The sequence below is a fragment of the Malus sylvestris genome, chromosome 10 (assembly GCF_916048215.2).
Source record: "Malus sylvestris chromosome 10, drMalSylv7.2, whole genome shotgun sequence".
Lineage (NCBI taxonomy): Eukaryota > Viridiplantae > Streptophyta > Magnoliopsida > Rosales > Rosaceae > Malus > Malus sylvestris.
Window position 1 is genome coordinate 7,508,170 of NC_062269.1, and position 144,179 is coordinate 7,652,348.

The 144,179-nt window shown below is 38.1% G+C and overlaps 8 protein-coding genes and 1 long non-coding RNA gene across 11 annotated transcripts; 4 read left to right on the forward strand and 5 right to left on the reverse strand.

Annotated features, from left to right (window-relative positions):
* The first annotated feature begins 12,529 nt into the window (after window positions 1-12,529).
* Window positions 12,530-73,533, forward strand: LOC126584928 (auxin-induced protein 15A-like). Of its 2 annotated transcripts, none has more exons than XM_050249301.1 (3): window positions 12,530-13,017; window positions 13,055-13,220; window positions 73,476-73,533. In XM_050249301.1, the coding sequence occupies exon 1, from the start codon at window positions 12,650-12,652 to the stop codon at window positions 12,923-12,925; it is 276 nt and encodes a 91-aa protein (XP_050105258.1). In that variant the 5' UTR covers window positions 12,530-12,649; the 3' UTR covers window positions 12,926-13,017; window positions 13,055-13,220; window positions 73,476-73,533. The 2 variants fall into 2 exon arrangements, with proteins under 2 accessions (XP_050105258.1, XP_050105259.1); XM_050249302.1 differs by lacking the exon at window positions 73,476-73,533 and adding an exon at window positions 66,617-66,643.
* Window positions 27,669-28,327, reverse strand: LOC126584919 (auxin-responsive protein SAUR21-like). The gene has a single exon (XM_050249291.1). The coding sequence runs from the start codon at window positions 28,186-28,188 to the stop codon at window positions 27,883-27,885; it is 306 nt and encodes a 101-aa protein (XP_050105248.1). The 5' UTR covers window positions 28,189-28,327; the 3' UTR covers window positions 27,669-27,882.
* LOC126584927 (auxin-induced protein 15A-like) lies at window positions 29,744-73,533 on the forward strand. The gene is made up of 3 exons (XM_050249300.1): window positions 29,744-30,231; window positions 30,269-30,434; window positions 73,476-73,533. The coding sequence occupies exon 1, from the start codon at window positions 29,864-29,866 to the stop codon at window positions 30,137-30,139; it is 276 nt and encodes a 91-aa protein (XP_050105257.1). The 5' UTR covers window positions 29,744-29,863; the 3' UTR covers window positions 30,140-30,231; window positions 30,269-30,434; window positions 73,476-73,533.
* LOC126584933 (uncharacterized) lies at window positions 31,593-102,063 on the reverse strand. 2 transcript variants are annotated; one of them, XR_007610192.1, is made up of 2 exons: window positions 102,038-102,063; window positions 31,593-31,728 (listed from the first exon to the last, which is right to left on the reverse strand). It is a non-coding gene; the product is annotated as an uncharacterized LOC126584933 (long non-coding RNA). The 2 variants fall into 2 exon arrangements; XR_007610191.1 differs by lacking the exon at window positions 102,038-102,063 and adding an exon at window positions 84,390-84,415.
* Window positions 70,701-71,409, reverse strand: LOC126584922 (auxin-responsive protein SAUR21-like). Its single transcript, XM_050249294.1, has one exon. It carries the CDS (start codon window positions 71,367-71,369, stop codon window positions 71,064-71,066), a length of 306 nt encoding a protein of 101 aa, XP_050105251.1. The 5' UTR covers window positions 71,370-71,409; the 3' UTR covers window positions 70,701-71,063.
* Window positions 72,838-73,533, forward strand: LOC126584929 (auxin-induced protein 15A-like). Its single transcript, XM_050249304.1, has one exon. It carries the CDS (start codon window positions 72,943-72,945, stop codon window positions 73,216-73,218), a length of 276 nt encoding a protein of 91 aa, XP_050105261.1. The 5' UTR covers window positions 72,838-72,942; the 3' UTR covers window positions 73,219-73,533.
* On the reverse strand, window positions 99,271-99,945 carry LOC126584926 (auxin-induced protein 15A-like). The gene has a single exon (XM_050249299.1). It carries the CDS (start codon window positions 99,802-99,804, stop codon window positions 99,508-99,510), a length of 297 nt encoding a protein of 98 aa, XP_050105256.1. The 5' UTR covers window positions 99,805-99,945; the 3' UTR covers window positions 99,271-99,507.
* A 64-nt stretch (window positions 102,064-102,127) lies between the features above and the next one.
* On the reverse strand, window positions 102,128-103,016 carry LOC126584921 (auxin-responsive protein SAUR21-like). The gene has a single exon (XM_050249293.1). It carries the CDS (start codon window positions 102,576-102,578, stop codon window positions 102,273-102,275), a length of 306 nt encoding a protein of 101 aa, XP_050105250.1. The 5' UTR covers window positions 102,579-103,016; the 3' UTR covers window positions 102,128-102,272.
* Window positions 103,017-128,002: 24,986 nt separating this feature from the next.
* On the forward strand, window positions 128,003-128,434 carry LOC126584188 (uncharacterized mitochondrial protein AtMg00810-like). Its single transcript, XM_050248651.1, has one exon. It carries the CDS (start codon window positions 128,003-128,005, stop codon window positions 128,432-128,434), a length of 432 nt encoding a protein of 143 aa, XP_050104608.1.
* Window positions 128,435-144,179: the final 15,745 nt, after the last annotated feature.

Sequence of the window (144,179 nt, forward strand, 5' to 3'; positions counted from 1 at the left end):
GTGTGTAAATACTCAAGGTAGATTTAGCATCACGCAGAAGTTGAGGAAGCAGACTCATCGACACTGATTCTAAGGAACAACACTTATTCTCGATAAGGTAGGAATTTGCATAAGTAAGTAAGTCTCACTAAAAAACCCTAAGGCTATGGCAAAAACCCGAGAAGGGACAAAATCCATTGTCTAAGGAAAAATGTGTGAGAAATACAAAGTCAAAAGAAACGTCTATTGGACGTCATCAGGGATATGACCAGCCCAAGGTGGCTGCCTTGTTAAAACCTAGTTAGGTAGCAAAAATCTAGTGGGAAGAATGCTCCTAATCGTAGGGAAAAAGAGTACATTAAGATCAAGCAAGTATCTTCAGGATACTCCCTCTGAGTTTGACACAATTCCAAAGAGAAATAGAAATGTTACAACTCAGAAAGTTTACGCATACCAATTCCATGAACAAGCTACTGAAATGTTGTCTTCAACAGTGATTTGGTGAAGAGGTCGGCCATGTTGTCTTGTGAATGAATTTGAGTGACTTTAATCTTCTGATGCTCTTGTTGTTGATGTGAAAAGAAGAACTTCGGCGCAATGTGCTTGGTGTTGTCTTATTGGATATAACCCTTCTTGAGCTGTTCGATGCATGCTGCGTTGTCTTAAAAGATTGTCGTAGGGACATATACGATGAGATAAAGATCACAGGAGCTTTGAATATGGCCCACTACTACTCTCAACCAAAAACATTCCACGGTTGTTTCATGTAAGGCGAAAATTTCAGCAAGGTTAGAAGAAGTGGCAACTATGGTCTGTTTAGTTGACCTCCACGAGATTGTAGTGCGTCTAACGATAAAAACATAACCCGTTTGAGAACGCGCCTTGTGCGGATCAGACAAGTATCCTGTGTAGGCATAACCAACAAGGCGAGAATCGACTCGAGAAATAGGGGTTGCGACATCACTCGAGGATCCGTAGGGATAGAACAAACCCAAGGCCGTAGTACCCTTAAGGTAACGGAAGATGTCTTTCACACCAGTTTAGTGTCTGCGTGTTGGTGCATTACTGTATCTTGCCAAAAGATTAACAACGAAGTATAGTAAAGTGCCTATCACACTTAGATAAGGAACTTCAAGCTCCAAAATCTCTTCATCATCCTCCATTGGATGGAAGGGATCTCGTTTTGCATCTAGCGATTGAACGACCATATAAGAGTACTCGAAGCCTTCGCTTTATCTTTATTAAAGCGACGCAACACCTTTTGGGTGTAGTTCGATTAATGTACTAAGATTTCATCTGAACAATGCTTTATCTAGAGACCGAGACAGTATCGAGTCTTACCTAGATCTTTTATCTCAAATTCTGACTTCAAGTGCACGGTAGTTCTCGCGAGCTCTTCAGGAGTTCTGATAAAGTTCATGTCATTGACATATACTACAACAATCGCAAATTCGTAATGTGACTTCTTAATGAACACATAAGGGCATAGTTCGTTGTTCACATATCCCTGACTAGTCAAATACTCACTCAGATGGTTATACCACATTCTTCTAGATTACTTCAAACCGTAGAGTGAACGCCTTAGCTGAATTGAGAGCGTGTTCCGGGGTTTGGAAATATTTGAACCAGCTAATGTAAGTCATTCGGGAACTTTCGTGTAAACTTCCGTATCAAGATCCCCATAGAGATATATAGTTACTACGTCCATCACGGGTGAATAAGTTTCGTCATAGTCAATCCCGTGGCATTGTGAGAAGCCTTATGCAACAAGACGAACTTTGTAAAGCATAATTTCATTTTTCTCATTACGCTTCCAAATGAAAACCCACTTGCAGCTAATGGGTTTTATATATGGAAGAGTAGGAGTTACAGGTCCATACACCTAACGTTTCGTAAGAGAATCGAGTTTGACTTGAATTGCTTATTTCCAGTTTGACCAATCAGTTCTATGTCGACATTCATCAATGGAACGCGGTTCAATGTCATCGCTTAACATGATCTCAGTAGCTACTGCATATGTTAATGCATCGTCGACAATCATCTCATTTCTGTGCCACACATCATCTAAGCTAGCATAATAGATCGAAGTTTCACGATTCTCGGAAGGAGGATTCGTCTCTTTAAGGATGCTTCAATAATCTAGAATTTCCTCATGAGTTGGATATAATGAGTAAGCGATAGTCGGATTCACGGTAAGCTCTTCGGGACCTTGTGTCTTGGATTTCCTCTTCTTGGGGTGTGAATCCTTTGAACCAAGGGGTCTGCCACGCTTTTGTGTAAGGGCAGATGATTGGCTAGCCGCTAATGTACGTGGATCACCAAGATTGGCACCTCGGGCCTCCAGGAAGAAAGTCAATTGTACATTTGGTACGTCCATCTTTGCAGGCGTATTCGTAACTGTAATATGTGATCTTGTTACTCGTGCTAGATTAGTGAAAGCATTTGGCATGCTCTGAGCTATGCTCTGGAGATCTAATATGCGTTGCACTTCAATTTCTGACTGAGCAGTGTGAGGATCTAAATGAGACAAAGTGGGAGCCGCTCATGATAATTCGCGTCGTTCTTCAGGAATGTTAACGTTTATATCTCCCCTTAATGATGGGAAGACTGTCTCATAGAAGTGACAATCTGCGAAACAAGCAGTAAACAAATCGTCTGTCAAAGGTTCTAAGTAACGAATAATCGAAGGAGAATCATATTCGACATAGATTCCCATCCTTCGCTGAGGCCCCATTTTTGTACGCAAGGGCAGCGAGATCAGCATATATGCCTTATAACAAAAAATACACAGATGCGATATGTCGGGTTTGTATCCAGTAACCAACTGAAGAGCACTAAATGGTTGTGTCACAACATGTCTTAGGCGGACCAACTTTGTTGCGTGTAATATTGCATGACCTCAAGCAGCCATCAGGAGCTTGGTACGTATGACCAATGATCGAGCAATTATTTGTAAGCGCTTGATGAAAGCCTTTGCCAGGTCATTCTAGGTGTGAACATGGGGTATGAGATGTTCAACTTCAACCCCAATCGACATGCAATAGTCATCAAAATTTTTAGATGTGAATTCTCCATAATTATCCAATCGAATATATTTGATTGGATAATCAGGGTGGTGAGCCCTGAGCTTGATAACCTGAGTCAAGAGTTTGGAGAATGTAACGTTCCTTGTGGACAACAAGCACACGTGTCACCAACATGTGGAAGCGTCAACGAAAACCATAAAGTATCTAAATGGTCCACATGGAGGGTGGATCGGTCCACAAATGTCCCCCTAAGTTTGTTGTAGAAAAAATGCGAGTATTTGAACAATCTTGTCATAAGAAGGCTTAGTAATAAGCTTTCCCATATAACATGTTTGACTTGCGATTCCTTGGATCGAACCTAAACTTCGAGTTAGTGGATGCTCGTGTGATGATTTGAGGATTCGGCGCATCGTTATTCGTCTAGGATGTCCCAAACGATCATGCCAAAATGTAATTTCGTGTGCGATCCTAGTAGTAGGGCCAGCCACATAGTGGCATTCTATAGGGTGTATGGTTGTAATATACAGACCACTCGGGATACGCTCCATCTTCTCTAGAATACGCTTTTGGCCATATTAGTAAAAAGTTATGCACATAAATTTAACTCCGTCATCTATGTGGATTTCAGAGTGGTAATTGTTATCTCTAATGTCTTTGAAACTTAACAACGTTCTTCCGGAACGTGGAGAATAGAGTGCCTCAACAATGGTAAAGATTGTACGATTGGACAACATTATATGTGCCTTACCTTATCCTTCTATCAGGTTGGATGAGCCTGAGAGGGTTGTCAGATGTGCATTCTTAGGTATGAAGTTAGTTAAATAGATGCGTTCACGCAAAATGGTGTGCGTGGTTGCATTATTTTCCAAACAACTAACTTCCCCACTAGTCATACCCAGAATGAAAAATTAATTTGAATTTGTCACATGCGTAAAAGTTCTAAAAACAAATATCAATTCAAAACAATTTCATTTATTCAAGTATGGTAATTAATTAAAACTTAATATCCAAAAAAAAATACCAACAAATAATCCAAACATAAAGGAAAATTGTTCAAAAATCAACTAAAAGACAAGGGAGGTTCGGCCACTAGGTTGAATTCGGCCCCATTATGCAATTTTAGCTAACTAAAATGGTTTATGTCTAAGATTCTAATCTTCCATAGGGGTGGTATCCTTTTGAAAGTCAGAAACCTCCATCTTTGTAGTCTCTGGTTCGTCTACTTGCACGAAGTTTGATTCAAACTTTTTACGACAAGAATGATATTCAACTACAACCTTCTGGGGAGCTCAGCAAACACGGGACCAATGGTCCTTTGTACCACAGCGATAACACATATCCGCATCCATGGTTTAAGGTGTTTTGCCCTTATTCTTGAAGTTTGGGGCCTTGAGAGTGAGGTTTGAGCGCTTATGGGCTTTGTTTCCTCGCTTAGATGGGCCTTAACTCTATTGACTTTTGCGGGGTGGCTTCTGCCAGCCTTTACCATGCCTCTTTTGGCATTTTGGGTGTTGATTTGTGCTATAATGTGCTTCAGGCATAACAGTCGCCCCAGTAAGTCGAGCTTGATGATTCTTCATCAACAGCTGGTTCTGCTTTTGAGCGAGAAGTAAAATAGAGATCAAATTCGAGAACTTAGTGAACTTTTGAGCTCTATATTGTTGCTGTAAGATAATATTAGAAAAAGATAAGGTCGAATAGGTCTTCTCAGGAGATCCTCTTCAGTCAAAGTTTAGTTACAAAACTTGAGAAGTTATCGGATTCAACAAACTTCAAAATTATATTCATTCAACAAACTTCAGGCAAAAATATGTCATTTTGGTGATTAAAACGATCAGCCAAAGTGACCCATAGTGCACGTGGATCCTTCTCAGCAAGATATACAATTTTCAAAACGTCATGGATATGTCTTTTGATGAAGATCATAGCAGTGGCTTTTTCAGCTTCGCTAACACGGTTGTCTGTCTCTTGTTCAATGGTGGGAAACAAGTTCTTTGGAGTGAGGCAGAGCTTTACATCTTGGACCCACTTGAGGTAGTTCCTTCCAGAGACCTCCAAAACGGTGAAGTTGAGTTTGTTCAAATTCAACATGTTCCTATCACAAAATAGATGGACAAGATGTGGTTAGTGTAATGGAGAAAAACCAATCCATTCACATAAGAGTAGAACATACACGTTCTAACAGACATGTATTGGTTTAATTTTGCATGAGAAAACTTCGGGTTTTCATGGGTGATGTTTTTAAATGGAAACTTCAGCTTTAGAAACAAGGCATGTTTTTAAGAAACTTCAGATTTCAAAATAATTATGAACTTCAGGTTCATATGTTCCTGCAGGCAAACACAAATATATACACAAAAATATGAAACAAGAATATATGCAAATAGAACTTCAAGTCTATAACCATAATTGAGTTAATTTTTTGGACTTCGGGCCAAATTTAAAGTGTGGGTGAAAAATATAAAACCCATTAGGCCTAAAATAATTAGGCAAATAAACTTGGGGCCCAAAAGAAGGCCTAAGCCAATGGGTGGCTTAATAAAATGGGTGTCGTGCATCCTAGGCCCAAGAATGGGTTGGGTTTAGTCTTGGGTCAAGCAAGCATACAAGCCCTTGCATCACAAGGTAATTAGGTTGAATGTGTAAGCCCAAAAAAAATAAAAAGAAGGCTCGTAAAGGGCACGACTTGCCTATGATGCAATGCAGGGAGACGTTAGGAGCCTAGAGGGCTCGACTGCATTTATGGGTCAGATCATCACCAAAGCCTAACAGAAAAACTAGCGGCACAGGTAAGGCCCAACATCGATGCTGTGTGAATGGACCGAGAGGAAATCGAGGCCCGTTAGGGTTCAGGTGTGATTTCTAGGCCACCTGAACGACGCTGTGTGTGGGGATCTGCCGGATTTAGTCGATGGTGTCACTTCAGGTGAGATTTCCATGGTCGGTGCATGATTATGATTCATTGGAGAACTAATTATTTTTTGACGGAGATGAAATCTCAAGTCGGGGGAGGGGGAACCGAAGGAATTCAACTGAATTCGAATGAAAAACCCATGAAATTCTTCTAGAATTTTGAGAAATTATTGGCGAAAACGATGGGTTTTGTCCAATTTACACGACTGCCGGTTGTGTTTCGTTGGAAAAATCGATGGGAAGGACCTGGGCTTTAGGTTGTTGGGCGGAACAAGGTTCTTCAAATGTACCGTTTTCGGTTCAGGCTTGCAGCCTGGGTTTCGATATTGGGCTTGGATTGCCAGGCCGTCACAGGCTGCTAGTCTGTTACTGGCTCCTTGCACGGTGCAAGGTCGGGGGTTCGAAGAACCCTAGGTTTCCCAATTGCAATTTTTTTTTTCAATTCAATTCATATATAATTCAATTTGATGCATATTCAATTCAATAATTTTAATGCATGTACATATTTTGATGCAATTCATGGCAAATATCAAATTCACATAATTCAACAATTATGAATATAATGCATACACGATTTATGTAGAATCTAAAATTTGAAAAATATAAGTTAGGTCATGCATTATGGTGCATGTTCATGCTATCAGGGCTGCAAAAATATAAAGATAAAAACCGTTGTTTTGAAAGAACTTAATTGCGTGATGATATAGATGAACTGGTTTGATGCAGAAAATCTCCTTGTCAAATTCCTAAGCGCAGTGGTAGGAGCGTGTTGATAACGTGTTGTAGCCTATTTTATCTGACAAAGGTAAGAGGGCCGGCGACAAGGAGAAGAGATTGAGAGAGATGTGTTTGTAGAATTGTAGAAGAATGTGTGTGTTATCCCTCCTACATAGTGCCTTTATTTATAGTAGTAAAAAGGAGAGAAGAAATTCCTTCATCCTCAAGGAATACAAGTTGTAATAGGAAAGGATAACTAGAATCAAATCAAATCTAGGATTTACACAATCACACTTAAACTAGGAAAGTTTACAACACGTAATTTTATTTTCTAAAAATTTATGAATATTTTTGTTTAATTATTCTATAAAACAATGAAATTTGAATATGGTACGTTGTGGTGGTGGGAGACGTGATGGTGATGGTGGGGGTTGGTAGGTACGTGGGGTTGACATGTGGAAGGTACCTTCCTTGATCTTACCTCTACTTCAGTGTATATGCAGTGGGCTGCAGACATATATTTACAGCATAGTTTTACACCAGTTGCTGCAGATGTATAACAACGACTTGCTAACTCGGATAAATTTTTGGATGCAAATATCTCATCTTCCAAGATCTTTTGTTGGAAGAGGCTTTTGATAACTTCATGGGCTACAATTCCCAATCACTTGAGAGCTGATGATCAAAATGGCTATAGCTCGGCAGACATAATTTAAATGACACAAAGCCAAGCATGTCATATAAAGTTGAAACATCTCAAGAATATTTATTAAAATCTTTTGTACTTGTTACTTGTTCTGCAAAGATAACTGATAATATATTGTATTTCTTCTCTCGTTCATTTTCACTTATTATTTTGTACTGACCGAGCAATATCACTAATGCTACTTACTAACCAGGACACACTTTCACCTGGACACCGAATTGAGCTGTGCTGGCTGACACATGTGATGAAACATAAAGTGTAATGATGTGGAAAAATGTGAATAAATTAAAGGGTAATGCTAGGAGAATTCTCCAAATTTTGTAAACCAAATGATGTGGACGTTGAAGATTTGATTATTACTTCTGTTGATTAATGTGCTTATTTCCTATTGGTGACACATCATTTAGTTTGCAAATTTGGTTTGAAAATTTGGCCTCCCTAGCATTACGCTCAATTAAAATCTAAAGTGATTTACAAGAGCGCACATATGAGTGAAATTGAACCAATTTCGCACATGATGTCTGTTTGGACCCGACTTTACATCATTGGTCCTAGCAATCGAGACCGTTGAATAAACAAAGTTTTAGATTTTCACATGAGTAAAATATCAAGATGACTTCCAATTATTGTTATGATTATCATAATCATAATAATTATCTCCCGAATAATTGGGATTATCTTGATATGTTATTTATCTAGAGAAGGTGTTCAAATGCAATCACTTTTGTGATGCCAAGGTCACCTAACCAGGCCTAAGATCAAGCATGCCAACTTGCTGTTATTCATTATTTGTTATTATCTTTTGGATAAAGGATTGAAATAGGTGGTCAGCAGGTGGAGCAAAATTTGTAGCGACCCGTCCCAAAAAATTATGGTTTTTATAATTTTAAAATATGAAATTATAAAAATGCCTTTGAGGCAAATGCGTTGACTTTGTTTGATTGCCTTGTCGTGTCATGTAAGATCTGTTCCTTTAGCATATACTTGTAGTACTCGTCGTAACGAACGCATCGGCACAAGCGAAATTTAAATTGGAGTTAAAACGAAGAATTTTCGGGACTCGGATTGATAAGGGTATATTAATAATTTTACAATTGGAGATATTTCTCCATCATGGACCATTGGCGTGGTGACACGCGGCATCTTCCCTCCCCATTTCTGGGACTGTCCCCTTCTTCGTCCCCTAGTTCTCTTTCTCTCTTTAGAATTATCTCTCTCGTTATTTTCCCTCTCTTCTCTCCCTTCTCTTCCCGTGGACCCTCAAACCCTTCTCTCTGAGCTCCCGTCTCTCCTCTCATCTACCTTTTTCTCCCTCTCTTCTCTACCTCATATCTCTGCCATTCCATCACCCCTCTCCCATGCCTTACCTATGCAACAACAATGGCGACACCTGCACACCCGAAGGATCACCAACATAGCCACCTCCGACCCTTATTTCTCCCTTATCTCCCTTCTCTCTTCATCCATATCTGTGCAAGCTGCATAAGAAAAACAGAAATATCTCGCCGTCTCCGGTGAACTCCAACCCTTAACGACCATGAACTTAGTAAGCTTTGGGACTTACTTAACCTTTTTCCTTTTCATCCTCGTAGTTACTATTGATCGTGGAGTTGTGGTTTGGTTGGTGGAACATCACAGAGACGAAGTGGGGACTTCTTTCCAGTTTTCCGACGAACCCGAACATTTGCAGGCTGTTTTTCGGCCAATTTTGGCCACCTCAGGTCACGAGATAGGTATATTTCAATTCCTTATTTTTCAGGCTTCAATTTATATAATGGATTGCATGATGAGTTTTGAGCTCGGTCGGAGCTCAGAAAATTCCTGCCCGAAATCTAGCTTTCTCTTTCGTTGGGTTTGACGACCCGTGAGTTTAATCAGGTCAAACCTAACCCATAACCCTGAGCTAACCCAAAACCTTTGGGCCATGTAATCTAGCCCAAGCCCAGGCCTAATCCTTGAACCCAATCCAATATCTGGCCCAATTAACCAGGCCCAAATCCAATTTAATACCAGCCCAATCCACTAACGATTAACCCATAACCCAAAACCAACCCAACCCAATATCTGGGCCCAGTTAAATGATTAGGCCCAGCCCTTGACGCATGTGATCCAAATGCTAGGCCAAAACCCACTACCCGGTCCAATAACCCTATCTCAGTTCAACCTAAAACTCTGTAAACCTCCTCAGATCATTGACCCAGACCGACCCTTGACTTTTTTATTAGCGTTGATTGTTGACTTTGGGTTGACTTTTCGGGTTTCGACCGAGACCCCTCCTAGGCTAATTTCGACGTCCTGAATCCAAATTCGATGTCCATTTTCCCAAATTTGACCGTTTTTGTAGAGTTTTACTAAATGACCTCTATATGTGCATTTAGGTGTATTGGTGGAAGTGACCTCGTTCACGCTAGTTCGAGCGGCTGTCGGGCGATAAAATATCTCTGAGTGGAACCCTTCTTATCTTATATGTTTTTATAAAAGATTAGCCTAGCATGCATTTCATGTTTCATGATTTGAATATGATTTAATATATGCTTTATGGACTTTTATAATTATGGTTTACGAAATAGTTTGATTTATCAAAATTACGTTTTATTAAAGGTACTGAATTATTGGATTTGCATATATGGATTTCTATGGTTTTTTAATACGATTTATATTACGGTTTTACGAACATGAATTATTTATGGATTTCATGAATACGATTTATCTTGGATTTATGAGATGAGACTTTGAGCTAGTGAGCTTTGGGTTTGATATGAGTTTTGAGATATGTTTTTGGTACTTACCTGTTAGGTTATCATATGGCACATCCGCACACTATGGGTATAGATGTCTATGGCCGTAGGACATAATTGATGAGGAGGACTGAGATATGATATATGATATACCCCCAGCTTCACTGCCGAGAGTAGTGTTAGGCAGCTTCACTAGCCATAGCTAGTGTCGATACAGATGTATGCTATTTTATACAGCTTCACCTTCGGGTGATGGACATGTTATTCAGCTTCACCTTCGAGTGATGGACAGGTACTGCCTTCGGGCGATTATGATACCCCTAGTTGAGTATACCACTGATGTGATTTACAGAGGTTTTACATATTTTCCTTCGGGCAACGATATTCCCATTTTTGAACACTAGTTTTACATACATGTTTTACAACTGTTTTTCATGGCATGCTAGGGTTTTTAGAAAATCTACTATATAGTATTACATATGTGTTTTCAAAATAGGGGGTTAGTATGTTCATAAAGAAAATGGTTTTCCTATTATTAATAATACTATTATAAACTTCGGTCCACTCACTCTTTTTGGTTTTTGCGCCTCCTCAGGAGTTAGGATCGAGGCACATGATCCCAACGTCAAGACTCTACAGCATAGGTATCCTCGAGTCTTTTCAAGTATCATTTCCTTGTTTGTATCTTTTCTTAGTGATTCTTCTATATGACTCTAGTAGTTGTATGCTCTAAACATGTTCTTGGAATGACATATTCACTTTAATTGCATATTCTGTATTTGTATGCATGTTTAAAATGGCTTCATCATCCTTGGGTGTCGGCCAACACGTACCTACCCTCATATTTGGGGATATTAGGGTTAGGGCGTGTCAAAATTTGGATGAAATTATGCATGCTAGTTCTCTTTTATTTGATTAATGAGATGTGATAAGGCTTTTAAGAGTTAGCATTGAAATTAAATTGCAAGTGCTTGCGGCATATATGATTTACATACACGTGGAGGATTTGGCTGCTAAGCAGCATGGAGGATTTGAAATTAACGAGAGTTTTGTTGCACATGGTTTGCATCAGGAATTTTGAATATGATGCTTTACAAACACCAATTCAGGTTGTGATAATTATTAGCAAAGGATTGGTTTATCCAAAATATGGTGGTGATGACGTATATTAGCTTGAGGGAGTTTGATTTTCAGTTGGACTCGACGAAATTATCAGGTCGTGTTAAGTAGAAAATATGAATGTTATAAATACAAGATGCTCTGCATCAGAGAAAGGCTCTTCAAATCAACACACAAATTACCTTGCGCAAAACTTCTCAACAACGCTGAGATTTTTTTCTCTCCCCCTTTCTTCTCGCCAACACATATAGTTGCTATGATATAGTACTTCAACAACAAATCAATTTGTATTGGGTCCACATATATAGTATGTTGAACTAGCAACCTGCAAGAAAATGCCTGTTTTCTGCATGTTTCTGATTTTATACTAGTCATGTATCTATTCTTCCAAAAGGATTCAATTATGCAAACATTAATCTGATGGCATCAGTGGTTGTAATTTTGAGACAAGTTCATGTGATTTTCCATGAACTAATCTCTCTCATGGTACCATCATGGTCCCTCAATGATTACCACTCAGAGAAAAGTTGACGAATTTGAAGACAGAGGCATGTGAACTTGCAAATGCTACTGTCTTTAGAATTATTATTATTTTCAATCCCATTCAATTTCCTGCAGACCACTCACTCAAACTTTCTTATAACATTATGTTGATTGTTAGGATTACGACTGATCTTGCCAGCATACCTTCCGAACATGAGTAGGACATTGTGTTTTATTTTAGTTTCAATACGTTTTCAGTTTGTGCAGTTATTAAGAGATGTAGCTGTTGGGTATTGTGATTCTTCATTTCTGCTCATACATTTTTCTTGATTAATTGGAAAGACAAGTCCATGTGATTTTCCATGAGAAAATGACTATCACTTGGCTCCGCGACAGTCCTTCACCAATTGTATTTTTTTCCGTAAATGATGTCCTTGAAAAATGGGAAATCATAGCCCTGTGAACATTTAAATGCTTGAGCAGCTGGGTCACTTCAATCCGCATTCAATTGCCTCCAGACCACTCTCTCCAACTTGTACAGATTATTTTGTAGACCTCACATTTTATATGCTAAAACTGTTGAAATAGCACCACGGGAAAAATTCTTGTCTCAAGCATGTCTCTGATTTTTTATAGGCCTTCAATTAAGAGAGGTAGGACATTGGGTTGCTTTCGTTCAGTCATTGACTCGTGAAATGTTGTTGATAACCTGTAGACAAGTCCATGTGATTTTCTATGAGCAAACTCTCTCTCTCACTTGGGTCCATCCCAGTGCTTCATCACCAATCATTTTAGGTAACTGATGGCTTGCAGCATACCGCTTTGGCTATATATGCATACATCATCCACGGTTCATAAGCAAACCAACACAAGTCTTCTACTCCCAAGCATATCTTATCAAAGCTCTTTCTGTACCGAAATTCATTTGAACTCTTTATAGTTCCTTTTTACAGAGAAATTTTAAAACCATGGGTTTCCGATTGCCTGGTGTTTTACTTGCCAAGAAAAGTCAAGTTTCTTCAAAGTCATTGGATGTTCCAAAAGGCTATCTTGCCATCTACGTTGGGGAGAGCCAGAAGAAGCGGTTTATTATTCCGGTGTCCTACTTGAACCAACCTTCATTCCAAGATCTGTTAAGTCTATCTGAAGATGAATTTGGATATGATCATCCAATGGGTGGTATCACAATCCCCTGCAGTGAAGACACCTTCCTTGGTCTCACCTCAGCTTTGGTGTATAAGTAGAGGCTAGCTACATATACGTCGACACCATTTTGACACCAACAGCTGTAAAAGCGCTTGGCAATTTCAATTGCTTTCTGGCTCACTTGAAGGAGGTTCAATTAATTGAGCTTTCTGGCTCACTTGAAGGAGGTTCAATTAATTGATCATCCAATGAATCATCATGATGGAAGAGGACATCAACGTCAAACCGCTTATGAGCTGAGAGGAAAATGGCCAGCCTAGCTGACATAAACTCACTGACACAAATTTTCAAGAATAGTTATTGTCAACAGAATGTACATAGTTGTCCTGAATAGTTATGAATGGAATATTGTACGGATAAAATTTTTGTTGGATGTATGTCAACAATCTGTGATAATTTATATATGCTAATAAATAATAAATGCAATAGGAATTAACAGAATATAAACTAGAATACGAATTATAAAAACAAACAACTTGAAGATCGAGCTTGCGTACCGCAATGTCCTTGAAACAGAAATTTTGTCCCTACTCTGTGCTTGTAGTTCTACGGACGTCTGCTTCACCAGGATTCAACGATCAAGTTTAAATTCCAGCACCGGAAAATTTAACTTCTGGCGAATTTAGTGTGGTTCTCTCAGTAAGAAGGTTTAGGACTGTAGAAGATGAAGTTGATTATTTTCTGTCTACTAAATCCCAAGGCCCATCTTTTGATAATTAATTATATATTAATTATATATTATTTATAATTAATTCCTAATTAATTAATGCACCCCAAAGCCCAGCCCCAAGGGTGAGCCCAATTTTAGTCTCCAGGCCTATTACTCCAATCACTTTCTATAAAGGACAAAGTCTTATAAAGTGATAAAATCTTTTGGGAATGGCCAATGTGGGACAATGAAATGTCTACTCAAACTATTTAAATTTCCAACAATACCCCACATTTGAGTTGAAATTTCATTTAAACTCCAACAATCACCCCACATTTGAATGCAAATGTAAATGCAAATGGATGACTAGACTGCCTAAAACTGAGAGAGAATAGGCATGATATGCATCGGGTGAAGTATCTTTTGGACTTGAACTTACCCTAGTGAAAACATATCGGGTTTACTTGGTGACGCAGTGGATGTAGAAGATCTTGAACTGTTCACTGCAGTAGTAAACCAAGACAATATGCTACACACATATCATGTCTGCCACACGTCAATTCATTCGGTTGTGTTCATTTCGGCCCTGAACAGATCCCGGATTTCGTAGGAGCTTTAGAGAATTTAGCCATGTCAATTCTCATAAATGTGGCCCTATTTACTCCTATATATGTGACATTAATTAAGAATAGTCTGTCATATTCCTCTTGATAACAAGATATTAATGTCATTAAATGTATAAAACATAACCCCTCAAACGTCAACAGACAACACACATTTTATCATAAGAATGGGTTTGTGTGTTCAACTTTTGAATCAAACTCAACCAGTTTGCCTATTGAACCTAGACCATGGGATCTCCAATCAGCTAGGTTAGGTTTCCGCCGAGTTTGATTCATTGAATTGGCTTGAGACCCATTCCCCTCGATGTAAATAATATTTGCTCTCTTGGTAGGCCTTTTGTCAAAGGATCAGCTATATTTTCCTTTGACTTCACATAATCAATGGATATTATTCCATTGGAGAGCAACTTCTTAAGAGTATTATGTCGACGCCTGATGTGACGTAACTTCCCGTTGTATACATGACTTTTGGCCCTTGATTGTGCGGCCATACTATCACAATGTATACATATAGCCGTTACCGGCTTTGACCACATTGGAATATCCTCCAGAAAATTTTTGAGCCACTCGACTTCTTCTCCAGTTAAGTTTAAAGCTATAAACTCGGACTCCATGGTGGACCGAGCTATAAAGACGCCTGATGTGACGTAACTTCCCGTTGTATACATGACTTTTGGCCCTTGATTGTGCGGCCATACTATCACAATGTATACATATAGCCGTTACCGGCTTTGACCACATTGGAATATCCTCCAGAAAATTTTTGAGCCACTCGGCTTCTTCTCCAGTCAAGTCTAAAGCTATAAACTCGGACTCCATGGTGGACCGAGCTATAAATTTTTGTTTAGAGGATTTCCATGATATTGCTGCACCTCCCAAGGTAAAAACATATCCATTTGTCGACTTGGATTCTGTAGTGTCAGAAATCCAATTGGCATCACTGAAGCCTCCCAAGGCCCATCTTTTGATAATTAATTATATATTAATTATATATTATTTATAATTAATTACTAATTAATTAATACACCCCAAAGCCCAGCCCCAAGGGTGGGCCCAATTTTAGTCTCCAGGCCTATTATTCCAATCACTTTCCATAAAGGACAAAGCCTTATAAAGTGATAAAATCTTTTGGGAATGGCCAATGTGGGACAATGAAATGTCTACTCAAACTATTTAAATTTCCAACAATTTTAAATATAACAAGCATTGGATGCACCCAGAATAGCACTAATCCCTGCTGAAATTACCATGAAAATACCAATGTGTGTATTCAATATGCTCCAAATTAAATAGCACTAGTCCATGCTTAAATTCTCACAAAAATATCAATGCGAACATTTTAATGCATTCTATCTCATAGAAATTTTGGTTTGGTTGACATTAGAAACCTATTCAGGCAAATCCCCAAAGACATGCGCCAAAGTTTTTAACCATGCTAGGCTCTAAGATATACAAATCTTGATATGATTATATTACTTACTAGCCTGGTCAAAACGTTTCAACTATACAGATATTAGCAAAGCAAAGATATAGTCTCAAGCAGGTTCTTTACTGCAAGAGATCAGCCTAGCTACTTAATTTTTTCCCGTCTCAAGAACTACAACTCTTACCTTCCCCAAATTTGATCTGATTACTCGAATAAATGGTACCTGTACATACGAATGTTCCAACTTGATTTTGTGTGTTGACAGTGGAATCTGTACGCATTAAAAGATTTATCTTTATGGGAGCTATAGGTCTTTGGCTAGCTAATTCAGTACTCACTTGTGTTAAATCTCTCATGGACAGTGGAATCACATGACAGGGAAAATATGTGGAGCCTCAATCACTACCAAGGCTTCTGAAGAATTGGAAGACAGAGCCATGTGAACTTTGAAATGCTAATATCTATTGCCACTCAATTGCCTGGAGAATACCCACACGGCCCCTCACGCCAAGTAGTAGAGATTTTTCCCCGACACATCCATCGTTTTATCCTTTTGGGTATGGAAACTTGTTGCTATGATATGGTTGTTCAACCACAAATCAATTTGTATTGGGCCCACATATTGTTGTGATTGGCTCATATTTTGAGCTGGCAACAATGAAGTGACCTATGTTTGCTTTTAGTGGAAATATCACATGGTGTGGGCTGCATGAAAGTTGAAGACAAGTGCTGCAAAGTAAAAGCAAAAGTGGGTTCGCCTTTTGACTTTGGGAGCAATTCAAGAAATGTGATGATGGCTTGGCCTTTATTTAATGCAAGGAAATGTTTGCATGAGGTGGGCTTGCCAAGGGAGAAGGTTTGCATCAGAAAAGCATCCAAGGTGGAGAGAGCATTATTCTCTCCCATGGGAAAGGTTGAACATGGGTTGAGAGAAAATCAAGAGAGCTAGAGTGAAAGGTATTCTAGTGAAAGAACTCTTGGAGTAGAGTGAGGCTCATGGGAAAATTCTATGAGTGGGTGTGCAAGGGATTCGGGATTGGGTTATACTAATTTAACTCATGTGTACTTGTACTGTTATTCTTATAGTGAAGAGCAATATCTCTCCGGGGACGTAGACAGGATTTTTGCCAAACCTCGTAAATTTCTCGGTGTCTTTATTTCTTGTACTTTATTCTGTTCAACTGAGTGTGATTTGGTGAGGTTGTAATCTGAATCTCGTTTCTGCACTAACGAACGGGCCAAGGCACAACAATTGGTATCAGAGCATCGTTGGGCGTTTGGTTCGTTTGAGGTCCAGATTTGTTGTTCACCATGGAATTTTCAGTTAAGCAGTTTAATGGGATAGGCGGTTTTACTCTTGGTAAAGGAGAGTAATGGAAGCCTGAAGAAATGGAAGTTGTGTTCAAGGATGTTTAGATCAACTGCGAAAGTTGATGCTGAGGAAGAAGACAAATGCCTCTTTCTTCTTACCTCACTTTCAGATTCGTACGAGAACCTTGTGAAACTTTACTGCATGGAAAGATACAGTAAGTTTAGAGCAGGTGCAAGCTTCTTTGGTATGGAATGATACACAAAAATGACCATGGATGATGGTGGGCACGAGACTGCTTAAGCTATTCAAGGTTGGAATCGTGGAAGAAAATTGGAAAGAGGATCTAAGAGAGACAACAGGTTCAAATCTGGTTCCGGAGGCAAGGGTCTACAGTGCTACGGTGCAAGGCCGGGTTGTAGCAAGTTTGTGGCATAAGGCTTCGAGTATGCCCTCTAGGTACTAGAAGCAACACTTCTCCTGGTGATGTATAGTCTCAAGTGTTGTAGGGGTTTTGCAGCAGGTGGAGCTATGAGATTCACAGGTGATGAGATGGTCCTGAGGTAGGAGGAAGTGTGGGAATTTTGTCTGGCTCGATGGGTTGTTGCTGGAAATGGGCGCGCTGTTGAGTTTCCAGGTTGCAGACAATGAAGAGGAGGAAAACCTGTTGAAGGAGATGAGGGTGTGTCGAGATCCTGTCTGAAGCTAAATGGTGATTTTTAGCTTGCAGCAGCTGCACATGCATTGGTAGTGACTGAATCAGAATAGCACCAAAGAGCTTGATTCAGGGTGTGTATGCTGGTACGTAAGGCTAATGGGCTTTGGTGATGGGTGCAAGAACTTTTGCACTGTATATTCGCCAAGGTGGAGATTGTTGTGATTGGCCTATATTTTGAGCTGGCAACAATGAAGTGACCTGTGTTTTCTTTCGGTGGAAATATCACATGGTGTGGGCTGCAAGAAAGTTGCAGACAAGTGCTGCAAAGTAAAAGCAAAAATGGGTTTGCCTTTTGACTTTGGGAGCATTGCAAGAAATGTGATGATGGCTTAGCCTTTATTTAACGCAAGGAAATGTTTGCATTAGGTGGGCTTGCCGAGGGAAAAGGTTTGCATCAGAAAAACATCCAAGGTGGAGAGAGCATTAGGCTCTCCCATGGGAAAGGTTGAACATGGGTTGAGAGAAAATCAAGAGAGCTAGAGTGAAAGGTATTCTAGTGAAAGAACTCTTGGGTTATAGTGAGGCTCTTGGGAAAATTCTATGAGTGGGTGTGCAAGGGATTCAGAATTAAGTTATGTTGATTTAACAAATGTGTACTTGTACTGTTATTCTCATAGTGAAGAGCAATATCCCTCCGGGGACGTAGGCAGGATTTTTGCCGAACCTCGTAAATTTCTCGGTGTCTTTATTTCTTGTACTTTATTCTGTTCAACTGAGTGTGATTTGGTGAGGTTGTAATCTGAATCTCGTTTCTGCACTAACGAACGGGCCAAGGCACAACAATTGGTATCAGAGCATCGTTGGGCGTTTGGTTCGTTTGAGGTCCAGATTTGTTGTTCACCATGGAATTTTCAGTTAAGCAGTTTAATGGGATAGGCGGTTTTACTCTTGGTAAATGAGAGTAATGGAAACCTGAAGAAATGGAAGCCGAGTTCAGGGATGTTTAGATCAACTGCGAAAGTTGATGTTAAGGAAGAAGACAAAGGCCTCTTTCTTCTTACCTCACTTTCAGATTAGTTTGAGAACCTTGTGATACTTTACTCCATGGAAAGATACAGTAAGTTTGGAGCAGGTGCAAGCTTCTTTGGTTAGAATGATACATAAAGGAGACCATAGATGATGGTGGGCACGAGACTGCTTAAGTTATTCAAGGTTGGAATCGTGGAAGAAAATTGGAAAGATGATCTGAGAGAGACAACAAGTTCAGATCCGGTTATGGAGGCAAGGGTCCACAGTGCTACAATGTAAGGCCGGGTTGTAACAAGTTTGTGGCATAAGGCTTCGAGTATGCCTTCTAGGTACTTGAAGCAACACTTCTCCTAGTGATGTATTGTCTCAAGTGTTGCAGGGGTTTTGCAACAGGTGGAGCTACGGGATTCACAGGTGATGAGATGGTCCTGAGGTAGGAGGAAGTGTGAGAATTTTGTCTGGCTCAATGGGTTGTTGCTGGAAACGGGCGACTGACAAATTTCCAGGTTGCAGACAATGAAGAAGAAGAAAACCTGTTGGAGGGTGTGTCGAGATCCTATCTGAAGCTAAATGGTGATTTTTAGCTTGCAGCAGCTGCACATGCATTGGCAGTGACTGAATCAGAACAGAACCAAAGAGGTTGATTCAGGGTGTGTATGCTGGTACGTAAGGCCAATGGGCTTTGGTGATGGGTGCAAGGACTTTTGCACTGTATATTCGCCAAGGTTGAAATTGTTGTGATTGGCTCATATTTTGAGCTAGCAACAATGAAGTGACCTGTGTTTGCTTTTGGTGGAAATATCACATGGTGTGGGCAACATGAAAGTTGCAGACATGTGCTGAAAAGTAAAAGCAAAAGTGGGTTTGCCATTTGACTGTGGGAGCATTGCAAGAAATGTGTACTTGTACTGTTATTCTCATAGTGAAGAGCAATATCTCTCGAACGTAGGCAGGATTTTTGCCGAACCTCGTAAATTTCTTGGTGTCTTTATTTCTTGTATTTTATCCTGTTCAACTGAGTTTGATTTGGTGAGGTTGTAATTTAAATCTCGTTTCCGCACTGACGAACAAGCCAAGGCACAACACATATACAGTATGTTGAACTAGCAACCTGCTAAAAAATGCTTGTTTTCAGCATGTCCCTGATTTTATAGTTATGTATCTATTCTTCCAAAAGGATTCAATTATGCAAATTTTAATCTGATCGGATGGCATCGGTGCTTATAACTTGGAGACAAGTTCATGTGATTTTCCATGAGCTAATCTCTCTCATGGTACCATCGTGGTGCCTCAATGATCACCAATTAGTCGTTTCAGATAATAGATGGTTTATGGCATATATCCATTTATCTATATATTTTATGGTCAGGCTCAAAAGAAAATGTCAAAGCCTTCTCTCATTTTAAGAAGTCAGCTGAAATTTTGCCTTGTTGCTTAATCTTTTCAATAAGAAATTTTAAACTACGGGTATATGGTTTTTGGGCACTGTTCATGCTAAGAAATTCCAAGTTTCTTCAAAGGCCTTGGATATTCCTACTGAGAACTATAACGTATTATTACTTTTTATTCTGCTGGTTATCTTATATATCTTATGTTTGGGTTCTAGTGAACTCTTATGTATTTCTTCTTATGTCTTTCTATCACTCGTCAATTCTGGGTGTATCTCAAGATCGGGGCATGATGCCTCAACCATGATAGATCGAACATAAAAGGAGAGATTTGTTATCCTAGGACTTTATATGCTGCACTATTGATTTAGTACTTTGTATCCATACAATCTTTGCCAAGTAATAACCTCCATATAGTAAGGCTTAGCTAAGTTGGCTAGCTAATGTAGTGAGCTCCTAAACTCTTCGGTATAATTAGGAATGAAACCGTGTAATTATAAATTGTAAATCCCGATGTAAGATTTTCAACATTAACATGGTATAGCACAATTCTAAATATTGTAAAATGGAGCTGTTATTTTCACAGCAAATATTATTTCCCTTACAAAAATGCAGTGATCATTTACTAAAAAATTACTGCAACTTTTATGTACATCATTCAAAGATACAGTTTGTTGATGCATAAAATCAGCGAGGACTTTGGTACAACAGAAAGTGTTAAGTTTGTGACCTTCGCTAGATTGCTCCGGTCACTAGTGTGGATAAGTATTTAAATGGATAAAGACAGGGAAGCAAACGCAAGATGTACGTGGTTCACCCAGATTGGATGTACGTGGTTCACCCAGATTGGCTACGTCCACAGAGTAGAGAAGTTCTCATTAATTATGAAGGGTTTACACAAGTACACAGGTTCAAGCTCTCCTTTTGTGAGTACTAGTGAATGATTTAGTACAAATGAGGAAATATTGTGAGAGAATGATCTCTATTTATAGAAGAGAGTTTCTAGTTTCATTTTGACATTGACACGTGTCATGTTGTGATTGGCTTGTGATGTTGACACGTGTCGCTCTGTGATTGGCCTCTTGGTTGGAGGGAAACTCTTCTGGATCATTAACGGTATAACGTTGACTGGTGCTCAGTAGTTTCGGGATTGGTCAAGTATGGTACAAACAGTGCTCCTCTAAGTTTCTGAGTGAGGGAAGCTCCTCGGTTGGGGACTTGCAAGATCCAAGCCATTGAGTAATCACGAAACTTCTAAGTATCGAAATGTGGCATCATTTTCACTTGCCTTATCTGTCTCATATGTAGATGTGACATCTTCTCTGGAAGCACTTTTCCTCCATCCAGGGGTGGTATCTTTAACTGATAAAGATGGACAAGGTAATGTATCAATTTCACTTGAAGCTTACTTATAGTTTCAGGCTTGGTCAAGTGCGATACAAACCCTATAGTAGGAGTCCCCCAAGTCGCCGAGCTAGGAGATTGGCCGAATAAGGTAACAGACAAGGTAAGCAATCAGACTTCCAAGCATGCAACCTGGATTGGAGGTTTGACTTCGGCTTCCGGTTGATTGTCCTCATTCTCCTTGTGTCGTAAACAGCAACAAGGATAAGGAGAAGCAAATGGAGAAGAGATGATATGAGATACTTTTGCTTTTGAAGAAGTAACTTTCCACAAGCTTATTCTTGAATTGGGTTGGAGGGTTTTCTGGTTTCTTCCAGAGTATAAGGCCGACTCAAGAATTTGAGGGTCAAAACAAGTCCATCAAATTTAGAGTACGTTCGACCCTGATTATGGGATACTTTTGCTGTTGACAAAGTAATGGATGTATCGGCTTGTGTTCTGTTACGCTTGTCTCCACATGCTTCCTTGTATCCTTTTCACTTACCCTATATGTTCCTCAGGCAGATGTGGCATATTCTCTAGAAGCATAAGATGTTAAAGATGAGTACTCGAGAGCAATGTCAGGTAAGTAATCAGGCAAGGGGTTCCAGGCAGTCAGTTCCTGACAGGAAGCTTGATTCCAAGTGCTGACTGATTGCTCTATTTCTCCTTGTCTTGCAGGTAAGAACAAGGCCAAAGGAAAAGATAGGGAAAAAGCATGATATGGGATACTCTTGCTTTTGACCCTGATGATATGAGATACTCTTACTCTGGTGTGGCTGGTTTGCATAGGTATTATTAGGGGGAAGAAAGCTGAGTATTTCGAAAGACTTCGTTGGGAGTGCCCTCTCAGATATGAGGAAGGGTTGAGCATTTTTGCAGGTCTACATGTCCGTAGAGGATGGAGGTCGACATATATAGGAGTCTCCCTAACAACAAGTAGTAATGTTATTCCTTTACCCTTATTGGTCGTAGCAATGTAGTGGGAGCTGCAAGCTTCACGTGTTTTAACTTGGTCAGAGCACTTTGAAAAAGTGGTATGTGGTATCTGGAAAGTTAATGTTGCGTGTGAAGATTGTAGACAAGCTTTATCCAAGGAAATCTGGCTCTTGAAGTTCGGAGAGCTGCGCCTCTTCGGTTTTCGAACAAGCAATCTTGTCGGGGATCTGGCTCTCGAGATTCAGAGAATCGTGCCTCTTCGATTTTTGAGAAAGCAATCTTGTTGAGAGTTTGACTCTTGAGATTCGGAGAGCAGTGTCTCTTCGATTTTTTAGAAAGTAATCCTGTTGGGAGTCTGGCTCTCGAGATTCGGAGGGCCGTGCCTCTTCGATTTTTGAGCATGTAATTCTGTTGGGAGTCTAGCTCTCGAGATTCGGAAAGCGGTGCCTCTTCAATTTTTGAGAAAGCAATCTTGTAGAGAATCTGACTCTTAAGATTCGGAGAGCAGTGTCTCTTCGATTTTTGAGAAAGTAATCCTGTTGAGAGTCTGACTCTTGAGATTTGGAGGGTAGTGCCTTTTCAATTTTTGAGCAAGCAATCTTGTTGGGACTGTTTTCTCGAATGTGAGTAAAGGTTGGCCATTTTTGCCAATCTGCCTTGCCACGAAGCACGGAGGTTGACACACATTGGGACTTTTTAGTTATCAAGCAGTGGTGCTATTCCTTTACCCTTGTGGGTAACAGTAGGGTAGCTGGACCTTCAAAATTTATGTGTCTAAACTTTGTCAGATATCTTTGGCAAAGTTATCTTTTGTACCCGATGAGCTGATGTTGTGTGTGGAAAGTGGTGCCTCTTCGGAATCTGGAGAGTGGTGCATTTTCGATTTTTGAACCAACGGCCCTGTTGCCCTCTCTTTTGTAAGGGCACCAATTGTGTACAAAAAGCACATTCAAAGAGTTATTGTTTGTAGGAATTTTCCCCTTACTTCAGATATTTATTGCACCTTATTTCTCCTTCATCATTTTTTAGAATTTCTGGCTTATCCGATTGTCGTTTTGACTTGAACTTTGGTGAAGAGGCAGCCATGCCTTCTCAAGACAACATATGGCACCCATCCTTCTTATCCCCCACTGGTCCTCTTACCGTTGGGGACTCTATGATGAAGAATGATATGACCGCTACGGTGGTGGCCAGGAACCTTCTCACTCCCAAAGATAACAGACTACTTTCTAAACGGTCTAATGAGTTGGCTGTTAAGGATTCTCTGGCTCTCAATGTTCAATGTGCAGGTTCTGTGTCTAATATGGCTCAACGCTTATTTGCTCGAACTCGCCAAGTTGAATCATTGGCGGCTGAAGTGATAAGTCTCAAACATGAGATCAGAAGGCTCAAGCATAAGAATAAATAGTTGCACAGGCTTGCACATGACTATGCTACAAACATGAAGAGGAATCTCGACCAACTGCAGGAATCTGATGGTCAGATTTTACTTGATCATCAAAGGTTTATGGGTTTGTTCCAAAGGCATTTATTGCCTTCGTCTTTTGGGGCTGTACCGCGTAATGAAGCTCCAAATGATCAACCTTCGTTGCCTTCTCCTTCTGGGGTTCTTGTTGGAAGTATGCCCACAAAGCCACTCATTTGATGTAATAGCTTTTGGAATACTTATTGTATTAAACTATTATATGTTTAATAAAGGGCAAAGCTTATTGTTAATCACTATTTATTATATCATGTGTTTAAGCAATAAGGGAATCCAAGGAAAGTATTTAATCTGAGAGAAGTAATCTAAGTTAGATTAACGAGACCTTTCTCTTATGTTCATTTCTAAAATGTTCCTAGCCATAGGATTGCCAATTGGGTATTGACAATCCGCTAAGGTTAGTATGTGTTATGTCAACTCAAGCATGAGTATAACTAGTCTCAAGTCATTTAGTGTTGGACACTAAGACAAACACATAGGTGCTCGAAAGAGTAATCTAGTACACTGAACAACGATCAAAAGAAAGTTCGAACATACATGTCATGTAAGAACTCGTTAGTTGCAATATACAAAGTAGTCCTTTGACCTGAGGCATCATAGATGTCTAATGGTTAGGTCCTTCATCTTTGATCATGTCAAAGGCATTCCATCGAGAGTGTCCACGGTATTGTTGGGGTCAAGCTATCTAGTCATGTAGGTATATGAATGCACAATAAGGGATCTCTAACCTTCCATGATGGAAGGAGAATACTCTAAGATATGATTCGGGAGTCTTTGGCCAAAGCATATGAATATGACTTAGGAAGTATGTTCCAAATCATATTCAATTGAGTCATATAGAGAAGTATTACATTGGATAGTAGACATGAAACAAACTATCACTCAAATAATGTGATTAAGAGTATTGTATTAGAGAATGACCGTATTGCATTGTAATTGTAATTGGATAGGTTCTCCAACCAATTCTATTTAGCTTGGGTAGCCATGACATGCTACTAGGTGTCACTCATGGTTTGTGGAAGCCCTGAAGATTAGCAAACACTAATCTTAATCAAAGGGAGAATTGAAATGAAGTTTCAATTCACAATCGATTGTTAAGAGTAACAATCGCCCACTACCTCGCTAATTGGAACCTAATGGATCGTACAACGAGTAAGGATGAAAGTGAAGAAATATAAAGGAAATGGATAAGCAATTAAATGGTTTAATTAAAAATGGTCAAGGTTAATTAATTAGTGAATTAATTATACGAAAGGTTCGTATTGGGCTTTTAAGTTAGTTTTGGGGTTTGAGGTCCAAAAGGGTTTGGTCCACTAGGTTCATTATGTTTAAGTTGTATGACAACTAAAACAAATATAGGCAAATAGCCCAATCACTTAAGATGGCCGGCCATAGTGAGGGAAGTGGGAAGTTTTGCTTAATTGCAAGTTTGCCACTCACCTAAGAAAAGAGATATAAAAGCATCTTTATAGCTTTTACCTCATTAGGGTTTTCTTGAGACAAAGATGAGAAACACTTTCTCTCTTTTTCTCTAAAAGAGGCCAGCCACTTAGGGAAGAGATAGCTAGCAATCTTTTATTCTCTAAGTCATCCATTTCATCTTCACACCTCATCCTTGGTGTGGAGATTTAGAGACACCAAATCTTTGGTGTTCTTGGAGATCCTTTCCTCACATCCTCAAGGAGCAAATGAGCATCAAAAGGAAGAAAATCACAAGGAAGATCCAAGGAGCTAGGAGGTGACTTGAAGGCTCTCCACTTGGGTGAATCCCTTGTATAAACAAGGATGAGCTTCAAGGGTAATGAATCTCTAAATCCTTCCTTCTCTTTAATGTTGTTGAAGAGTCTCTTGGTTCACCATTCACTGGGCTTTGAAAGTCATGGGTTTTAGAATTGTTTTTTAATGCATGCCTACTTTTATGTGTTATTAGTTTGCATGTGTGTTCAAATATTCTCACATGTTCATAGCTAGGACAAAATTTTTCCTTCAAGTGGTATCAGAGCCTAGGTCTAGTTTATGGTGAATCCTTTTGGGTGTTGTGTTTTTCATGGTTTGTGATTTAAATGTTGTAAATGTTACAAGCTTTGTTCTTGCTTTTGAATATAATTTTGCTTGAAAATTTAGCATCTCAAATGTTGTAGATGTAGTTCATTTAAGCATGAATATTGGAACTAAAATTTGGTGCCATGTATGTGGGGAGATTCGGCCAAATCCAAGGGGTGGATTTTTTTGTTCATGTTTGTCTTGTTAAAAGAATTTTAAAGTGACTTTTGGAATCCATAAGTACCCTAGGATGTTAACCCTCTTCTGTGTAGTGAAAATTTGAGTTTTATTGAGTGAAAACATCTATGGAGCTCTTATGAGTTTTCATGTGTGTTCTTCAATGTTCTTGATGTTCTTACCAAGAGCAAAAAGTTTTGGTGTTTTGATTCAATATGTTTGTTGCTTTGAATAAAGTTTTTGTTTATTATTGATTGGTGATGGATGATTTATGCCTCTATTGTTTGACAAAACATTTTTCTTACAACTCATCCCAATCAACTTTTCCTCACCTACCTATCCACTTGCACAAAACACTTTCAAATTTTGAATTTTTCACCAAAACCTTTCCCCCCCCTCCTTTTTCACTACCAAAACCGGCCACCCTATTAAGTAGGGTATTTTTGGGCCTTTTAAGCAATTACATAAAGTTTTGATACTTTTGTGTATTTGTATTTTGGCCAAAAAATTTACGTTTTTACGTAAAGGTCCAAAATCACTAAAGGACAAATTGTTTTGCTCTTTTAATGAAGTTTTTGCTATTGTTGAAATTTTTGGGTTCTAGTTGTAATTACATGAAGTTGTGGACTCTTGTGTTTTTACAAAGTGACACCAAAAGTTTGTGTTTTAACATTGTGGCCCAATAGTTGTGGTCATTATTTTTTAGCCCAAAAGATGATGAGAACAAAATAGTTTTGTCTCTTTAATGAAAATTGGATTTTCATTTCATTTAGTTCCATTTAAATCAATTCTATGAATCTGAAAACCAATTGTTTAAGTTGCTTTCTTAGTTAATATCATTGATTAAGAAAAGGGTGATTATGAACCAAGGGCCTCGATAATTGAGTTATGTGATTGGCCGCTTTACATTATGAATGCTTGAGTTAAGTAGTTTAGATTTGAATGTAATTTGATTAGTTCAAATTTGTTGTAAATGGACATAAGTCCATCAAATGTGTTGTAAAAGGGCATAAGCCCTTCGGTCTTCTAAGAGGTCTAATTAAAGGGTGGCCTTGTTTGCTTGAAGGATTAGCGCTGCATCAACATCATCCGCTGACACCACTAAATGTGGACTTACGGTGCTCATACACTTAATTTAGCATCAGTCTTATTGAAGGTCAAACATTTCTCTCATTCTTCTGTTTTGTATGGTGACTCTCATACATCTCCTACATCAAGTATCAATAAAAAGTTGGAGTTGCAATTGGATATATGGAGGAGAATTATACTCGTAACTGTAAAAAAGTATTACTGCTTAACATATAAGCATTTTTTTAAAGGAAAACTAATGAAAATGGCTTGAAAACTTTAAGTTTTAATGATAGGGATAAAATAAAAGGTAAAGTGAATAGTACCAGGATTGACTTTTTAGTGTAAAAATGTGGTTTTTCGTTAAAGTGAACAGTACCGGGTGCTTTTCGTTAAAGTTCCCTTCTTTTAACTGTCAAAAAGGATCCTAATGGGACACTCATCACAAGAGAATCTGAAGATATAAATCCAAGATTGTAGGTTACGTCTTTTTTTCCTTCTCTATTTTATGAAAGAAAAATCCAACGTTTCATCACTCGACCAAGAAATGTTTTGTTGGTCATTAACAGCAGACGACAAGCAGCAGCAGCAACACACCTGGTCATATAATTTAAAGGGATGCTTTCTATATTGTAATGTAATAAGCTATGAATATTGCTACAGTCTCCATTTAGGCATTTACCTAATCTGATTCAAGGGGAACAGTATGTGTCTCCCTCCTCAATCGAAAAAAAATGTACAAAATCTGGAAATTTTTTGGTTTACAAAATTGTAACAATCACACAGTTCGTGTAATTGCTCTCCACAATCCACTACCCAATCATACTGCACTCAAGCGAGATATGAGATCAAGGAATGCATCTTGTCCGCAGGGAATTGTTAGACCACCCATTGGATGATTAAACCCAAATTCTTCTTCAGCTTCACTTAGCAAGTGTTGAAATGCAGGCTGGCAGAGGAAAGATATGGGAACCACAAATCGGTGCTTCTCACTCTCACCAACATAAACTGCAAAATAACCTTTAGGGACATCTGCTAAATTATATGAAGCTCCTTGACTTGAATTTGAAAAAGACCGTCGAAAAAGTTTCTTAGCAGGAATTACAGCAGGCAGACGGAACCCCATTGTTGTAAGTCTTTGGAGGAAAGACTAGCAATAAAGTTTATAAGAACTTGAAGAGGATCTCAATGAACTTGTAATTGCAAAACAAGAAAGCTGTATACTTGAGAACTTGAAGATTTAATTTGGTGGTCATCATCCCATTCATATGGTATATATAGATGAAAAGTATTGTGTAACATCTTCCACTAGAGAAAAAATATATGGTAAAGACAATGACAATCTGGATGGGGTATAGAAGGGAATAAGAGTTCATCAGGGATCACATGGTTCTGTCTTCAAATTAATCAAGCATTTAGCCAAAATATGTGGAGCCTCCATCACTACCAAGGTTTGTCATGAATTGGAAGGCAGAGCCATGTGATTAAATGCTGATATCTATAGCCACTCAATTGCCTGGAGAACGCCCACACAGCCTTTCACGCCGACTATTAGAGATTTATTTTTATTTTTTTTTCTTTTTCCCGACACATCCATTGTTTCAGTTTGGATATGGAAACTTGTTGCTATGATATAGTACTTCAACAACAAATCAATTTGTATTGGGTCCACATATATAATATGTTGAACTAGCAACCTGCAAGAAAATGCCTGTTTTCTGCATGTTTCTGATTTTATACTAGTCATGTATCTATTCTTCCACATTTATAGTATGGCATCGGTCGTTTTAACTTTGAGACAAGCTCATATGATTTTCCATGAACTAATCTCTCTCATGGTACCATCATGGTCCCTCAATGATCACCACTCAGAGAAAAGTATATGAATTTGAAGACAGGTATGTGAACTTGCAAATGCTTCTGTCTTTAGAATTATTATTTTTTTCAATCCCATTCAATTTCCTGCAGACCATTCACTCAAACTTTCTTATAACATTATGTTGATTGTTAGGATTACGACTGATCTTGCCAGCATACCTTCCGAACATGAGTAGGACATTGTGTTTTATTTTAGTTTCAATACGTTTTCAGTTTGTGCAGTTATTAAGAGATGTAGCTGTTGGGTATTGTGATTCTTCATTTCTGCTCATACATTTTTCTTGATTAATTGGAAAGACAAGTCCATGTGATTTTCCATGAGAAAATGACTATCACTTGGCTCCGCGACAGTCCTTCACCAATTGTATTTTTTTCCGTAAATGATGTCCTTGAAAAATGGGAAATCATAGCCCTGTGAACATTTAAATGCTTGAGCAGCTGGGTCACTTCAATCCGCATTCAATTGCCTCCAGACCACTCTCTCCAACTTGTACAGATTATTTTGTAGACCTCACATTTTATATGCTAAAACTGTTGAAATAGCACCACGGGAAAAATTCTTGTCTCAAGCATGTCTCTGATTTTTTATAGGCCTTCAATTAAGAGAGGTAGGACATTGGGTTGCTTTCGTTCAGTCATTGACTCGTGAAATGTTGTTGATAACCTGTAGACAAGTCCATGTGATTTTCTATGAGCAAACTCTCTCTCTCACTTGGGTCCATCCCAGTGCTTCATCACCAATCATTTTAGGTAACTGATGGCTTGCAGCATACCGCTTTGGCTATATATGCATACATCATCCACGGTTCATAAGCAAACCAACACAAGTCTTCTACTCCCAAGCATATCTTATCAAAGCTCTTTCTGTACCGAAATTCATTTGAACTCTTTATAGTTCCTTTTTACAGAGAAATTTTAAAACCATGGGTTTCCGATTGCCTGGTGTTTTACTTGCCAAGAAAAGTCAAGTTTCTTCAAAGTCATTGGATGTTCCAAAAGGCTATCTTGCCATCTACGTTGGGGAGAGCCAGAAGAAGCGGTTTATTATTCCGGTGTCCTACTTGAACCAACCTTCATTCCAAGATCTGTTAAGTCTATCTGAAGATGAATTTGGATATGATCATCCAATGGGTGGTATCACAATCCCCTGCAGTGAAGACACCTTCCTTGGTCTCACCTCAGCTTTGGTGTATAAGTAGAGGCTAGCTACATATACGTCGACACCATTTTGACACCAACAGCTGTAAAAGCGCTTGGCAATTTCAATTGCTTTCTGGCTCACTTGAAGGAGGTTCAATTAATTGAGCTTTCTGGCTCACTTGAAGGAGGTTCAATTAATTGATCATCCAATGAATCATCATGATGGAAGACGACATCAACGTCAAACCGCTTATGAGCTGAGAGGAAAATGGCCAGCCTAGCTGACATAAACTCACTGACACAAATTTTCAAGAATAGTTATTGTCAACAGAATGTACATAGTTGTCCTGAATAGTTATGAATGGAATATTGTACGGATAAAATTTTAAATATAACAAGCATTGGATGCACCCAGAATAGCACTAATCCCTGCTGAAATTACCATGAAAATACCAATGTGTGTATTCAATATGCTCCAAATTAAATAGCACTAGTCCATTCTTAAATTCTCACAAAAATATCAATGCGAACATTTTAATGCATTCTATCTCATAGAAATTTTGGTTTGGTTGACATTAGAAACCTATTCAGGCAAATCCCCAAAGACATGCGCCAAAGTTTTTAACCATGCTAGGCTCTAAGATATCCAAATCTTGATATGATTATATTACTTACTAGCCTGGTCAAAAAGTTTCAACTATACAGATATTAGCAAAGCAAAGATATAGTCTCAAGCAGGTTCTTTACTGCAAGAGATCAGCCTAGCTACTTAATTTTTTCCCGTCTTAAGAACTACAACTCTTACCTTCCCCAAATTTGATCGGATTACTCGAATAAATGGTACCTGTACATACGAATGTTCCAACTTGATTTTGTGTGTTGACAGTGGAATCTGTACGCATTAAAAGATTTATCTTTATGGGAGCTATAGGTCTTTGGCTAGCGAATTCAGTACTCACTTGTGTTAAATCTCTCATGGACAGTGAATCACATGATTGGTGATTAATCCAAAAGAACTAGGGACCGAAGCCGTTTGGAAGCTCCTGAGTTAATGTCCATCTTATTAAAGAAGCACCATGTCCACTCTCAGCAGTTGTATAGAAGTAACTAAAACTGACTGACAATATATCCCACCTTTAAGATAATCCCCTAGCTAATTAGATCACAGACAGGCTTATTGAAGGTTCAACGTTTCTTTCATTCTTCTGTTTTCTATGATGACTCTTATACTTCTAGATCAAGTATTAATAGAAAGTTGGAGTCGTAATTGGATATATGGAGAACAATATAACTCATACAGAAAATTTCATAGTGGAGTTGTTTAAATGAAAAATTCGCATTTTACTCTACCAAATGACATACTAGTCATGCAGAGAAAACTAAGGTTATTGGCCAAACTGTTGAGGGGACTACTACTTAACATATTAGTATTCTCATAAATATATATAAAAATAGAAAGTAAAATAAAAAAGGATCCTAATGGGAAACTCAATCACGAAAGAATCTGACAAATTTAATCCAAAATTGTACAGGTCACGTTTTTTTACTTCCCTTTTTTATGACAGAACAAAATTAGTCCTTAAGGTTAAATCAGACGGTTCATCCGCGACCAAGAAATGTTTTGTTGGTCATTAACAGAAGACAACACCTAGCAGCACCAACACACCTGGTCATATAATTTAAAGGGATGCTTTCTATATTGTAATGTAATAAGCTATGAATATTTCTCCATTTAGGCATTTACATAATCTGATTCCAGGGGAACAATATTTCTCCCTCCTAGATCGAAAAAAAAATGCACAAAATCTGGAAATTGTTTGATTTACAAAATTGTAACAATCACACAGTTCATGTAATTGCTGTCCACAATCCACCACTCTATCATACTGCACTTAAGCGAGATACGAGATCAAGGAAAGCATCTTGTCTGCAGGGAATTGTTAGACCGCCCATTGGATGATCAAATCCAAATTCTTCTTCAGCTTTACTTAGCAAGTGTTGGAATGCAGGCTAGCAGAGGAAAGATATGGGAACCACAAATCGGTGCTTCTCACTCTCACCAACATAAACTGAAAAATAACCTTTAGGGACGTCCGCTAAATTATACGAAGCTCCTTGACTTGAATTTGAAAAAGACCTTCGAAAAAGTTTCTTAGCAGGAATTACAGAAGGCAGACGGAACCCCATTGTAGTAAATCTTTGGAGGAAAGACTAGCAATAAAGTTTATAAAAACTTGAAGATCTCAAGGAACTAGCAACTGCAAAACAAGAAAGCTATATGCTTGAGAACTTGAAGATTTAATTTGGTGGTCTTGATCCAATTTATATGGTATATATTGATGAAAAGTCATGTTGATTAATATCTTCGGCTAAAGAAAAAATATATGGTAAAGTCAATGACAACTCGATGGGGTATAGAAGGGAACAAAAGCTCATTAGGGATCACATGCATGGTTCTGTCTTCAAATTAATCAAGCATTTAGGGAAAATATGTGGAGCCTCAAGCACTACCAAGGCTTCTGAAGAATTGGAAGACAGAGCCATGTGAACTTTGAAATGCTAGTATCTATTGCCACTCAATTGCCTGGAGAATACCCACGCGGCCCTTCACGCCAACTACTAGAGATTTTTCCCCGACACATCCATTGTTTTATCAGTTTGGGTATGGAAACTTATTGCTATGATATAGTTGTTCAACCACAAATCAATTTGTATTGGGTCCACGTATATAGTATGTTGAACTAGCAACCTGCCAGAAAATGCCTGTTTTCAGCATGTCCCTGATTTTATAGTTATGTATCTATTCTTCCAAATGGATTCAATTATGCAAATTTTAATCTGATCTGATGGCATCGGTGGTTATAACTTGGAGACAAGTTCATGTGATTTTCCATGAGCTAATCTCTCTCATGGTACCATCGTGGGGCCTCAATGATCACCAATCAATCGTTTCAGATAATAGATGGTTTATGGCATATATCCATTTATCTATATATTTTATGGTCAGGCTCAGAAGAAAATGTCCAAGCCTTCTCTCATTTTTAGAAGTCAACTGAAATTTTCCATTGTTGCTTAATCTTCTCAATAAGAAATTTTAAACTACGTTTTTCTGGTTGCCGGGCACTGTTCATGCTTAGAAATTCCAAGTTTCTTCAAAGGCCTTGGATATTCCTAATGAGAACTATAACGTATTATTACTTTTAATTCAGCTGGTTATCTTTTATATCTTATGTTTGGGTTCTAGTGAACTCTCATGTATTTGTTCCTACGTCTTTCTATCACTCGTCAATTTTGGGTGTATCTCAGGATCGGAGCGTGATGCCTCAACCATGATAGATCAAACATAAAAGGAGAGATTTGTTAGCCTACGATTTTATGTGTCCATACAATCTCTGCTAAGCAATAACCTCCATATAGTAAGGCTTAGCTAAGTTGGCTAGCTAATGTAGTGAGCTCCTAAACTCTTCGGTATAATTAAGAATGAAACCGTGTAATTATAAGTTGTAAATCCTGATGTAAGATTTTCAAAATTAACATGGTATAGCACAATTCTAAATATTGTAAAATGGAGCTGTTATTTTCTCAACAAATATTACTTCCCTTACAAAAATGCAGTGATCATTTACTAAAAAATTACTGCAACTTTTATGTACATCATTCAAAGATACAGTTTTTACTCCTCACAAAAGTTTTCACAATTACTTCCTACAGCCAGTGTTACCAAATCATGTAATTCTTTATAATTCTTTACGGACCACTGTTGACCTAGACAATATTAGATAAGAGATACTCGTATTGTAAGCAAACTATTGTAAGCAAACTATTGTAAGCAAACTATATAGAAACTGAAATCTTTCTGTGAAACCCTGCTCTAAACTAATTGTAATTTCATTTAACAAGAATTCTGAAATTACCCTTTTGTCCCCTATCCACTACTCAATCCGGTTCTTTTTGGGATTTCCTCACAACTCTCTCTCTCTCTCATTAGCTGCCACATGGCAGTTCCTTATCCATTTTCTCTCATTCTCTCTTCCTTTCTCTCGAGCTCTCTCATTCTCAGCTCACTCTCTCTCTCGCACAAACTCTCTCTTCCTCACCCCGATCTACGCACACCCCAAATCAATACACGACGACGACGACGACACAACCATACCCACCGTGTGAGCCTCTCTCTCTCCCTCATCCTCCTTGAAGCCCAGGAACCCAGCAAAATTCCTCAAGCAAGCCCCATGGCTTTCGAGCCAAAATCCGACCAACTCCAGCCACCACTCTTCGTGAAATTGGTACGAATCTCTTCCTCTCCTTATAAGCTTCAATTTGATACCTAAATCATACCCTAGGGTTGAGAATCGACATTGAACGGAGCTCAAGAAGCTACGGCCTTCCCTTCCGTCGAAACCGGGTTGAAACGACCCAAACTCGGAGCCCAAGGCCTTTGGCCTAAACTTTTGGGCTAGGCTTTCAAGCCCAAAGCCCATTAGAACCTAAACCCAAAACCCCATGTAATCCAAGCCCTTGGGCCGTATAGAACTCGGGCCTTGTACCCATTAAACCCTCGACACAAACCCTTTGAGCCCAAACCTGAAACCCTTTAACCCTATTTCACCCAAAATTAGGCCTCTGGGCCATGTTAACGTGAGCCTTAGGCCCAATGAACCTAAGCCCAACCTTGCAGCCCGGTTCCTTAAACCCAAGCCTTTGGGCCGTGGAACCCGGCCTAGTTGTGAAGCCCAGGCCTAATTGCCTCGGCCGACCAAAAGAACCCAGAAACCTAGCCGTGAGTAGGCCATGCATAACCCTACGCGTCGGCGTGCTTGGAGCACACGCGCCTCCATCCACTGCGACACCGGTGTCTTTTCCAGCCAACTTTCCAGTGACCAATTGCTAGGCGTGCCCACCAGAGCTGCCATATTGCAGCGGCGCGTAGGGGTACCTGAGGTTCTAATTATGTTTTTCAACGTCCTGAATCTGTTTATGATGTACATTTCCCTAAATTCAATCATTATGATAGAGTTTTATTAATTTGACTCTTTATGTGGTTAGGTGTGACTATTAGCGGTGATTTTGTCCTTCCTATTTCGCACGGTTCATCGACGACGAAGTATTTGTGAGTGAACCCCTTCTAAAATGCATGTTTTAGTAGTAGAAATGCATACATGAAAAGCATGATTTAATGGTTATGTTTTATGAGTAAATTAGATTTACACTTTATATTTATCATGCTTTAGTGAGAATATTTTGGAATACCATACTTTATCGAAATTATGTTCTTTGTAGTATATATGATGGATGACTATATACTATTTACGAACATGTTTTTACACTCTTTGTAGTATATATGATGGATGACTATATACTATGAAGATGTTTTGAGATATATGTACTTATGTCAGAAAGATTATATTCAATGATTTTGCGCTTATCTAGTGGTTACTATATATGCCTTCGGGTGGGTGCTGTAGGAGTCTACGGATGATTGATACTATATATGCCTTCAGGTGGGTGTTGTAGGAGCCTACGGGCAATTGATATGTGAAGTGTTCTGAATGAAGGCCTTCGAGCGAATGAAGTGTTCTAAATGAAGAGTTCTATATATGCATTCGACCGATCCTGATACCATTATTTAGCACACTATATAAGATTTACGTTTTACAAAGGTTTTATGGCATGCTAGGGTTTTCGGAAAACCTATCACATATTATGCTATTAGTTTTCATAAACTTTGGGGGTTAGTACGTTAATGAAAAACTATGTTTGTACTACTTATATATCAACTTGGTCCAGCCATATTTGTTTTGCGCTCCCTCAGGTCATAGGAACGAGGCTTACGATTCGAGCTATGAGGCATTCTCCTACTAGTGACATTGTGCCATCCCTTTTGTTTTGATGTCATTGTAATCGTACCTTCCGCTTGTATTCTGAATTAGATGTAAGCTCTGAACATATCATGCACTATCACTATCTTTATCATTGTTGGCAGTTGAATATTATTATATTATTTTATAAGGTTTATGTGGGAATATTACACTGCGTAGTTTGCGCAAAATTTACATGCATGTTTCACATTTTCTCAGCATACGCATTCATTAAATGGCTTGCGTCACCCCTGGGTGTTGGCCAGCACGTGACCATCCTGATGTCCCTTGGACATCGGGATCAAGGCATGTCACTTTCTCTGTAAGCTTTCTTTTGTATTGAATGAATAACTCATTACATTGTGCATGACAGTATATATAGCCCTTGGTTATTTACATTCACACCCTTAACAACCTTAACTAATCACAACAATTAATATAACTAACTACATTTAGTTATAACAAACTATTTATCAGTAATTGAAATGGATGACTTGCCATTCTCCCCAATACATCCCCTCAAGCTAAAATTGGGATCAGAGGTGATACCAAATGGGAAGCTTGGATTTCAAGTGAGCAAACCTGCTTTTAGACAAAGACTTGGTGTGTATGTCAACCAATTGATCTTCATTGCAAACAAACTGCACTTTAACCAGATTGGCAAACACTAATTCTTTGATATAGAGTAGTCTATCTCAACGTATTTTGTTCTTGCATGAAATACAAGATTGGAAACTAAAGAGATAGCTGAGATATTGTCACACCACAAAGTAGGAATTTTAGGGGGAGGAAATTGATGATCATGAAAGATTTTTCAAATCCAAGTGATCTCTATAGTTGTGTGAGCTAAGGATCGATACTCAACTTCTGTGGAAGATCGAGCAACTATGCATTGTTTCTTGGCACTCCAACTTATAAGATTTCATCCAAGTAACACACAATATCCACTTGTTGGTCGCCTGTCAAATGTGCAGCTTACCCAATCAACATCTAAGTATGTTGAAAGATGAATAAGACCTTTTTGAACCATAAACCAAATCTGAGTACTCCTTTTGCAGCTTGAAGGTGTTGATCCCTTGGAGCATGTATGAATTGACATATTTGGTTCACATGATATGAAAGATCATGCCTGGTCCATGTAAGATATTGCAATCCTCCAACAACTGAATGATATTTAGTAGGATTGAGCAAAAGAGGCCCATTGTGATCCAGTTTCTTGGAACCAAGAGGATTACAACAAGGTTTTGCACCTTCCATATTTGTTTTCATGAGAAGATCGAGCAAGTATTTAGATTGATGAAGAAAAATACCTTCAGATGTTCTATGCACTTCTAAACCAAAGAAATAATGTAATGGAGCAAGGTCTTTAATAGGAAAATTGGCACGAAGTTTTTGAATGAAAATTGGCACCAACTTGACCCACTTGTATCTCCTCCATCCGAACTTCATTTTGGGTGATCTTGATGTCCATTGAAAGCTTTTGACGAGCCCTATATCTCTGTAGTGTTAGATTTCCCATTTTCTTTTCCATCTTTACAATTCGAAGCCAAAAAGCCCATGACTTTTTCGGCGGTTTTATCATTTGTCCGGTGATTCCGGCAACCATTTCCTTTGAGTGAGGTACGAAACTTCATCTACTCTTCATAATCTTCAAGTTGGTATGCTTATCGTATTCATTTTAGAGTTGGGTATTTAGAACCCTAGAAATATGGTTTTCTCTGTTGAATTTGGACTGTTTCCGGTTAGAATTTATCGTCGGCCTAGTTGTGAAAAATGTTTCCCTTGTTGAGCTCTAGCTACCATGTAAATATGAGCCCATTTGGTTAATGTTGAAAATTCGGGGTTTCTAAACCCTACACCTTGGCTACCACCTCATGTGGCGGTGTGTGGGACCGTCCACGAGTGTTGTCTAAGTACCAAATACCTTCTAGTGACCCTGTGAACCTATGTCTAGCTTGGTTTCCCAAAATTCAATTGTTTGGTGTGGTGATCAAATTGGACCGCCACTTGTTTGTGTGATTGATGACAATCTGACTGTTGGATCATAATGAAATTTTAGTATGTTATTCTAGAAGCATAATGTGGACTTTGGGAAGTCATGGATCAAAAATCTAATGTGCGGATCTTCAGGATCGAATTACGTAGAGTTGTAGACCCTATCGTTGATCGAGAGTTGACTTGTGGGCAACATGTCTTGAAACGTTCTAAATAATAAAATTAGTACTACGGGACTAATGGAAGTCTAGTGGGCCTATATTGGTTAGATAGTGACTTGAATATATGAGATATGATTATTATCTTAATTTCTTATATTGGTATCATTTGTGAATATGATTTGGTCTTATAAATATGATTTCTATTGAAATGTGATTTTTATATATTTAGCCATAGACCTATACTTATTACATATGATTTGGCTTGTGTACTAATGATGTTTGTGATATATATGTGTTTACTTATCTTTTTAATAATGTGAATGATAATTATGATGAATGTTATGACAATTATGAATTCTAATTATTGTTTGATAATTATTTGGATATGATTGCCAACTGAATACCTATTTGAACTTGGCATTACTACCTAGCATGAGATGGAGATGAAAGTAAGGAGATGAGTTAGGTACTTTATTAGATTTTTAGTAGAAATAGTAATTAAGGGAATTCCTTGTGTTGTGCTCCATATGACTAGATGCTGGTTGATATGTGGAATTGATAGCATGTATGCGTATAATTATGTATAATGTGGGATGATGAGATTGCACCATGTAGTAGTGGTACATGGATGGTCTTGCTTGGTATATCCGCGATGGGGGACCATACACATGCTAGGAGTGATCATGTTTGGTATTAGGCCTAGCAATTCTTGACACGACACAACACGAATTAACAGGTGTTCGGGTCGACACGATAACGAATCGGATCGTTATCAGGTAACCCGATAAGCATCGATTAAGATAACAGGTTGATTCGGGTATACACGTGGGTAACACGATACACGATAAGCAAAATATTAATTTTATAATTTTATAACCCTAAAAAAATACTATAATTATATATATATATATATATATATATATATATATATTAATTTAACAATTTTATACCCCTAAAAATTATAATAATTATATATATTAAATTAATTATTAAAAATTGGTGACCATTGGATCGGCTTAAATATACATATCATTCAATTTCTTAAGTGTTATATGTACAAAATAAATAAATTTAAATCTACCTAATAAATAAATATATATATATATATATATTATTGAACTTGATGGGATACGAATTCTACGAAACTAATTTCAATGATCCAACCCTCAAACTTGTTTTCATATGCTTCGAGATCGCATCAGCAAAAACTCACAAAAAACAAACATTCAGAGATCAAGTGACGGGATAAAACTTTTTAACGGTTATCAATGAAAAATCACGATTTAATGATTATTTTAACTCCGATTTTGATGATTTTTTACAGCTACACTCCTTGACCCTATATGAATACAATAAATGAATTCGATCTTCAATTTAAAATATTTACACTAGTGGATACCACAAAATCTTATGTTATACTTAATGAAAGTATAAATAAATTCTACGTGTTAGTGAATCTATCGTTTTGATGGTATATGTGATATCCGGTCCCCAAAATTAGTATTTTATTTTATTCTTGACGTATTTCAAAGATTTAATTAAAACTAGTTCGTTAATTCTCCAATTTTGAGAAAAACGAAGTGAGGGGTACTTTAGTCATTTCCAATTTTCTCGACCTTTTCGGTCAACTCTTGAGTTGATTAGGTAGAGTCCGATTCCATGAGGGTGTAGGCGTAAACGGATCTCAATTATGAAATAGAACGAAGAAGTTAGGGACGTTTGAAGTTAGATGGCATTTTGGTAATTTGGCCAAAATGTTATAAATTGAAGAAAACCTGCTGAAACTTGGCAGAAACGGAAAGGCTGATTTCAGCTCCTTTTTGGGTTTTCAACCCGTTAACCCGCCAACTTGACCCGCTTGTATTTTCTCCGTCCGAGCTCCGTTTTGGGTGATCTTGGTGTCCATGGAAAGCTCTTGACGAGTCCTACATCTATATAGTGTTAGATTTCCCATTTTCTTTTCCATCTTTGCAGTTCGAAGCCATAAAGTCCACGACCTTTTCGGTGGTTTAATCATTTTACCGGTGATTCCGGCAATCCTTTCCTTCAAGTGAGGTATGAAACTTCATCTACTCTTCATAATCTTCAAGTTGCTATGCTTGGTTCGTGCTTTCGTTTTCGTTTTAGAGTTGGGCGTTTAGAACCCTAGAAATCCAGTTTTCTCCGGTGAATTTGGACAGTTTCTGGTTAGAATCAATCGTCGCCATAGTTGTGTTTCCCTTGTTGAGCTATAGCTACCACGTAAATTTGAGCTCATTTAGTTAATGTTGAAAATTTAGGTTTTCAAACCCTTCACCATGGCTACCATCGTGTGTGGCGGTGCGTGGGACCGTCCACAAGTGTTGTTTAAGTACCAAATACCTTCTAGTGACCTTATGAACCTATGTCTAGCTCGGTTTCCCGAAATTCAATTGTTTGGTGTGGTGATCAAATTGGACCACCACTTGTTTGTGTGATTGATGACAATCCGAACGTTGGATCGTCGCACAATTTTGTGAGCACCATAGTTATCAGTTGCTAGACCTTAGGAACTTACTAGTGAAAATCTAGTGGTTGGATCTTACGGAGCAAGTGATGTAAGATGATGGACCATACCTTTGATCGACGGTTTGATTCTCATTAAATGTCGTTGTGGGAGACTTATGAGAGTTTTTGGTATGTGAATTTATCGAGAGAAATCTAAATGTGGACTTGTGCTTTGTTTTTGGCAGTGACAGAGCTTGATGCCTTGAATTCCATGCTAGAGTGCGTTAGTGTGGACCTCAGGTGAGTGACTTTAATACATGTGATATTGGTGATTACCCTGTTTTCGTAATTGTTATCCTATGTGGATATGACTTGGTTTTATAAATATGTTTTCTATTGAATTGTTATTTTTAATGCTTAGCCATTGATTTAAGTTTATGAAATGAGATTTGACATGTATATATTGAAATATGGTTTAATTGGTTTGCTTGGCATGTTGTGATGAAATTGTAGACATCGAAATTTCGGTGAAATAAATGTTGACCAATGATTACAATTTCAACACTTATGTGTCACATAAATTTTTACACATAGCGTGTGACTAAACAAAAAATCAAAACAAATCGGAAAGTCATCAAATAAGGACACGTGTCAACACCTGGCAGAAATGATTTATTTCATCTTAATATTATATTCAAAATTAGGCCTTCAAAAAATTCTATAAATACAAGGCTGTTTCATTCATTTTAGGACACCAATTCATAACCAATTCACATCACACCAAAACCTTGAAGCTTTGAAACTCTAAAGCTCCCAAGCCAATCCCGAAGGATCAAGAAATTTCCCTTCGTTCTTGGTTAAATCCTCCTTCAAGATCAAGCCCCAACGGCCCTTGAAGAACTTCCACCAATTCAAGATCAAGCCCCGACGGCCCTTGAAGAAAGTGTTCATTGTTCATCATCCGTTCATCCTAAGATCAAGCCCTAACGGCCCTTTGGATCAACATCAACAAATCTAAACATCCAACCGTTCTTCAAGATCAAGTCTAAAAGCCCTTGATGATCCGTTCACCCATCAACCTACAAGATTAAGCCCAAAAGCCCTTGAAGAAATTCGTACAACCGTTCTTCAAAATCAAGCACAAAAGCCCCTTGAAGATCCATCCATCCTAAGATCAAGCGCTAACGGCCCTTTGGATCAACAACATCAACAAATCCACACATCCAATCGTTCTTCAAGATCAAGTCTAAAAGCCCTTGAAGATCCGTTCACCCATCAACCTTCAAGATTAAGCCCAAAAGCCCTTGAAGAAATCCGCACAACCGTTCTTCAAAATCAAGCCCAAAAGCTCCTTGAAGATCCGTTCGTCAACCTTCAAGATCAAGCCCCAACGGCCCTTGGATCAACAGCACAATCCACAAATCTACGCATTACGAAGATCAAATCAAAGGCTAAATTTGTAGAAGAGATTGTAACCCCTAAATTATTAATACAAATATTATTTTTTACACGTGTTCTTGTCTCATTCATGGCAGGAATAGTCGTGTTTACAAATTTGGCACGTCCGGTGGGACAATCTCTACCTCTCATCTCTATCTGCAAATTTGTAAAAAGCACAAATGGCATCAAGGAAGGCTTAAGCTATTCCCATAACCAACGTGAAGAACAAAAGCGTCTTTGCCGCAGGCAGTGTCACTTCGGGCATCACAACTCGAAGCAAGGCAAGAGCTCTTTCTGCCATCTCTTCCACCCCTGCATCAACTCTATCGAATGAACAAAATCACACGAGGCACGAGCCCGTGATCACCTTGGCCTAGCTAAGGGCGCCAAGGGAGGAAAGCCTGAGGAAGTACTCTGAGTCCTTGCTTTCCGATGTCAACTCGAGCGACAGCACAGCCATGCAAGTCATGGCTACCGGAACAACTTCAATTGAGGAGCAGCTAGCTCAAATGAATGAAGCGATTGCAAAACTCACACGGACTGTGGAGGAAAAAAACTTGCAAATCGCCGCACTTGTCAACCAACTAAATGCAAAGCCCAACATGAAAGTCGACTCAATGGTTAATCCATTAAAGAAAGAAGTCGATGTAGAAGATGAGCCTCCAGCGAAGAAAGTCGAGGAGAAGCCGGAGCCAAACCAAGTAATGGCATTCATGGGATCTCTCTTTATCCAGCAACTGTAAGAGATGATCGCCAGCACCATCAAGGCGCAGTACGAAGGAAGCTCGCATGACTCCGTACTATACTCAAAGCCCTACTCCAAGAAGATTGACGCTTTGAAGATGCCGAGAGGTTATCAGCCGCCAAAGTTCATGCAGTTCGATGGAAAAGGAAACCCAAAGCAACATGTCGCCCATTTCATTGAAACCTGCAACAATACTGGAACGGAAGAAGACTACCTCGTCAAGCAGTCCGTGCGCTCACTGAAAGGCAACACCTTTGATTGGTACACCGACCTTGAGCCCGAGTCTGTCAATAGTTGGGATCAGCTAGAAAGGGAAATCCTTGACCGCTTCTACAGCACTTGCCGCACCGTAAGCATGCTAGAGCTAACCAGTACGAAACAGTGGAAGGATGAACTTGTCGTCGACTACATCAATAGATGGCATTCATTAAGTCTGGATTGCAATATCAGCTTTCTGAAACATCTGCCATTGAGATGTGCGTTCAAGGCATGCACTGGGGGTTACATTACATCCTCCAAGGTATAAAACCGAGAACATTTGAGGAACTGGCAACTCAATCCCACGACATGGAGCTGAGTATCGCCAATCATGGGAAGAAGGAGCCAATCACTGACTTTAAGAAGGATAAAGTGTTCTCCCCAAATGTAGACAAGACTGGAAAAAAACCCTCAAATGAAGCTTTTACTGTCAACACCGCACCCATCAAGACCTCCCCCGTGCCTATCAAGATCTCCTTCAAGACCAAAGCAAAGGAGATAAAGAGATGTGAGTCTCCTCGCACCCAAGACAAGTACAAAAACACCTTGAAGGAGCTGGAGCAAAAAATGTACCCTTTTCCTGAATAAGACATGGATCCAATGTTAGACGACTTGCTGGAAAAGAAGGTGATTGAGTTCCCGGAATGCAAGCGCCCTGAAGAGATGAATCGCGTAAATGATCATAAGTACTGCAAGTACCATCATATCGTGAGCCATCCTGTTAGCAAATGCTTCATCCTCAAAGAACTCATCATGAAGCTAGCACAACAAGGGCAAATTGGGCTCGACCTTGAAGACATAGCCGCAACACATACTACTACAATTGCATTTGGATCCTTCGATCCTGTGCCTTTCCAAGTGACACCTAACCATTCCCGTCAATGCTCAAGCTGCACGACACCTTCTGTACAACCATCACTAGGGGCAAGCGACGAAGATGCACATACCGATGACGAAGAAGAATGGACATTGGTGACCTACAAAAAGACAAGGAAACCAAAACCACAAGCCACAAGGCCAAAGGTGGAACAAGGGAGAAAACACCGTCCCCGCAATCATAAGAAGCCCAAAAGAAACGTAAAAGCTGCTAAGCCAACGTACACTAGGGAACCTGCAGAGTAAGAGCCACGTATTCCTATTTCCTTGCATGAGTACTTCCCGAACGACTTCTTCCAACAGTTCACTATCGCTGCATGTCACATGGTCGAAGTAGAAACGGAAGAACTTTCAAAAGCCAAAGTCATTGCCATCGAGGGCGAAATTACCCTCACACCCAAAGAAGGCATGCCGACGCACTTTAGCATCGAGGAAGCGCTACGATTGCCAAAGAATATGCGAAGAGCACTAGCAGCGGTCTTAGCAAGTCCCGATGACCATGAAGTGCAAGAAAGCAAGGACGAAGACTTGAAACTTTGACCACATGAGTATGTCAGTTGTTGTGCTACCCATGACACAATCTACTTCACCGATGAACACTTGCTGCTAGGATCCAAGCCTCACAACCGTGCTCTCTTCGTCTCTGGGTACGTAAGGGAGCATAAAGTCAACCGCATGCTTGTGGATGGTGGATCAGCCATAAACATCATGCCGAAGTCAACAATGACCACAATCGGCATCAAGGTGGATGAATTATCCCTAAGCCATCTACTAATCCAAGGTTTTAATCAAGGAGGATAAAAAGCGATTGGCATGATTCGAGTAGAAATGACCATTGGTGAACTTAAATCAAGCATGATATTCCACGTGATTGATGCAAAAACTTCCTATAGCCTGCTCTTAAGAAGGCCTTGGATCCAAGGAAATGGAGTTGTACCATCCACCCTCCACCAATGCTTAAAATTCTACCGGGAAGGGGTAAAGGTGATCCAAGGTGATACAAAACCATTCACCAAAGCGGAATCACACTTCGCAGACACCAAGTTCTACATGGATGAAGACATGCCTGAAGCTCTTCCATAAGAGATCAAATCCACAGGCAAAGCAGCACCTAAAAAGAAAGAATGGTAAGCCGTGCCATTTTTAGGCAACAAAGATGACGAGCTTGTTAAACCTGCAACAACCAAAGGGAGTATGACGCATTCAGAAGGATCGAACACACCCATATTTCGATACATCCTGATGTCAAGAAGAAATAATGGTCAATCCCCGTTCGAAACCAGAGCAAGAAAAGCTGACATATAGTGGCACAAGGATAATGTGAAGTTGCTCAAGACGAATGTAGTTTTGCCTCTAACACATCTAGGTGGTGCTAAGGTTGCAAGACTACCATAAGGCTTCATAAAAGCTCTGCCAAAGGGGTGGAACCAAGCTTTCTTCCAACCAAGAGGACCGAAGAAGGTTTTGATCTAAACGCCTACAAGCTCATGTTGAAAGCTGGGTACAATTCGCTTCCTCTTCTAATCCTGGAGAAAAGGTTTCAAACACCATCAATGACATAGAACATAACCACACCAAGACTCAAAAGAAGTTGAAGAAGCATGGTTACAGAGTTGACAACAACAAAGCTGGGCTCGGCTTCACACCAAATGCACCCGTGAAGATTTCAAGCGTAGTGAAAAATGCTAGCACTCAACACATCAGCGTAAGCGTTGAACAAAATCAAGAGAAGCCTAAGTTCGCTCCTCGGACGTTAGTCTTCGATATGATGAATCATTCAAGGTTAGAATTTCGGCACTTGATCGCATTGGTGGTGAAGACCAAACCTCCATTTTCAAGAGGCTTAACACACCAACATCCCAAAGCTCTGTTTTTGAAAGGTTGTTAAAACCCAAGCAACATGGCTAACTCTCATCCGCGATGGTCAGCTTTGGAAAGACTTGAAGACAACAAGAAGTCTTCTACAAAGAAGGAAATGACGCCAAAGGAAAAAAAGCTCGACGGTCTGGCAAGAAAAGATGATGTTCGAAGCTTTATTCCTTCAAGGATGAAACACCAAGCAATCTTGAAGGTTGACATAATTGGATCACTGAAAGTGAGAAGGTGCACCATTATTTACACCGGCCAATCTTCACGCCAACAAGCCCAAAAAGACGGTACTGAAGAAGAAGTCTAAGATGTCTTCCACATCATGATCCAAGAAGGCAAAGAAGACGAAATCCCTGAGGAAGACGTCACTGCCACACCACCACAACTGGAGGATGGGGGGAAAGCCAATGTTTAGGCACAAAAGAAGAGTCGAAGCCTATCTTTGTAGTGCACTGCTAAGTGCGGATGAGACAGAAGAGTATTACCAACTATTACTAGAGTACAAATATGTCTTTGCTTGGACCTACAAGGAAATGCCCGGCCTTGACCCTGTCATCGCTGTGCATCATCTTGCAGTTAAGCCTGGAACGCGACCAATAAAGCAAACTCAAAGGCGATATCGATCGGAGCTTATCCCACAAATTGAGGCTGAGATTAACAAGCTAATTGAAGCAGGCTTCATTCGAGAGGTGCAATACCCCAAATGGATTTCCAACATCGTCATCGTCCTTAAGAAATCTGGACAAATATGTGTTTGCATAGACTTCCGGGACCTCAACGATGCTTACTCGAATGACGACTTCCCCTTGCCAATCATCGAAATCATGGTGGATGCAACCACTGGCCATGAAGCACTGTCATTCATGGACAGCTCTTCTTGATAGAATCAAATTCGTATGGCTCTCGAAGACGAGGAACTAATAGCCTTCCACACTCTAAAACGTATCTACTGCTACAAGGTGATACCCTTTGGTCTAAAAAACATTGGAGCCACATATCAACGCGCAATGCAAAAAGTCTTCAATGACATGCTACACAAAAATGTAGAATGTTACGTAAACGATGTGGTGGTCAAGACAAAGAAAAGATCAGATCACTTGAAGGATTTATGAATAGTGTTCGAAAGGTTGCAAAAATACAACCTTAAGATGAACCCGTTAAAATGCGCATTTGGCGTCACCTCTGGAAAGTTCCTCGACTTCATTGTCAAGCACCATGGCATTGAAGTGAACCTATCAAAGATCAAGGTCATTCAAAGTATGCCTGAACCAAGAAACTTGCACGAGTTGAAGAGTCTACAAGGATGACTAGCCTTCATCAGGCGTTTCATCTCCAACCTTGCAGGGCGTTGTCAACCGTTCAGTATACTCATGAATAAGGATGTTCCGTCGTATGGGACGAAGATGCCACAATGCTTTTGAAAGCATATAAAAGTATTTATCAAGTCCACCTGCCATGGGGGCACCTGTGCCCAGAAAACCGCTCATATTGTACATCGTCGCTTAAGAAAGTTCAATTGGAGCACTTTTGGCATAAGAGAATGAATCCCAAAAAGAATGAGCGTTATACTACCTCAACCGAACTCTCACAGGCGTCGAGTTGAACTACTCCCCAATAGAAAAGATGTGCCTCACCTTGGTGTTCGCCATCCAAAAGCTCAGACATTACATGTATGCTTACACCATCCACCTGGTTATTAAGGCTGACCCAGTCAAATACGTCATGTCCAAACCAGTTTGATAAGGTGACTAGCTAAATAGGCGTTGCTTCTTATCAATACGAAATCATCTACATCCCAGCTAAAACCGTCAAAGGATAAGCGTTAGCAGACTTCCTCGCCGATCATCCAATCCTAGCCGATTGGAAAATCTCAGACCAATTGCCTGACAATGAGGTGTTCTACATCGATATCTTCCCGACATGAATGATGTTTTCGATAGATCCATACAAGCAGATGAAGCGGAGGCAGGAGTAGTATTCATGTCGCCACAAAGGCAAATACTACCTTACTCCTTCCAACTAAGCGAACTATATTTCAACAACATTGATGAGTACTAAGCACTGATCATCGGGCTTCAAATGGCGATCAACATGGAAATCATAGCCCTTGAGGTATATGGCGACTCCAAGCTCATAATCAATCAACTCTTAACTGAATATGTGGTGAGGAAAGATGATTTCATCCCATACTTCCGGTTGGCAACTCAACTGCTACAAAATTTCAAGGCCGTGACACTAGAACATATGCCAAGAAACGAAAATCAAATGGTAGACGCTCTCGCCACCTTAGCCTCGAGTATGACACTAAGAGAAGACGAAGTTGCAGACGTGCCAGTTTGCCAAAGTACTGAAATGATATTGGATGATACAAACGTCATCTCAGTACTTTCAGTCGACGCTGAAGAGTGGAGACATCGCTCTGAAATACGTCGACGGGCACCTCGCTTCCTCTACTACAAAGAAACACTATACCGATGCTCTTTTGAAGGAGTACTTCTGAGATGCCTAGGCGAGGAAGAAGCCAATCAAGCCATGGAAGAAACACACTCAGGTGTATGCAGAGCGCATCAGTCTGGACCAAAGCTACGTTTCCAGCTCAAAAGGATGGGTTACTATTGGCCAAGCTTGGTGAAAGATTGCCTAGAACATGCCAAAAGGTGACAAGCCTACCAATTCTACGCTAACTTCATACGTCAACCGCCTGAACCATTACACCCTACAGTTGCCTCATGGCCATTCGATGCATAGGGATTGGACGTCGTAGGACCAATTACGCCAAAGTCATCTGTAAGAGAAGCTTACATCCTAGCAGCAACAAATTACTTTTCCAAATGGGCAGAAGCCATACCTCTAAGGGAAGTCAAGAAGGAAATTGTCGTTCATTTCATCAAGGAACATATCATCCACCGATATGGTGTGCCTCGCTACATCATCACTGACAACGGAAAACATTTCTCCAACTGACTCATGGACGAGCTCTGCGAGAAATACAAGTTCAAGCAGCACAAGTCTTCCATGTATCATGCTCTGGCCAACAGTCTTGCGGAAGTATTCAACAAAACATTATACAACCTCCTAAAGAAGGTGATCGGTCGAACAAAGAGAGACTGGAATGAATGAATAAGCGAAGCACTTTGGGCATATAAGATAACACATAGGACTCCTAACCAAGCTATGCCTTATTCTCTCGTATATGGCGTGGAAGCTGTTTTATCGCTCGAGAGTCAAATCCCCTCACTAAGGATAGCCATACAAGAAGGTTTGACTGATGAAGAAAATGCAAAGTTACGCTTTCAAGAGCTGGAAGCGCTGGATGAGAGAAGGCTCGAAGCCCAGCAACATTTGGAGTGTTATCAAGCATGAATCTCCAAGGTCTTCAACAAGAAAGTTCACCCTCGTTCTTTTCAAATGGGAGATCTCATCCTTGCATTGCATAGGCCTATCATCATAACTCACAAAACAAAGAGCAAGTTCACATCAAAGTTGGATAATCCTTATGTAATACAAGAAGTCTACACTAATGGCGTATACTTAATCATGGCAGAAGACGACTTGAAGATCGGCCCCATCAATGGCAGATTCTTAAAACGCTACTACCCCTAAAACAAACGGACCATGCTCCTGGCCCGCGAGAACATAAACTGCGCACGGCACACAAAAAAATCCAAAAAAAATGTATTTGAACTACGTCATGACTTGATCCCTCCTCAACCGAGGGTACGTAGGCAACTTGAAACTTCAAAACTTCAAGTACAGTCACATCATCAATAAAAACGCAAACACTTTGAAGAATAAATAGCAAATTCAAAATGTGAATACTTTATTTCTTTAAAATGAAGGATTTGGCTACAAAACTTTATTACAATGATCAATAGCAAAAAAGGCTTAAGGAAGACATTACTAGAGAACTATATCTCTAAAACTACGAAAACGATCCTCAAGCAGGCCTTCCAAAGTCTTCAAAGTTTCCACATAGGTGAGAGACAAGGTGGGCAACTTCATCGCTATGCCTTTCTCTTGCTCTAGGCATGACATTTCCTTCTGGTACTAAGACATTGTAGCTTCCTGCTTCTAGATAACACCTTCAAGTCGTGCTGCTTCGATTCCCAACTGCTCTCGCTCCCACTCCAACTTTTCTAGACCCACTCGGATGGAAGCTAAAGAGGTCCCTGTAACTTGATAATCTTCCGAAATAGCTTGCTGAAAAGACCAAACTTGGGCAATTGACAAATTCATTGCCGCAAGTTGTTGAGCTCTAACATCTGGATTTAACTTCTTCGAGGAAATAGCATGCAAGGAAGAATACTCAGTCGAGGTGGCCATAAGTTCAACAATATGGACCCTCAATGGCGAGAAATCAACATTAAGGTTGTCAATCGCAGAAACAAGTTTCGACAAATCCTCCTTAAGTAACGCAAGGTCTTCCCATGGGAACTTTGAAATCCTCTCCTCAATATGGTTTTTGACATCCATGGCCGCATTAAGTCTTATGCGATGGATAAGCTACTTAGTACCAAGAAGGTTCGGCCCACTTAAAGAAACCTCAGAGCTAGCTGGAAAATGTGTTGGACGCATGACAGGCCCTTGCATACCCTCACCTACACACGGCAAACTAGGGCAACTTGGCGGATTCAAAACGGGCTCTGCACCAGGCAGATTCCCAATCTCCCCGTCCGTAGGTAAATTACCTTCAAATAGCATATCCATATAAGAATGAATGCCTGTGTTCGCCAAATCAAAAGAACAAGAAGGCCTAGCCTAAACAAGACAAAGAAAGATGTTAGAAATCAAAGCTAAAATAATGAAAGCAAAGTAAGTCACAAGAAAGAAATGAATATGTACATCTTTATCAAGTGACACACGACCACCAAATTGAGAAGGCCTAAACGCTTCTTTACTTTTAGGACAAAAATTGACGTCGCTATTAGCCGAACACCTTCAAATGGTCGCTTGTTTATAATTTGTTGACGCTGCTACAAAACAAATCCATCTTTGAATGAATCAACTTCATCACCCACCTTTTCATAAGCATCCGGATGTTGAAGAGACAAGCACGGGTGCTGAGGAACTAAAACCACAGGTCCATCTTGCAAAGGAGTTGCACTCGCACAATCAAGTGGTACCATATGCATAGGAATCATAGAACAACCCTCTCTCAGCGCATCATTACATAAGCAAGAAGAATTGGTACCACTTGCCGTCCCCAAGTTTTCATAATGTACCTTTGACCACCAATTTATGTAAGCATGAGTCACCAGATTGTTCTTAAACTCATCTTTGGCCGGCAGGGTGATAAAAACATTTGTACATGCACGGGTACAAGACTCCCAATGCATATACACGGCTTGCAAGGTTCCAATCGGGCTTTTTCCTTCAGCTTGCCCGGCACATTTTGGACAAAACCAAATTGCCTGTTAAAACGGTGAAGACTATACGGCTGAATGATGCATCGATTTTCTTGCCGCAAAGAAACATACCCTGAGCGAAGACTTATAAGATAAGACAAGTTCGAGAAGCGAAAATGTGAATCATCCATGATGCCTCGCCGCACCAAGCCCACTCTCGCCAGATGATCCATCCTCAAGCCTTCATAACTTCTAAACAGTGCTTGTGCCTGCAAATCATTAAGGCCCTTCGCAGAAAACACACTAGAATACTTCATCATCAAAGGCCCCAACTTAACTGAAGTCAGTGAAGAAGGCCCTAACTTGTCTAAAGTTGATGAAGAAAAATGAGTGACAAAGTACTCACCCAACCAACCATACACGTAGTGGTAAGGAAGTACCGCAGCACGATCTTTAGTGCTGGCCTAGTTTGAAACAACACCCAAGCCATTGTAAATGTTGGCGAAGACCGAAATAGCAAGGCTAAAAGATTCACCTGCAACCATCTTGCTAACAACTTTGAAGACTCCATGACGGACGAAATTGACGTTGTTTTTGGGGAAAACGAACTTACACAGCCAACAAGCTAAGAAAACAAATAGATAAGATTCTTTCAAGTGCTCTGACGCCACGCTAAGATCCTCAAATTCCTTCAACTAAGTAGGGGTACGGCGCCTCAGCTTGACCAATGACACCTGACGGATCTGAGTCTCCCTTGGGCTTAGTTGTCTTGTTACAACCACTTTTCTTCGAACACCTCTGGTACTTCATGACATCCCAATACCAAAACTAGATCGATAAAGATATCTTCACACCTGACTTACCCGGGGCCTCTTGGGAAAGCTTATGGTACACCCAAAACAAATAGCGGCAACTCACAGGCAATCATCGACTGTTGCAATAAGAAAACTCCTTCACACTAGGAACAACCTCGTCATAAAAGTTTCCTTGGATCGGCAAGCCTCCTATCTCATGAAGATCCCTAAGTGAAATCGACATCTCTCCTTGAGCCGTGTGAAGTGTGTTGGTTGTTGAACACCAATGCTCAAAGAATGCATGAAGGATGGAAGGATGGCAATCATAACTGAACAAAGATGCATATACAGCATGATAAAGGCCCATGTTGGTAAGCACATATTTGAAGCGGTTCAAAACATCTTCAAGCCATTCCCAGTAAAACTCAACGAAGGCACTCCCCCAGTAGTCGACATGGTGTTACTCCAAGCCACAGCTCCGCTATGAATACAATCACCAAGAAGCTCAGATGAGGCCAGATGATTGTCACGAACATGGTACGAAGAGTTCAAGATAAGAATCCTCAAGGGGCACGCCTTCTTCTTCGTATCTGGTTGAACAGAATCTACCATTTCCCAAGATACTTTAGAAGGCCACGACTTAATATGCATGGAGTTGTCTTTTACGGGAAGAGCAAGTGCCTTAGTACTAGTCAGTGGTGTGTAAAGCTTCAACGTCATTCCCATGTCTTGCGAATCGCCTTCCTTCTCAAGAATAGTGATGGTGCTGCTCTTAAAGCACTTAAAAAATACCATGACCTCAACAAAAAAAAAAAACCAGCCACAAAACTTGAGCAGCACGGCAAATAGAGTAGCTACAAGACAGTTTTTCCGAGTGGCGGCAAGAGGCACAATGAAGTCACCACTGAGGAAAGTCATGACCAAAAGGCACTACATAGCATAAACTCGCTGCAATCTTTTGCACAACCCTACACGGTAAAAGTGATGCACTGCAACAAGCTCTAAGTAGCGGCAAGAGGCACGACGAACTCACCACCAAGGAAAGTCATGACGAAAAGACACTACACAGCATAAACTCGCTACAGTCTTTTGTACAACCCCATATGGTAAAAGTGAAGCACTGCAACAAGCTCCAAGTAGCGGCAAGAGGCACGACGAAGTCGCCACCGAGGAAAGTCGTGACCAAAAGGTACTACACAGCATAAACTCGCTGCAGTCTTTTGCACAACCCCACATAGTAAAAATGACGCACTGCAACAAGCTCCAAGCGCGGGCAAAAGAACCTCCGTCGAAACAAGCAAGGAAATCCACTGATATTGATAGGAGCATATTTATGCGACTTAGTTAACATGTTTTCTTGCATTTACTTAGTTAGTTATTGCTTATAAGAGTGTTTTAAGCTATTTTCGTGTGTTTATAGGTCCTAATAGCAAAGTTGGAAAGAAAGTGCATTTTGGAGCAATTTGGAGCAATTTTGGGCCAAAATGGATTGCATGCATATGGAGCAAGTGGGATTGACGTTTTTGGTGTTTTAAAAAGGGTTTCAACACATGCAAAAATCTGAATAATGAAGTTGAAGTATGGAAGTGTGCAGATACATACACTTAAGGAACAATTTGAAAGGAAAAGAAGTGAAAGATGTCATTTGTTGGATTGCTTTACAAGTTGTATTCACATTTTCAGCAACTACAAACATAATTGCAAGCTGAAATGATGCATAGCATGTGTGTAGAGGTGTAAAGTGGCCAAAAGTTGATGTTTGCAAGATGAAATGATGCAAAACATGTGTGTGAAAGTTGTCTAACAGCTAGTACATGTGGAAAAGGGATGGAATACAAGGCAAATGCATCAGAAATTGAAGAATGAAGGCACATGGACAGCTATAAAGGAGTTGAATTAGCAAGAGAGGAATGATTGCCTTTTGTTAAGGGCAAGACACAATGATAAAAGAGCATGTAAACTAGCTGTTTTTGCATCATTTTGGCCTTTGTTTGTATTGTTTATTGAAGCCACTTGAGTGATTCTTTGCTTTGGAGCTTCTATAAATAGGGAGTGAAGGGAAGAACACTAGAGACATGAAAAATACCCCCTTTCATCTCAGAAATTCGTCCAGCCACATTCCACACCATTCTACACTCCCAAATCACCATACATCCATAATTCCTTACCTTTGCCGCACCCTCCACCTATCCTAAACACTACCATACCATCTCACATCCATTCCTCCATAAAAATATAACCCAAAACCTGTCCCCAAGTCTTGTGCCGCAGCAAAGAGGAAGGAGGACAGTCCATAGGCGTGCTTGTTGTTCAAAATGGATCATTGGAGCGTCTAGGTGTTTTCTTTCTTTTGTTTTCAATGTCTAAATTTGTTTATCTTTGCTTTGTGAGTATGAGAAACTAAACCCCCCTTAGCTAGGGGGAATTCGAAACCATGTTTATGCTTGCAATATGATTTGATTACTTCTAATTGCGTTTCATAAGCTATGAATTCAGTTTACTTATCCGTTCGTATAAAAACTGATTTGTGTATGTTGGTTGAGAGTGCACGCTTAATTTTCATGCATGAATTTGATGCTAGAATATAAGGGAGTTTCACCTAATTGTTATGAACTTATATTCGCAAGTAGTGAAGGTTGCTAGTCACAATCGCGTTAAGTAAATTCTTGGCATAAGTTTCATGCAATTCATAGTAATGAGTGCCTCGTCAATGCTTATGTTTTTCATAGAACTTAATGATTCTTGCTTGTATCTCTATTATGCAATTCATGTAGGGAACTTGTAGGGAATGTTTTGGGTTGTCGTATGCAATCATCCAACTCAATAACTTGTGAAAAAAAACTGAGGTTTAATTAGTGCAATTCACGGTTAATCTGGGGCGTTGAGTATTCATAGTTTATCGAAAAGCAATTGGAGATCGTTTTGTATGCAAGTGTGACATGTGTGGAGAAGAACCTCCTAGCTAGCCTTTCATCCATAAGTTTCATTCAAATTCATTTACAATCTGTTTTGTTTTACAAAGTTTGTTTTGTTTTCAAATTCGTCAAGAACCAATCTCCCATTTATTTCAAAGTGTTAGATTAGTTAGTAATCACTTTAGTTTGTGTTTTTAAGTGTTTTGATTCACACATATTTGTCTAAGAATATGTTTACTTTGTTCTTGTCTTAATTTAATTATTTTCGTCCAAAATCAACCCCATCTTATTTCTTTGAGTCATATCAATTAGAACTTGTCTTAGATTATGTTTTTAAGTGTTTTAGTTCATTAGAAAACCAAAATTTGTCCAAGTTTGTGTTAGAGTCCCAAAACTGCCCAGAAAGTGTTTTTAAGGCAGTTTTGAGTCTTTGGTTGCTGTTTTGAATCTTTTTGTTTATCTTAGTATTTTAAAGTATAGTTTTGCATTCTTTGAGTCTAGTTTAGTGTTTTAAACTTTGTTTTTACGTTTTCAAGTCAGTTTCCAAGTGATTTAGCAATCCCTCCTAATCCCCGGCCTATAACGATCCCTACTTACATACTTGCTACAATTGATAAAAAGAGGGTTTAATTTGTGTGTTAAGTTAATTTTCGCATCAGATATACATTGTGTACCTTAAAAAAACAGTCACGTGAAAGTCAAAACCCACCAGCCGTGTGTGTGCATATGTGTGTGTGTGTGTGTGTGTGTGCATGCTAGTCAAAATCAAAAGCACAATGAACCATGTGTGTGTGTGTTTATATATATATACACGACATCCTTTCGGTGCCCAGCAGGAAACCAAAAAAAAAACAAAAAACAAAAAATCACAGCAAGACCTGAACCTGTGGCAACAAGTGTAATAAATAAAGCATAGCGATAAGTGATCAGTGGTAGTCGTGGCACAGCCCAAGCATTCTGCAACTTAAAGGAAATTGGATGGGATCAGATACCTGTCTAAAGCCTTACATGAGGGTCTATTTATATACGACTAGATTCAAGAAACTTGATTGACATTGCAGAACAGATGCAATGCAATGATGATGCCTTTTCTTCCTTTTTGGGAAAGCAAAAGTTATTTTAATTATTTTGTAATTTGCTAAGTGCAATTGGATGGATAGATGCAATGCAATGATGATGCCTTTTCTTCCCTTTTGGGAAAGCAAAAGTTATTTTAATTGTTTTGTAATTTGCTAAGTGCAATTGGACGGATAACAAAAAAACTGAGTCTTAGCACCAAAAGCAAGTGCATGGAGACAAATAGCAGGATACAATGCAACGATGATGCATTTTCTTTCCTTTTGAGAAAGCAAAAGTTATTTTAATGGGTAAAAGACTGTTCACTACCCTCATGTTTTGTGGTTTTCAACATTTAGTACATCAAGTTTTTTTCGTCTCAGATTCATACCTAAAGTGTAAATTTTGGGACAATCTCATACATCCGTTAGTCAAACTGTTAAGTCTCCCGTTAACTGTGACGTGGCGCACTGACTGGGCGCCACGTGTCATCCGCGTTTTTTTTTTCTTTCTTTTCTTTTCTTCTTCCTTCTTCTTCTTCTTCCTCAGACCGCAACTTTTTTTTTTCTTCCTCCTTCTCCTTCTTCCTTCTTCTTCCTTCTCCTTCTTCTTCTTCCTTCGAAATCTGGGGAACTTTGTTTTTTTTTTTCTTTCTTCTTCCTCCTTCTTCTTCATCCTTCTTCCTTCCCCTTCTTCCTTCTTCTTCCTTCTCCTTCTTCTTCTTCTTCCTCCGAAATCTGGGGAAGGTTTTTTTTTTTTTTTCTTTCTTCTTCTTCCTCCTTCTTCCTTCTTCTTCTTCTTCTTCTTCCTCCAACTGCAACTTTTTTTTTTCTTCCTCTTTCTTCTCCTTCTTCCTTCCCCTTCTTCCTCCTCCTTCCTTCCTCCTTCTTCTTCTTCTTCTTCCTAAAAAAAAAAATAAAAAAATAAAAACTTTCATCTTCCCCCAGATTTGGAAGAAGAAGAAGAAGAACGAATAAGGGGAAGGAAGAAGGAGAAGAAGGAGGAAGAAAAAAAAAACTGAATCTGGGCAGATTCGGAGGAAGAAGAAGAAGAAGAAGGATGAAGAAGAAAGAAGAAGGAAGAAGAAGAAGAAGGAAGGAGGAAAGAGAAGGAAGAAAAAGGAAGAAAGGGAAGAAAGGGAAGGAAGGAGGAAGGAAGGAAGAAGGAGAAGGAGGAAGAAAAAAAAAAGTTGCAGTCGGAGGAGGAAGAAGAAGAAGAAGGAAAAAGAAAAAAAAGAAAAAAAAACGTGGATGACACGTGATGCCCAGTCAGTGTGCCACGTCACAATTAATGGAAAACTAATAGTTTGACTAACGGATGTATGAGACTGTCCCAAAATTTACACTTTAGGTATGAATTTGAGACAAAAAAAACTTGATATACTAAATGTTGAAAACCACGAAATATGAGGGTAGTAAACAGTCTTTTACCCTATTTTAATTGTTTTGTAATTTGCTAAGTGCAATTGGATGGTTAACAAAAAAAATGGAGGAGTCTTAGCAAAAGCAAGAGCATGGAGACAGACAGCAAGATACAATGCAATAATGATGCCTTTCTTCCCTTTTGAGAAAGCAAACGTTATTTTAATTGTTTTGTAATTTGCTGAGTGCAATTGGATGGATAACACACAAAAAAATGAGTATTAGCACCGAAAGTAAGAGCATGGAGACAAACAGCAAGATGCAGTGCAAGCAGCAGAGCAAAGAAGAGCGTCCACGGTAGAAGGAAGTTATGGCCGTACTATTTGGTTTATGGCCAATTTATGGGATCAACATTGCTTGAATAAAGCAATTAAATTAGATGATCACAATATCACAATATGAGGAAACAGATTCACACTTCAAAAAAAAAATTAAATAAATAAATAAAAGAAGGATAAAATAATAAAAAATAAAAAATAAAAGGTAATAATGGCCATCATTGCTTTGAAAGATGGTATCGTATGAAACAAAAAATAAAAAATAAAAAATATATAATAAAGTAAAAAAAAAATAATAAATAAATAAATAAATTGAATGAAACGAAACTCATTTATTGATTTCTCTAAAAATGTACATTTTACATGAGTTAAAAAAAAAAAAAAGGAGCCTCCACAAGGGTTAATCAAGTGGCGCCTCATCACTCGGCGGAACTCCAGGAAAAAGAGGCGCCGGAGGTTGATTGTTTGGAGCCTCAATACTCGGTAAAACTCTAGAGGACGAAGGCAATAGGTGCCTTTGGAGTAAAGCCACAAACATCTAATGGTCACTCTGAATCCAACTTTCGGATTCCTGAAGCTGGTCAAGCTTTCTCTTCATGCTCGTCGAGTAACTATTGGAAAAGTCATTGGATGTCTGGGTGACTCCTTCGAAGCTGTCAATGACTTGATTATGATTTCATAAAGCATGATTCTATACTTGATGTTTATAGATTGTGATCGATGACACTAATTTTATATGCGAGAAACCGATTGATAATTTTGGTTCCATTAAGTGATCCGAAACCCGATGTAGTTGGATTCCGTTGAGTGGTCCGAAAACCCTACTCTTGCTCATTTCCATAAATTAGACTTGTACCCTGGATTCGAGTGAATGAGAATTACCCATAATAGATCTTGTGAATATAAATTAGAATTATCCAGTTATTACTTGAAATCCAGGTAGGGAATTATGTAGAAGTTCTTTATTAATTTTGTGCATTGAGGTGTGATCTGATTGACTGATTAATATAATTAAATGTTAATATCGTGCCTCCTTGATATCATGGAATGGATTACTTGAGATGATTGTGGAAGGATGTTGAATATGATTGTTATTAATATGATTAGATCAATAATCAATGCGACTAGAGGATACTATTGTGCTTTGTTGATTCTTTGATATATTACATGATATGAATAGCGATTTTATGTTGAAACATAATGATTTATTTGATGGATGAAATAGAAACCTTGATTGTCATGCAGGTTGTTATGTAGTTTGAATCGAATAATTCATGCTTGTCAAGTCCAAATGTTTGATTGAGGAATGTTATGCATTTTGCCTTAAACAGACTATGTTATATGTTGAGTTATAGCAAAGTTGAACTACGAATGGCTTGATCTCCATTGAGAGTACGTAGGCAATCTAACGAAGAGGTTAGATGCAGCCATAAAGTGTACAAAAAATTATTATGCATCTGGATCTTGAATTATACTTTGTACATATTCCGAAGGTGGGGTATGTTAAGTTACGGGTATTTGGTGACGTCATGTGTCGATCTTGGAAGTATGTTGGGATCGGTGCGTGACAGTATATGCATTCTACGAAACTAATTTCAATGATCCAACTGTCAAACTTGTTTGTATATGCTTCAAGATCGCATAGGCCAAAAATAAAAAAAAATAAACATTCATAGATCAAGTAACAAGACAAAGCTTTTCGATGGTTGTCAATGAAAAATCACGATTTAACGGTTATTTTAACTCCGATTTTGATGATTTTTTACAGGTACACTCCTTGACCCTATATGAATACAATAAATGAATTCGATCTTCAATTTAAAATATTTACACTAGTGGATACCACAAATTCTTATGTTATACTTAATGAAAGTATGAATAAACTCTTAAGTGTTAGTAAATCTATTGTTTTGATGGGATACGCATTCTACGAAACTAGTTTCAATGATCCAACCGTCAAACATATTTGCATATACTTCGAGATCGCATACTCCAAAAATTGCAAAAAACAAACATTCAAAGATCAAGTAACGGGACAAAACTTTTTAACAGTTATCAACGAAAATTCACGATTTAACGATTATTTTAACTCCGATTTTGATGATTTTTTACAGGTAGACTCCTTGACCCTATATGAATACAATGAATGAATTTGATTTTCAATTTAAAAAATGTACACTAGTGGATACCACAAAATGTTATGTTATACTTAATGAAAGTATAAATAAACGTGTTAGTGAATCTATCGTTTTGATGGGATACGTATTCTACAAAACTAATTTCAACAATCCAACTGTCACACTTGTTTGTATATGCTTCAAGATCACATACGCCAAAAATTGAAAAAACAAACATTCAGAGATCAAGTAATGGGACAAAACATTTTGACGGTTATCAATGAAAAATCACAATTTAACAGTTATTTTAACTCCGATTTTGATGATTTTTTACAGCTACACTCCTTGACTCTATATGAATACAATGAATGAATTCGATCTTCAATTTAAAATATTTACACTAGTGGATAGCACAAAATCTTACGTCATACTTAATGAAAGTATGAATAAACTCATAAGTGTTAGTGAATATATTGTTTTGATGGGATACACATTCTACGAAACTAGTTTCAATGATCCAACCGTCAAACATGTTTGTATATATTTCGAGATTGCATATGCCAAAAATTGCAAAAAAGAAACATTTAGAGGTCAAGTAACGGGACAAAATGTTTCAACGGTTATCAATGAAAAATCACTATTTAACGGTTATTTTAACTTCGATTTTGATGATTTTTTACAGCTACACTCCTTGACCCCATATGAATACAATGAATGAACTTGGTCTTCAATTTAAAATATTTACACTAGTGGATACCACAAAATCTTATGTTATACTCAATGAAAGTATGAATAAACTCTTAAATGGTAATAAATTTATTGTTTTGATGGGATATGCATTCTACGAAACTAGTTTCAACTATCCAACCGTCAAACATGTTCTCATATACTTCAAGATCGCATAAGCCAAAAATTGCAAAAAACAAACATTCAGAGATCAAGTAACGGGACAAAACTTGTCGACGGTTATCAACAAAAATCACGATTTAACGGTTATTTTAACTCCGATTTTGATGATATTTTACAGCTACACTCCTTGACCCTATATGAATACAATGAATGAATGCGATCTTCAATTTAAAATATTTACACTAGTGGATACCAAAAAATCTTATGATATACTTAATGAAAGTATAAATAAACTTTAAGTGTTATTGAATCTATCGTTTTGATGGGATACACATTCTACGAAACCAATTCAACGATCCAACCGTCAAACTTGTTTGTATATGCTTCAATATCGCATACACCAAAAATCGAAAAAAAACAAACATTCAGAGATCAAGTAACGGGAGAAAATGTTTTGACGGTTATCAATGAAAAATCATGATTTAACAGTTATTTTAACTTCGATTTTGATGATTTTTTACAGGTACACTCCTTGACCCTATATAAATACAATGAATGAATTCGATTTTCAATTTAAAATATTTACACTAGTGGATACCACAAAATCTTATGTCATACTTAATGAAAGTATGAATAAACTTCTAAGTGTTAGTGAATCTATTGTTTTGATGGGATACGCATTTTACGAAACTAGTTTCAACGATCCAACCGTCAAACATGTTTGTATATACTTCGAGATCGCATACGCCAAAAATTGCAAAAAAAAACATTTAGAGATCAAGTAACGGGACAAAACGTTTCGACGGTTATCAATGAAAAATCACTATTTAACGGTTATTTTAACTCTGATTTTGATGATTTTTTACAACTACACTCATTGACCCTATATGAATACAATGAATGAACTTGATATTCAATTTAAAATATTTACACTAGTGGATACCACAAAATCTTATGTTATACTCAATGAAAGTATAAATAAACTATAAGTGTTAGTGAATCTATCGTTTTGATGGGATACGCATTCTACGAAACTAATTTCAACGATCCAACTGTCAAACTTGTTTGTATATGCTTCAAGATCACATACGCCAAAAATAAAAAAAAATAAACATTTAGAGTTCAAGTAACGGGACAAAATTTTTCGACGGTTATCAATGAAAAATCACTATTTAATGGTTATTTTAACTCCGATTTTGATGATTTTTTACAGCTACACTCCTTGACCCTATATGAATACAATGAATGAACTTGATCTTCAATTTAAAATATTTACACTAGTGGATACCACAAAATCTTATGTTCTACTCAATGAAAGTATAAATAAACTATAAGTGTTAGTGAATCTATCGTTGTGATGGGATACGCATTCTACGAAACTAATTTCAACGATCTAACCGTCAAACTTGTTTATATATGCTTCAAGATCACATACGCCAAAAATCGCAAAAAATAAACATTCAGAGATCAACGGGACAAAATTTTTCAACAGTTATCAATGACATATCACAATTTAATGGTTATTTTAACTTTGATTTTGATGTTTTTTTACAGCTACACTCCTTGACCCTTTATGAATACAATGAATGAATTCGATCTTCAATTTAAAATATTTACACTAGTGGATACCACAAAATCTTATGTCATGATGATAGATGAAAATTGAGGATTTTGTAAAATGAATAACATGCAAGGGTTGAGTTCCATTGGCAAGATTTAAACTTTTGAGTAAGGCTTCACAACCTTGAAAACAAAAACTCTTTCCTTTTGCATATCCTTGCACATGTAATATTTTGTAATAGACTAGAAGTGTATGTATGTTTGTTTATTGGGCTCTTATTTTCGAGTATATATGTAGTACTTAAACGACAAATGTGTTTTAATGTTTTCAAGTTATATTTATGTGACACGACCAATTAAAATAACAGTTGTTGCACGAAAACGACATGAACATGACAGACACGACCCGTTTGCCAGGCCTACTTGGTATATCTGTGATGGGTGATCACTACCTAGAGTTATATGATACAGTCCTGCTTGGTATATCCACGATAGGGGATTGTTAGGGGTGATCATGCTTGGTATATCCGCGATGGGTTATCACTGCCTATGGTATTAGACTATGCATATGGTTCTGCTTGGTATATTCGCAATGGGGAACCATACGCATGCTAGGAGTGATCATGCTTGGTATATCCACGGTGGGTGGTCACTACCTAAAGCTAGGATGTGGTCCTGCTTGGTGTATCTATGATGGGGGACCATATATATTCAGGGGTGATCATGCTTGATATATCCGCAATGGGTGATCACTGCCTACACGATGAGATTATGCCTATGGTTCTGCTTGGTATATCTGCGATGCGGGATCATACGCATTCTAGAGGTGATGATGATTAGTTTTACTTGGTACATTTGATAGGCGATCATATTTAGTTGGTTCCGTTGAGTGGTTTGGAACCCGAGGTTGTTAAATTTTGTGGAGTAGTCTAAAATCCCATTATTTGGAGAAGTAGGCTTGGCCTAACTGTGTCACTCTAGCTTTAGTTTTATATATATTTGTGTCAATGGTTTTGAGAATCTTGTGAATTGAGTTAGAAAAGATGTTGGACGTTTGAGTGACTCTTTCGGGATTTTCTACGATTCGATTATGATTTCATAAGGTATGAATTTAGAAGATATGGGAATAATTGTTATTACTTTGACCAAATTAATTACTTAATGCGGCTAGAGAATGGTTTTGTGTTTCATCGGTTCTTAAATATGATGTATGTTGCGAATTGCGATATCATGATGAGACATAATGATTTATATGTTGGATGGGAGAGAAATCATGTTTTCATGGGGGTTGGTTATGTTGCTTGAGTCCAGGAATTACATGTTGTCAGGTTATAATAAATGTTATAGGAATGCTATGCTTTTCTGCTTGAACTTAGTGGAATAAAGGTCTGATTTTGTGATAAGTGAACTATGAATGACTTGATCCCTATTGAGGGTACGTAGGCAATCTAACGAGGAGGTTAGATGCAGCCATAAAGTAAACGAAAAATTACTTTGCAATTTGATTCTCGAGTTGTGATTTGCCATATCTCGGAGATGAGGTATGTCAGATATACAAGTATTTGGTAACGTCACGTGTCGATCCTGGACGTATGTCGGGATCGGGGCGTGACAGTAGGTACATTAAGAACAAACAAAGATGCATTTGATGAAGATTGCTTGAATCCAAGAGTGAGAAGAAATTGGAATAGTTTGTCAAACCAAGCTCTAAGAGCTTGTTTGAGACTATAAAGGGATTTTGCTAACTTGCAAACATGGCTTGGAGATGTTGGATCAACAAACCCTGGAGGTTGTTGCATATAGACATCCACCTTTAAATCTCCATGAAGGAAGGCATGGCTTATGTCTAATTGGTTTAAAAATCAATTGTACTAAACTGCAAGTGTAAGCAAAACTCTAACAGTGACTGGCTTTGCAACTGGACTGAAGGTTTCTTGAAAGCCTACTCTTATTGAACCTGTTCTCTCCCTTTATTCCAACTTTTATTAATAACAATAGTTTATTAGGGAGAATGCCAAGTCACCCGGTTCTGTCCCTAATAAACTATTGTTCTTATTTATTAATAAAGTTGGAATGAAGGGAAGATAATAGGTTCTGTTAGAGTAGCACAGAGCACACTAACGAGTGTGGTTAGTCTGGTACGAGTCAAAGTACTCAGGGTTGGGAGAAGTAGTGACCACTGGTGGAAGAACCGTAGAAGTATCATAATCAGCAGAGGCAGCAGGGGAGGCAACTGTAGCAGTGGTGGTGATAACCAGACGAGGACACAGATACGAACCATCAACAAAACGCCAGAAATTTTGGCCAGTTTAAAATTGCTTCACCGGACTCTCCCAAGGAAGATAATTTGTTTCAGATAGTTTGACAGAAGCCAAGGTAGAGATAATGGGAAAGGAAGATGCGGTTGCGGAAGCCATGGAAAGAAAAAGGACCAAGGCTCAAATACCATGTGAACTTTCCGTATTTACAATTATGGGGATAACATAGCAGGAGAGGCTAACAACCTTCTCTACAATTATAATCTTCATTTACATCATCCTTCAGAAAGTACAATTTGCACTCACAAAAAGGGAAAAATATTTGTACAGTATGTTGAAAATTTTGCATTACAAAAATGTAACGCAACTCATGTAATCACAATGTATTCAAAACTGAGAAATAATATCAATGAAGATATCTTGTCTGCAGGGAATTGTTAGACCACCCATTGGATGATCAAATCCAAATTCTTGTTCAGCATCACTTAGCAAGATAAACTGCTGTCTCTCGTTCTCCCCAACATAAACCGCTAAATAACCTTTTGGGACATCTGCTACATTATATGAACCTCCTAGACTTGAATTGAAAATGACTGCCGAAGAATTTTCTTTGCATGAGTTACACCTGGACGACGGAAACCCATGGTTTATGTCTCTAGAGAAATGTCCCCGGTGGAAGTTTATTGGAGCAAGAAGAAGAGAAGAGTTGAGAATATTCAGAGACTTGAATGGAAGGCAATCGAAGTCTCATGAAATATATATAGTTAATAGTTTTATGTAGGAATTGTCCTCTGTTGAAAGAAATATGTGGTGACGATTAAGACCATCTTGATAGGGCATAGAAGGGACACTGATCACATGGTGCTGTTTTCCACCTCAACTTCAATATTTTAGGTGAAATATTGCTGGACTGAATGCAGTACTTCAACAGATATATAGTCTCAATCACCACCAATGTATTTTGACGAGATGATAAATTTGAAGACAGAGCCATGTGAACTTGCAAATGCTTCTGCCTTTAATTAGAATTTATTTTTCTTCATTTCTGCTCATATATTTTTCTTGATTAGTTGGAAAGACAAGTCCATGTGATTTTCCATGAGAAAACTCGCACTTGGCTCTGCCACGATCCTTCACTAATCATTTTTATTTTCCGTAACTGATGTCCTTGAAAAATTGGAACACATAGCCATGTGAACATAATTGCTTGAGCAGCTGGGTCTCTGGCCAATCCGCATTCAATTGCCTCCAGACCACTCTCTCCAACTTGTACACATTATTTTGTAGACCAACGTATCAATTTTTCGTACCTATATCCTAACCAAAGAGATCAAGTCCTCATATTTTATATGCTAAAACTGTTGAAATAGTACCAAGGGAAATTTTCTTGTCTCAAGCATGTCTCCGATTTTTTATAGGCCATCAACTACGAGAGGCAGGACACTGGGTTGCATTTGTTTGGTCATCGACTCATGAAGTGTTGTTGATAACTTGTAGACAAGTCCATGTGATTTTCCAACAGCAAACTCTCTCACACTTGGGTCCATCCCAGTGCTTCATCACCAATCATTTTAGGTAACCAACCGCTTGCAGCATACCGCTTTAGCTATATATGCACATATCATCCAAGGTTAATTAAAGAGAAAACCAACACAAGTCTTCTACTCCCAAGCATATCTTATCAAAGCACTTTCTGTCCTGAAATTCATTTGAACTCTTTATTGTTCCTTTTTACAGAAATTTTAAAACCATGGGTTTCCAATTTCATGGTATTGTACATGCCAAGAAAAATCAAGTTTCTTCAAAGTCATTGGATGTTCCAAAGGCTATCTTGCCATCTACGTTGGGGAGAGCCAGAAGAAGCGGTTTATTATTCCGGTGTCCTACTTGAACCAACCTTCATTCCAAGATTTGTTAAGCCTAGCTGAAGATGAATTTGGATACGATCATCCAATGGGTGTTATCACAATCCCCTGCAGTGAAGGCACCTTCCTTGGTCTCACCTCAGCTTTGGGATATATGTAGAGCCTACATATATGTCAACACGATTTGACACCAACGGCATTAGGAGCACTTGGCAATTTTAATCGCTTTTTGGCTCACTTGAAGGAGGTTCAATTGATTGATAGTCCAATGAATCTTCGTGATGGAAGACAACATCAAAGTCAAAACCCTTATGAGCTGAGAGGAAAATGGCCAGCCTAGTGGACATAAACTCACCGACACAATTTTTCAAGAGTAGTTATTGTCAACTGAATGTACATAGTTGTCCAGCAAGGAAAACTGAGATTAGAATATTTCATTACAGTACAACGTTTTCACAGTTTTATGATCTACTTTTCATTTTATTTGCCATCTTCTTTCAATCAAGTTATGAACAGACGATAAATTTACACACAAGGGACTAATTACTGGAATATTGACAGACGAAGTAATGCAAGTAAACATCTTAGGCAGATTTTAAAACATGTTAAGAATGGACTATTGTACGGATAACGTTTTAAATAAAACAAGCATTGGATGCACCCAGAATAGCACTAATCCCTGCTGAAATTACCATGAAAATACCAATGTGTGCATTGAATATGCCCCAAATTAAATAGCACTAGTCCATGCTTAAATTCTCACAAAAATATCAATGCGAACATTTTAATACATTATTCTATTTCATAGGAGTTTTCTTTTGGTTGACATTAAAAACCTATTCAGGAAAATCCCTAAGACATGCACCAAACGTATTAACCATGCTAGTCTCCCAAGATTTCCAAATCTTTATATGATTATATTACTTACTAGCCTGGTCAAAAAGTTTCAACTATACAGATAATAGCATAGCAAAGATAGAGTCTCAAGCAGGCTCTTTACTGCAAGAGATCAGCCTAATTTTTTGCCAGTTTCAACAACTACGATTCTTACCTTCCCAGAAATTGGTCTGATTACTCGCATAAATGGACTCTGTGCGTATTAAAAAATTTCCCTTTATGGGAGCTACAGGTGTTTGGCTACCTAATTCAGTTCTCACTTGTGTTAATTCTCTTCGGGATTAGATCACATGATTGATGATTAAGCCAAAAAAACTAGGGACCGAAGCCGTTTGGAAGCTCCTGAGTCAATATGTCCATCTTATTAGAGAAGCACGATGTCCACTATCAGCAGCTGTATAGATGTAACTAAAACTGACTGACAATATATCCCACCTTTTAGATAATTCCCTAGCTAATTAAAAAACAGACGGGCTTACTGAAGGTTCAACGTTTCTTTCATTCTTCTGTTTTGTATGGTGACTCTTATACATCTCCTACATCAAGTATCAATAAAAGTCGAATGATTGAACTATGTTTCTGCCAGAAAAAAAAAAGGAAAAGAAAAAGATACGTAGTTGTTATGAGTGTGAAATCCCGTCCCTGGAATTTCACTACTAACTATGTATTTCCGTTATTAAATTTTGTATTTTAGGTTACAATTTTTTTTAGTTAATCTTTAATTCCGTAAATTTTAGGAATTAAATCGAATAATTATCGGGTTTGAATCTTCGTAATTACTCTTTAAAATTCGTTAACCTTTTGAAGTCACAATTAATGTTTTCATATAGATTTTGAACCACAAACGCATAGACAAAAGCCATTTGTGAGTCCGGATTATAACGATATAGTTACGGACGTTTGAAATCATTTTACTAAACTATAGGTAGTTTTGAATTAATTATATTCCCACTATATGGGAATTATCAGAGGTCTTATTTTGGCCCAATCAGGTATGTGTTGTTGAAGGGACCAAGCAAGTTAAAAGATCAAATGACCAATCAGAAAAGAGGAGAAAAGAAAGCACCAATTAGAAGAGGAGAGAGAAAGGGTTATCTCCCTTTCAGCCCGTGTACACCCACGACCATCGGGTTTCAACCCGGTGTAATTCCGGCCACTTCCACCATTTTTTTTCAAGTGAAATTCAACCATCGACCACCTGCAACCTTTTCCACAACCTCCCCTCTACCATTTCCACCCAAAATCAGTAGAAATTTAGTTGTACCCTGGTGAAAAATCCACCGTGGGTGCCGTGGGAAACCTTGCCAAGATCCACCATTTGTGAAACGATTTTTTTCAATCACCACCACCAAAACACTTCTCTATTGAGGCCTGGAACAAAGACCAAACAACTATACGGGCGGCGGAGCATCGGAGGTGATAGATCGAAGCCACCCACCTTAGGGTTTTCGACAAGTGCGAGCCAAATTGGGGCTAATCCCGACCAAATTGGACTTGGCCACAGGTATAAAACTTGCTCTACTCATTGAGTGGTCCAGAATCCCGTTGGTATTATGGTTCCGTTGAGAGGTCCAAAACCCGATTAATTGCTTTGTTGATTCTTTGGATTGAGTTTGGATTGAGATAGCTTCAAAGACGTAAGCTTCGGCCGAATTGTGTCGCTCTAGCCCTACTTTTCCTTGTGTTGTATGAGACTATGAGTTTATGGTTGTGAGCTTTTGTGACTTGTTTTAGACGAGCCGTTGGATGTATGGGTGATTCCTTCGGGATTTTCAGTGACTTGATTATGATTTCATAAAATATGATTTTATATTTGATGTTTATAAACCGAATCAATGGTTGGTTTTTAATAGTGTCACATACGTAGAATTATTGTCACTCACATGAGCTTCACGGCTTATATGGGTTGTTGTTTGCCTGGTGCACCATTCCCATGGTGTAAGGGCGATTGTGCAGGTTTTAGTAGATACAAGGAGCTTTGGGGTAGCAGAAGAGTTCAGAGAATTTGGAGTGTTAGGTTACCCCTATATTTTTCCTTAAAAAGATGTGATTATTGTTATTTTCAGTTCAGTATTTTAGTTTGTATTTCCTGGCATCCCCCTACAATCTACCGTCACGTGTCGATTTCGGGCGTATCTCGGGATTGGGGCGTCACAACGAGAAACAAGGTTGGTTTGGACGTTTTGCCCCATTTTGGTATCTCGTTTTGTTCTAGTTCTAGAGGTAGCAAAATCTTGAATAAATTTCTTCTTCAGATTTTCATGGTTGAGTTTCCATTAGAATCTCTTTAAATAGCTATTGTTATGCTAATGTGTATACTACTAGAAATCTCGACTAAGCACACCCTTTTTGAAGTAATTGTGACTCCTTGTTAATTACTTGATGTATATGATGAAACTGAGAATTTCCTACAACATTCAGAAATGTAAAATAAGTTAAACCTTTCAAAATTATTTAGTAACATTAAGTGCATGAGCACCACATTTCACCTTTAGTTCTAAAGGACACAAGCTTCCACAAAAGCTCATCGTTTCCAGCGCAATCCTGAATCGCTGCTTGAGCAGTGTGCTGCTAAATCTGAACCTGGTGCGACCCCCCAGCTGATGTGCAACCCCGAATTGTATGTTGACTAAATACTGCGGTTTTCAACAAGGAATTTGGTTGTGAAGAAGTGTGAACGCCATAAACCATGACATATAACCAACAAGAAGAATAGGGAAGCTAACCACAAAATGATGAAATGGGAGAAGAAGGGGGGGGGGGGGGGGGGGGGAGGTACTAATTACAACATATGTACCTCTTGATTAATCAGAAAATGGTTCAATGAGTGTTTTCCCCGCAGCAAACTAACCCCAAGAAGATTTTGATACTACGTGTTTCATAGTTGTAGCCAAGTCTAGGGGCATATTTCATCTTTTCAATCATATTGGCCTGAGCAGAAATGGTACAGCCATTTCCACGGCTAGTGAGTCACGCAGCGTTTGCTTTTAAAAGCTAGAGACTACAGTAAAATAGTGTACTTTGTTGTTGAGAGCATAATTTCATGTTTACGTTAAATCAACACATTCGGTGCCCCTTATAGAATTGGCTATCTTACAGGTCTTCTGAGAGGTCTAATTAAAGGGTGGCTTTGTTTGCTTGAAGGATTAGCGCTGCATCAACATCATCCGCTGACACCACTAAATGTGGACTTATGGTGCTCATACACTTAATTTAGCATCAGTCTTATTGAAGGTCAAACGTTTCTCTTATTCTTCTGTTTTGTATGGTGACTCTCATACATCTCCTACATCAAGTATCAAAAAAAGTTGGAGTTGCAATTGGATATATGGAGGAGAATTATACTCATAACTGTAAAAAAGGACTACTACTTAACATATAAGCATTCTTTTAAAGAAAAACTAATGAAAAGGGCTTGAAAACTTTGAGTTTTAATGATAAGGACAAAATAAAGGGTAAAGTGAATAGTACCAGGATTGACTTTTTAGTGTAAAAATGTGATTTTTCGTTAAAGTGAACAGTACCAGGTGCTTTTCGTTAAAGTTCCCTTCTTTTAACTGTTAAAAAGGATCCTAGTGGGAAACTCATCACAAGAGAATCTGAAGAAATAAATCCAAGATTGTAGGTTATGTCTTTTTTTCCTTCTCTTTTTTATGAAAGAAAAATCCAACATTTCATCACACGACCGAGAAATGTCTTGTTGGTCATTAACAGCAGATGACAACAAGCAGCAGCAACACACCTGGTCATATAATTTAAAGGGATGCTTTCTATATTGTAATGTAATAAGCTATGAATATTGCTAGTCTCCATTTAGGCATTTACCTAATCTGATTCAAGGGGAACAGTATGTGTCTCCCTCCTCGATCGAAAAAAAATGTACAAAATCTGGAATTTTTTTGGTTTACAAAATTGTAACAATCACACAGTTCGTGTAATTGCTCTCCACAATCCACTACCGTATCATACTGCACTCAAGCGAGATATGAGATCAAGGAAAGCATCTTGTCCGCAGGGAATTGTTAGACCGCCCATTGGATGATCAAATCCAAATTCTTCTTCAGCTTCACTTAGCAAGTGTTGAAATGCAGGCTGGCAGAGGAAAGATATGGGAACCACAAATCGGTGCTTCTCACTCTCACCAACATAAACTGCAAAATAACCTTTAGGGACATCTGCTAAATTATATGAAGCTCCTTGACTTGAATTTGAAAAAGACCGTCGAAAAAGTTTCTTAGCCGGAATTACAGCAGGCAGACGGAACCCCATTGTTGTAAGTCTTTGGAGGAAAGACTAGCAATAAAGTTTATAAGACCTTGAAGAGGATCTCAATGAACTTGTAAGTGCAAAACAAGAAAGCTGTATACTTGAGAACTTGAAAATTTAATTTGGAGGTCATCATCCCATTCATATGGTATATATAGATGAAAAGTATTGTGTAATATCTTCTACTAGAGGAAAAATATATGGTAAAGACAATGACAATCTGGATGGGGTATAGAAGGGAATAAGAGCTCATCAGGGATCACATGGTTCTGTCTTCAAATTAATCAAGCATTTAGCCAAAATATGTGGAGCCTCCATCACTACCAAGGTTTGTGATGAATTGGAAGACAGAGCCATGTGAACTTCTAAATGCTGATATCTATAGCCACTCAATTTCGTTTCAGTTTGGATATAGTACTTCAACAACAAATCAATTTGTATTGGGTCCACATATATAGTATGTTCAACTAGCAACCTGCAAGAAAATGCCTGTTTTCTGCATGTTTCTGATTTTATACTAGTCATGTATCTATTCTTCCACATATATAGTATGGCATCGTTTGTTTTAACTTTGAGACAAGTTCATATGATTTTCCATGAACTAATCTCTCTCATGGTACCATCATGGTCCCTCAATGATCACCACTCAGAGAAAAGTATATGAATTTGAAGACAGGCAAGTGAAGTTGCAAATGCTTCTGTCTTTAGAAGTATTATTTTTTTCAATCCCATTCAATTTCCTTCAGACCACTCACTCAAACTTTCTTATAACATTATGTTGATTGTTAGGATTACGACTGATCTTGCCAGCATACCTTCTGAACATGAGTAGGACATTCTGTTTTATTTTAGTTTCAATACGTTTTCAGTTTGAGCAGTTATTAAGAGATGTAGCTGTTGGGTATTGTGATTCTTCATTTCTGCTCATACATTTTTCTTGATTAGTTGGAAAGACAAGTCCATGTGATTTTCCATGAGAAAATGACTATCACTTGGCTCCGCCATGGTCGTTCACCAATTGTATTTTTTTCCGTAAATGATGTCCTTGAAAAATGGGAAATCATAGCCCTGTGAACGTTTAAATGCTTAAGCTGGGTCACTTGACAATTCGCATTCAATTGCCTCCAGACCACTCTCTCCAACTTGTACAGATTATTTTGTAGACCTCACATTTTATATGCTAAAACTGTTGAAATAGCACCACGGGAAAAATTCTTGTCTCAAGCATGTCTCCGATTTTTTATAGGCCATCAATTAAGAGAGGTAGGACATTGGGTTGCTTTCGTTCAGTCATTGACTCGTGAAATGTTTATGATATCTTGTAGACAAGTCCATGTGATTTTCTATGAGCAAACTATCTCTCGCTTGGGTCCATCCCGGTGCGTCATCACCAATCATTTTAGGTAACTGATGGCTCGCCGCATACCACTTTGGCTATATATGCATACATCATGCAAGGTTCAGGAGCAAACCAACACAAGTCTTCTACTCCCATGCATATCTTATCAAAGCTCTTTCTGTACTGAAATTCATCTGAACTCTTTATTGTTCCTTTTTACAGAGAAATTTTAAAACCATGGGTTTCCGATTACCTGGTATTTTACATGCCAAGAAAAGTCAAGTTTCTTCAAAGTCATTGGATGTTCCAAAAGGCTATCTTGCGATCTACGTTGGGGAGAGCCAGAAGAAGCGGTTTATTATTCCGGTGTCCTACTTCAACCAACCTTCATTCCAAGATCTGTTAAGTCTATCTGAAGATGAATTTGGATATGATCATCCAATGGGGGGAATCACAATCCCCTGCAGTGTAGACACCTTCCTTGGTCTCACCTCAGCTTTGGTGTATAAGTAGAGGCTAGCTACATATACGTCGACACGATTTTGACACCAACAGCTGTAAAAGCAGTTGCAATTTTAATCGCTTTCTGGCTCACTTGAAGGAGGTTCGATTGATTGATCATCCAGTGAATCATCATGATGGAAGAGGACATCAACGTCAAACCGCTTACGAGCTGAGAGGAAAATGGCCAGCCTAGCGGACATAAACTCACTGACACAATTTTTCAAGAATAGTTATTCTCAACTGAATGTACACAGCTGTCCTGCAAGGAAAACTGAGATTAGAATATTTCATTACAATACAACGTTTTTACAGTTTCATGATTTACCTTTCATTTTATTTGCTATCTTCTTCAATCAAGTTTTGAACGGACGATAAATTTATACACAAGGGACTAATTACTGGAATATTGACAGACAAAGTAATACAAGTAAACATCATAGGCAGATTTAAAAACATGTTAAGAATGGACTATTGTACGGATAAAGTTTTAAATATAACAAGCATTGGATGCACCCAGAATAGCACTAATCCCTGCTGAAATTTCCATGAAAATACCAATGTGTGCATTGAATATGCCCCAAATTACTTATTAGCCTGATCAGAAATTTTCAACAATACAGATATTAGCATACAAAGATATAATCTCAAGCAGGTTCTTTACTGCAAGAGATCAGCCTAGCTACTTAATTTTTGCCCGTGTCAAGAACTACAACTCTTACCTTCCCCAAAATTGATCTGATTACTCGAATAAATGGTACCTGTACATACGAATGTTCTAACTTGATTTTGTGTGTGGACAGTGGAATCTGTACGCATTAAAAGATTTCCCTTTATGGGAGCCATAGGTGTTTGGCTAGCTAATTCAGTACTCACTTGTGTTAAATCTCTCATGGACAGTGGAATCACATAATTGGTGATTCAGCCAAAAGAACTAGGGACCGAAGCCGTTTGTATTGAATATCAGTCTTTAAACCTAATACAGTTGGAAGAATAATGCAAGCTTTATCTAGCTTTGATGGATAACAGCTCAACTTGCATTCAGCTAGTCTTAGTGCTACTATTAGCTGTTTGTTATTCCCTCATCAGTGTAAAGCTTGTTAGTGGTTGTAAAGCTTGTTAGTGGCTTAAGTTAGAGAGAGTGGTGTGGCTGTAAAGCTTGCTTAGCTGCCATTGTCCCATACCTTTTGTTCTTCACTCTCTTTCCCGTTTCTTCTCCTATTTATGTATGAACTTGTAACTGTTTGATACATGAAATATACATTAAGTTTTTCTATATGGTATCAGAGCAGTGATCCCTCTTGGACCTGCATCTGTGTTCTTCTGAAATCCTACCAAATCCAAACCAGTTAAGCCATTATGGCAACACCATCAGAGAAAATCTCAAAAAACGAAACCATGGATACCAACCCAATTCAACGTTTGAGCTCTGTGCTCATAAACGAATTCAACTATTTGCCCTGGTCACGAGCTATTTCTCTCGCTCTTGGAGGACGTGGAAAGCTCCCGTTCATTCAAAAGGATGATATCATGCCCGAAACAACTTCACCAGATTATGCAGCATGGGTGTCCCAAGATCAACTTATCATGTCTTGGCTGTTAAATTCTATGGAACCAAAGATGGCTGAGATTTTCAGTTATTCAGTGTCATCTCACCACCTTTGGAATTCTGTACGAGACATGTATGGAGATCTAAACAATGCTACGCGAGTCTTCCAGCTGAAGAAAGATCTTACAGAATTACAACAGGGAAATCTTTCCTTTGTTCAACATCTTGGCAACCTGAAGGCCAAATGGAATGAATTGAATCTCTACAGACCTCATACCACGGATACAACCATTCTTTTAAAGCGTGCTGAAGAAGACAAGGTGTTCCAGTTGCTTGCCAGCATTGGACCAGAGTATGAAGACCTTAAAAGCCATCTCTTGATGACACCTGAACTTCCCATCTTCCAGATGGTCTGCAATGTTATTCAACGCGAAGAAATAAGAAAGAAGGTTATGAATGCAGACGTGGTCGTTGGAGAATCAGATCTTAGGCCATCAGAAGCGAGAGCTTTCACCTTTTCCAGACCATACAAGGGAAAACGACCAGACTTAAAGTGTTCTCACTGTGTGAAGATAGGTCGTCCAGGCGTTGGACACATAAAAGAAAAGTGCTGGATTCTTCATCCAGAACTTAAACCCAAGTTCAACGATGATGGAAGAGCACCAAGAAACCAAATGAAGCCTGCCTACACTCCTAGAGGAAACCTTGTTTGCGACAATGCCTCCAATAATGTGATGAACTCTTCTTCTAGTCCCATTACTCTCATAAATGAGTTTGCTAACTTCTTGCAACAGAAACAAGGAACAAAAAATCATGAAAGTCCCTCAGCCATGCTCGGCAAGTTTGCTGGCTTCCTCGAACAATCAAGCTCAGTGTCACAAAATGACGTGCCAGGTATTGTTGCAACTATTTCCACTGCATTGGATCTTAGTAGTAGTCGTGATTTTTGGATAGTCGACTCAGGAGCTTCTAATCACATGACTAACGATGCATCTTTACTAAATGATTTTCAAAACTTCTCCACTCCTTCTTTTGTCTCCGTAGCTAATGGCACCAAGGTTCGTATAGTAGGCATAGGGAAACTCAAAATCTTCTCAAGTAAAAAAGAATCCCTTGTCATGCATGTCCCTTCTTTTCCTTTCAAACTGCTGTCAGTAGGAAGAATAACACAATTGCTCAATTGTCTTGCAATTTTTTCCACTCACTGTGTGATTTTCCAGGATCGAGTTTCGAAGGAAACGATTGGTAAAGGTTTCTTCCTCAATGGCCTGTACTATGTCAACTTCTCTTCAAGTTTTCCAAAGAGTTTCTACGTAAACTCAAACACAGTAAATAAGGAGCAGCTGTGGCACATGAGATTAGCTCACCCTTCTTCACATGTTATGTCTTTTATTTTTCCTAGTTTCTGTAAAGAGATCCTAGATTGTGAAGTTTGTCACAAATCTAAGTTTACCAGGTTACCCTTTCCTCATTCTCTCTCTATAACTACCAAAGCTTTTGAAATTGTCCATTCCGACATTTGGGGACCTGCAACCTTAGAGTCTTTTGATCGTTACAGATTCTATATATCTTTCATTGATGATTTCTCTAGAACTACCTTTGTGTATTTACTTAAATTCAAGCACGAAGCTTTCCAGTGTTTCAAAAATTTTCATAACTTAGTTCAAAATCATTTTAACTCTAATATTGGCATCTTAAGGTCTGATAATGGCTCTGAGTACACTTCCAAAATCATGACAACTTACTTAAGTGAGCATGGAATTTTGCAACAAAAAAGTTGTGTAGGAACGCCACAACAAAATGGCATTTCAGAAAGGAATACAAACCGCTGCATACATCATCAATCGCCTTCCTAGCAGAATCATGAAGTTTAAATCTCCTTACCAAATTCTCAAGGGGAGAGATATTGACATAAGTCATCTCCGTGTGTTTGGATGTGTATGCTATGTGCACATTCAAACTATTCACAGAGATAAACTTGATCCAAGGGCTATCACGTGTGCATTCGTAGGCTACTCAACTTCCCAAAAGGGATACAAATGCTATGATTCTAAGACCAGAAAGATGTTTGTATCCAGGGATGTACGTTTTGATGAGACATACTCCTTCTTTCAGAAGCATGATGATGAACCTCAGGGGGAGCTCTCATATGAAGTGTTTCCCACTCCTCTCTTCCTTGATGATCCAAGGCTGTCAACACCGCACAATGAAGCTGTTGAGATAGAGCCAACTCCTGAAAATATGGAAGCAAATGATGAAGAAGTCCTCCACGAAAGGAGTGAGCCCCAACTTGAACAACCTCCTCCTCCACGAAGGAATCCTTCTCGAAACAGACAACCTCCAGCCAGGCTTGATGATTTTGAAATCTACACGCCTAGATATCCTATTGGACAAATGGTTTACCACAGCAAGATCTCCCCATCTCATGCAACCTTTGTTACTAAGTTATCTCAAAACTCTGAGCCTCGATCCTTCAAAGAGGCAAACCAATCTCCTGTATGGAGGCGTGCCATGCTTGAAGAACTGAAGGCACTCGATGAAAATAAAACTTGGAGCATTGTTTCTCTGCCAAAAGATAAACGTGTGGTTGGGGCAAGATGGATTTACAAGACAAAATTTCACTCAGATGGAACCATACAGCGGCACAAGGCAAGGTTAGTTGCAAGAGGCTTCACGCAAACCTTCGGGGTAGATTACAAAGAAACTTTTGCCCCGGTGGCAAAGATGAACACAGTTAGAGTGCTTCTTTCGGTGGCTATCAATTCACACTGGTCTCTACATCAAATGGATGTAAAAACCGCTTTCCTACATGGGGAGTTAGAAGAAGAGGTGTACATGCACCTACCACCTGGTCATGAACGAGAGAAGGAACAAGGAATAGTCTGCAAGCTTCACAAGGCCATTTAGGGTCTCAAGCAATCTCCAAGGGCTTGGTACTCAAAACTGAGCTCTGTCCTTATGTCATCCGGTTTTAAACGAAGCAATGCAGATTCTTCAATGTTCACTAGGATTGGTACGCATGGAAGATTGGTGGTACTTGTTTATGTTGATGATCTTATTGTCATAAGAGATAATCCAGAAGAAATAACTGCTCTCAAAGCCACCTTACATTCAACCTTCTCAATCAAAGATCTTGGCAGACTCCGATACTTTCTTGGAATCGAAATGGATCAATCTCCAACTGGTCTGTTTTTAAATCAACAAAAGTACGTTCTCGATCTTTTAGAAGAAGCCAATATGATGCATTGCAAGCCTGCCAAAACACCACTACCAACAAATTTCAAGGATGAAACCTCAGGCATCCAGCTTGAAAATGCATCGGAGTATCTATTTGACTATAACCCGACCTGACATTGCTTATGCTGTTAGCTTTGTTAGCCAGTTCATGCATTATCCCTCATCTCATCATCTGCAACTAGTTAAAAGGATCATTCGGTACTTGAAAAGCTCAATGTCTACCGGGATTTTCATGCAAAACAACGGACACTTCACCATTGAAGGATACACAGACTCTGATTGGGCAGGCAACGTACTTGATCGCAAGTCCACAACTGGTTACTGCACTCTTGTTGGTGGTAACCTCATCACTTGGAAGAGTAAAAAGCAATCCGTTGTAGCTCGGTTAAGCGCAGAAGCTGAGTACCGTGCAATGGCATCTACTGCATGTGAACTAATTTGGCTAAAGAGTTTGCTACGTGATCTTGAAATCTTCCCTTCCAAGCCAATTCTCCTCCACTATGACAATCAAGTAGCAATGCATATTGCTGCCAACCCCGTCTTCCATGAACGCACAAAGCATATCGAGGTTGACTGTCATTTCGTCCGCAACCAAGTTCAGTCCAAGCTGTTACAAACTGTATTTGTTCGCTCTAGTGATCAACTTGCCGATGTGTTCACCAAGCCTCTTCCTTCTGCACAACTTGATCGTCTTCTCTTTAAGCTTGGATCCAGAAAATCTCTCAATCCAGCTTGAGGGGGAGTATTGAATATCAGTCTTTAAACCTAATACAGTTGGAAGAATAATGCAAGCTTTATCTAGCTTTGATGGATAACAGCTCAACTTGCATTCAGCTAGTCTTAGTGCTACTATTAGCTGTTTGTTATTCCCTCATCAGTGTAAAGCTTGTTAGTGGTTGTAAAGCTTGTTAGTGGCTTAAGTTAGAGAGAGTGGTGTGGCTGTAAAGCTTGCTTAGCTGCCATTGTCCCCTACCTTTTGTTCTTCACTCTCTTTCCCGTTTCTTCTCCTATTTATGTATGAACTTGTAACTGTTTGATACATGAAATATACATTAAGTTTTTCTATAGTTTGGAAGCTCCTGAGTTAATGTCCATCTTATTAAAGAAGCACCATGTCCACTCTCAGCAGTTGTATAGATGTAACTAAAACTGACTGACAATATATCCCACCTTTAAGATGATCCCCTAGCTAATTAGATCACAGACAGGCATATTGAAGGTTAAACGTTTCTTTCATTCTTTTGTTTTGTATGATGACTCTTATACATCTACATCAAGTATTAATAAAAAGTTGGAGTCGTAATTGGATATATGGAGAACAATATAACTCATACAAAAAATTTCATAGTGGAGTTGTTTGAATGAAAAATTCGCAATTTACCCTACCAAATGACATACTAGTCATGCAGAGAAAACTAAGGTTATTGTCCAAACTGTTGAGGGTGTTGGTGAAACATCCCAACCCCACTTTTATTTAAAAGTTGTTTTAAGGCCTTAATTGATGAGCCATGGGGGCCCACCTTGTTTTATTTTTTTGTTTTCCGGTCTCTCCTCTCTCAGTTCGCTCTTCTCCCTCACCTCTCCCGTAACTCTCTTTCTCTACACTTTCCAGTCTCTCAAAACCCTATCCTTCCCTTTCTCACCATGACCACTCACTCATCCTTGCGCATGCACAGTCGCACCCCACTCGAGGAAACCATCATCACCATCTAAATCTTGTTCTCTCTCTCTCTCCCTCTCATCTCTGCGAGGTCGACAAACCCAGGAAGGATCTCCGGCGAGTCCCTTCTATATTTCTGGTTAGGTAAGCCTTGGGTTTCCTTCATTCCGTTTTAGATTGTTGATTGGATGTGATTATTGAGTTTATCTTATTATTTCAAGGTTGAGGACAAAACCATCGCGGGGGAAGGCACACCCAACTTCACAGCGGACCCGTGTCCTTCAAGGGTTTTTCAGAGCACTCACGGCCGTTTCACGGCGAAGAAAGGGTATGGAAATACTCTACCCTCTTCCCTCTTCATTTTGGTGTATAGTTTGAACCCTAGTTTGCTAGAAACCCACTGGCCGGAGCTGTAGCAGCTCCGGCTTTCTCAGCTCCGGCTTTCTCAGCTCCAGCTTTCTCCTCCGATCACCATGTAGGCCCTTCAGGCCACCCAAAGCACCCTGGACCTTAGGCCCATGTTTGGGCCAGCCCAAAAACACCAAAGCCCAACCCAATTATAAATTTTATTTCCTTTATTTATTTTGTTGACCCACTGGGCCTTAGGGCATTTTCCTTTTATTTGGGGCTTAAAGCCCGGTTTTTGGTAACTAGGCCTGCGCGCCATGCCTTGTGGGTGTGTATGGGCTGTGTGTGTTGTGTGGTATGTCCGTGTGTGTATGTATATTTAGAGTGTGTGTGTGTGTGTGTACGTGTGTGTAATTGCATGAGTGCATGCGTGTGGTGTGTGTATGTGTATATGCATGTAGTGCATGCATGTGTGTGTTTGTGTAGTGTATGTGTGTGTTGGTTGTGTGGCCCAAACCACCCTTTTCACCCAAAACCCTTTTAACCCAAAAACCTTAGGATCCTAAAACCTATTAGGGCCTAACCCATCCAACCCAAATCCTTTCATTTTATTTAATTCAAGCCCAAATTCTTTAGAAAACCCTTTTATTTATTTATTACTATTTTTGTGCTTAGGTGCAATTATTGTGGCTTTTGCATATTCGCTAGCTGCGCGGCTTTTCGATGGCGAAGTACTGTGAGTGGACCCCTTCTAAAATTATATGATTTTATAGTTTAATTGCATAAATGAATAGCATGCCGTACGAGTTTATGATTTGATTTATGTTAAGTCTATTTATTAAATATATTGATTTTCGTCTCGTGTTTTTGGTGAGGAATTAACTGTTGGCCTGTATTGAGCTGTATTTTGGAATATCGTATTTTTTATAAAAACCATGAACTGGTAGACTATCTGATGGATGACAATAGGATGCTAGAACATGTTTTAGAAACCCTTCTTTATAGTATAGACGATGGATGACTTTATACTATGAGGTGGTTATTTATGAGAGGCGTAACTATTTGTGCGTACCTAGTGGACACTATGCCGCCTGGGGCGAGGATCTGGTGTTGGCAGATAGGCCGGGAGAAATAACCCCTAGCTACGGGCTGAAGGACACGTAGCAGGCATTGGGCTGGGAGTTGGTAATCTCTGGCTACAGGCGCAGAGACCACGGAGCAGGCATTGGGCTGAGAGTTATATTTATTCAGTGATCTTTCTAGCAGCACACCGCGCTTACGAGACGATTTATAAGACATTACTATTTTGATTTCTACGATGTTATTCCACGATATGACTTTTGAGATATTTTTGGCATGCTAGATTTTTTATTAATTCCATCACTTATTATGTTAGTAGTTTTATTTATATATAAACCTGGGGGTTAGTATGTTCATAACTGTTTTTGTATTATGTATATATATGAACTTGGTCCACTCACCCTTGTTTTGCGCCCCCTTTCAGGATTTAGAATCGAGGCATACGATCCCGACGTGAACGCTTTCGCATTGGCATATTCGAGTCCTCTCGGTGTAGGACCCACATCCTTTTATTTATTCAATTTTATATTAATTCTTTTAGAGCTCTAGTTAGTTGTATGCTCTGAACACGTTCCTAAATTTTTAATTCATTGTATTTTAAATTCATAACCTTTATTTATTTCTTATTCTTAGCTTTTGTATCAATTAATGGCTTTCGTCACCCTCGGGTGTTGGCTAGCATGTGTCTATCTTGATATTCGGGGAATATTAGGGTCGGGGCATATCAGTTGGATTTTTGGATCGCCGGACCCCCCACTCTAACGATACCGATATTGTCTCTAACCTTACCACCTGCCCAATCTGTCAAGTGTGATGTTTTACAACAAAATGCCTCAGTATTAGTTAGAGTAGGGTAATCCTATTTAAACCCCTTGGTTTTCTTTCTCACCACCAATGTGGGACTTAAACACTCCCCCTTATGTGTAACCCCATTTAGTGGTTCACACGTGAAGATCCATATTGGTAATTGAAACTCAGAGGTTGGCTCCAATGGAGTCCAAACTTGTTTCCAATGGAACTCAACGGTTGTCTCTATGTTAAGAGTTTAGACTTGTTTCATTTGGTGACAAGCTCATTGTTGGCTTGCACGGGCCCGAACCGTGGACTCTGATACCATGTTGGATTTTTGGATCGCTGGGCCCACCCCACTCCAACGACACCGATATTGTCCCTAACTTTACCAGCTGCCAAATCCGTCAGGCGTGGGGTTTTACCACAAAAGGCTAGTTAGAGTAGAGTAATCCTATTTAAACCCCTTGGTTTTCTTTCCCACCACCGACGTGGGACTTTAACAGAGGGGACTACTACTTAATCACGAAAGAATCCTAATGGGAAACTCAATCACGAATCGGAAACTCAATCTCGAAAGAATCCTAATAATATCTTTCTCTTACGCATGCACACTAATAATGCTTAGTTTTTAGGCCGGCATGGTTATGCTTATTATATGATGCTAAATCTGGAAAACTAGCCATGTTAAAGTTTCCCAGTTTATTTGTAATGATTTGCTTGGCTACAAGAAAACTTTTTGTTTATTGAATTGCTTGACTTTCTTTAAGAGAATGCTGCTAGACATATACGTTTCCTAGTTCGACCTAAGTAGGCTAGTTGTTTCTTTTCATATTTGTGCTTTGAACAAATATAGCAATAGCCATGCACCACATACTATATTTGATAGCCATTCCTTCATGTCATGTTTCATTTGCAACACTGTTTTTTCATTCTCTCAAATACAAAATATCTGTATACTAGTCTTATCACTGCCGCTTGATTTCAGGATGTTCACGATAGGTTTCGAACTGAATCCCATTCTAAGGCTACTGGGCGTTTTAACGAGCGTTTCTTATTATCGCTTGCGTCATGCAAATCATGTGTAGTCATGGATGATGAGCTGAATATTTTACCAATTTCATCTCATATGAGGTCAATTACCCCGGTTCCAGTTAAAGAGGTAACCTTTTGGCATCTTAAATTGAAGGAACTGATAAACCGAGGCATGCTTTATTTTTGTAGCATCTTATGCCAGGTTGAAAAAAGAATCCTAATGGGAAACTCAATCACGAAAGAATCCTAATGGGAAACTCAATATGTATAAAAAAAAAATTAAAAAAAAAAAAGGATCCTAATGGGAAACTCAATCACGAAAGAATCTGAAGAAATTAATCCAAAATGAGAAATTTTATTTGAACCCATACAACCTCTTTCTACACCCAACTTACTCTTTATACCCATATTATTTTTAATTAAAGAATCAATCTCTCTTTAAACCTAAATTTACTATCTAAACTACCTTCACAAACTCAATTCAATATATAAAAATTCATCTTTACACCCATTTAGAAAATAAAATCCCAAATAAGTGAATGAAGAACTAAGATTTTGTCATGGCAACCAATTGTTATAGATGAATTGATCAGCATCATCAATTTGTTTTTTAAACTTTTTTGACATCAGTTTGGAGTGCAAGGTTGTTAGGAAATGATCTTCGCCAAGCTCTTAATAGAGTAGTCCAAGTAGCTAGCCTGGATGTGATTCATGGAATTGAGTGATGAATTTGTAATTCAAGATTAAACAGTTCAGTAGCTGCTAGGTAAGCAGTTGAACTAGTACTTTTGGAATTTGAATCATGTAAAATTATGTGGACACCTTAGTGAATGTAAATTTCAGTAGAACTTCTCATAACATTTTCTTAAAGGATCATGGCAATAATTTTCATTTGAGCAATATATGCTGCTTTTACAGGCATACATAGTTGAATGAAGCAGAACTAAACAAATAGCGAGAAGAGAACTCATACTTTAAACATGCACTCGTAATGACATGGAAAACATTTCGATGTGTTGAAAGCTTTCTGACTCTTTTGTTTCTTGTGGTGATATTGCTTATAATTATTGCTCTTCCTGAATGAGTTAACATGAAGGTAGAGAGGAAACAAAAAGCAACCGGATTTGAATATTAGGTGATCGTAGGGTTTTATGGCAGCTCTTAGAATTTAGTCATAATGAACGTAGGATAAAGATTGTGTGATGGTAGAACTTGATTATTGAATATGGGTTTATTGATAAAATTTAGTTTTATTCTTAATTTCATCTTGTACTTGATGGTAATTATGCAATAAGATAAAATAAACAATTCACATTTATAATTTAAGTTGAGTGTTGGGTTCAAATAAAATTTCTCATCCAAAATTGTACAGGTCACGTTTTACTTCTCTTTTTTATGACAGAAAACAAAATTAGTCCTTATGGTTAAATCACTGTTCATCCACGACCAAAAAATGTTTTCTTGGTCATTAACAGAAGACAACACCAAGCAGCAGCAACACACCTGGTCATATAATTTAAAGGGACTGATGCTTTCTATATTGTAATGTAATAAGCTGTGAATATTTCTCCATTTACACATTTACATAATCTGATTCCGGGGGAACAATATTTCTCCCTCCTACAACAACAACAACAACAAAGCCTTTTCCCACTAAGTGGGGTCGGCTATATGAATCCTAGAACGCCATTGCGCTCGGGTTTTGTGTCATGTCCTCCGTTAGATCCAAGTACTGTAAGTCTTTTCTTAGGGTCTCTTCCAAAGTTTTCCTAGGTCTTCCTCTACCCCTTCGGCCCTGAACCTTTGTCCCGTGGTCACATCTTCGAACCGGAGCGTCAGTAGGCCTTCTTTGCACATGTCCAAACCACCGTAACCGATTTTCTCTCCTCTTTCCTTCAATTTCGGCTACTCCTACTTTACCTCGGATATCCTCATTCCTAATCTTATCCTTTCTCGTGTGCCCACACATCCAACGAAGCATCCTCATCTCCACTACACCTACGTGTTGATGCTTCATCACCCAACATTCTATGCCATACAGCATTGCCGGCCTTATTGTCGTCCTATAAAATTTTCCCTTGAGCTTCAGTGGCCTACGACGGTCACACAACACGCCGGATGCACTCTTCCACTTCATCCATCCAGCTTGTATTCTATGGGTGAGATCTCGATCAAATTCTCCGTTCTTTTGCAAGATAGATCCTAGGTAGCGAAAACGGTCGCTCTTTGGTATTTCCTGATCTCAAATCCTCATCCCTAACTCATTTTGGCCTCCGTTTGCACTGAACTTGCACTCCATATATTCTGTCTTTGATCGGCTTAGGCGAAGACCTTTAGATTCCAACACTTCTCTCCAAAGGTTAAGCTTCGCGTTTACCCCTTCCTGCGTTTCATCTATCAACACTATATCGTTTGCGAAAAGCATACACCAAAGAATAGCATCTTAAATATTAAGTTTGTGATCTTCGCTAGATTGCTCCGGTCATTAGTGTGGATAAGTATGTAAATGGATAGAGACAAGAAGCAAACACAAGATGTACGTGGTTCACCCAGATTGGCTACGTCCACGGAGTAAAGGAGTTCTCATTAATTGTGAAGGGTTTACAGTATATAGGTTCAAGCTCTCATTTAGTGAGTCCAAGTGAATGATTTAGTACAAATGATATTAGGAAATATTGTGAAAGAATGATCTCGTAATCACGAAACTTTTAAGTACCGAAGTGTGGTATTGTCTTCACTTGCCTTTGGAAGTACTCTTCCTCCCTCCAGGGGTGGTATCTTTAACTGGTGGAGATGCACAAGGTAATGTATCAATTTCACTTTACGCTTACTTGTAGTTTCATGCTTGGTCAAGCGCGATACAAACCATGTAGTAGGAGTCCCCCAAGTCGCCGAGCTAGGGGATCTGCTGAAAGAGGTGACAGACAAGGTAAGCAATCAGAGCTCCAAGCAATCAGTCCCAGATCAGAAGTTTGATTTCGAGTTCCGGCTGATTGTTATCCTTCTCCTTATCTTGCAGGTAGCATGAAGGATAAAGAGAAGAAAAGGAGAAAAGGTGATATGAGATACTTTTGCTTTTGAAGAAGTAACTTTCCACAGACTTATTCTTGAACTGGGCTGGAGGGTTTTCTTGTTTCCGCCAGAGTATAAGGCCGACTGAAGAATTTGAGGGTCAAAACAAGTCCATCAAATCTAGAGTACGTTCGATCCTGCTGATATGGGATACTTTTGTTGTTGACAAAGTAGTGGATGTATCGGCACGTGTTCTGTTGCGCTTGTCTCCACATGCTTCCTTGTATCCTTCTCACTTGCCCTATTTGTTCCTCAGGCAGATGTGGTATCTTCTCAGGAAGTATAAGATGTTGAAGATGAGTACTCGAGAGCAATGGGGTTCCAGGCAGTCAGTTCCGGACTGGAAGCTTGATTCCAAATGCTGACTGATTGCTCTCTTTCTCCTTGTCTTGCAGGTAAGAACAAGGCCAAAGGAAAAAACAGGGAAAAAGCATGATATGGGATACTCTTGCTTTTAACCCTGATGATATGAGATATTCTTGCTCTGGTGTAGCTTGTTTGCAGAGGTATTCTCGGGGGGAAAGAAAGCTGAGTATTTCGAGAGGCTTCGTTGGGAGTGCCCTCTCAGATATGAGGAAGGGTTGAGCATTTTTGCAGGTCTGCCTGTCCGTTGAGGATGAAGGTCGACATATATAGGAGTCTCCCTAACAAGAAGGAGTAATACTATTCTTTTACCCTGCTTGGTCATAGCACGGTAGTGGGAGCTGCCAGTTTCACGTGTTTTAACTCTGTCAGAGTACTTTGAAAAAGTGGTATGTGGTATCTGGAAAGCTGATGTTACGTGTGAAGATTACAAACAAGCTTTATCCAAGAAGATCTGGCTCTCGAAGTTGAGAAAGCGGTGCCTCTTCGGTTTTCGAACAAGCAATCCTGTCGCAGATCTGTCTCTCGAGATTCGGAGAACGGTGCCTCTTCGATTTTTGAGAAAGCAATCCTGCTAGGAGTCTGGCTCTCGAGATTCGGAGAGCGGTGTCTCGTCGCTTTTTGAGAAAGTAATCATGTTGGGAGTCTGGCTCTCAAGATTCGGAGGACAGTGCCTTTTCAATCTTGAAGCAAGCAATCTTGTTGGGAGTGTTTTCTCGAATGTGAGTAAAGGTTAGGCCTGTTTGCTAGTCTACCTTGCCATGGAGCACAGAGGTTGACCCACAGGGACTTTCCAATTATCCAGCAGTGGTCCTGTTCCTTTACCCTTGTGGGTAATAATATGGTAGCTAGACCTTCAAAATTTATGTGTCAAAACTTTGTTAGTGCTGTTTCTTTGCTATTCTTTTACCCTTCTTGGTCATAGCGATGTAATGGGAGTTGAAAGCTTCACGTGTCTAAACTTTGTCAGAGATTTTTGGCAAAGTTATCTGTGGTACCCGTGAGCTGATGTTGCGTGTGGAAAGTGAATGATTAAACAGTAACATTCACGTGCTTTCTACTTCACAAGAAATCTTCGACATAATGCCCGTAATTTCTGCAAAGTTGACTGTGCATGTGACAGGTGCTGACAAGGCTGAAAAAGTAGGTGCCTCTTCGATTTCTGAGATCGGCCCTCGTGGTCTCTGAGCAGCCCAGCTTTTGAGAAAGCAAGCGCCTCTTCGATTTCTGCAATCGACCTTCGTGGTCTTTGAGCAGCCCAGCTTTTGAAAAAGCAAACGCCTATTCGATTCCTGAGATCGGCCCTCGTGGTCTCTGAGCAACCCAGCTTTTGAGAAAGCAAACGCCTTTTCGATTTCTGAGCAGGCGCCTCTTCGATTTCTGAAGCTCCATCGAGTGCAGATTTTTATAGAGGCTGGTATTAAGTTCCAAAGCACACTTGAATCTCCACCAGTAGAAGCTCCCTTCTTGCATTTCTAAGATGATCCACGACTGCTTCTACTTCTTTGGTAAAGTAGTCGGTTACCACGATCATCATGCCTTTGCCCCTAGTAGTCTGGCTAGTGATTAACTAGGACTTGGAATGAATTGAAAGCTTTTTCACCACCAAGTCTTTTGTCATTCGAATGCCTGTTAGTGGGGCTTCGTACTCTGCTTCGTTGTTAAATGCTTTGAAGCTTAGAGTGATCGCCTGCTCAAGCATTGAAACGTCTGGGGTGGCAAGAACCACGGCTGCTCATGAGCCTTCATAGTTGGATGCGCCATCTACATGCAAACGCCAAAAATCTCTATTGAAGGAGCAAGTGTGGCTAAAGTGTGCTCGGTTGCCTTTGGGGCGTCGTTAGGCTGCTCTGTTGCATTGTCAAGGCTAGGCTTGAAGGCGCGATAGGGAGTTGTGGAGCTGGGGCCATGTTACATGTAGCAGAAGATGCTCAACTTCCGGTATTAGGCCACTTTAGAGTTGAATAATGGAGCAAGGGTCGGCTAAGGCCATGTGACGCACAGTAAGAGGTAGTGTTCGACTGCCAGTACATGTTGCTCTTACGTAGAATCTTCTGGGGTGACGAGGATAAAACTTGCTTCTGAGTGTTCCTTCTAGTGTTCGTCTGCCCTTGGCGTGTCTTTTGGGCCTAGTTGTTGCGTTCGTCAGAAAACTTTGCATCTACCAGGGTCTACGCCTTTATCGTTGCGGGTTTGGATTCGGTAGAATAGTGTATCATAATGATGACTGCGTGCGTTTGAAGGTAAAACTTAAGCTTTTGGGTTACAACAACTATCGCCAAAGTTAGCTTTTGAATTTTTAATAGCATCGAGGAGAGCTTTTGAGCTGTAGAATACAGGTAGTCGGGCCTCCAGCTCTTCTCACATGATGGTAGAGCTTATTGCTACTTTAGATACCGTCAAACATGCAAATAAGTCCTCCGCTGCTTCTAGGGAGGTGATGTCGGGTACTTCTTCAAGTTCTTGAATGTGCATTGGCGAGCCTCATCTCAAAGTGCATGCTTCTCTGCCAATGCAAAAGAGTCTGCCAGAGTTAGATCTTCTTTCATGATCAATTTTTCGAATAGCGGGTGGTCTGTTGGAAGGCCTTTTTGGAAGGCTGCTTTAGCTATCAAGTCGTTGCATCTAACTATCCTAGCTTTCTCTGCTTTGAATCTCCTCACATAATCACGAAGTGACTCCTTTAGGTTATTCTTGATGTCAAACAAATGGTCGGACTTCTTTTTGATCGAGTGATAAGATGAATATTCTTTGGTGAAAACCAAAGAAAGTTCGTAGAAATTCCAGATGGATTGTGGTGGCAGGGTGTAGAACCAATCTTGCGCTTCGCCTTGTAGAGTGGTGGCAAATATCTTGCACATGAGATCATCGTTATTTCGATAAAGGATTATTGCGCTTCGGTAGCGCTTTAAGTGTCTCTCCGGGCCTTCATCCCCTTTGAAAGATGTAAAATATGGCATGCTGAACTCGCATGGAGGCTTTGCCTGCTCGATCTCATCCGTGAAGGGTGACCTGCTTATGTTGGTCATGTTCTGTCGTAGTGCCTCGTCGGTGACCACGTTGCATTGGAAATCATGCAATCGCTTGGTCAAGAGTCTCTCTACTTCTTCTTAAATTTTCCTTTGTTGGGGTAGTAGAGCTATCGGCTGCTCCCAGCCATGACTTGCTGGTCTAGGCTACTCTTCCATGTGTTTGGCTCGTCTATACCGCGGATGCAATGCATGTGGTGCGTTCCTAGTAAGCGAGCGAGTTCTTCGCAAGTTGCTGGTTGAACTTGAGCTGGATTGAGTGACTACTGCTCTCCGTCCATCGTACTACCTACTTCGATGTGAGGTGGATGATGCTCCTTGCGGGCTTAGCTGCGAATGAACACTTTACCCGGAAGGTTGCTCATGTTGACTATCGGAGTGTTACCCTAACCATGAATGTATGCTCACCCGTGGGCCTAGTCGAGAGTACATGCTCCTCCGCACGCTTAGACGAGAGTATACGTTACCTTAGAAGTCCAATCAGGAGTATGCACTGCCCGAATGCTCAGCTCGTGGCTGGTCAAGTGGCTGCTTACCGGGACGCTGCTGGAAAGGTTCGTCTGCCCTTGTCCTACTTCAGGATACCTCGTCCGGGGCACATTGGATCCTGGTGCGTTGCAAAAGTTGATTCACCAAGGTTGTCCGTTATATAAGGGCACTCGTCAACTTTACGACTTGTCGAGACAAGTGTTGTCCACCATTTGGATTGGAAGAGCTTGGAAGAAATATGCCTCATTGGGCAGTGGAAGGGTGGTAGACTCCGAGCTCAAGATTTCAGTTAGGAAATGTCAAATCCTCGAAAAAAAATGTGGTGAGAATGTCCCCCACTCGATGGTAGGTCTGGATGGTTGAGATAATCTTGGGCCAACTTGGGCTGCTTGGAAAGCTACGAGAGCAGACTGGGCCACGGGAGCAGGCTAGGCCATGAGAGCAGGCTGAGCCACGAGAGCAAGTTGGGCCATGAGAGTGGGCTGCTCGGCGGGAGCAGACTGCTCGGAGTGTGATGCACACGGGTGCGAGGCATGGGCTCGACTTGGCAACACATTGAGTTCGCGTTGGGCTTGGACTGACGTGGCTTAGGTCGTGGCCTTGGTGCCATGAGCCTTAGATGACACGGCTCGGGCCGTGGTAACGGTGCCATGGACCTCGCCGCAGGTAGTGGTGACCGTGGTGGCCACCACGGTGGTTGCCATGGTGGAGCCTCGTAGCAATGGTGCCGCTCCTAAGATCACATTTAGCCTCATGGATCGCCGTGGTCCCATTTCTTGAATATTAGAATTTTCACTTGTGGAATTTTCTAAATTTCTAGCCATTATATTTTTCTTATACGTTTTATCAAGGAACCTTTGCAAATAAAAAATTCTAATAATAAGAACGTATGAAAAAAATATTCAAATGGACTAGAAAATAAAGAAAAACCTTTTTATGCAAGAGTCTTCTACGAGTATGGATCTCAACTCTCAATGAAAGCACCAATTTGTGGATGCAAATTTCTTCCTCCTCTATCTTGGACAATTTTGCACCTACAAAACAACTAGCACCTTAGGTTAAGGCTAAAAGCCTTACGCGCCCACGATGAATGGGGGGGCTTTGGCCGAAGAACCTCTGATGCCAAAGTTAGAATTTTAGAAAGAAATAGTGTTTAGAGCATTTGGGATTTTTTGTAAGAGAATTGGAATGAATATTTGGTGAAAATAGGAGCCTATTTATAGGGTTAGGTTGGTTCACTTTAGAGAGGAAATGTGGCCGGCCACTAAGTAGGGTTTTTAGGTTTTATTTTGGTTTAATTAGCCAATTAATTGGCTAATTAAACATAAAAGGAAATGTTTTGGTAGTTATGGAATTAATTGGCTAATAAAAGGGAAGAAATGGTGAAAAAAGGTAGAAAAAGTGATGGATTAGGTTTTGAATGGGGATAGCCGGCCCTTTAGTATTTTTAGGTGTGAATGGGTGTTTTAATTGATAATTAAGGGATTGATTAGATAATTAATCCCTTAATTAATCAATTTTTAGGGAATACGAAAGGAAAATATTATTTAGCTAATTGATTAGCTAAATAATGGAATACAAAATATATAGAATAAATTAGGTTTTAGGAATTACCTTATAGAAAGGATTTGATGAAATAGGCTTTAAATTGTTACATATTTTGGGCACTTTTGACTTGATTGAGGATGATTGTCCGCCGCTCGTGCGTAGGAATCTCGGTATACCTCAAGGGTATTTTTGTCCTCTTTTACCCAAAAATCCACGTGTCGCCTTGTGATTATTTTTTGCTCCACACTAGTTATCTTATATATCTTATGTTTGGGTTCTAGTGAACTCTTATGTATTTGTTCCTACGCCTTTCTATCACTCGTCAATTTTGGGTGTATCTCAGGATATGGGCGTGATACCTCAACCATGATAGATCTAACATAAAAGGAGAGATTTGTTAGCCTATGACTTTATATGCTCCATTATTGATTTAGTACTTTGTATCCATACAATCTCTGCTAGGTCATAACCTCCATGTAGTAAGGCTTAGCTAAGTTGGTTAGCTAATGCAATGAGCTCCTAAACTCTTCGGTATAATTAGGAATGAAACCGTGTAATTATAATTTGTAAATCCCGATGTAAGATTTTCAACATTAACATGGTATAGCACAATTCTAAATATTGTAAAATGGAGCTGTTATTTTCACAGCAAATAGTATTTCCCTTGCAAAAATGTTGTGATCATTTACTAAAAAATTACACTTTTATATACATCATTCAAAGATACAATTTTTACTTCTCACAAAAGTTTCACAATTACTTCCTACAGCCAGTGTTACCAAATCACGTAATTCTTCATGGACCATGGTTGACCTAGACAGTAGTAGATAAGAGATACTTGTATTGTAAGCAAACTATATAGAAACTGAAATCTTCTCTGTAAGCTTTCTTTTGTATTGAATGAAGAACTCATTACATTGTACATGATAGTATATATAGCCTTTGGCTATTTACATTCACACCCTTAACAACCCTAACTAATCACAACAATTAATATAACTAACTACATTTAGTTATAACAAACTATTTATCAGTAATTGAAATAGATGACTTGCCATTCTCCCCAATACACTCCTTCAAGCGAAAATTGGGTTGAAAGATGATACCAAGTGGGATGCTTGGATTGCAACTGAGCAAACCTACTTTTAGACAGAGACTTGGTGTGTATGTCAACCAATTGATCTTCATTGCAAACAAATTGAACTTTAACCAAATTGGCAAACACTAATTCTTCGATATAGAGTAGTCTATCTCAAAGTGTTTTGTTCTTGCATGAAATGCAAGATTGGAAGCTAAAGAGATAGCTGAGATATTGTCACACCACAAGGTAGAAATTTTAGGGAGATGAAACTAAAGATCATGGAAGATTTTTCACATCCAAGTGATCTCTGCAGTTGTGTGAGTTAAGGATCAATACTCAACTTCTGTGGAAGATCGAGCAACTGTGCATTGTTTCTTGGCACTCCAACTTATGAGATTTCGTCCAAGTAACACACAATATCCAATTGTTGTGATACGCCCGACCCTGATATTCGCCAAACACCAGGGTAGGCACGTGCTGCCCGACACCCGAAGGTGATGAAGCCATATTAATATGCATGAGAACAACGAATAACTAAGACTTATAAATTTAAATGTAATTAATATACATTTAAGGAATGTGTTCAGAACATACAACTAACTAGAATACTACAAAGAAATAATATAAATTGAATGAACCAAGAGATGGGTCCTACACCGAGAGGACTTGAACATGCCGATGCGGAAGTGCCTTGACGCCGGGATCGTACACCTAGGTTTTAAGTCTTGAGGGGGCGCAAAACAAACATGAGTGGACCAAGTTGATATATATAATACTGAAACAGTTATCAACATACTATCCCCAAAGTTTTATGAAAACTCAATAGCATAATATGTAATAGGTTTTCCAAAAACCCTAGCATGCCATAAAACCTTTCATGAAACATATCTTGTATGTAATGTGCTAACTAGTGGTATCAGTATCAGTATCTCTCGACCCGAAGCCAGTAATATATATCTTCTGCTAACCATATATCTCCCTCAGCCTTATTTGTCCCTCGCCTGTAGGCAGAACAATGACCATTAGATACGCACAAAACCATTGAGCATAATCTTTCTAAACATAGGTACATATATTTCAAAAATATCTTCATAGTATAAAGTGTTACACCTCACCCCTACTTATATGTATAATTCCGTAATTTTCCCAAAAGTTTAATGGAATTATCATTTTGGTCCCCTATCTTGACTAAATCTAGATAGAGGGTCCATATTTAGTCAAGATAGTGGACCAAAATGATAATTCCATTAACTTTTGGGAAAATTACAGAATTATAGCTATCCAGGCACCGTGCTTATGTCGCATGTTGGGAGAAATTTATGACGTTCAATCAGGCTAGATGACTGTCGATCACGTTTCAGGGTGAGCGACGAATCCTTCCTAATAGTATTATTTCTCTTATCCAGGCAATTAAGTTGTTGCATAAGGGATATGTGGGATTCCTAGCCCACGTAGTGACGAGGGATAAATCTTTGTTGAGTCCTGAAGAGGTGCCAGTGGTGAAGAAATTTACTGATGTATTTCTGGAGGATTTACCAGGGTTACCACATGCAAGGGAAATCGAATTCACCATCGATTTACTTCCAGGTTTTGGAAAGCTTTTTATACTGCTATGGGTACTCAGTTGTTGTACAGCACTGCCTACCATCCACAAACCGATGGTTAGTCTGAGCGGACAATTAAGACATTGGAGGACATGTTGAGAGTGTATGTTCTCTAGTGGAAGGGTAGTTGGGATAACTTTTTGCCGTTGGTTGAGTTTGCATACAATAACAGCTATCATTCGGGTATCGGCATGGCACTTTATGCGGCTTTATATGGGAAAACATGTTGAACACCTTTGTGTTGGATAGAGGTCAACAAACGGGTGTTAGTGGGACCAGAGATTGTGGACACCACAAATGCTAACATCTAGCTGATTAAGAGAAACCTATAGGTAACATAAGACCGACAGAAAAGCATTGTGGACAAACATTCCAGGAACCGTGAGTATAAGGTTGGTGACTTTGTGTTCTTGAAGTTGTCTCCCTAGAAAGGGGTAGTTCGTTTTGGTAAGCGAGGAAAGTTGAGTCCTCGATATGTCGGTCCCTATCAAGTTACTGAGAGAATTGGTGTAGTGTCCTATAGGCTGGAGCTACCACCGGAGTTGTCATTGATTCACAATGTTTTCCATGTTTCCATGCTTCAGAAATATGTACCAGATATTTCTCATATCATTCAATTAGAGTCGCTGGAAATACATCAAGATGCTAGCTATGTCAAAGAACTAGCAGCTATCCTTGATCGATAGGATAAAGTTTTGAAGAACAAAGTGATTTTGTTGGTGAAAGTGCTTTAGAGGAACCATGCTGTGGAGGAAGTGACGTGGGAAATGAAGGATTTGATGAAAAGTCAGTATCCGTTTTTATTTGGTTAAGGATGTAAATTTTGGGGACAAAATTTTTATAAGGGGGTAGATTGTTACACCCCACTCCTACTTATATGTATAATTCCGTAATTTTCCCAAAAGTTTAATGGAATTATCATTTTGGTCCCCTATCTTGACTAAATCTGGACCTTCTATCTAGATTCATAGAGTCCCTCAAGCTGCCATGTGGCAACACCCCAACTCTCCCCACTTCTCTCTTTTTTCCCTCACCTCGAGACCTTACTTTCAACTATCTCTGCACTTCCTCTTCCTCTCTCAAAACCCTCTCACTCTCGCAGCTATCGACCCACGCATCCAAGAGCATCCACACCCTCCCCGACGTCAATATCACCACCACCATCAATACCTCATCTCTCTCTCTCTCTCTCGTCGCTGTGAGGACGGCGAAACCCAGAAAACTCTTCGGCGAGATTTTCTCATCTTTCCAGCTAGGTGAGCCTCGAGATTATCTCTCTCTGTTTTAGGTTGTTGTTGAGAGATTTAATTTTTGTTGGCAAGGTTTAAAACAAGATCGGCTTGGGGAAACAGAACCTATCTCCGGTGAGCCCCATGGGTGTCGAGGAGTTTTCCGACTACCACCGGCCATTCCACGGCGAACCAAAGGTATCAAATCACTCATCTCACTTTCTTCTACATGTTATACCTAGATCGGAGCCTAGGGTCTTTGTTTTCCATCGGTCGAAGCTGGGAAAGCTCCGGCGTTGACCTCCATCAAGCCCAAGCCTTTCAAGCCGTTTTAAACCCTCGAGCTTTAGGCCTGTTAAGAACCTAGCCCAAAATCCTTTTCCGTTTTTTTTTTTTTTTTAATTGTTTTAAAACCCACAGGGCATTCGGGCTGTTTTCTTTAAGGCATTTGGCCCATTGACCCAACCCCAAAAACCCTTATATCTGGGCCTGTGTGTTTAAAACCTAGGTTTCCTTAGGGCCAAATAGAACTTGGGCTTCCAGCCCAACCCTAAGCCCATTTCCCTAAACCCTTAGGGCCCAATCGGTCCAACCATAACCTTAAACCCGGTTTGACTCGACTTGTTGACTTTGACCCAATCGGTTGACTTTGACCGATTAACGGTTAACGTTGACTTTGACTGTTGACTTTTTGGGTTTTCGTACGGGACCCATCCTAGGCTAATTTTGATGTCCTGAACCCGTTTCCAATGTCCGTTTTCCTAAATTAATCCGTTTGAGTAGAGTTTGACTAAATGTACCCTTTATATGCATAGGTGCAATTAATAGCGGTGATTCTGTTATTCCTTTTGGTATGGCTTTGCACTAACAGTGTACGGTGAGTGGACCCCTTCTAAAATACATGTTTTAATAGTAGAAATGCATACATGGAAAAGCATGATTTAACAATTATGTTCTATGATACGCTTTGAGATAAAATGCGTACTGAGGCTAGATTGAATTACTACTATTTTTCCTATAACCCGTGTTATTTATAGAATATCTGATGGATGACGATATACTATTTAGAACATGTTTAGAACACCTCTTTGTAGTATAGATGATGGATGACTTTATACTATGAAGTTGCCTTTCAAATAAATGTATGTTCAACGGTTTTGTACTTACCTAGTGGTCCTTATTCCGTTACGGGGCGAGGGATAGATTCTGTCCTGGGCGATGGTTACGGTGTTGGCATAGGGTCTGAAGTGTTTTTCCTCTGGCAATTAGCACAGGGACGAGGAGCTGGCACGGGGCTTGGGGGTAAATTTCCTCTGGCAACTGGCATAGAGACAGGGAGCTGCCATAGGGTCTGAGGGTAATCGGACATTCACTAGTAATTATTATATATACAAGATATGTTTTGAGACATTGCACGACATGCTAGGTTTTGGAAAACCGATTTTTATCATGTTATATGAGTTTTCATAAAACCTGGGGGTTAGTATGTTGATAATTGTTATATATATATCAACTTGGTCCACTCATGTTTGTTTTGCACCCCCTTCAGGACCTAGGAACGAGGATTACAATCTGAGCTACGAGGCATTCCCCTATTAGTGATATCGTGCTATATTCTCTCTACTTCAGCATATGTTGTAATAACACTCTCTATCTTAATTTTCACTTGTACTCTGTATTGGACATATGCTCTGAACATTTCATGCATTATCTTAATATTAAACCGTTAGCAGTTGAACTTTAGTGTTACGTTTTTCGTCCCTATTGCATGATTAGTCCCAACTTATATGCATGTTTAGCATGTTCACAGCATTTGCATAAATTAAATGGCTTTCATCACCCTTCGGGTGTCGGCCAGCATGTGATCATCCCAATGTCCCGAGGACATCGAGATCGAGGCATGTCATAAAGTCATCCATCATCTATACTATAAGGAAGTGTGTAAAAACATGTTCTAAATAGTATATCATCATCCATCATATATCCTACAAAGAACATGGGTTTGATAGAAAATATGGTATTCCAAAATATTCTAAGTAAGCATAATATCTCATAAAATGTGATCATTAGATCATGTTTTTCATGTATGCATTTCTACTATTAAAACATGCATTTTAGAAGGGGTCTAATCACAGGTATTTCACCGCTGAAAAGCCACATAAACTAGCGAAGACGGAAACGCCACAAATAATTTCCCCCAAGCATATAATGGGTAAAATTAATAAAGGGGAACTTTAACAAAAAACTTCCAATATTGTTCACTTTAACAAAAAAACCACATTTTTTACACTAAAAAGTCAATCTTGGTACTATTCACTTTACCTTTATTTTGTCTTTATCGTTAAAACTCAAAGTTTTCAAGCCCTTTTTCATTAGTTTTCATTTAATAAAACTCTATCATAACGATTCAATTTAGTAAAACGGATGTTAAAAACAGATTCAGGACGTCGAATTACCTTAAAAAGGGTCCCGGGTAAAATTCTAAAAGGTCAACACAAGAATATTCCTAAGAATATTCTAAGAATATTCTAACTGGATCTAGGCTGGTGGGTTTGGGCCGAAAGGTCCTAGGCCCAAAGGCCTGGGTTATAAGGGTTAATGGGTTTAGGGCTGGGCTTGAAGCTTGGCCCGATTGTTTTTGGGTTTTTAAAAGAAAACAAAATAAATAAAAATACAAAGGGTTTGGGCTTAAATCTTTTGGGCTTGGGTCTTGGGATTAGTGAGCCTAAGGCATGAGTTCTAAAGGGCTTTGGGTTTGCAAAAAGGGTTGGTGCCAAAGGCCCAAAATCTTGGTTTGGTTGTTCTTGCCGGAGAAGGAAGTCGGTTCTTGGTTGGGAACTTCCTTAGCTCTGACGGAGTTTGAAACATAACATTTTCCAGCAATTCGAAACACCAAAATGAAGCCCGGGAAATATAGAGTTGAAATATACCTTCCTTGTGGCAAGCAGTGGCTTGGAAATGGTCGGAAAAAAGGCCTGAAAAACATGGCATCCTCATCGGAATCTAGTTTCCTTTAGTCCCAATTATTCAATGCAATTAATGAGTGAAACCACTCAACAACTACTTCACTCTAACCCTAAAACGCAATCCAAAAGGATCATGGACTCACCTAGGCCACAGTGGTGCAGCAACGGTGCACGGGATACGGGGAGGGTTGAGTGCTCTTCCTTTGTTCCAGGATTCGTGGAGCTCGCAGGGGGAATAGAGAGGTCCATCATGGTGGTGATGCCGTTGCTAAAGTTTGAGTGGTCCTCGGGAAGGAGAGGGTGCAACGAGAGGAAGGGGGTGAGAAAGGGAGTGAACTCGGGACAGAATGAGAGAAACGGGAGAGATGAGGTGGGGGTTGCCAAGTGGCAAGCAAAGGAGAAGGGAGATTGGGGAACCAAAAAGAGAAAAAGGGTCTCACCCGGCTCACAATTTAAGGTCCAATAACAACCCCAATACAAAATATTTAGCCCAAGGTGTAAATTTATGAAAATATCTCTTCGTTCCAATAAATCCGGGACAAGTTGTTACATGTTGGTCGCCCATCAAATGTGTAGCTTGCCCAATCAACATCTGAGTATGTTGAAAGATGAATAGGACCCTTTTTGAACCATAAACCATGAGAGATAGCACAAAGCATACTAACGAGAGTGGTCAGTCTGGTACCAGACAAGGTACTTAGGGTTGGGAGAAGTAGTGACCACTGGTGGAACAACCGTAGAGCATAATCAGCAGAGGCAATAGGGGAGGCAACTAGAGCAATGGTAGTAATGACCAGACGAGGACACAAATACGAACCATCAACAAAACGCCAAAAATTTTGGCCAGTTGCTTGACCTGACTCTCCCAAGGAAGATAATTTGTTTCAGATAGTTTGACAGAAGCCAAGGTAGAGATATTGGGAATGATGATTGAGGAGGGAGATGCAGTTGCAAAAGCCATGGAAAGAAAAAGGACCAAAGCTCGAACACCATGTGAACTTTCTGTATTTCATTGATTATAAAACAGGGCTTGGCAGCTAACACAGGTTACAACAAGAATTGAAAATACAGGAAAGCCTAACAACCTTATCTATAATTATAATCTTCATTTACATCATCCTTCAGAAAGTACATTTTGCACTCACAAAAGGGAAAAATATTTGTACATTATGTTGAAAATTTTGCATTACAAAAATGTAACGTAAATGTATTCACAATGTATTCAAAACTGAGAAATAATATCAATGAAGATATCTTGTCTGCAGGGAATTGTTAGACCACCCATTGGATGATCAAATCCAAATTCTTGTTCAGCCTCACTTAGCAAGTCTTGGAATGAAGGTTGGTTGAGGTATGATACAGGAATGATAAACCGATGTCTCTCGTTCTCCCCAACATAAACCGCTAAATAACCTTTTGGGACATCTGCTAAATTATATGAACCTGCTCGACTTGAATTTGAAAAAGACCGCCGAAGAATTTTCTTTGCATGAGTTACACTTGGACGACGGAAACCCATGGTTTTATGTCTCTCTAGAGAAATGTCCGGTCGAAGTTTATTGGAGCAAGAAGAAGACAAGAGTTGAGAATATGCAGAGACTTGAATGGAAGGCAATCAAAGTCTCAGGAAATATATATAGTTAAAGTTTTATGTAGGAATTGTCCTCTGTTGAAAGAAATATGTGGTGACAATTAAAGCCATCTTGATAGGGCATAGAAGGGACACTGATCACATGGTGCTGTTTTCTAGCTCAACTTCAATATTTTAGGTGAAATATTGCTGGACTGAATGCAGTACCAACACATGTATAGTCTCAATCACCACCAATGTATTTTGATAAGATGATGATTTTGAAGACAGAGCCATGTGAAATTGCAAATGCTTCTGTCATTAATTAGAATTTATTTTTCTTCGATCCCATTCAATTTCCTGCAGACCACTCACTCAAACTTTCTTGTAACATTATGCTGATTGTTAGGATTACCAGTGGCCTTGTCGGCATATCTTCCAAACACGAGTAGGACATTATGCTTTATTTTAGTTTCAATACGTTTTCAGTTTATGCAGTTATTAAGAGATGTAGCAGTAGGGTAATGTGATTCTTCATTTCTGCTCATACATTTTTCTTGATTAGTTGAAAAGACAAGTCCATGTGATTTTCCATGAGAAAATAACTCGCACTTGGCTCCACCACGATCCTTCACTAATCGTATTTTTTTTTCCTTAACTGATGTCCTTGAAAAATTAGAACACATAGACGTATGAACATAATTGCTTGAGCAGCTGAGTCTCTGGCCAATCCGCATTCAATTGTTCTCTCCAACTTATACACATTATTTTGTAGACCAACGTATCAATTTTTCGTACCTATATCCTAACCAAAGAGATCAAGTCCTCACATTTTATATGCTAAAAGTGTTGAAATAGTACCAAGGGAAAATTTCTTGTCTCAAGCATGTCTCTGTTTTTTATAGGCCGTCAACTAAGAGAGGCAGGACACTGGGTTTCTTTCGTTTGGTCATCGACTCGTGCAGTGTTGTTGATAACTTGTAGACAAGTCCATGTGATTTTCCATGAGCAAACTCTCTCTCACTTGGGTCCATCCCAGTGCTTCATCACCAATCATTTTAGGTAACTGACTGCTTGCAGCATACCGCTTTAGCTATATATGCACACATCATCCAAGGTTCAGGAGCAAACGAACACAAGTCTTCTACTCCCAAGCTTATCAAAGCACTTTCTGTCCTGAAATTCATTTGAACTCTTTATTGTTCCTTATTAAAGAAATTTTAAAACCATGGTTTTCCGATTTCAAGTGCCTTCGCCCATGAGCGGTAGGTCTCGGGTTCGAGACTTGGGAGCAGCCTCTCCATAAATGGGGGTAAGGCTAGCCGACATTCACCTCTCCCAGACCCTGCGTAAAGCGGGAGCCTTGTGCACTGGGTACGACCTTTTTATGGTTTTCCGATTTCCTGGTATTGTACATGCCAACAAAAATCAAGTTTCTTGAAAGTCATTGGATGTTCCAAAAGGCTATCTTGCCATCTACGTTTGGGAGAGCCAAAAGAAGAGGTTTATTATTCCGGTGTCCTACTTGAACCAATCTCCATTCCAAGATTTGTTAAGCCTATCTACTGAGTAAAAAAAAAACTAGGGACCCAAGCCGTTTGGAAGCTACTGAGTCAATGTCCATGTTATTAGAGAAGCACGATGTCCACTATCAGCAGCTGTATAGATGTAACTAAAACTGACTGACAATATCTCCCACCTTTAAGATAATTCCCAAGCTAATTAGATCACAGGCAGGCTTATTGAAGGTTCAACGTTTCTTTCATTCTTCTGTTTTGTATGGTGACTCATATACATCTCCTACATCAAGTATCAATAAAAAGTGTAATTGGATATATGGAAAAGAATATATACTCATACAGAATTTCATTGTGGAGTTGTTCGAATGAAAAATTCGCAATTTACTCTACCAAATGACATACTAGTCATGCAGAGAAAACTTAGGTCTGTTGGGGGGACTAATACTTAACATCTTAGTATTCGTATAACCATTAGAAGGATCCTAATGGGAAACTCAATCACAAAAGAATCTGAAGAAATAAATCCAAGATTGTACAAGTTACATCTTTTTTGCTTCTCCCCTTGTTGAAAGAAAACAAAATTACTACTTATGCATGGTTAAATCAGACGGTTCATCACACAACCAAGAAATGTTTTGTTGGTCATTAACTGAAGACAACACCAAGCAGCAGCAACACACCTGGTCATATAATCTAAAGCGATGCTTTATATATTATAATGTAATAAGCTATGAATATTGCTACAGTCTCCATTTAAGAATTTACATAATCCGATTCTGAGGGAACAATATTTCTTCCTCGATTGAAAAAAGTGTACAAAATCTGGAAATTGTTTTGTTTACAAAATTGTTACAATCGCACAGTTCGTGTAATTGTTCTCCAAAATCCACCACTCTATCATACTGCACTCAAGCGAGATATAAGTTCAAGGAAAGCATCTTGTCTGCAGGGAATTGTTAGACCGCCCATTGGATGATCAAATCCAAATTCTTCTTCAGCTTCACTTAGCAAGTGTTGAAATGCAGGCTGGCAGAGGAAAGATATGGGAACCACAAAGCGGTGCTTCTCACTCTCACCAACATAAACTGCAAAATAACCTTTAGGGACATCCGATAAATTATACGAAGCTCCTTCACTTGAATTTGAAGAAGACCGTCGAAAAAGTTTCTTAGCAGGAATTACAGCAGGCAGACGGAACCCCATTGTAGTACATTTTTGGAGGAAAGACTAGCAATAGAGTATAAAAACTTGAAGAAGATCTCAAGGGACGAGCAACTGCAAAACAATAAAGCTATATGCTTGAGAACTTGAAGATTCATATGGTTTATATAAATGAAAAGTATTGTGGAATATCTTCTACTAAAGAAAAAATATATGGTAAAGACAATGGCAATCTGGATGGGGTATAGAAGGGAACAAGAGCTCATCAGTGATCACATGGTTCTGTCTTCAAACTAATCAAGCATTTTAGGCAAAATATGTGGAGCCTCGATTACTACCAAGGCTTGTGATGAATTGGTGGAAGACAGAGCCATGTGAACTTTTAAATGCTAATATCTATTACCACTCAATTGCCTGGAGAACACCCACACGGCCCTTCACGCCAACTACTAGAGATTTTTTTTCCGACACACTCATCGTTTAGTTTGGATATGGAAACTTATTGCTATGATATAGTTTAACCACAAATAAATTTTATTGGGTCCACATATATAGTATGTTGAACTTGCAACCTGCAAAAAAACGCCTGTTTTCTGCTTGTTTCTGATTTTATACTAGTCATGTATCTATTCTTCCAAAGGATTCAATTATGCAAATTTTAATCTGTTGGCATCGTGGTGCCTCAATGGTACCATCATGGTGCCTCAATGATTTTCCATGAGCTAGTCTCTCTCATGGTACCATCGTGGTGCCTCCATGATCACGAATAAGTCGTTTCAGATAATATATGGTTTACGGCGATACACATTATTATCTATTCTAAAGTAGGGGGGAGGGCAGGCACTGTTCATGTTTGTTTTGATTTTGCTTTATTTACAACAATGCCAGCCTGGGTTGGGGGGTAATTCTCAAAAGTTCAGAGGGTGATTTTGTCTTTTGAGGTCAATTCCTCCCCCCTCGATTTTGCTTTATTTACAACAAAACCGTGGGATTTGGGGCTGGGTTGGAACGTAGTTATTAAAAGTTAGGGGGGTAATTTTGTCTGAATAGATATATCGGTTTCACCAAATTTGCAAAATTGCCACTGGGCTTCAGAAATTTTTTATTGTGTTAAATGACAAGACTACCCATCTCATCTTCAGATCCCACGGTGAGGATGGTGAGTTAGAGGGGTAGAATCGTCTTTTTATCATTAGGGTTTCAGATTGGGGTTAGGTTCCTTCCCCGTCACTTCATCTGTCTTCGGCACAGGCAAGGCCATGCCGATCCTGGCATGGGTGAGTGGGAGGGCGACAATGAGAGAAAGTGACAATGACAGTGACAGGAAGAGAAATTACAGGGATTGGTAATCCCATCCCGTATTTTCCCCTCATCTCTGTCACACTCAACCTCTCTCTAACCCTTTCTCTTTCATTCTCTTTCAAACTTTCCCTTTCTCCCAACTCTCGATCTCTCTCAACTTTAGTCCTAACCCTAATTTGTTCTTTCATTCCTCAATTTTCTCCATCCGAGCAATGAAAAATCGAACTGGGTTTTCAGATTATTGATGCACAGGGATTCACGGATAGGGAAGGGAGTGAGAAAGAGAGAGAGAGAGAGAGAGAGAGAGAGAGAGAGTTGATTGAGGGAGTTGGTGAGTATGGGCTTGCATAGAGGGAAGAACACAGAAAGAGAGAGAGAGGGAGAGAACGATTACACAAAAGACAAGGAGAGAGACAGAAAGAGAGATCGCAGAAAGAGGAGGATGACGAAAATTGAGGAGGAACCCATGCTTGCAAAGAGTAAGTTCTGAACCAAAGCTTATTTTCTCTAATTTTTGGCTATGCGACAACAAATTTCTGAAGCGGAAGAATCAAGGAACCTTGCGTTTAGAATTTAACCCTAAGTTTTTTTCTTTCTGCAGGACAAAAAACTACCAGTGAAGGAAGAGACTGCGAGGAAAGTGAAACTCAGACCGGAGAAGACAAGCAATGGCGGAGGAACCAAGGTTGTAGATCTTTGATAAAAGGTATAAATCATTTTCCTTTCTGGTAGTTTGCCCTCGCCTAAAAATGTGATTTGCAAGGTTTCCCAAAATAACAACATTCAAAACAATAGAGTGATTTCGCTTTTCACAAATTTACACTGGTTGTCATCTGTAAATATTATACAATGTTGAGTTCCAAACTTTATCTCTAACATTTTAGTGCATTTTGGATAGGATGCAGTTATGGCCGTATAGCTATGTATTTTTTTTATCTTATTTTTCTTCTTTCCTTGCGCTATTATTAGGTGCACAGTACAGGGTAGACAAGCTTAATGGTTTTCCTAAATGACAAGAAATTTTGGAATTGAAAACATGATGGGATTTTAGGAACTACCCATGGGCTGTAGTTTTCCCCATTTGTAATTAGCAATTTCTTTAATCATGTTAGTTTGATAGTGTTTCGGTGCTCAAAAAATTTAAGGATTTAAAATATCATGGGTTAGGGGTTTTAAGAAATACCAAGGTGTATAGTTTAGTTCCTTTGTTCTTATTAGGATTCTTCAACTTTGATTTGGATCGATTTTGGGTCTGCATGTTGTAATTGAGGTTAAAATTCAAAAGTTTTTTAAATCTTTGATTGATTGATCAATTTTACCGTATAGATGATGTAAGAATTGGTTGCCAAGGGTTTGAGAGAAGGGTGGTTTCATCGGAATTGAAGCTCTGGCTCTCGGTTGTGAGTTCCATAAATATTTGATTGTGCAAATATACAATGATTTGTATTTTATGGCGATGATCAAAATGTGATCATAATCAATATTTATATATAGATAAATAACTGAAAGTTTTAGTTCCAGAGATGGAATAGGTATGAGTGGTTATTGAAATTTGTTCTGTTGTGTTTTTTCTGCAGGAGAAGCAAGAAATTACAATTGAAAAGGCCATGCGTAATAAGCGGAAATGTATCACCATTGTGAAAGGGCTGCAGCTTTTTGGTGAGCTATCTGTTGTATTATATCCTTTGTCTTTCTATTTGGAGACTCTTATTTAAATTCTGCCATAATAGGCAACTACAATTTACTTTTGGATTTGATTCTTCACTGATGGGATGTTGTGGGGGCGTGATTTGGGGGAGATAGGGGAGGGGGTTGGGTGCAGAGAGAGGGTGAGGGCAGATGCACGATTAGGGGGACAGAAAGAGAGTTGCTTGGGTCCACCATGAAGTTCGAAAGCCCGATCCAAGATGCAATTTCCATAATTCGGTTTGCCTGAAATCCGACAACGTCCTCATCTCCTTTCGTTACCTGTAAGTGTTACTCCACTTTGGTTCTCATTAATTTGGAGTTTGTAGCACTTTTGGCTTTTCAATCGTAAAAATTGATTCTTTAAATTCTTTTTGCAGATCTTAAGATTGTACGACCCCGAAGTGACGGGCAGAACAAATGGATCCATGGATGGATGAAACACTGAAGAAGACTCATGTCAGCCGCCAAGCTACGCGAAAAGTAAGGCTTCACATTTGAGTTGTCTTGCGTATCTGTGTGTGATTTTGATTTCTTTGGTTCTGGATGGGTTTTGATTTCTTTGAATCTGGGTTGATTTTGATTTCTTTGATTTCTGGGTTGGCTAATTTATGTGCTTATTTATTTCTTTATGCAGCTTTGAAATCTTGGGTGAGTTTTTCAATGACTTGCACAACTCGATTCGGTTGTTGCGGTTGAGGGGATTGAAGCTCAGTTTCAGCAACATTTACTCCCAAATCGAGTGTTTAACGGATAGGTATTTTCTTTTGCTTGGTTGTTGAGAAAATGAAAGGCTGTTATGTAAATTGATCGTTTTTATCTCCATTTTTTGTATTAATTGGACGACAGTGATCCTGACATGGCAGATCCTCTTCTTGATGTTGCTTGTTCCTCAGTTTGAATTGATTGAATGGCGAATGACTGAAAAATATTGTCCCATCACCGCAGAACATGAGCTGTCCATTGTAAGCATAATCCATGGAGGTAATCTCAATGTCGAACATTTTCTGAATGACTCCCAGTGCTAAAATTGAAAACCTGAAATATAGATGTAGAAGTTCCACCAATCAAATACAATCAATTAAATTGATAATATCCTTGCAACCCTATAACGTTATTGGAATAAACAAAAAATTAGTTCCCTCATGCTTCAGGAAAAGGATAAGCAAAAATCAAAGTAGCAATAAAAACTTTTTGTGTGGGGATATCTAATGAGATGTTCCATTGTGTTTGTAATGCAATGCATGCAATAAATGGCGTTTTGTTCATCTTATCAGGAGCAGTAAGATCTTTAGTTATAAAGTATGAATCCGTATTCATATTAATTAGAGATCCAAGATGTTTTTAAGACTAAAAGAAAGAGTTATAAAGTAAATATGGTTGCAGGACCATTGGACCAGAGGACCACATACTCTAACCATATATGATGAAAAGTACTCATTGTTCTCTTATTCATTTTCTAATTCTTCTCTCTAAGGTATAATATGAAAATCTTATTTCAAAATTGTGTTTTTTCCCTTCAAAGAAAATTTGGGCTATAAGAGCTCAGTGCAAAGCTTCCTATAAGTATGGGAAAAAACCAAGGCACAGTTCCACGCAAGGTAGTTCAATATTTCATTTTGGTCTGATTAGTATTTGCCCTCCAAGTATTAGATTTCTTGCAATTTTACTTTTACAGTGCTCTTATAGTTTGCCATTTTGTTTTGAGATGCTTTTAATTCTTATTACATAGGGGAGCAGTAGTTCATGTGTGTGGATTTTTGTTTCGTTGTGTTTGGGGTTCAGAAGTGAATGTATTACGCAGGGATGCCTGGCTATCAGCTTATCCCACGTATCTTTTATGTTTTCACTTTATTCATGTGCTGAATTATGGTTAGATTGCTCAATGGGTGTTGGGAATCTGGGTGTTCTGTCAGTTTGGGCGTAATCGAATTGGGTCTTATTTGTCTAATTGGTCAATGATGGCGGTGTTTCGACATTAGTAAAAGTGAAACCTAGGCATTTCCTTAGAGCTAGGAAGCAACGAGATGGTTAATTTTTACTTTGAGTAATGGATATTCTTTTCTTTGGTTTTGAATTATTGTTCTAAATTCGTGTTTTTCAAATAATTCAGGCGGGTTTTGGAAAGACCTGAATTTGGATTTAAACAATTGTGCATATTTTTGGTATGACAGATGAGGAGATGGAATACAGGGTTGAGTTGTCCAACGAGCAAGTTTTTTGCATGGCATTGTTAATTTGTTGTATGACTATGTTTACTCTTCGTTTTAATTATTCACTTCAACATCATCAATATGGTTAAAAGTTATAATACTAGACTAAAATAGGTTTCATATACAGCTTTCATTTGATCCCATAAGGGACTGTAGAGTTTAATTTGGTGGAATTAGAGTTTAACAACTTAACTGTAGACGATTAACATGTAAGCATTTTAAATTCAACCAGGTGCATAGACTTGAATTGCAAGTTTACATTTCCACTGTAATTTATAATTGCACCATAGAGAACCACTATAATTCTGAATGTTGTTATGTTAATTAAATGCTTAATAAATTTTGTAAAATAAAAAAATTTGTATATGGTTCCCACAGATTTAGAATGTGCAAGAAGCTAGGAAAAGAAATTTGTATACATTGTTCGTTCATTTGATTTTGCTTAATATTAATTTTACTGTAATTGTTTGCTTTGTGTTTTAGGTTTTTGGAATTTTGATGTTTGGTGGTTATTTTGTGTTTCGATTAAAGCGTTTGGTAATCTGTGACTTTGTTGGTGCATGATCTCAGGATTCCAAATATAGTTTGAGAACTATATTTTGGGATCCCACTTCATATGCCAATACATTTTGTAATTAGGATCAAAGAAATTCATTGCTAATTTTTAGGGTTTTGCATAACCTGATTTATGAGTTCGACTGTGCAAATAATTATAAAATACAGTATAACCTGATTTCTTAAAGGTTTGGATTTATGTGATCTCATCATCTCATGGTTTCTTTGTGTTCAGCAGAAAGCTTGGGAAGTTGTACAGGTCCCATTCAAGAATTTGGCGATGATGGTTTCATGATATGGATGGTTGGGAGTATAGTGCATTTGTTTAGCATTGGAATCACATTTTCCGCTCTTTGGCAACCCATAAGCACCTTACATGGTGTAGGGAAGGGTAAATGATTCTTATTCTATTAATCGGTCTGTATGTGTTTCATTCTCCACTTTATCTCCTTTGTTTGGTAGTGTTATATATTGTATTCATGCAGTATAGACTAATGCTTAAATTAGATATTGCTAAAAAAGGGTCTTTATCTTCTAAATCCTTAGCTTGCTCTACCTTGAATACTTTTCGAGTTCTTTTATATAAGATGATCCCTTATGAAGAAGTGAAATAAATAGGGTGATTCTTATATTTCTTAAGATTTGGTTCCCAAAATGATTGTGACGATGATGAAAAATGTTTATTATGTGATTTGAAGAAAAATGGTCAAACACAGTAAAAGTAACTCAAACTGTGTCACTCATAGAGGGAGGGAGGGAGGGAGGGAGAGAGAGATGGATTTGGTGAGAGGAAGGCATGCGGCTTGCAGGCAGACAGAGTCACAGGGGGTGTATGATTCAAGGGAGAGAGAGAGGGGATTGAGTGGTGATGCTCGATTTGGGGTTAGGCGAAGGTGGGAGGGAGGGCAAGGGTTGTTGCATCCATGTCATTCAGAGGGTTGTTGCATCCGTGTCATTTAGAGGGTTGCGAAAGATTTGATTTTTCATGCACTTATCTTTTAATTTTATTTGTTTGTTTAGCTTTCCCAATATTTTGGGTGAAATTCTACCCCATGCATTTGGGTTTTAGTCTTTTCTAGGCCAGTTGCTAGAAAAAAAGGCGTTTTAGAGAGAGAGAGAAGACGGCTTGAAAAATTTAGTATCTTGAAGTGATAAAGCAAAGAGATCTCCAAAGCTAATCAAATTGTTATCGTCAGCTTGCTCTCTTTGGATTAATTGATGTTATAATGCATTTTGAAGCTTAAATTATAGATTCCTTTTCTATAGCAAACCTTGATTTCTCAGTGTATAGAAAAAAATATCAATTCATTTCAGTTTAAATATTTCTGAAAAGTTAGAGATGGTTTTATTAGTTTCAAATTATATACTATTGAAAAGTTTAACATCTGCTGAGCACGTTGAGCGTTTGTAAATTAGCCAAATTATAGGGTCATGTGCAGGTGTTCTGTTTAAAACTTCTTTTTTTCATGAGTTTTTATTAAGCTTTGTGACTTTTTTTTTGTATCTGTTGATTTCTAAATTACTATAATTAAGAACAAGATTAGTGATTTATAATTTGCTGCTTAGCTTAACACGATCCTTGAATAAAATTTGAGTCTTGGTTAAAGTTAGGTCATATTTTTAAGAATCGTAAAAACTAAGGAAATTTTCTGGGTATCTCCTATTCAACTTTTGTTGGCAAATTGGTCTTTGCTAATCAATGTTATTTTTGGGTGCTAACTGTTTTGGTCTTTATAAATTTTGGTAGCGGTGATTTCTTCTACACTTATGATGTGACAACGTTGTGTAATGATTGTAGGTTTTTGAAAATTTTGAGCTTCACAAACTGTGGAAAAAGAAACAAGTTTTGCTGAAATCAATTTAAAGGCACAATAACAAATGTATAAAAAACAAATCTATTGGATGATGTAATTTGGTTTGGATTTGTAAATTATGCTTTTCAATGTGGATTAATTGTTTAAGTAATTTTAGATTATGCTGATTGTCTGTTTTCTCTTCTACTTATTTTGTGTTTTCCAGCTATTTTTCTGTAATTACCTTTTGTTTATATTATAAGACAGGTTTGTAATTCTTATTTTGATAATTTTTTCTCCTTTCTCTCTTTTTGATACTTTGCATGTGTATTCACTTGGAAAAAATACGTCAGTCTAAATGATATTAATGCTACAGGATATATTTTCTTTTTGAGCTATAAAATCTGCAACAGATTTCCAAGAATACAATGAGGTTGCTGGCGTTTCAATGCTTGACTTTGGTTACACAAATAACATTGCAGTGTACCATACAAAAGTTTTTTTCCTTCCCTTTTGCCACTTTTTTGGGATATTAGTTACAAAATCTGTTTAGAGCATAGATGTGAAATTTACAGGACGGGTTAGTAAGTTAATTAGTTAATTTGATTCTCAATGGATATGAGTCATTGCGATTTACAGAGATAGACTAAAGACTTAAAGAAAACGATGTTTGTTTTGAGTACTTCTCACGTCATTGAGGCACAAATGTTGTTCCTGCATTAATTAATTTTTTTATATCGAAATTGAATAAATTTAATTTTCGTTGATATCCAAATGTATTAAAGTAATGTTGATTGAAGTTTGTTTATGTTTGCTTTCCAAGATTCATTTTTTGGTTACCAGATATCTCACTTTGTTTATGGTTTGTTTTTTTTTTAGTTAACTGAAACAGAGGCTTTTTATTCTGTGTTTTCAGGACTTCATTCACCCTTTACAAGTCAACCTTGCAATACCAAAGTACAAGAGAAACAAAGATTAGAGGTAGTTTTTGCTCTAAGTTGGAATAGTTTCTAAGATTTGTATTGTGCAATTGTCCAGTGTTAACTACTAAATCGATTAAAAAACATTATGTAGGGGCTGCGCTGCCATTCAATTACCTATGGAATTTATAACATGCAATTAGTTTCTGTTTAGTTGAGTTCAAATAATGTTGATTGCGCTGTTATAAAGCTTTTTTTTATAGTTAGGTTGAAAATCTTATCGATATATTCTTTATTTAGTTGGTCCAATTTGTAACAGATGAGATTGTTTTGTTTGATGTTTCAATCAAAATTTGATCCTTTTTTTTGTGTGAAATTATAATGGAATTGCAAGTCAAGTATATCTTAAGATTCTTGGTTGCATACCCAACTTCCCACAACTTTTAGTCTCTTGATTGGATGGATTTTTATAATTTCTTGGATCTATGGTTACAATGCTTTTTATAATTTCCTAGATCTATCATTTTTGTTCGTTCATGATTATGTTGAATGTTTTTCAGGTTAAATGTGTTTTATTCATGTAGTTAAGGCTGGTGCATTCGAGTCTCGTGGCATCGCGCGGGCTTATTACTAGTTTATCTCTATTTTTACAAGTCAACTGAAAATTCTAGTGTTGCTCAATTTTTTCATTAAGAAATTTTAAACGAAAGGCTTCCCGTTGCCGGGCACTGTTCAATGTTCATGCTAAGAAATTCGAAGTTTCCTTAAAGGCCTTGGATATTCCTACATGAGAAGTATAATGTATTATTATTTTTCATTCTGCAGGATATATATCTATCTTATGTTTGGGTTCTAGTGAACTCTTATGTATTTGTTCCTTTCTTTCTGTCACCAATCAGTTTTTGGTGTATCTTAGGATTGGGGCGTGATACCTCAACTGTGATAAATCAAATGTAATAACTAAGGAGAGAGTTGTTAGCCTATCACCTTGTATCCTCTGCCATTGATTCAATACTTTGTATCCATACAATCTCTATTAAGAGGGGGCGTTGAGGGGGAGCGAAAGGTGTAGTCGCACAGGGCCCCAAATTTGAAGGAGCCCTTAAATTTGTCATCTAACATCATGTAATATGTTCTATATTTAAAAAAATTACTTTTATTAGCACTTTAAACAACATTGTGCACTCCTTATAAGAGTATTTTTTTTTTCTTTCTAAACATAAAAACTTGGAGTACAATGAGATTTTTTGAGTGACAATAATAACATCTTGAAAAGCGACAATTTCTTAATTTTATAATATAACAACGTTGTATATTCAAGTGAACTTTAAAGTTAGAGATCTAATGTTTTTTTTATTTTTTATGTTTGGCTGTTTAAGATAAAATTGTTTTTGATTATTTAGTGAAAGTTATGTGTGTAGCACTTTTTATTATCATTAAGGACATTTGTAAACATGCAATCAGTGAGGGCTAAAGTTTTTTTTTTTTTTGAACAAACGATATTATCTACGCTAAGAGAGTGGGGGAGTGGGGCTAAACCTCACAATAGGTTAACAATAATGTGGTTCAAACTCGCCTTTGGCGAGAATTGAACATAAAACCTCTCACATACAAGTGAAGAGGAATACCACTAGACTGTAGTATTAAGTGGCTTTGTTTTGATTTAAGTGAATGTTTTCTAGTATCAATACATAGTCATACTTTTTTAAAACTTAAAACTATCTTAAGGAGAGCCCATTTTACAAATTTCGTACAAGGTCCTCAAAATCTCAGAGACGGCCCTAGTAGTAACCTCCATATAGTAAGGCTTAGCTAAATTGGCTAGCTAAAGCAATGAGCTCCTAAACGCTTCAGTGTAATTAGGAATGGAACCATGTAATTATAAGTTGTAAATCCCAATGTGAAATTTTCATCAAAAAGATGATACACCACAATTCCAAATATTGTAAACTGAGTTCTTATTTTCATAGCAAAATAGTATTTCACTTATAAAAATGCTGTGATCATTTATTGAAAAATTACTGCAACTTTTATGTACATCATTCAAAGATACCGTTTTTACTCCTCAAAAAAGTTTTCACAATTACTTCCTACAGCCAGTGTTACCAAATCATGTAATTCTTCACAGACCACGGTTGACCTAGATAGTAGTACATAAGAGATGCTCGTATTGTAAACAAACTATTGTTTTTGATAAAAGTTGGAATGAAGGGAGAGAGCAGGTTCAGTAAGAGTAGCACAAAGCATACTAACGAGAGTCTGGTCAGTCTGGTACCAGGCAACGTACTCAGGGTTGGGAGAAGTCGTGACCACTGGTGGGAGAACCGAAGAAGCATCAGAATCAGCAGAAGCAGCGGGGAAGGCAACTGGAGCAGTGGTGGTGATTACTGGACTAGGACACCAATATGAAGACAAAACGCCATAAATTTTGGCCAACTAAAAATGGCTTCACCTGACTCTCCCAAGGAAGATAATTTCTTTCAGAGAGTTTGACAGAAGCCAAGGTAGAGATATTGAGAATGGTGATTGAGGAAGAAGATGGGGTTGCGGAAGCCAGGTAAAAAAGAGAGGATCAAAGCTCGAATGCCATGTGAATCTTCCGTAGTTCATTGATTATTAGAACAATAATTAAAAATACAAATTATAATGATAAGATAACAGCAGAGCCGGACAATAACATTATCCACATCTATAATCTTCAGTCACATCATCCTTCAGAGAGTACATTTTGCACTCACAAAAGGGAAAAATATTTGTACAGTCTGTAGAAAAAAATTTCTTTACAAAAATGCAACTCAACTCATGTAATCACAATGAATTCAAAACGGAGAAATAACATCAATGAAGGTATCTTGTCTGCAGGGAATTGTTAGACCACCCATTGGATGATCAAATCCATATTCTTGTTCAGCCTCACTTAGCAAGTCTTGGAATGAAGGTTGGTTGAGGTATGATACAGGAATGACAAACCGCTGTCTCTCGTTCTCCCCAACATAAACCGCTAAATAACCTTTTGGGACATCTGCTATATTATATGAACCTCCTCGACTTGAATTTGAAAAAGACCGCCGAAGAATTTTCTTTACATGAGTTACACTTGGACGACGGAAACCCATGGTTTTATGTCTCTCTAGAGAAATGTCTGGTGCAAGTTTATAGGAGCAAGATGAAGAGAAGAGTTGGGAAGATGCAGAGACTTGAATGGATGGCAATGAAAGTCTCATGAAATATATATAGTTAAAGTTTTATGTAGGAATTATCCTCTGTTGAAAGAAATATGTGGTGACAATTAAGGCCATCTTGATAGGGCATAGAAGGGACACTGATCACATGGTGCTGTTTTCCACCTCAACTTCAATATTTTAGGTGAAATATTTTTGGACAGAAACAGTACTTCAACAGACACATAGTCTGAATCACCACCGATGTATTTTGACAGGATGGTGAATTTGAAGACAGAGCCATGTGAACTTGCAAATGCTTTTGTCTTTAGAATTTTTTTTTTTTTTCAATCCCATTAAATTTCCTGCGGAGCACTCACTCAAACATTCTTGTAACATTATGTTGATTGTTAGGATTACCACTGATCTAATCGCATACCTTCCGAACATTAGTAGGACATTATGTTTTATCTTAGTTTCAATACGTTTTCAGTTTGTGCAGTTATTAAGAGATGTAGCTGTAGGGTATTGTGATTTTTCATTTCTGCTCATGCATTTTTCTTGATTAGTTGGAAAGACAAGTCCATGTGATTATCCACGAGAAAATGATTATCACTGGCTCAGCCACGATCCTTCACCAATTGTATTTTTGGAAAACTAACCAAAACACCCTCAAAAGTTTCACTTTAATCATAAGGACAAAATCTTTTTATAATACCCAAATTGGGCATGGGAAAGAGGACAAGGAAGAAAAACAATTCTGAGAAATCACATGCAAACAATGCAAACATTTCTGAAATATGACATGGATGACCAAAATAAAGGCTCCAGGAGACAAATCATGCAGCAAATTCACATGCAAAAGGAGACAAGCAAGATCACATTACCACGTTTCAGAAACAATGCTAACAATTTCAGCAACAGTAGAGGCAAGTGACAAATTACAAGTACCAAGGAGATGTCCATACCATTACCATTGTATTCTGATTCAGTCTATATAAGAAGAGTTTCATTCATTGTAAATCTCACCTCCCTCAACATCTGAAAACACCATACTCACTTCATATACTCAAGCATTCGTAGCCTTCATAGCATCCTTGTAAACACTTCTTTGTAATCATTTTCTTGTAAACAAATATCTCTGTAAACATTACATATATCAATAAAAGTTCAAGTGTACATATTCAAGCAATCTCCAAGTCTTAAATAAGTTTTCTTTTCCTTCTTTAATGTGTTTGTTTAATTAGACTTCTAGTCCAAAACAGGGAAACACTATTGTGGTTATATTATTAACCTGCTAAACTGACGATCATACTTTGTTCAAGCACTCTGTTATAGTTGCATGCTTACCATACAAATAACTGGACATTAACCAGGATACCTCTGAGTTCTTCGTACCTCTGAGTTCAGCCGTTAAGGCCTTATACTTGTACTGTGAGTGGTCGTCATGCTGAAACATGTCGAGTTCCATGTGCAAGGTTCTATGTCTAGTTGTTATAATGGTCATCCGACTATTTAACCGAGCATGCGTTGCGAATTTGGTATCAGAGCCTAGTTTATCATTTTAATAGTATAATTATAATAGTAAAGTACCTTGAGGATAGAAGTCATTGATACAACTGATATCATATTTGTTTATTGTGTATGAACAACAGTTATTATTGTCCCTGTAGACCATGTCAACCACAATTACCAGGTATTTATTGTCCCAAACATCCAACTATAACTAGCATAAAGAGAAGATTAGCATATATATCCAAAAGAATTATCAGTACTTTGAAGAAGCAAAAGTTTTATCTTGGCTATCTTGAACATCCTTTATTTATTCGTAAATATAATAACACAGAAATGCAGCATAAAGTTTTAGAAGCAAAAAGAACAACAGATCAAGTTTTACAGACATTGAGAAAAGAAAGAGAGTTTTTAAGAAACCAGTTAGCCTTAACTCTAGAGAAAGGTAGACTATAGTTTATGATAGATTATCTTAATTTAGAAATTAGTGAACCTCAAAAAAGAAAAATAATTTTAGACCAAAATAGTTTAGTTTGCTATTTTCCATTGAGAAAGCACAATCATATTTTGCATAGTGAAGAAAATCCACAAGCCAATAGTATTGTAGACTTATTATTAGTCAAGCAGAAAATATAAAATTAGAAAATAATAGGCATAATCTTTTGTTAAACCAGTTGTTAGAGCATTTTCAGAAAAATTCCATAAAAATAATTAGAAAAAATTTAGATTATATTACATCTCAGTTAGAAGATAATAATAAAAATATTCAAAGGTTTCCTAGCAAAAGAAAGGTAAAAGAGCTTGTTGATCTTATAGATAGTAAGCCGAAGCAAGTAGAACTTAGATCATTAGAAATAGTTGAGCAGCTAAATTAGAAGTTCAAAAAATTCAATTAGTACAAAAAGAGTTAAGTGAACACGTAGATAAGTTGCATAATAAAATAGATAAATTATTAGTTTAATGATAGATTTTAGAACTAGCAGAAAATATATTCAAGCTTTGAAAGAACTTAGTAAGCTAGATAAAGAACCAGTAGGTTTAACAGATTTTTCAACACAAGTATCTAGTAGCAATATTCCCATTAGGCAAAATAATTTGATTATTCAATTAGTTTTAAGCTTGGCTGAAAAATTAGATCAAGTTGAAGAACAAATAGCAAAAATAAACCAAGTTTTACATAACGCATCTTCATCACTTCCACCATCCTTGCTAGATAAATTAGAAAATTTAACTTTGAGTGCAAATAATAAAAGACCTAAGCTAAATCCTTTTGATAATAGAAAATGAAACTCTTTAGGAAAAAAGGAAAAGAAGTAGTAAGAGTGGAAGATATTTATCCAAATGAAGAAGAAGCACAAAAATTTATTTGAAGAGGTTTTGAGAGAACACAGAAAAATAAGTATAACTTGTATCAATTAGGTTTATTTGAAAACATAAGTAGAATTGTAAGCAGCATCAGTCAACATGAAGTTAGTTGTATTGATAAAGAAGTCACATTTAATCTGATTAGTAAAGAAGCAGTTACTCATTTAAGAAAATCACATTTTAGTCAGATTCATATAGGAACAATATTAATTGGAATAGCAGGATTAACCAGAGCACAAGTAGGTACAAAAGCTTTAGTATATATATATGATGATAGATGAGATAATCACCAACAAGCAACAATAGCAACAGCTGAAGTAGACTTAAGTTCAAACTTAGCAGTCATAGGTTGTATTCCAAATTATGTTATAACGATTAATGAATTTAGTAAATATATTAAAGTGAGTATAAGAACAAAAAAAATATTATATGAAAGGAGAGTATAAAAATTTGTGTATTAGCTTAATGTATATAGGTAAAGTGTCTGATAGATATAATCATAAGTTTAATTTAGAGTTTCAAAATTTAGTCCAAATATTTGGCAGTAAACATGTAAATATGATAGAAGCAAAACTCGTAGATAATAGTTTTTTAGAAGGAACTCAGTGGACATTACTTAATTTACAAGTAGCACAAAATAGACAACCAAATAAAGTACAAATATATGAAACTAGTACCGGTCAAGCAACAATTAGGTTTAGTAATTATAAGCAACTAGAAAAAATAGAAGAGGATGAGAGTGAAACCGAAAATGAGAGTATACATATGGCTTTTGATAATTTAGATATTAATTTAGTTGAACAAAATTTTGATCATATTGTAGATAAACTAATAGAAGATATTGATCATTTAGATGAAGAACAATATTTGAAAAAATATAAGACATATGATTTAGGACTACATAAAATTTCAGACGAGGAAATGAAAAATTTAATCTTAGAAATGGGAGTAGAACACATTATAGGATCAAAAGAATATAATAATTTATTAGAATTGAAAGCAGAATGTAATCCAGCAGAAGAAAGTAGTACATCAGCAGTAGAAAATCCAGGACACGCAAGTAGAACTGATCAACAATTTTTTAGACCAACAAATGAACAATATAATGAAAAAGAAAAAGTAGACTATATGGAAGAAAGTATGATAAAACCTAGAAAAAATAGGATTCCATATTTGAGAGGATTAGAACAAATTAATATAGCTGGTAATATATTAAATTTAGATAATGTAGATCCACAAGATTGAGAAAGAACGATTGAGAGATGGGAAAAAGGCTGCGTACATGCAGCATTAATGTTAGATTTTAGTAATTCACAAAATATGTTAGATTACTTTGAGCATACTTTGGATGGTTTAGTTTTTGATTATTTCCAGTCATGGAAAGTTCAAAATCCAGAACAGCATCAGGCGGCTAAGACACATTTTAATATTGATGGTTTTGTTACTTTGATTAAACAAGAGTTTTTAGATCATAATAGGTTAGATGGCAGAAGCGAACAAGAACAAATAAGAGCAATTAGAAATTTAGAACAATTACAAATTTGCGATTTACAGTATATAGCTGAGTATACCACAGATTTCTTTAAATATTTAGGAAGAACATGTAGAATTAGTGATATTAATTTATTAGATACTTATATGACAAAAATAAAAGGACCAATAGGTGAAAAGATTTGGAATGAATGGCAAAAGCATCCGAAGAAAAATGATATTGCTATAAGACCTAGAATTCAACCTGTATATGATATACTCAGACAAGAGTGTAGTCAAATAAAAGCTAAGAGACAAATTAGGAAACAATTTTACATGTGTTGTAAAAATATAGATTTACCACAACAGTATGGTTGCCATAAGAAAAAGCATAAGAAAATATACAAAACAAAATATAAGTCGTATAAACCCTACAAACAGCATAAAAATTTCAGCATAAGACCTCAAGAACATATAGGAAAAGAAAATATATTCCAAAACAATTTAGAAAAAGAAGTGGCAGACCTTGGAATAGAAAATATAAAGCACCAAAAGATAAGAGTAATTGTAAATGTTATTCATGTGGAGAAACTGGACATATTAGACCTAAATGTCCAAAATTAGGTAAACAGTCGAAAGAAAAAGTACATTTGATGGAGTTGTTTAAGTTAGAAGAAGATGAGGATATTTAGTTAATATACAGTTTAGATAATTTAAGTGATAATGAGAGTATTTATAGTATAGAGAGTATGAACATGATAGGTTCAAACTCAGAAGATTCAAGTAGCACAAATAGTGATCTAGAAGAGTATATGTGTGTATTCATAGAAGAACAGCATGAAGAAGAATATAAATACATAAATTTAGGTTGGCCAGAAAATTGTCATAAGTATAGTAAATTAGTTGCAAATAAATACTATAATACATATTCAATATTATGTGAAAAATGTTATAATAATAGGTTATTAGAAGTTAATTCAGGAGAATCCCAAGAAAATAATAAAATATTAGGAAATATTGTTCATACTATAGAAAAACAAAAAAAATAGTTCTTTAATTACCTTAAATTGTGAAATAGAATTAGCAAAAGAACATAACATACAAACGATAGCTATGATAGATACACGGAGTACAAGGAGTGTCATAAGAGAAGAGTTAGTACCAGAAAAATATAGACAAAAATTAGTAAAACTAGTAAGAATAACACAATTTGATGAGAGACCAGTTTACTTAATACATTGTATAAATAATGAGTTTATTAAAGTAGAAAAACAACAATTTAATTTACCTTTAACATTTGTTTCACCATTAGGATCATATCCATTTATTTTAGGTTTAAACTTTTTGAAAAGTTTGCAAGGTTTTTTATTTATGAATCCTAACATAACGTTTTTCAAAAGAGGCATTACAATAACTGACCAAAGTAATACTGTAGAAGCATACAAAAACATAAGTATAGAAGAGCCTAGTGGTCAAGATAGTTATCATTTAGAAAACTCAAAATAAAATGATAAGCATAATAACGTAGAAGAGTTTGATGAAGATATATTTGAACATGAATACCCGATTTTAGAAAAAGGAACCTGTATAGAAATATTACAGTTAGATAGACGAAAGAGTTTAGAAGAATTGTTACAATTAGCAGAACAAACTAGGATTATAGGAGAAGACCCACCGTAACATTGGAGTAAAAATAAAATACTAGCAAAATTAGATATAATTAACCCATATTTAACCATTAAGACGGTTGATATGCCTTGTAATCTAATAAATAAACAAGATTTTGAGCAGCAAATAAAAGAGTTGTTAAATTTAAAAGTAATTAGACCCTCTAAGTCTAGACATAGATCAGCAGCATTTATTGTAAGAAAACATTCAGAACTAAAGAGAGGTAAGGCTAGGATAGTTTATAATTACAAGAGATTAAATGATAATATATACGAAGATAGTTATAAATTACCAAATAAGGATGAGCTTATAAATAAAATTCAAGAGAGTATATATTTTAGCAAATTTGATTGTAAATCAGGCTTTTAGCAAATAAGATTAGCAGAAGAATCAATTGAGTGGACAGCTTATACTTGTCCAAAAGGACATTTTGAGCGGCTTGTTATGCCATTTGGACTTAAAAATGCTTCATCGATCTTTCAAAGAAAGATGGACCAAATTTTCAAGAAATATGATACTTTTTGTAGTGTTTATGTAGATGATATTTTAGTACATACTAAAAATAAAAATGAACATAGGAAGCATTTAGAGATAGTATTACAAGAATTTATCAATAATGGAATTGTGATTAGCAAAAATAAAATAGCACTAGAAAAGCAAGATATAGAATTTTTAGGAATGTATATTAAGTCAGGTACAATACAATTACAAGATCATATAGCTAAAAAGGTATTAGAATTTCCAGACAAATTAGAAGATAAGAAACAGTTATAAGCATTTTTAGGATCGCTAAATTATGCAAGAAATTTTATCCCTGATTTATAAAGAAAAATAGCAGTATTACATAGTAAAACTAGCAAAAGAGGACAAAAGTATTTTAATAGTGAAGATATTAAATTAATTCAAAAAATAAAAGAAGAAATTACTAAACTTAAGCCATTAACATTACCATTAGATGATAGTTACAAAATAGTTGAAACAGATGCTTCATCATTAGGATGGCCAGGTATACTATACCAGAAAAAGTATAGGGGGTCTCCAAAGTCTGACGAACAAGTTTGTAGATATTCCTCAGGAAAGTTTAGTGATGTACAGTCAAGATTACTATCAACAGATTTAGAAATTTTAGGGATAATTAATTCACTTGAAGCATTTTCTTTATTTTTACATAATGAAGTATTTACGATTATAACAAATTGTCAAAATATAGTTTCTCATTATAATAAGATACATGCTAATAAACAGGCAGCCTGAAGATGGGTTAATTTTATTGATTCAATTACAGGAAATGGTTTTAAACCAATTTTTGAACATATAAAAGGTAATGACAATACATTAGCTGATATCTTATCAAGATTAATTTGTTGAACATGTATGGAATATCGTGGACCATCATCAGCAAATAGCACAAGATTGCAAGGCAGAAGAGTTTCTTTCAATGGCATGATGATGCACCATCAACCTCCACCATTCAGTGGATTTCAAAATAGTATGAGCAGACTAGCATCACCACCAGTACCTACGTTCAACTTTAATGACAATATTGTTGAAGGAATAAAAAATCCAACTCTGAGATATAGGTCAAGGGTACCAGGGCTTTCTGATATGCAACAGGTTCTCTTAGATAATTGTTGGAATATCCAAATTAAGCAACCAAACATGAGGTTTGGTCATGAAAAAATAATTAGAGCCTTGGAACATGAGTTTGATAACCTTAATTTTAATTTCCACCAAAACCAACAGTATATTTATTCTCTTGAGCACAACCTTCAAGTCATCTCTAGGGACCATGAGTCATTACTTGACAAGTTTACCAAAATGAACCAAGAACTACAATCTCTTAGAATGTAGCAAAAGGCAAGTGACACCTTGAAAAGAGAATTTAAAATAGGTCTAGAAATTGATCAGCATAAGAATAAAGGAAAAAATGTTATTGAACCCATAGAACAAGAGGCTGATGAGCCCATAGAAGAAATTAAGATTGAGCTCTTAGAAGAAGACGTTGAAATGGAGCAACATCAAAGTAATGATCAGCATCAGATTCTGAGTGACAAAGAAAAACAAGAAAAATATGAAAGTTTTCTTAGGAATATATCTTCAGACTTAATATTAGATGATGTTTTATTAGAAGAAATTTCAAAGGCAAAACTAATAATAATGCCAACAGATATGCAAAATCAGATCCTGAGCAGAGCATCACAGTCCATGAAAGAGTTACAATTACAATTACAATTTGCCTTGTATCAATCCATCTTTGATCCAAAACCAGGGATAGATATTATTATAAAGATGTATCCTCCATGTCTTTGTGATAGTACAGAGAATTGTATTTGTAAACCAAAGGTTAGTGTAGCTGTGGCTAGGATTAACATGAGAGATTTTAAATCATGGCATTTTAGTTATGAGCATCCGAAAAAGTATAATGTGGTAGAAGTTACCCTTGCCTTACTATTAGAGTTTGGTTATCTCGATAAAATATTTATTAATCGTATTTCTCAACTAGAATCATTTCCTGAAAATCTTATAAAAGTAGCAGAATATTATCTAGAAAGGTGGAAAGAAATTTGCATAAGTTTTATTAGTAGTCCTCCACATTGGTATGTACATACGCATAAGGGGAAAGCTAGACATATAGCCACGATCAATGAAGAGTCCTTTAGACTAACCCCTATCTCCTCACATAGGTGGACTCCTTCATACAAAGATATTTTAAAATTTAGAGGGATCCAAATGTTTGTCTTAGATGAGTTTGAAGATTTTAGGTATAACATGGTACTAGTAGCAGAAGAACAAGAGATGTATATTTACAGCAAGATAATGATCAGTCATCAGCCTTATTGGAAGCCCCAAAATTTCAAAGAAGAAACAGCAGAAATATACTACAAGGTGAAAGAAGATAGAGAAAGAGAAGTGAAGATAGTAGAAGGCGATGAACAGTACTGGAATAATTTGACAGAAGAAGAGCTGCATAACATCGACAACATGATGGAAGCCTGAAGAGCTAGCTGTAAATTAGCATAAGTTTAATAGCATAATGTAAAATAATGTATTCCCAGACAGAAATGTCAACATCATTGTGGACTCTGCTGTAATGGCATAAGAGTAAATAAAGAAAAGAACATGATCCATTATGGACTTTTCATACACAAAATGTCATTTTGATTAAGAATGAATAGTTCCAGGCCCTTTTCATTAGAACTCCCTTGTATTTTTGTGCATAACCCATATCCTTGAAAAATTGGAAGTCATAGCCATGTGAACATATTAGTGCTTGAGTAGCAGGGTCACTTAACAATCCGCATTCAATTGCCTCCAGGCCACTCCCTCCAACTTGTACAAATTATTTTGTAGACCAACGTATCAATTTTTCGTACCTATTGTAACCAAAACAGATTAAGCCCTCACATTTTATATGCTAAAACTATTGAAATAGCACCACGAGAAAAATTCTTGTCTCAAGCATGTCTCTGATTTTTTTTTATAGGCCTTCATTTAAGAGAGATAGGACATTGGGTTGCTTTTGTTTGGTCATCGACTCGTGAAGTGTTATTGATAGCTTGTAGACAAGTCCATGTGATTTTCCATGAGCAAACTCTCTCTCACTTGGGTCTATTCCAGTGCTTCATCACCAATCCTTTTAGGTAACCGACCGCTTGCCGATACCACTTTAGCTATGTATGCACACATCCAAGGTTCAGGAGCAAATTAACACAAGTCTTCTACTCCCAAGCATATCTTATCAAAGCACTTTCTGTCCTAAAATTCATTTGAACTCTTTATTGTTCCTTTTTACAGGAATTGTAAACCATGGGTTTCCGATTTCATGGTATTGTACATGCCAAGAAAAATCAAGTTTCTTCAAAGTCATTGGATGTTCCATATGGCTATCTTACCATCTACGTTGGGGAGAGCCACAAGAAGCAGTTTATTATTCCGGTGTCCTACTTGAACCAACCTTCACTCCAATATTTGTTAAGCCTAGCTGAAGATGAATTTGGAAACGATCATTGAATGGGTGGTATCATAATCCCTTGTAGTGAAGACACCTTCCTTGGTCTCACCTTAGCTTTGGGGTATATGTAGAGCCTGTTAGTGTTTAAGTGTTTTTAGCAGAAATAGGCTTATTCATTTTACTTGTTTTAATCATAGCCCTTGGATCATATTCCAAATGGATGCTCTAGATTATGTTAGAGTAAGTGAGAGTGTGTGACACATGTAACTATCTCATAGGATAAATGACATGGATGACTGTGATCTTTTGTTTCTGTTATAAGAGAGATAGGCTTTATTCCATTATGGTTGTAATGATTATATTCCACTTGTACTTATAGAAAGAGCCGTAAATCAATGAATTCAGTTTTACACTCATCTTTATGATTTTCGCTTCTTGCAACTTCCATTTTCTTCTTTCTTCCAGAAATAACATACACACTCCATTGAATTACAACACAAAATCACATAACCTAACATGGCCTCAGAGCTAGGTTGTGTCATCTGTAACTGGGCATGAATCTGTGACTCCAGCAGTGAAGAACTCGAACTGATCATCGAGCTTTGTTGTTTAAGGATATTCAGAGAAGAAATCTTAGTGACCTTGAATCGAGTCTCATATGGCTGGATCAAGTGGTGCTGAGCTTCGAGCACCAGTGTTCAATGGAGACAACTTTGATTTCTGGCAGATTATAATGAAGACGATATTCTGATCTCACGAACTTTGGGATATAGTAGAGAAGGGCTTCGCTACCCCGACGAAGAATGAGGAAGAACTCACTGAAACTGAGGGGAAGCTATTGAAGGAGAACATCGTCAAAGATGCAAAGGCACTTAGAATCATCCAAGGGTCGATTTTCGATCAAATCATCCCGAGAATTGCCATCCAAGAGACTGCAAATGTTGCTTGGAATGTCTTGAAGCAAGAATTTGTGAGAGATAAACATGTAAGATCTGTGAAACTCCAAGGCTTATGCTGTGATTTTGAGTATACTAGAATGGGTAAGAATGAAGCCTTCTCTGCATATCTAGTGAGATTGTTTAATTTGATTAGTCAAATGAGGAGTTATGGTGAAGATATTAGTAATCAAAGAATTGTTCAAAAATTGCTGATAAGTTTACGTAGATCTTATGATAGTATAGCTTCTATGATTGAAAATACTAAAGATCTAGAGACTATTGATGCTCAAGATGTTGTGGCTATCCTAAAGGGGTATGAACAAAGGATTGATAGACATGCTGAAATCCAAACTGAGAAGGCATTTGCCAGCCTTAATGTTGCTCCAAAACAATATAAGTATAATGGGAATCAAGGGTTCAAGCCACGGAAAAATTGGAAGTCAAAATGAAAGAAAGGATATAATAGACGTGCAAATCAAGCTGGAAAAGCTGCAAACACATCTGAGGTAGCTAAGAATTCATGTATACACTGTGATAAGTTGCACTTTGGTGAATGTTGGTTCAAAGATAAGCCTAAATGTCATAATTGCAATAAGTTGGGGCATATGGCAAAAGATTGCCGTGGTAAGAAGGAAAAGGCTAACCAACATGTAAGCTTTGTTAACCAAGTCAATGACACCCCTACAATGTTCTATGCCTGCAAAAATGCCATTGTGAAGAAATGTGAAGACATATGATATGTAGATAGTGGATGCAGCAACCACATGACTGGAATGGGGGATCTGTTAGTTGACATTAACAGAACAATGACTGCTAAAGTTGAAATGGGCACATATCAGCTTATTGATGTCACATGCAAGGGAAACGTGGTAATTGAAACCAATATGGGGATGAGATATATCGAGGAGGTAATGTTAGTTCCAGGATTGAAAGAAAACTTGCTCAATGTAGGGCAAATGATGGAACATGGCTATTTTCTGGTGTTTGGTGGTACAAATGCTGAGATATACGATGATTGCTCTCTGTCAAACTTGTTAGCCAAGATACCAATGAAAGGAAATAAGAGTTTTCCCTTGAAACTTCAACTTAAGATGCAGATTGCTCTAAAAGATGGTGTGTGTCAGTCATCCATGATTTGGCATAGGAGGTTAGGACACTTGAATATGGGCAGTCTGAGGCAACTCAAAGAACAAGATATGATGCTGGATTGCCTGAACTCAAAGTGACATATGAGATATGTGAAGGATGTGCTTTTGGGAAGCATTGCAGGGATGCATTTCCAAAAGAACCATCATGGAGGGCATCTCTCCCTCTAGAACTTGTTCACTCAGACATATGTGGACCTATGCAAACTCCTACAAAGGCTAGTAATAGGTACTTTCTTATCCTTATATATGATTGCACTAGGATGTGTTGGGTCTATTTCTTGAGATACAAGTCTAAAGTGTTTGGTATACTCAAGAAGTTTAAGCCCATAGTTGAGCTACAAAGTGGATAATAATTAAAAAAGTTGAGAAGTAATAGAGGAAGGGAGTACACATTTTTTGAATTCAGTGACTTTTGTGAAGAGATGGCATGGAAAGGCAACTTATAGTTACTTATACACCACATCAAAATGGTATAGCTGAGAGGAAGAACAGAACCATAGTAGAAATGGCAAAATGCATGCTGATTGAAAAGGCTGTTCCATTTGAGTTTTGGGCTGAAGCTGTCAACACAGCAATGTATATCTTTAATAAGTGTCCCACTAAATCTCTTGACAAAAAGGCTCATTTTGAGGCTTATAGTGGAAGAAAGCTAAGAATCAAGCACTTAAGGGTTTTTTGTTCTATATGTTATGCTTATATTCCAAGTCATCTCAGACAGAAGCTAGATGAAACCAGTGTTAAATGTATTTTCTTGGGGTATGGCACATGTGAGAAAGGTTATAGACTTTATGACCTTGATTCAAAAAAGATGATTAGGCCAAGAAATGTGATATTTGATGAAAATGCTTGCTGGGATTGGAAATGTCAATCTGAGAAGAGTATTAGTGTACCAATAACTGGTGTGGAAACCTGTGAACAAATGGAAGAAATGAGCTCAAGTGACAGATGTAATGTAAATGATGAGTCTCTGATACCTGCATCTGAAACTTGTGAATCAATTGAAAATGGTTCAAGATTTGTCCCAATGCAGAATAACACAGGTCCCTAAGACTATGAGCATACCTCATTGAAGTTCAAGAGCTTGACAGAAGTGTATGCAAAGTGTAATTTGTGCATAGTTGAGCCTAAGAGCTTTGAAGAAGCAGCCAAAGATGAGTCATGGCAGAAAGCAATGGAGGCAGAAATTGCTATGATAGAGAAGAACTGCATTTGGGAACTTGTTGACAGACCATTTAATAAACCAATAGTTGGTGTCAAGTGGATCTACAAAACAAAATTGAACATGGATGGGTCTATACAGAAGAATAAGGCAAGATTAGTTGCAAAGGGGTACTCTCAAAAGCTTGGGGTTGATTTCAATGAGACATTTGCCCATATGGCAAGGCTTGACACCATTAGAACTCTAATTAGACTAGCTACATAGAAATGGTGGAAGTTGTTCTAACTCGATGTGAAATCTGAACTCTTGAATGGGGTTCTAAATGAAGAAGTGTATGTAGATCAGCCATTTGGATTTGTAATTCTAGGTAAAGAGGACAAGGTTTACAAGTTCAAGAAGGCCTTATATGGTTTAAAACAGGCACCAAAGGGCTGGTATAAAGAAATTGACTCTTCTTTCTATAATGCTGGCTTTCATAAAAGTCTAAGTGAGGTAACCCTTTACATCAAAACAACTGAGGCATGAATTCTCATTGTTTCCTTGTATGTTGGTGACATTATATACACAGGAAGTTCTAGTGCATTGATGGATAAATTTAAGGCATAAATGATGAGAAAGTATGAGATGTCGGATTTAGGTCTGTTGCATCACTTCTTAGGGCTTGGAGTAATTCAAACAGAAGACTGCATCTTTCTGAATCAAAAGAAATATGCAAGAACCTTGGTGGAGAAGTTTGGATTAAAGGATTGCAAGTATGTTGCAATTCCACTTGTAGCAGATGAAAAGTTAAGCAAAGTTGATGCAAGTGAGATGGCTGATGAAAGTCTTTATAGGAAGATGGTTGGTAGTCTGTTATACTTAATAGCTACAAGACCTGATATAATGTTTGCTGCAAGTTTCCTAGCTCAATTCATGCACAATCCAACCAGAAAGCACATAGGAACCACAAAGAGGGTGTTGAGATATATACAAGGAACACTGGACTATGGAATTGCATATGAGAAAGGCAAAGATGATGTGCTTATTGGCTATTATGATAGTGACTGGAGGAAGTGAATATGACATGAAGAGCACCACGGGTTATGCTTTCAGTTTTGGTTTTGGAGCATTTTCTTGGGCCTCAATCAAACAAAGTAGTGTAGCACTGTCCACTGCAAAGGTTGAGTATGTTAGTGTCATAGAAGCAACTGCCCATGCCATCTGGTTAAGGTTTGTTCTCTTAGATTTTGGTGAGGAACAAGTGGAGCCAACTCAGATTCTATGTGATAACACCTCTGCCATTGCAATTTCAAAGAATCTAGTGGCACATCACAAGACAAGGCATATCAACAGAAGGTTTCATTTCATCAAATATGCATTGCAGAATGGTGAAGTTGATCTGGTTTATTGCAAAATTGAAGAGCAAATAGCTGATATATTCACAAAGGCCTTGGCAAGAGATCGATTGGAGTGCATGAGGAAAGCTTTGGGGATGATTTCTGCTAAACACTTAGAAGGGAGTGTTAGTGTTTAAGTATTTTTAGCAGAAATAGGCTTATTCATTTTACTTGTTTTGATCAGAGCCCTTGGATCATATTCCAAATGGATGCTCTAGATTAAATTAGAGTAAGTGGGAGTGTGTGACACATGTAACTATTTCATAGGATAGTGATGTGAGAATTACTTGACACACAAATTAAACCATCTTTTTGACAATTGTAGTATAGATGTAAGTAGGGTATCGTTCTAGGCCGGGGATTAGGAGGGATTGCTAATCTATCCTAAATTAATTTAAAAATATTAAACAAGACTCAAGGACACAAAACTAGGCTAAAAACTCTAATAACTCGAAACACACTTAGAATGACTCAAAATAATGAAAACAATCAAATTTTGCACTAGAAACTGAAATGGACGGAAATTGAATTAAAAGACTAACAACAATGAAAACTAACTAAATAATATAATTTAATAATGGGGGTAGTTTGGTTTTGACGAGAAGTAAATTAAACTTAAATAAATTACAGAATTGACAAAAACATAAAATTAAGGTGAAAGGATAGGTGACGGACTAGCTAGAGGGTTCTTCTCCACACATGACACATATGCAACCTAAATTGATTTTCAGTTGTTCTTTCAATAAATTGTAAATCTCAACGTCCCAAATTAACCGTGAATTGCACTAATTAACCCTTAATTTTTCCACAAGTTATTGGGTTGGATGATTGCATACGACAACCCAAAACATTCCCTACAAGTTCCCTACATGAATTGCATAATAGAGATACAAGCAAGAATCATTAAGTTCTATGAAAAACATAAGCATTGACGAGGCACTCGTTACTATGATTTGCATGAAACTTATGCCAAGAATTTACTTAACGTGATTGTGACTAGCAACCTTCACTACTTGTGAATATAAGTTCATAACGATTAGGTGAAATTCACTTATATTCTAGCATCAAATTCATGCATGTAAATTAAGTATGCATCCTTAATCGACATACAAAAATTAGTTATCAATCAAGCAGTTAAGCAAATTAAATCACAACTCAGAAATCACAACTGAAGGTAATCAATTCATATTACAAATATATTCATGGCTTTGAATTAACCTCTAGCCAAAATAAATTTAGTTACACATTATTAAAATAGAAATAAAATATAAGTTTGGAAAGATTTAACCGAGAGAGAAGATCTGCCGTGCTTATGTGCTTCTGCCCTCTGTCTTCCTTAATTCCGTTTTTCCTTCTCACTCTGCACGTCAGCTCTTCTGCCTCTTCTTTCTCTCCGCACCTTGACCTCTCCTTTTTTTTTTTCTTCTTTTGACCTCTTTCCAATCCCTGCCTTCTGACATGCCCCGTCTCTCCTCTCTGCACTCTCTCCGCACAGTTTTCTGTGCTGCTGCTGCCCTATCCCTTCCCGTGCTTTCCTTTTTCTGCCAAGGGCAGCTTTCTTTCTTTTTTTTCCCCCGCAGCTCCGTTTGCGCCCCTCTTAATTTATTCTTTTTCGTCTCCCTTGTTTTTCGCTGCCAAAGGCAGCCCTCCCCACTATTATTTTTCTATTCTTTCCACCTCCCACACTCTGTGCCTCTCTCTCACGCTGCCAAGGGCAGCCCTTGTCTTTCCTTCTTTTCTCTATCCCGTTGCAGTCTCCCCTTTCATGCTGCCCAAAGGCAGCCTTTTATTTTCCCCGAAGCATAGACCACCTTTTCTAGATCGTCCCTCAGCTGGCTGCCTTGTGAGGATCTCCCCTGGACCCCCTCCTCGTGAATGGATCTTATCGTCGACAATATGCTTCAGTCTCTGGTAGTATGTGGGGCCAAGGAATATCATAGTGCTGAGCCGCCTGCCCGTGTGACCATTATACATGGTCTCGAATCCACGCATTTGATACCCACAACTGTGAAGAGCTTTACTGATATTGTCCACCTAACAAAGAAAATAATAAGATATGCTTGTTCTCTTTTCTCCACCATTCCGTGTCTGCCATGAGTCTTCTTTCATTTCTTTTACAAAACATAAATCATGATTATTATTTATTTATTTTTTTCTTTTTAATTTTATTTAAAAGCTGATCTCCACAGACAGTTTTGACGAATTTATTACATAAAATTTCACTTGTTCTATTTTTATTTTCTTTGCATAACAAATCCTATAAACACAAAAATACGTAAATAGTTCAAAAATATAAGGAACTAACTAAGAAAAGACGAGTGAATTCGAAGTAAAAATATATATAAATATGATCCGATCAGATAGATGAAATGGATGGCTGTGATCATTCCTTTCTGTTAGAAGAGAGAGAGAGAGGCTTTATTCCTTTCTGGTTGTAACAGTCATATTCCACTTGCACTTGTAGAGAGAGAGTTGTGAATCAATGAATTTAGTTTTGCACTCATCTCTATGATTTTTGCTTCCTGCAACTTCCATTTTCTTCTTTCTTCCAGACATAACATACACACTCCATTGAATCACAGCACAAAATCACATAATCTAACAGAGCTTACATATACGTTGACACGATTTTGACACCAACGGCTGTAGGAGCACTTGGCAATTTTAATCGCTTTCTGGCTCACTTGAAGGAGGTTTAATAGATTGATCGTCCAATGAATCATCGTGATGGAAGAGACATCAACGTCAAACCGCTTATGAGCTGAGAGGAAAATGGTCAGCCTAGCGGACATAAACTCACTGACACAATTTTTCAAGAATAGTTATTGTCAACTAAATGTACATGGTTGTCCTGATTAGAATATTTCACTACAATACAACGGTTTTACAGTTTCATGATATACTTTTCATTTTATTTGCGATCTTCTTTCAATCATGTTATGAACAGACGACAAATTTACACACAAGGGGCTAATTACTGGAATATTGAAAGACGAAATAATGTAAGCAAACACCATAGGCAGATTTAAAAACATGTTAAGAATGGAATATTGTACAGATAAGTTTTAAATAGTAACAAGCAATGGATGCACCCAGAATAGTACCAATCCATGCTGAAATTACCATGAAAATACCAATGTGTGCTTAAATATGCCCCAAATTAAATAGCACTTATCCATGCTCAAATTCTCACAAAAATATAAATGGCGAACATTTTAATACATTCTATTTCATAGAATTTTTCATGTGGTTGACATTAAAAAACATGTTAGACTCTGAAGATTTCCAAATCTTTATATGATTATATTACTTACTAGCCAGGTCAAAAAGTTTCAGCTGTACAAATATTAGCAATGCAAATATGTAGTCTCAAAGCAGGTTCTTTACTGCAAGAGATCAGCCTAGCGACTTAATTTTTGCCCGTGTCAGCAACTACAGCCCTTAGCTTCCCAAAAATTTAACTGATCACTCGAATAAATGGTACCTATACATACGAATGTTCTAACTTGATTTAGTTTGTTAACAGTGGAATCTGTACATATTAAAAAATTTCCCTTTATGGGAGCTATAGGTCTTTGGCTAGCTAATTCAGTACTCACTTGTATTAAATCTCTTATGGATTAGATCACATGATTGGTGATTAAGCCAAAAGAACTAGGGACCGAAGCCATTTGGAAGCTCCTGAGTCAATGTCCATCTTATTAAAGATGCACCATGTCCACTCTCGGCAGCTGTATAGATGTAACTAAAACTGAGTGACAATATATCCCATCTTCAAGATAATTCCCAAGCTACTTAGATCGCAGACAGGCTTATTGAAGGTTAAACGTTTCTTTCATTCTTCTGTTTTGTATGGTGACTCTTATACATCTCCTTCATCAAGTATCAATAAAAAGTTGGAGTCGTAATTGGATATATGGAGAAGAACATATACTCATACAGTAAATTTCATAGTGGAGTTGTTTGAATGAAAATTTTGCAATTTACTATTTACCAAATAGCATGCTAGTCATGCAGAGAAAACTAAGGTTATTGTCCAATCTATTGGGGAGACTACTACTTAACGTATTAGTATTCTCATAACTATAAAAAGGATCCCAATGGAAACTCAATCACAAAAGATCCTGAAGAAATTAATCCAAAATTGTACAGGTCACGTCTTTTTTACTTCTCTTTTTTATGAAAGAAAACAAAATTACTACTTATGGTTAAATCAGACGGTTCATCCACGACCAAGAAATGTTTTCTTGGTCATTAGCAGAAGACAATACCAAGCAGCAGCAACATTCCTGGTCATATAATTTAAAGGGATGCTTTCTATATTGTAATGTAAAAAGCTACGAATATTGCTACAGTTGTGATTCAAAGGGAACAGTATGTGTCTCCCTCCTCGATCGAAAAAAATGTACAAAATCTGGAAATTGTTTGGTTTACAAAATTGTAACAATCACACAGTTCGTGTAATTGCTCTCCACAGTCCACCACTCTATCACACTGCACTCAAGCAAGATACGAGATCAAGGAAAGCATCTTGTCTGCAGGGAATTGTTAGACCACCCATTGGATGATCAAACCCAAATTCTTATTCAGCTTCACTTAGCAAGTGTTGAAATCCAGGCTGGCAGAGGAAAGATATGGGAACCACAAATCGTTGCTTCTCACTCTCACCAACATAAACTGCAAAATAACCTTTAGGGACATCCGCTAAATTATATGAAGCTCCTTGACTTGAATTTGAAAAAGACCGTCAAAAAAGTTTCTTAGCAGGAATTACAGCAGGCAGGCGGAACCCCATTGTAGAAAAACTTTGGAGGAAAGACTAGCAATCGAGTTTATAAAAACTTGAAGATCTCAAGGAACTAGCAACTGCCAAACAAGAAAGCTATATGCTTGATCCCATTCATATGGTGGTCTTGATCCCATTCATATGGTATATATAGATGAAAAGTCTTTCTGAATTAATATCTTCGGCTAAAGAAAAAATATATGGTAAAGACAAAGACAATTCGATGAAGTATAGAAGGGAACAAGAGCTCATTAGGGACCACATACATGTTTCTGTCTTCAAATTAATCAAGAATCACTACAAGACAATAGTTCATCTACCACGAGAATTCTACCACGGGCTTTATCAGCTCGTTGTAAAAAGTATAAATTTACCACAGGCATAGTAAGTGCGTGATGAATAATAATTTTTTACCACGGGTAAATCTTAGCTCGTTATAAAATAGTAGTTAATAATCACGCGCAAATAGTAGGGAAAATATGTGGAGCCTCAATCACTACCAAGGCTTCGGAAGAATTGGAAGACAGAGCCATGTGAACTTTGAAATGCTAATATCTATTGCCCCTCACGACAACTACTAGAGAGTTTTTCCAGACACATCCATCATTTTATCAGTTTGGGTATGGAAACTTGTTGCTATGATATAGTAGTTCAACCATAAATCAATTTGTATTGGGTCCATATTTATAGTATGTTGAACTAGCAACCTGCCAGAAAATGCCTGTTTTCAGCATGTCCCTGATTTTATAGTTATGTATCTATTCTTCCAAAACGATTTGTTCGGGCAAAGATTTCTCTGGAGAGGACTCCTCGGCTCTTATCACAGCTCCCTAAGGGATTGGCACTTTGGATGTGTAGTCGGGCTCTTGCTTGCTGATGTGCTACAAGAAGAGGACAAAGTTAGTTTTGAAAGCTGCCTTTGTTAGGCCTTAGGTGTAGGCCTTGAGGATCACAATCAAAACTAAGTGCTAGGCATGCCACTACTATCTCAGTATAGCAGATGTAGAACAAGATTGTGTTTAGTCAATTACTTACGCCCCAAGTTACTTGAACTTCTTGTTATCAAAGGATTGTCGCAGATGGGTTAAATCCACATTAAGTTCTTTTTCTTGCCTTGTATATTCAAATGCAGATCCCTTAAGTCATTTATTTGGTTCTTGATTGGTTTTAAATGAAAGCATATCCATTAAGATGACCAGATCCAAATGCAAATGAGACTCTTAAAGTATGAAAACAGATGGATATGACTTGAATACATGTTGGAGAATACATTAAGTAGTAGATCTATTATCTTAGAAAACACACAAAGAACTTTAAGCAAGATTTCACCTTGTCGGGTAAGGTTGAATCTTCTTACAATCACTCCTCTTTGAGTTTACAGAGGTTTTTATGCTAAAAAGGGATGGATGGTAAACCAGTTTACCCAAGGGAATCGACACTACACCACTAGGGGTAATAGCAGAGCTTTAAACTAGACAAAAGATAGTTTTTGTGAGGGAGATATCCTGAAAATGATCGAGATCTGGGCTGATTACAGCTTTTAGATGCAAATTTGGCTTGAGAGCAGAGTTTGTATGTTTGTTTGTTTGATTGGTTTTGTTTGTTTGATTGGTTGAGTGTCCTTGTCTCTAGGGCTTCTTCCTCCTTTTATAGGCAGATTAGCCTGACTGCAGTGATTTCACTCTTGCCTGAAAGCACTTGAAGGGTAGTGAGTCAACAGTTTTTTACTTGTGTTGCCACTGAAAAGTGCTTTTTGGCTGATTATGAGTTAGTCCCTATCACTTGATATTTAAATCATAGGCACATGGCCTATGCATTAATGGGAATGCACCAATTTGTCTCTGGGCTTGATGCTTGGGCCTCGGGCAAGTCTTCATGTAATTGGTATCTCTGGGCTTCCATACATTTGCAGCCCAATGTTCAAATATTAACCCAAACAGTGCCCCGTTTAATCATTGTTGAGGCTTCAATCCCAGGTGCTAATAATGATTAAATAGTCGTCGCACATTAACAACTGTTGCACACCTTCACTTGGGACTCGCACTATTTAAAGCAACCGTTAGTTAACAAGACCTTTGCACTAACCCACAAACTCCACCATTAAGTAACCACTTATTATAAAATCCTTACTTAACCCCTTCAACAAAGCACCTTAACTATATCAAGCCTTCGAATTCTCAGAAATTCCAGTACGCTCTTGCCTTCTCAGTTCTTCAATCCGTCCCCCCTTAATTCCAACTTTTCCTCCTATCTTCCTCTCAAAGTCTTCAATGGCACCCAAAGTTGCTTGAATTCAATCTCCTTATGAGATTGGTGAGGGGATTTCCACAATGCGCCATCTTCTCAACAGCCTTCATCACCCTCAGGCAGGCCTACACACTGAACTTTTATTTGAGGAGAGAAGAGTGCACTCCTTAGGGCCTGCAAGGACTTCTCAGTTATTGGCTTCTGCAACCTCCTTAGAAAGGTGCACTGCGTCCAACTTCTGTTTCAGGACTTCTATGGTTTTGGGGAGTAGCCGGACAGCTTTAATCTTACCGATAGATTCCTCGTATGAATATAAAGCTATCTTTCCTTGCATTGGTATCCACAAGCCTAGACATCCTCATAGCTTTTTCTTTTTTAATCACTTCATCATCATAAGTGTATGCTTTGGGATCAACTACCATGACAATGTTAAAGACTTTGGTAGGACTTGTGGAAGAAGGCTCTGCTATGGAGGCAAGGATTACAAAGGTGTCTTCGATGATTGAGAGATTGGAGGAGTCACGTCTGTATGAAACAGGCTTACCAGAAGATTGAAGAAGTCAAGAAAGTATACGTTTAAAGTTGAAGATGCTAAAGCTCAGTTAGCCTTTTCAGGATAGCTACCTTAGCCAAGGATGTAAAACTATTTATCTGTAACTTCAACATTAATGAAATGAAAATGACTTCTTCAATCCTCTTTAACTTGTATTTTCTCCTTCAAGCTTAACTATGATGAGCATATAAACTGACTATTGGATCCCTTGTAATGGCTTATTCAATGTAACAATCTCTAACATCCCATAAGGTTGGGTGATATTTCTTTAAAAACTTAGCATTGATTGGATTCCTCTGTAAGCTTCCTTCCAAATCTACCAAGTAATATCCTTATTTGTTCAATACTTGGCTAATAATGAAAAGACCTTCCCATGTCGGGCTCCACTTCCCAAAGCTTCTAATCTGAGCTCCCAAAGGCAGAATTACCTTCCATATTAACTCTCTTTTCTCGAAGTTCTTCAACTTCACCTTCTTATTGTATGCTCGGGCAACAGCCCTCTTCCCCTCTTAAATTTTATTTAGAGCTTCTATTCCGGCTACATCTAGATCTTCAACTTTTTGACACATAGCCTGAATATATTCTTCACTGTGCAACCCAAACTGATTTTGAACTCACATTTATTCTATCAAAGGATTCTTGGTATGGCAAGCCCCACTCGAATTCTTCTTTGTCTTTCAACCTGAGCAAAGGAGTTAGCGACTGAATCTTGCCTGCTAAGTTAGCGATGAATCTCCTTAAAAAGTTGATCTTTCCCAACACCCTTTGCAATTGTACTTTATTGGTGGGAGAAGGTGATTCCATGATTGCCCGAGCTTTGTTCTTGTCAAACTTTACACCCCTTTGATGAACAAGGAATCCCAAAAAGTTGCCCAACCTTACCCCGGATGCACATTTCTTTGGATTCATTTTTAACCTATGGATCCTCATTCTTGTTAAAGCTTATCTGAGGTCTATCAAGTGTTGTTCTTCAGTTTTAGACTTCACCACGATGTCATCAATGTATACCTCCACGCTACGACCAATTAAGTCATGAAAAATGGCATTCATCGCTCTTTGATAGGTTGCACCAGTATTTTTGATCCCGAATGGCATGACTAAGTATTCATATGCTCCCACATGACCTGGGCACCTAAAAGTTGTTTTGTGTATATCTTCTTTAGCCATTTTTATCTGATTATAATCGGTATTCCCATCCATGAAAGATAGGACTTTGTGTTTGGCAACTGCATCTATGGACAAGTCAGCCATGGGCATGGGATATTCATCTTTAAGCGTGGCTCCATTAATGTTTCTATAGTCAATATAACATTGAACTGCATTAGTTAAAGCCTTTAATACAGGTACAATGTTGGCCAACCACTCGACATATTTGGCAGGCTTAATAAATCCAGCATTTACCAGCCTTTCGGTTTCTTCTTTAACTTTCTCTTCGATCTCTTTCGACATCATTCGTGGTGCTTTCTTTACAGCTTTATATCCCTCCTTAATAGGTATCATGTGTTCTACTAAGGTTGGATCTAAACCTTGCATCTCAGTGTAATGGCAAGCAAAACAATCTTTGAACTCGTGCAAAAGGCTAACAATTCTTGCCCGATCTTCCACTTCCAACAAGCTACTAATCTGTATAGGCCTTAGATCTTCCTTAGACCCCAAATCAATAGTCTCTAAGGGGTCTTGCACCTCTAGTGGTGGCTTGTTAAGTTTTGCACATAAAAACTCAACTAACTCTGGATTCTCGGGTAAGTCTTTTAGTTCATCCAAGTCATATATACATTTAGACATTTGTATGGCCGCTTCCAACTCTTCTTCACCACTGTTCTGGATACTTAAGGTTGCTTCCTCTTGTTCCTCAGTCAAGCTTTCTCTTCCATACACTAACAGTATTTTGATTAAGGACCTAACTGCAATTACTTGGTCATTTTTTCTTTGTTCCGACATTACTAGTTTTGGGGAGTTGGGAAAATATGGGGTTTATCCCATTCTTCTCAGGTGAGGAACAATCTTTGCTCCAAAAGCTTTTGGGCTGTCACCTTAGTCGGGCTACCACTCTCATCAGCTCCTAAGCTTTGGAGAATCCCAATGCTAGGATTATAAAAGTTGGCTTCTGCCACATTGACAATGGGAAGGAATGGTCGTGACTCGGCCTCCACCATCTCCCAAAATCCTAGTCCCATTGTTCATTCCTCGTGGTAAACTGCCACTTGTTGATGTAGGGTGGAAAGCACTGAAAGACTCTGATGAATCCAATATCGGCCTAGTAAAGCTCCATATGTGGAAATACTATCCATAACTAAGAAGGTTAGCATGATCTGCTTGGAACCCAAGTCAACCTCCAAGGGTAATATCCCATGAGTTTTAATGATGGTTCCCGAAAAACTGGAAACTATTAAGTCCATGGGGATGAGATACTACTTACTTCTACATACCCTTTTCATCTGCTTGAAAGGCAACACATTGATCGTGGCTCCTCCATCAATCAAAACCCTCTTGAGGGGTACTCCTTTCAGATGAGCAGTTACATAAATGGGCTTGAAATGGTTGGCTAAGGTCAAACTTGAGCAACTGAAGACCATTATGTCAATGTACACTCTATCAGGTTCTTTCTTTGTAAGCTTGGGCAAACTTGCTCTGCCCTACTCCTCTTTTCCTATTTCTTCAACACTAATATATGTCATCATAGGTTCTGTTGCTAAGTAATCACCCTCAATTGTGCCAGGTTGATTAGGCTCAGCACAAAACATGGCAGATAAAACATATGTCATGTTTACGTAGACGTTGCTAGGTCTAGATAAGTCCTTTTTAAACCCAATATGGCCCATGAACTCATCCAACCAAGACTGTGTTTTTGCAGGAAGCATTAATTCAGGCAACGTTTCCTATTGAGTTATGCCACAGTTTGACACTTGTCATGGGACTTCATAAAGAGTATCAACCAACAATGGTGCGAGCAACCCCCTCTCCAGTGAGATAGTTGCAAAGCTTATTGGTTATGGGCTTCATCTTGGCTTTGGCATCGTCACCATATCCTCTTGAGCTCTTCTCAAGATTCTGTATTTCCAAGGACGAGGGTTCTGCGACACATGGTCTCTTTCCCTTTCGGTCTTGCTATTAGTTTTCTCCACCACCTTTTGGTTCTCCAATGGAGTTGATTTCTTCCCCCATCAGGTACCTTCTCAAACTTTACATTCTCAGAGGTTTTTAAGGTGGTGGGGACTTCCAATGAGTTCATGTGGGCATTGTGTTGCCTCTGAACTCTCATAATCATAGAAGCTTCTATTTCTTTTACGGGTTTCCTGTCCTTTCCAACCACATACCATTTTCGCCCGAGTCAAGCAGGATTCTTCTTCGTGACTGGATTCACTATCATTTCCCTTCTTCTGACATCTCCACTGGCATAGCTTAGTTAGGGTGGCCTCACATCCACCCATCTTGGCACTTTGGCTTCTCTATCCTCCACTTATTCAGAAGCTTCGTAATTTCTGAACACTTCTAACAAGTCCTTTGGTTGAGAGTCCCCTTCCAACCTTTAGAAAACATTCTTAGAGGTCTCTTTCTCAGCTACCCACATGACATTTTTGTGGGCTTCTTGCTCTTCTTTCTTCTTCTGATCAGCTCCTGATTTATAATGGCTCATGATGCTGGGACTTCCAACTCACACTCACATTGGCACTTGTTACAAAACACCACTCCTTTGATTATGGTTGCTTTGGGCCTCTCCGGCAACTTGATAGCTCATTCAGTCGGCTTATCAGCTTGCCTCCGTTCTGCTTTCACCTCCAGGTAGCTTTTCCTTTCCCATTTTCAGCCCACGTTAAGTTGATCATGTTTATTGGGGCTTCTGGGAAAAGGGTCAGTGTCAATCATCATATTGGCCTGTAGTTTCTCTAGCTACAACTTTACTTTCATTATAAAGTCTTGTATCCAATCCCTGAACTGGACACAGTTGGTTATGGAGTGATTGAAAGTGTAATGCAGCTTGCAATACTTCTTTCCTCTCAGTTCTTCGTGCTTGGGCAGCTTTTTGGTGCTGTCGAGCATAATCACTCTCACCGGAATCAACTCCTCATAGATCTCTGTGGTCTTGGTCAAGTCAAAATAATAACTCTGGTATTTGGGGGGCTTCATGGGGACAAATCCACCATCATTCATGACCACTTTATGGTCCTTGGCTAGCTGGACTAACCCCTTCACTATTAAAGGCTTAAAAGGGGTAGTCGGGGTAGTCGTCTCTGCCGCACACATCTTTGGGCTCCCACACATTTGTAGCCCAATGTTCAAATATTAACCCAAACGGGATTTAATTATGCAAATTTTAATTTGATCTGATGGCATCCGTGGTTATAACTTGGAGACAAGTTCATGTGATTTTCCATGAGCTAATCTCTCTCATGGTACCATCATGGTGCCTCTACCAATTAGTCGTTTCAAATAATAGATGGTTTATGCAATATACCCATTTATCTATATATTTTATGGTCTGGCTCAGAAGAAAATCTCAAAGCCTTCTCTCATTTTTAGAAGTCAACTGAAATTTCCATTGTTGCTTAATTTTCTCATTAAGAAATTTTAAACTATGGGCTTCTGGTTACCAGACACTGTTCATGCTAAGAAATTTCAAGTTTCTTCAAAGGCCTAGGATATTCCTAATGAGAACTATGATGTATTACTATTTTTTATTCTCCTGGTTATCTTATATATCTTATGTTTGGGTTTTAGTGAACACTTATGTATTTGTTCCAATGTCTGTGTATCACTTGTCAATTCTAGGTGTATATCAGGATTCGGGCGTGACACCTCAACCATGATAGATCGAACATAAAAGGAGAGATTTGTTAGCCTACGACTTTATATGCTCCGCTATTGATTAAATACTTTGTATCCATACAATCTCTGCTATGCTAAGTAATAACCGCCATATAGTAAGGCTTAGCTAAGTTCGCTAGCTAAAGCAGTGAGCTCTTAAACTCTTTGGTATAATACGAATGAAACCGCGTAATTATAAGTTGTAAATCCTGAACTGAGATTTTCAACAAAAACATGGTACATCACAATTCTAAATATTATAAAATTGAGCTCTTATTTTCAATAGCAAATAGTATTTCCCTTACAAAAATGCTATGATCATTTACTAAAAAATTACTGCAACTTTTATGTACATCATTCAAAAATATAGTTTTTACTCCTCACAAAAATTTTCACAAGTACTTCCTATAGCCAATGTTACCAAATCATGTAATTCTTCACGAACCACGGTTGGCCTGGACAGTAGTAGATAAGAGATACTTGTATTGTAAACAAACTATATAGAAACTAAAATCTTTCTCTGTAAGCTTTCTTTTGTATTGAATGAATAACTCATTACATTGTGACAGTATATATAGCCTTTGGCTATTTACATTCACACCCTTAACAACCTTAACTAATCACAACAATTAATATAACTAACTACATTTAGTTATAAAAAAAACTATTTATCAGTAACTGAAATGGATGACTTTTTATGACTTGCCATTCCTCCCAATCCCCCTCAAGCTAAAATTGGGATCAAATATGATACCAAGTGGAAGCTTGGATAGCAAGTGGCCAAACCTGCTTTTAGACAAAGACTTGGTGTGTATGTCAACCAATTGATATTCATTGCAAATAAACTGCACTTTAACTAGATTGGCAAGCACTAATTCTTTGATATAGAGTAGTCTATCTCAACATGTTTTGTTCTTGCATAAAATACAGGATTGGAAGCTAAAGAGATAGCTGATGTCACGCCCCAATCCCGACATACGTTCAGGATCGACATGTGACATCACCAAGTATCTATATCTCTAACATACCCCGCCTCCAGGATATGTGCAAACACAACTCACAATTCAACTACGTAGTAATTTTTTGTACCCTTTATGGCTGTATCTAACCTCCTCGATAGACTTCCTACGTACCCTACACAAGGATCAAGCCATTTGTAGTTCATCCAAACATTATCCTCAACTTTTATCACAGTACTTTTAAGTGGAAAAATCATAGCACTCATCAATCAATTATTAGAACTTGACATGCTTGAATTACTAGGTTTAGGGTTACATAACAATCCCACATGACCATTAATATTTCCACTTCATCCATCGCATAAATCATAATGTTTCTACACATAAAATCACAATACATAGCATGTAACATATTAAAGAATCAATAAAGCACAATATTATTTTCTAGCCACATCGATCAACTAAAATAATCATACTAATAATAATCATATCCAGCGTCATTCCACAATCCTGTCAATTAATCAATTCATGAATCAAAGATGCACGATCTTAGCATTTAATTACGTTAATCAATCAATGCGATAACATATTATTTCACGAATTTAACCAAGGAACTCTATATAATTCCCTACTTGGATTATGAGTAATAAACATGATAATTCTAATTTTTATTCACAAGATCTATTGTGGGTAATTCTCATTCACTCGAATCTAGGGTTCTAGACTAATCTTATGGGAATTAGCAAAAGCAAGGATTCCAGACCACTCAACGGAATCCAACAACATCAGGTTCCAGACCACTCAACGGAACCAAAATACCAAATGGTTTCTCATAATCTACCCAGACCTATCATATGTAAAACCAGTGGCTATATTAAGGGAATGCTGCACTGGCAAATCAGAACTCGGTTAAGCCGCGAAGCTCAGGTGAGTGACAATAATACAAGTATGTGATATTCAATAAAAACAGACCATCGATCACAATCTATAAACATCAAGTATAGAATCATGCTTTATTAAATCATACAAGTCGCTGAAAACACCGAAAGAGTCACCTAGACATCCAACAGCTTTTCTAATTCAAACCACAAGATTCTTAAAAACCATCGTTCATATGTACATTAAAAATTAGGGTTAGAGGCATGCAATTCGGCCGAAGCCTACATAAGTAATCAAATAGGAAGTGCCCCCCCCCCCCCCAAAAACGGATTAACTAAGCAGAGCCACCCCTGAGAAAGTAACCAAGTAGGCAGTGACCCCCCAATACGGATTAACCAAGCAGAGTCACTCATACAGCTGTTAGGAAGTGGTCACTCAATGTGGATTAACCAGACATGATCAATCCTAAGCATACATGGCCATAAGGATCGCCCAGCGCGGATTAACCAAGCGCGATCCATATATAGTATGGTCCCCTAATGCGAATTAACCAAGCAGGACCACTAGTGACCCCCCAATGCGGATTAATCAAGCAAGGTCAAGATAATCAGGTAGGTAGTGACCCCCCAACGCGGATTAACCAAGCAAAGTCACACCTATAAAATTGTTAGGAAGTGATCACCCAATGCGGATTAACCAAGCATGATCACCCCTAAGTATAAATGGCCATAAGGATCGCCCAATGTGGATTAACCAAGCGCGATCTATATATATTAAGGTCCCCCAATGCAAATTAACCAAGTACGACCATTAGTGACACCCCAATGCGGATTAACCGAGCAGGGTCATAGTCCTCTACTAGCCCTTAATTTACAAAACATTTCAATATGCAATTCGAATCACTTTTTCACAAATATTACCAATCCATGAATCAAATCACATCTAATAAAAATAGATCGATGACCAATTATAAAAGAATCACATTTTAACAGAAAATACATTTATAAAACCAAGTCATATCCGCTAAGGATATTAATATAAAGAATTGGGTAATCACCGTATCACATATATTAAAGTCACTCACCGAGACTAGTCCGCAAGGCTTCACTGAGTCTCTAGTAATACTAATTTTAGTAATTCAAATGTTTCAAGACCTGTTGACCAAAAGTCAACGATGGGGGTCCACACCCTAGCA

Excerpts from the sequence above, each read along its gene's own strand:
- LOC126584928 (XM_050249301.1), top strand. The coding sequence starts at position 12,650 with ATGGGTTTCCGATTGCCTGGTGTTTTACTTGCCAAGAAAAGTCAAGTT.
- LOC126584919 (XM_050249291.1), bottom strand. The coding sequence starts at position 28,188 with ATGGGGTTCCGTCTGCCTGCTGTAATTCCTGCTAAGAAACTTTTTCGA.
- LOC126584927 (XM_050249300.1), top strand. The coding sequence starts at position 29,864 with ATGGGTTTCCGATTGCCTGGTGTTTTACTTGCCAAGAAAAGTCAAGTT.
- LOC126584922 (XM_050249294.1), bottom strand. The coding sequence starts at position 71,369 with ATGGGGTTCCGTCTGCCTGCTGTAATTCCGGCTAAGAAACTTTTTCGA.
- LOC126584929 (XM_050249304.1), top strand. The coding sequence starts at position 72,943 with ATGGGTTTCCGATTACCTGGTATTTTACATGCCAAGAAAAGTCAAGTT.
- LOC126584926 (XM_050249299.1), bottom strand. The coding sequence starts at position 99,804 with ATGGGTTTCCGTCGTCCAAGTGTAACTCATGCAAAGAAAATTCTTCGG.
- LOC126584921 (XM_050249293.1), bottom strand. The coding sequence starts at position 102,578 with ATGGGGTTCCGTCTGCCTGCTGTAATTCCTGCTAAGAAACTTTTTCGA.
- LOC126584188 (XM_050248651.1), top strand. The coding sequence starts at position 128,003 with ATGTCGGATTTAGGTCTGTTGCATCACTTCTTAGGGCTTGGAGTAATT.